This window comes from Castanea sativa, chromosome 3 (assembly GCF_040712315.1).
Source record: "Castanea sativa cultivar Marrone di Chiusa Pesio chromosome 3, ASM4071231v1".
NCBI classification, from domain to species: domain Eukaryota; kingdom Viridiplantae; phylum Streptophyta; class Magnoliopsida; order Fagales; family Fagaceae; genus Castanea; species Castanea sativa.
Genome location: NC_134015.1, coordinates 30,169,969 through 30,314,147, shown reverse-complemented (window position 1 = coordinate 30,314,147; position 144,179 = coordinate 30,169,969). Strand labels below are relative to the sequence as shown.

The 144,179-nt window shown below is 36.8% G+C and overlaps 4 protein-coding genes and 1 long non-coding RNA gene across 5 annotated transcripts; 3 read left to right on the top strand and 2 right to left on the bottom strand.

Annotated features, from left to right (window-relative positions):
* Positions 1 to 18,615: 18,615 nt before the first annotated feature.
* Positions 18,616 to 19,008, top strand: LOC142628808 (putative metal-nicotianamine transporter YSL5). The gene has a single exon (XM_075802844.1). It carries the CDS (start codon positions 18,616 to 18,618, stop codon positions 19,006 to 19,008), a length of 393 nt encoding a protein of 130 aa, XP_075658959.1.
* Positions 19,009 to 19,626: 618 nt separating this feature from the next.
* Positions 19,627 to 22,250, top strand: LOC142629681 (putative metal-nicotianamine transporter YSL7). Its single transcript, XM_075803720.1, has 5 exons — positions 19,627 to 19,718; positions 19,863 to 19,960; positions 20,116 to 20,250; positions 20,642 to 20,831; positions 20,969 to 22,250. The coding sequence occupies exons 1-5, from the start codon at positions 19,656 to 19,658 to the stop codon at positions 22,079 to 22,081; spliced, it is 1,599 nt and encodes a 532-aa protein (XP_075659835.1). The 5' UTR covers positions 19,627 to 19,655; the 3' UTR covers positions 22,082 to 22,250.
* Positions 22,251 to 38,398: 16,148 nt separating this feature from the next.
* LOC142626884 (uncharacterized) lies at positions 38,399 to 40,351 on the bottom strand. The gene is made up of 3 exons (XR_012842681.1): positions 40,236 to 40,351; positions 39,582 to 39,633; positions 38,399 to 39,073 (listed from the first exon to the last, which is right to left on the bottom strand). It is a non-coding gene; the product is annotated as an uncharacterized LOC142626884 (long non-coding RNA).
* A 13,475-nt stretch (positions 40,352 to 53,826) lies between these two features.
* Positions 53,827 to 67,744, top strand: LOC142628806 (uncharacterized). The gene is made up of 3 exons (XM_075802843.1): positions 53,827 to 53,997; positions 66,638 to 66,980; positions 67,200 to 67,744. Exons 1-3 carry the CDS (start codon positions 53,827 to 53,829, stop codon positions 67,742 to 67,744), a joined length of 1,059 nt encoding a protein of 352 aa, XP_075658958.1.
* Positions 67,745 to 72,175: 4,431 nt separating this feature from the next.
* On the bottom strand, positions 72,176 to 130,959 carry LOC142627809 (MAP3K epsilon protein kinase 1-like). The gene is made up of 24 exons (XM_075801708.1): positions 130,716 to 130,959; positions 130,390 to 130,524; positions 128,213 to 128,233; positions 123,184 to 123,257; positions 122,993 to 123,083; positions 122,829 to 122,912; positions 118,209 to 118,310; positions 117,744 to 117,875; positions 117,317 to 117,388; positions 109,594 to 109,697; positions 98,354 to 98,468; positions 97,802 to 98,197; positions 96,363 to 96,701; positions 96,218 to 96,262; positions 80,889 to 81,083; positions 80,681 to 80,764; positions 80,129 to 80,220; positions 79,936 to 80,019; positions 77,419 to 78,311; positions 76,656 to 77,044; positions 76,425 to 76,559; positions 74,265 to 74,671; positions 73,750 to 73,864; positions 72,176 to 72,571 (listed from the first exon to the last, which is right to left on the bottom strand). The coding sequence occupies exons 1-24, from the start codon at positions 130,773 to 130,775 to the stop codon at positions 72,395 to 72,397; spliced, it is 4,341 nt and encodes a 1,446-aa protein (XP_075657823.1). The 5' UTR covers positions 130,776 to 130,959; the 3' UTR covers positions 72,176 to 72,394.
* Positions 130,960 to 144,179: the final 13,220 nt, after the last annotated feature.

Genomic DNA, 144,179 nt, shown 5'->3' with positions numbered 1-144,179 from the left:
AATCAAATGGTTTTAATGAAGTCTCCAAACCAATTGTCACTAAGCCTAAGGCAAGAGGAAAGTCACTTCCTAAGACACAAAGAAGTCCACAAACGCAACACTATTGCCATCATTGTGGAATCCGAGGGCACACTAAAACAAATTGCTACAAGCTCCAAGAATTGAAGAATGCGGATCTTCAAAAGCCAAGAAGAAAAGGAAAAGGAAATGGGAAACCCAAGCAACCAAAATGGCAAGAAGGAGAACCTGTTATAAGTGATGTAATGAAGATGATTGACACCATCACCTCATGTTTGGCCAACTTCACCTTAAGATTTAAGAATCATGGCTCAAGTACCCAATCCTCAAAGGATATCACCTCAAACGCACGTGCAGTATGGGTAAAGAAGGGTACTCATGCATAAGCATTATAACATGTCCATGCATTAATTCTTTCTATATAATGTGACATTGTTAGTTGTTTGCTTATTTTACATTCTAGTATGTTTTTATTGTTTTTTATGTTTAAAAGCTTTGGTTGTTTGTTATTTATTTTTTTGATCATTCTTTACTTGCTTTGTGTCAAAAATCCAAAAACACATAAAATTTATAAAATCCAAAAAGTTTGATTGGCGGTGTTGTGCATTGTCACATGCATGTTTAGCCTTGTACCTCCGTACTAATGGCTTTGTGCATTAATGAGCTTAGCTTGTTCTCTATGCACTTGTATCTTTGTGGGAAACATCTAGACATCTATGTGATTGTTGTAAATAGATTTTCAAACTTGTCATGAATGATTAGTCAATAGCTTTGTTGATCTTGAGACATGCATAGACTTGTGCCTATATCTCTTCCCACCCTTTTTTTTTTTTTTTGCTTAAAAGTTCAACCAATGTTAAATCTCGAAAAGAGATAGAGAGCTGAAAAAGCCAACGCACAAACTAGTATTTGACTAGGAAAAAGGGAAAGCGACATGTATTTAAAATGTATGGTGCCAAATGCCAAAGACTTACTTATCAAATTGAAATATCAAAAATTTCAGCATCGATCTCAAAAAGAGATGTAAAGATCAAAAGAAAAGAAGCCAAATGAAAACCTTCTATCTCAATGTAATCAAGTTTTTGTGGGAGGTCATATATGTTCATTTCTACAATTAAGATAAGTCACTCTACTCAGTGCTAGTTATGTATGACATGGTTAAATCGATCATTGAAGCTTCACATTAGACTAAGGACTATCTCATATTTGATACCCACCCACATCACACATGTCTATGTTCAATGAATGCCTTATTCATTTGTGTGATTGTATTTGATTAAATGCGATGTACATACTCAAGCATCTATTGATCAAACCCAAAAATATTTTTGAGTATTTTAGTTGTTTTTGGAAAGTTTTTTGTTTTGAAAAATTTCACAAAAAATCCAAAAATTTGCAACTCTGTATTTTGGCCACTCACTCACAAGTTGCGAGTTTTCAAGCTCCAGTCGCCAGCTTATCCCGAGGGTTTTTGCTACTCACTGGTGAGTGAGAACTCAAGTCGTGATAAAGACTTAGAAAATTTTCAAAATCTGGATATTTGCGACTCATTCGCAAGTAGCGATGTCATCCAAAGGCGTTCATGACTCACTGGAGGGTGTAAATCCTAGTCACAAAAAAGACTAAGAGAAATTTTTCAAAATCTAGGTTTAAGGGATTTTGGCGACTCACTCACGAGTTAATTGAGTCACGAAAAATGCGTGTTTTGCAAAAATAGGGTTAAAAATCAGACATTTTTTCAAAACTTTTCATTTTCACTCGCATCACGTGCGTGTCTCTTCTTCTTCTCCGCCTCTCCCTCTCTCAAAACCACCATTTTCACTCCAAAAACCTTCAATTTTTTTCTTCAATCTTCACTAAATCCAATAAAAGGTATGGTTCTTCACTCCTTCGTACTTTATTTTAAGTTTAAAGCATTATATTTCATGGATTTGTTGTTTTTGTTGAGATATTGAAATATTGTTGATGAACATAGGTTTTTGTTGTGTTTGATGTGTTAGGATGTGTGCCCTTAAATCCTATTGTATGATGCTATGTATGACATTATGTATGACTTAATGTTATGATTAATAACTGTTATGACTTAATGGAGATATAAAATATTCCATTGAGATAAGTTTAATGGGTTTGGTTATTCAGAGTGTTAGGCCTAACCACTTTAGTAAAGAGTTACTAAAGTATATATTTATGAAATTGGATTTCATAAATATATGATGAATAACTTAAAGGATTAAACCGAGTACTCAAGGATTAAGATGTAGTAATCTTCAAAGTGACAGTCTACATTCATGACTTTGTATTACTACGAATATTTATGAAAGGGTTGCATGTATAATAAAGTCTTGGGATATAACTTATTAATAAGGCCTAGAGTGCAATTATATTTATATAGTGGTATAAATATAATTAATGGTAACTTTGGACTTGTCAAGATTTGATAGAAAAGCTCAAGGTCCATTGGAGCTAGTGTATTATTGGTCCCTTTTGGTCCTACTCCAAGCCACACACTAAAGCCCAATTGGAAAGACCCAATAGGCTAGCCCAATCAGATAATCAGTTAGATATAAAGAGAGAAACATACATAATTTTTTTATTAAAAAGACATCATTATGAAATGGTGCGTATGTGTGAGTGAAGTCACTCGATTATTCTCCCTTGGAAACTGATTGAGAGGCCACACTTCTTGGGTGTAAAGTGGAATTGGAGTGAAGATTAAAAGTGTTCCCAAGTACTTCTAATCTTCTTTTTTTTTTTTTTTTCACCACACTAAGGTTCACTATCTTGTTCTTAAATTCTGAAATTTACATAGTACATGTTATCCATCATGAATGAAATAGATCCATGTTTGTTGGTTCTACTGTGTGTTTTGTATGAGATACAAAACCAGATTTTCCAACAATTGGTATCAGAGCCAGGTTTTCAATATCATGATTGTATAGCATGTGAGTGGATTTTAGAATAAAAGAAAAACGGTTTCTTGATGATATCAGGTTCACACAAAGGATGAATATTCTCTTGGTTTGTTCGAAATGGCCTATGATTATAAAGTAATGGTGCCGTGTCTTTATATGTAATTGTTTGTTTTGAAGTTTATCCCTTGGCCATAAACTTCTAGAAGAATGTTATTGTAATAACTGTCATTTGCATGAACCAATTGATTGCACCGCTTGGAATTTTATGCACCGCTTGGCTATTCAAGCATTCAATTGCTTATTATGTGTATGCCCTTTGTTTTGCACCGATTGCATAGAGATGTATCTCTTGGCATGAGTTTATTATAAAGCTTTTGTTTTTGCATGATTTCGTGGATCAATGTGGCATTATCAATCTGCCATTAACATGCTTTCATTTATATAAAGCTTTATAATTGATATTGCCAATTGTTTTTTATTTTTGCTAGACGTACATGTATGAATGAATAGCTTTCATTCTTGAATGATATACATGTAGATGTTAGTCTAGTGATATATATATATATATATATATATATATATATATATATATATATATATGATCAAATAGTATATTAATGCTAGAATTAAAGTATTTTGGTTTCTTGTTAAAATCCTTTAATGAAATTTATTCCTAATGAGTATATTAATTCAAGGGTTTCTAGCATTATTATGGTTCTTGATCTTAAAAACCTTTATTTTAAAATATCTAGTGGGAGAGAGAGACAAGGGTTGGATCTTACAACCTCCATTGTCTGTTCATAGTAGTATGAAATATATACTTTGTCTTTGCTTCAAGCTTAGCATTCCATGCGGAGAGTATTTATTTCATGGTTCTACAAGATTGAACTACCTAGTTTATAGTGGTTTGATCAAACACCTTGTTTTAGTCTTGAGCTTTGCATTCCATGCGGAGGGTGTTTTGTATCATAGTACTACAAAATAAACTCGTTAAGGGAGATGAAATGTGGCTACACATGATTCTAGACAATGGTATACACTAGACTAAGTATTATAGTATCCTCTATGCTGAGTTCTTACTATCATTACTTAGAGGCTAAATGTAAAACGACATATTATTAGTGTTTGATAAGAGTTATCATGATAGCACTAATAATGAGAATAGTTCTCAATCAATCATAGTATTTAATATTCACTCTATGTTGAGGGATATTGAATATGAGATTGGGTTGTCGTTGCATATTTTATATTATGGTTTTATTAAGGTTCCATACTATATGTTTATATGCTAAATTGATAATATCTAGTTTACTAATTATATTCATGTTTGTTATTTTCATATTTAAAATCATGGCATTATTTAGCCCACTTGTTGTTATTCTTAATCAAAACAAACTGACTGGATCAAACTATGTTGACTAGAAAAGAAATTTAGACATTGTTCTTACTACTGAAGAGCACAAATAGGTGCTTACTCAACCATGTCCTAACTTTCCATCATTAGATGCTCATCTTGAAGAAAAACAACGATATGATCGTTGGCAAAAATCTAATGAGATGGCTAAGTGCTATATCCTAGCATCTATTTCAAATGTTCTGTAACATCAAATGTAGGATGTAGAACAAGCTTCGGATATAATGCTAAGTCTGAAGGAGATGTTTGGTGAGCAAGGCGGTTCTGTAAGGCAAGAAACTATGAGGCAGATTTTTAATACCAAAATGGCTGAAGGTACTTCAATGAGGGAGCATTGTCTTAGGATGATCTCTAATCTGAATACATTGGAGGTTTTAGGTGCTGATATTGATGGATAATCCCAAGTGGATATGATACTCCAGTCACTACCAAAATCATTCAAGGAATTCAGACTTAATTATAATATGAACAAAAAGATTTATTCATTGTCTCAATTGATGAGTGAGTTGGTAGCGGCAAAAGGGATCCTTGGTACTTCTAGTGTTGATGTTAATATGGCTGAAGCTTCTACTTCTCAACCTAAGTCAAAAGGCAAGGGTAAAAACAAGAAGAAGAAGAAGAAGAAGAACTTTGCCAAGTAAGATGGTAAACAAGTTGCCTTAGGAGTTGTCAACAAAGGAAAGAAAACCAAAGGAAAGTGTTTCCATTGTGGTGAGAAAGGACATTGGAAGAGGAATTGTCCAATATTTAAGGCTGCCAAGAATAAAGGTATGAAAAGTGCATTCCTTCTTGAAACATGTTTGGTACAGAATCCCACAGATTTCTGGTGTGTGGATTCAGGTTGTACTAATCATATCTGCAAATCTTTGCAGGGGTTTCAAGAGACTAGAAAGCTGAATGAAGGAGAAATGTTTCTTACCTTGGCTGATGGGAGCATGATTCCAGTTGTAGCTATTGGAGTGTTTAATTTATGTTTTGAATCTAGATTTTTACTATTGGAAGACTGTTTGTATATACCTAATGTTCATAGGAATTTAGTTTCTGCAACTTATTTAGGTAAACATGGATACTATGTTATCCTAAAAGACAATGTTGTAATAAAGAAGGATAAAATGTTTATCTGTTCTGGCAATATTGTAGATGGTATTTATATTTTAACTCCGGATAAACATGAATTATATAATTCTGAACTAGATAATAACTCTCATGTAAAATCATTAAAGAGAAAGTTTCCTTCTACAAATGATGCATATCTTTGGCACTTGCGTTTGGGTCATATTAATTCAAACAGAATTCAAAGACTTATCAAAGATGGACTCTTAGGGCCCATGGACTCTTAGGGCCCACGGACTTTGATAGTTTTCCAGTTTATGAATCTTGTTTAGAGGGTAAAATGACCAAACGACCTTTTAATGCAAAATGTAGAAGAGTCCAAGAGTTGTTAGAACTAGTACATTCAGATGTATGTGGTCCTATGTCAATCCAAGCAAGAGGTGGCTATGAGTATTTCATTACCTTCACTGATGATTACTTTAGATTTGGTTATGTGTACCTAATGAAACATAAGTCCGAAGCTTTTGAAAAGTTCAAAGAGTTTAGGGCTGAAGTTGAGAATCAATTAGGTAAACACATAAAGGCCATCAATCTAATCGAGGTGGCAAATACCTTTTTAGGCATTTCAAGGATTACTTGACTAAAAATGGGATTATATCCCAGTTGACTGCACCTGGAACTCCACAACAAAATGGTGTAACAGAAAGAAGGAATAAGACTCTTTTAGATATGGTTAGATCCATGTTGAGTTATTTGACTCTACCAATTTCCTTTTGGGGATATGCCTTAAGTACTGCAATGTATCTTCTGAATTTAGTACCTTCGAAATCTATTCCTAAAACACCTGTAGAGTTGTGGACTAGGCGTAAGCCTAATATGAGACATCTCCATATTTGGAGTTGTCCAACACATGTATTGAAAGGAAAGTCTAACAAGTTACAGTCTAAAACAGAAGTGGTATTCTTTGTAGGGTATCCAAAAGGAACTGTTGGAGGTTTATTCTATAGTCATAAGGATAATAAAGTGTTTGTTAGCACAAATGCCAAATTCTTGGAAATGACTATATGAATGATTATACTCCTAGAATGAATGAACCTGTAGTTGAACAACCAATGGATGAAACTAGGGATGATGTAGGTGTATTAGATACACCACAAGACATTACTCATGAGATGACTAGTACACAGGTGCCTTGTCATAGTGGGAGAATTGTTCGGCCTCCTATAAGATTTATAGGTCTGGGAGAAACTTATGAAGCTATCCTAGAAGAGGCTGAATCAGATCCGTACACTTATGAAGAGGCAATGAATGATATAGATGCACATCATTGGGTCCAAACTATGAAATCTGAATTGGATTCTATGTATTCCAGTCAAGTATGGGATCTTGTAAAGGCGCCTAACGGCATTAAACCTGTTGGTTGCAAATGGGCTTACAAGAGGAAGAGAGGGATAGATGGGAAGGTTGAAACCTTTAAAGCAAGACTAGTGGCAAAAGGATATACACAAAAAGAAGGTATTGACTATGATGAAACTTTTTCGCCAATAGTCATGCTTAAATCTATCAGAATTCCCTTTTCCATTGCTGCTCATTATGATTCTGAGTTTTGACAAATGGATGTCAAAACTGCATTTCTTAATGGCAATCTTGAAGAAGAAATCTATATGATGCAGCCAGAAGGTTTCATAGCAAAAAACCAAGAGCATATGGTATGCAAGGTGAAAAGGTTCATTTATGGACTTAAGCAACATCTAGGTCATGGAACATCAGATTTAATCAAGCAATCAAATCATTTGGTTTTGAAAAAAAAAATCTTGATGAACCATGTGTGTACAAAAGACATCAAGAAAAAATAGTAATGTTCCTAGTGCTTTATGTTGATGATATTCTACTCATTGGAAATGATGTAGGGGTAATGTCATCGGTAAAGGTTTGGTTGTCAAGCTAATTTGAAAATGAAAGACTTAGGTGAAGCTAACTTTATTCTAGGGATCAAGCTTTGGCAAGATCGCAAGAATAAGATGTTAGGTTTATCACAAACTGGGTATATAGATAAGGTTCTAAAATGGTTTAGCATACAAAACTCAAAGAAATGATTACTTCCTTTTAGACATGGAGTTCCTTTGTTTGATGACCAAAGACCTAAGACTCTTGAGGAAGGAAATATAATGAGACAAATTCCTTATGCTTTTGCAGTGGGAAGTCTCATGTATGTCTTGCTATGTACTAGACCAAATATCTATTATTCAATTGGCATGGTTAGCCGATATCAATAAAATCCAAGACTTAAACATTGGCAAGCTGTAAAGCATATTCTCAAGTATCTACGGAGAACGAGAGAATATATGCTTGTTTACCATACTGAGGATTTGATTCCCATTGGTTATACAGATTCAGATTTTCAGTCAGATCTTGTTTCAGAAAGTCCACTTCAGGTTGTGTGTTCACCTTGGGAGGTGGAGCCATAAGTTGAAGGAGTATTAAGAAATCATGTATTGCGGACTCCACCATGGAAGCTGAATATGTTGCTGCTTGTGAGGCGACAAAGGAAACTGTATGGCTCAAGAAATTCCTTTCTAATCTTGGTGTTGTGAGAATGGAGCAAGTTCCTATCACATTATTTTGCGAAAATAGTGGAGCGGTTGCACAATCTAAAGATCCAAGGAATCATAAGAAAGGAAAGTACATTGAGAGAAAATACCACATTATTCAAGATATTGTTGCTCGAGGAGATGTAAAATTAGCAAAGATTGATAGTGCAAGTAATCTAGCGAATCCCTTTACCAAAACCTTGCCACAAAAGACTTTTGAGTCAGATTTGGAGGGAATGAGAGTTAGATTAGTGCACAATAGTCTTTAGGGCAAGTGGGAGATTGTTAGGATGTGTGCCCTTAAATCCTATTGTATGATGCTATGTATGACATTATGTATGACTTAATGTTATGATTAATAAAGTTATTTTATTATTATCTAAAATAATGGTAACATGAATATTAAGATATTATCATATAGTCCATGAGATGCATGGAATGTAATTTATGTGAAAAGTCACAGAAGATATAAATCACAAGTTCTTTGTAAACTCAGAATTATAGTTTGTAGTCGATGATGAAATTGGGCATTTCATCTGCGAAGACTACAACATATCAACTAAGATGATCTGTCTCGATCATGGAAGTGGAGACTTCTAATTGATATGTTGATATGTTTTAAGAGTTAAGACATATTGAACTGGACCGTTGTGAGATTTATTATTCTCTTAACGACTGTCAAATGAATAATAAATCTCACGACTTCTATTTACATAAACTCTTAATCCTGAGAGGATAATGGACCTAATCATGAAATGTAGGTTGCTTTGATATATTAGGAGTGAGATTTAAAGTCACAACCAAAACCTCAGTATGTTGGGCAACTACATTTAGTGTTGATGGAACATATATTCTCAAGATGGAATTCATATTCTCTTAACGGAGATATAAAATATTCCCTTGAGATAAATTTAATGGGTTTGGTTATTCAGAGTGTTAGGCCTAACCACTTTAGTAAGGAGTTACTAAAGTATATATTTATGAAATTGAATTTCATAAATATATGATGAATAACTTAAAGTATTAAACCGGGTACTCAAAGATTAAGATGTAGTAATTTTCAAAGTGGCAGTCTACATTCATGACTTTGTATTATTACGAATATTTTATGAAGGGGTTGCATGTATAATAAAGTCTTAGGATATAATTTATTAATAAGGCCTAGAGTGCAATTATATTTATATAGTGGTATTAAATATAATTGATGATAACTTTGGACTTGTCAAGATTTGACAGAAAAGACCAAGGCCCATTGGAGCTAGTGTCTTATTGGTCCCTTTTGGTCTCACTCCAAGTCACACATTAAAGCCCAATTGGAAATGCCCAATAGGCCAGCCCAATTAAATAATCAGTTATATATAAAGGGAAAAACATATAGAATTTTTTTATTAGAGAGACATCATTACGAAATGATGTGTATGTGTGAGTGAAGTCACTCGATTATCCTCCCTTGAAAACTGAGAGAGACCACACTTCTTAGGTGTAAAGTGGAATTGGAGTGAAGATTAAAAGTGTTCCCAAGTACTTATAATCTTTTGTTTTGGATTTCACCACACCAAGGTACGCTATCTTGTTCTTAAATTCTAAAATTTACATAGTTATATTATCAATTATGAATGAAACAAATCCATGTTTGTTGGTTCCACTATGTGTTTTGTATGAGATACAAAACCAGATTTTCCAACATGATGAAATTGTCATATGGGTTTTGTTGAGAATGATGGTTTAATGCTTGTTTTACATGTTTCTTCTACATTCTCATGCATTATACAATGTTTTGTGTTGTGGTGTGCATATCATCTTGTTGAGAAAATATCTATTTAGATGTTGTTGTGTGCAATGTTGGACTCAGTTGAGTACAACATTTGGGGATAATCATGTGTCCATGTTTGGAACAACTAATGGTTATGTGTTTCACACTTTGCCAATTGCATGTCTTCATGCCTTTTATATGCATGCTTTTTCATATGATGCACACACATACAATCTTTGACATGTTGAGTGTCTAACACCATGATTATGTCATGCTTTGATGTTTAGCATCCTCACATATCTTTTTTTTTTTTTTTGAATTGCTCTTTAAATTTCAGTTTTTAGGGTTTAATTCGTAGTTTATGTTTTTGTTACTAACTTGTGTCTAACCAAGTTTGTTGTCATTTGTGTTCATCTTGCTCTTTGAAATTTCATGATCTCTACTTGAATATGTCTCCTTTCAAAAAGTCGGCAGTGAAAGGAAGTGGTCGCAAGGGGAAGGAACTAGTCATTGACCTAAGTAGTTTCTCTCCTAAGTCAAAGAAAACTCGATCCTCAGCTGGATTTTTCGATGACACCCGATTCAAATCATATGTCGCTTATCAAGCGCATTTAAACTACTTCCAAAATGTCCTCATGGTAATTGAACGGGTTGTTGAGCAAGCTACTCTTCTTGATACAAACATTTCTAAATGGTTCACTTCTAAGAATTGGGACTTTCTTCTATCGAATCTTGAAGATCCTTATGAAGAGCTTGTGGAAGAGTTTTATGCAAATGCTATCTTTGATGGGGAAGAGCTATGATGTTGGGTATGAGGAAGGGACTTCACTATAACGCCTACATATCTTGCTCTTATTCTGAACATCAACTGACCAATGTTTACAAAACCACCGGTTTATGATGAGATGGACTCGGACATTGAAATTTTACGCAAAGTTTTCAAAGAAAACTTGGATGTGTCTTCAAATGGGAAGTCAATTGGTTTGTCATCTCTATCTCTTGAGTTGAGGTTGCTCACAATAATAATGTTTCATAATCTCTATCCTCTCTCGAGCACCAGACATATGAATCTTGGTCGGGCTCTATTTGTTCATGACTTGATTATCGATGAAGAAATTGATGTATGCTCTCATATCTTTCAAATTTTGGTCAAAGCTGCTGAGAGGACGGCCTCAAAGAACTGTCTTCCATTTTGTTGCCTCATCACAAAGATATTGAAGCTAAAAGGAGTACCCACAATGAAAGATGAGTATCCTCAACCTAAGCAAAGACCAATCAACATTAGCACTATCAATGCTATAATAGGCTGTGTTCGAAAGAATGTCAAGCAATAGAGTAATACTCCTCAAGGTGATACAAGCTCTAGCTCACACTTCTATGATGAGAAGTTGAACAACATTATGGCTTCTATGCAAGACATTAACACAAAAATGTTCAGCCTCACATCTATCATGCACTCTCAATACACTCGATTTGAGACAAAGTTTACCTCTCTCCAAACTCAATTGGATCAAATCCAAAGGAAGCTAGAAGAAGATGATGACTAGTTATTCCATGACAAAAAGGGGGAGATGGTGTTCATGATAGGGAGAGAGCTATGATAGGGGGAGAGAGAGCTAAATCAAAGGGGGAGCAAGCAATGCAAGAGCAAGCAATCAAACAACAAGATTTTTTTGTTGCTATTTCTAGTTTATGTTCATATTTCATTTTGTTAAGCTTATATTGTGTACTTGACTATGTTATGATACTCTTATGTACCCTTGCTTTTGTAGCTTAGTACTTTTAGTTAATGTTTTGCATTTTCTTTAGTACTCTTGTGCCCTTGTTGGATCTTGTATCCTTAATGCAATTCAAACCTAATGTTTCGTGCTTTAGTATTCTTCCATCGGTTGAGTGTTGGACATGTTAATGATACTTTGCATTGAATTTATTTTCTTGCATGTTCGGATGTTCATTCACCGTTTAAATGTTCATTGTAGTCACTATTTATAGTGATTGTTCTTGTATGGTCAAGTTATGCCTCATTATCATATTCATACTTGATTGATCATATTGTGCTTGCTCCATATGCATTCTAAGTTTTTCCACTTACAATGAACTTAATGAGTGCATTTTGTGATATTGTTTTCAGGAAACTTGTTCGTATGATTCAAGAGCTTCACAAATCTAGAATTAGGTGTGAGTGAGTTTTGGCAACTGTTTCCAACTCACAGTTTTAAGTCTAGAGTCTGTTTTAGGGTTTTGTCATGAAATAGCCAAATGGGGAGCTTGTAAAGTTGAATTTATTCAACTATGTGTTGGTTTTATTCCATACCAAATTTGCTTGTAATTCAGCATTTATAAACCCTGTATTTAAGTGGGAAAAATGTAAGAGTTATGTGTAAGAGAGTTTGAAGATTTGATCAAGTGTGAGCAACAAATTGTGATTCGCAACTGGAACTCGCTATTGACTCACGAGTGGCGACCCGCCAAAATGTGGCACATATGTGAAGCATGCAGGAAGTTGAAGGGTCACGATAGTTGGATCACTACAGGACAAAAAGTATAGTCTGGCCAGTTCGATAACTGGTGACTGGAGCTCGCAACTCATCCCAGTCACGAGTTGAGTCGCCAGTGCACCCTGTTTTGCTAAAAATTGACTTTTCACATTCTATGTCATACCCTACTCTAGATACCTTTATATCCACAAAATGTAGAGTAGAGAAGAGAGCTTCCAGAGATAATTTTGAGAGAGAAACCCTAGAGAAAACCAAAATTGATTCGTCCACAATCTTATACATTTGATTCTCGAAATTCATCTACTCTCACCCTCTCCATTGTCATACCCATGAGAGAATTATAAACCAAATCCTTACATCATCAAATTCAGAGTAGTGAGAAGGTTCTTGGTGTTTGGGAAGCAGTTCAAGGGAGAACCAATTCATATTGGTTGATGCAATGGGCTAATTACAAGATCCGGTAAGGTAAAGAAGACATGGTTTGGCGTAACCTTGTTGGAGCAAGAAGCTTGGAGGGCTTAGGTGCATCGGGTAGATTAGGCTTGGAAGGTCTATTGCTATTCATGTATCCCAACTGATTTTCTAGTGGATCATTTACCACTTGGAGGGCGGCGGAGAGGTTTTTCGCTGAGTTCTTCGGTTTCCTCTTCGATAATACGTGTCAATGTTATCTTGTGTTTGCATCTCTCTTTTCCTTACTCTTTGTTTTTAATTACTGCTGAGTTGTGATTAAAATATAGCTTAGAGTAGTTTGATAATTTGGGTATTGCTTATTGTTCATTTTCCGCACATATATTGTTTGAATATAAGCTTGCTCTGAAATTTTGTATTTAGTGGTCTAAACATTCACAAGTGTTTTATACACTAAGTGAGCTTTCAATTTAAATAAAAATACAATTAGATGAAGAGTTTGAATTGTAATCAAATTAAAAAAGTTTATCAACTTATAAATTATAAATAAAAGGATTAGATGAAGAGTTTGGATTGTAATCAAATTAAGATTTTTATCAATTTAGAAATTATAGGAGAAGAAGATAACTACAAAAAAAAATTATATTTATTTTTTAAAATTCTTTAAAAAAAATTCTACAATTTAGTGTAGCTACTTGACACAACTACAGCTTCTAAGCTAAGCTTTTATTATATAGTATACTAGTTGCTAACCCGTGCGATGCATGAGAAAACTATTGGAAGATAATAAGCATGCATATATTAAAAGACAATTTAAGTTCATGTATGTTTGCAAGGGATACATACCTAAATAGTTCTTGCTGTAGAAATAGAAGTCTTATCTTTAAGATAAAGAACCGATGTAATGCTAGTGAGATCCACTATGGCCAAACCTGTAATCCAAAACAAAGAAATGGCTAAATTTGAGACCAAAAGTTCATATATAAAGAAGAAGAAGAAAAAGTTGAGACAAATCCCAGTTATTTCAAAAGTAATTTAAAATCTACTATTGAGTATATAGAATATTATTGAAGTTGTGATCTCACAACTCATAGTGTCTGTAGTAATAAGCTCTTGATTATTTATTGTCTATGAGTTTTATTGTTGAATTTTAATTGTTCAGTACTTGATAATTGATATCCAAACCTCAAGAATAAATAACAAAGAATCAATTGAAACATACAAATTTGTGAATCCATCTAAATTATAAAAAAAAAAAAGATATATAAATCAAATTACCATGTACATAATAATTGATGACTTGCCATCACATACTCCCACAGTCAAAGCTCAATGCTCTTCTCAAATTCTCTCTTCTATTTTCTACTTCAGATATTGTTTTTTTATCCAAAGCATTGATGTAACATATTTATAGGTTTGAATTTAGATGCAATATAGACTATAGAGTTTTATTGGATCCAAACCTCTCTAACCAGAGTGTAGCATTTGTTTTGAGTCAAGCTTCTCTAACCACAAATACGCATCCATATAGTATTGATAAACTATCAACCAAGACAAATACCCAAAAATCATTGTATCTTAATATATTAAGATACAATCATCTACCAACAAAAACAAAATATACGAAACACTATCGTTTTGTAGGATTATAGGATTAAACATGGTTTGTATCTCATACAAAACATATGCAGCGGAAAATTAACGGATCTACTTCATTCACAATCGATAACATGCACTATGTAAGTTTCAGAATTCAAGAACAAGAGAGCGTACTTTGGTGTGTTGAATTTCAAAACTAAGATCGGAAGCACTTGGAAATACTTTTGATCTTCACTCCAATTCCACTAACGCCCAAGATGTGTGGTCTCTCAATCAGTTTCAAAGGGAGAATGTCAAAGTGTCTAACACTTCTTACACCACTTCGCAATAGCGTTTATTCAATTCTCTACAGAAATTTCTGTATGTTTCTCCCTTTGTATCTAACTGATTATCTAATTGGACTGGTCTTTTGGGCCTTTTCAATTGGGCTTTAGTATGTGGCTTGGAGTGGGGCTAAAAGGGACCAATAAGACACTAGCTCCAATGGGCCTTGGGCTTTTCTGTCAACTCTTGACAAGTCCAAAGTTACCATTAACTATATTTAATATCACTATATAAATATAGTTGCACTCTAGGCCTTATCTATAAATTATTTCCCAAGACTTTATTGTACATGCAACCCCTTCATAAAATATTCATAGTAATACAAAGTCATGAATGTAAACTACCACTTTGTAAATTACTACATCTTATCCTTGAGTACCCGGTTTAATCCTTTAAGTTATTCATCATATATTTATGAAATCCAATTTCATAAATATATACTCTAGCAACAATTTACTAAAGTAGTTAGGCCTAACATTCTGAATAACAAAACCATTAAGTTTATCTCAAGTGAATATTTTGTATCTCCGTTAAGAGACTATGAATTTCATCTTGAGAATATATGTTCTATCAACACTAAATGTGGTTGCCCAACATACTGAGGTTTTGATCGTTTCTTTAGACCTCACTCTTGATATATTAAAGCAACCCACACTTCATGATCAAGTCCATTATTCTCTCAAGATTAAGAGTTCATGCAAATATAAGTCGTGAGTTTATTATTCATTTGACAATCGTTAGGAGAATAATAAATCTCACACTGGTCCAGTTCAATATGTTTTAACTCTTAAAACATATCAACATACTAACTAGAAATCTTCATTTCCATGATCAAGACAAATCATCCTAGTTGATATGTTATAGTTTTCGCAGATGAAAAGCCCAATTTCATCACCGACTACGAACTACAATTCTGAGTTTACAAAGAATTTACTACATCTTATCTTTGAGTACCCGGTTTAATCCTTTAAGTTATTCATCATATATTTATGAAATCTAATTTCATAAATATATACTCTAGCAACAATTTACTAAAGTAGTTAGGCCTAACATTCTGAATAACAAAACCATTAAGTTTATCTCAAGTGAATATTTTGTATCTCCGTTAAGAGACTATAAATTTCATCTTGAGGATATATGTTCTATCAACACTAAATGTGGTTGCCCAACATACTGAGGTTTTGATCGTTTCTTTAGACCTCACTCTTGATATATCAAAGCAACCTACACTTCATGATCAAGTCCATTATTCTCTCAAGATTAAGAGTTCATGCAAATATAAGTCGTGAGTTTATTATTCATTTGACAGTCGTTAGGAGAATAATAAATCTCACACTGGTCCAGTTCAATATGTTTGAACTCTTAAAACATATCAACATACTAATTAGAAATCTCCATTTCCATGATCAAGACAAATCATCCTAGTTGATATGTTATAGTTTTCACAGATGAAAAGCCCAATTTCATCACCGACTACGAACTACAATTCTGAGTTTACAAAGAATTTTTTATTTATATCTTCTATGACTTTTCACATAAATCACATACTATGCATCTCATGAACTATATGATAATGTCTCAATATTCATGTTGCCATTATTTCAGTTAATAATAAAACAACTTCATTAAATACAACATTAAGTCATACATAATGTCATACATAATAACATACATAACATCATACAATAGAATTTAAGAGCATTAATCCTAACACGTTTCTTAATACAATTATCTATGAAAAGGGAACTCAACGCTCTTTCAAATCTTCAAAATCATCTATGATTGAATCCAAACTAAATTTTGAAGCTATATCCTTTTCAATGTATAACATCAAAGAGCCAGTCAAAAAATCATTTTGCATTTTGTTTCGAAGGTTAGTCCGTCAAAAAATCACAAACGGTTGTTTTTACTAACTAAAGACAAATACTAGAATCTAGGTAATATGCATGACACATGATGCAATTAATTATAAATTTAGTATTTCTCACTTCTTTTCAATTTATAAATTTATCTAATTTAACATTATGAGTTAACAATAGGTGTAAGTGAATCACTGTTATTTTCTTAAATTTGTGTGACAATTTCTATATTATATGATTTGTTTGTCTTTTGTCTTTGGTCTTTGCCTTTATATATCTCTTTGTCTTTGTCTTGTCTCCATATTTCTGACACTCACCCAATCCCACTACCAACATAATGAATTTATTCTGCACTAGCAACAAAAAAACTTTTCCTAACTTTATCATTTTTTTTTTGTCACTTGGCTCTATTATTGCCCAACTACTAGTCAACAAAGAACAAACAATCAAACACTACACTAATATATTCTCTAATCTCTACAAACTCTACTCTCTCTCTCTCTCTCTCTATCTCTCTTATCTATATAATACAAAAGAAAGAGTCACAAACACAGAGTGATAGAGAGTCATAAAGCCAAAAAACCATAAAAAAAAAAATAAAAAAACCACAGGCACAGATTCAATTCACAATCACCAACTCAGTTCATCACTCGTCAGTAACAACACAAACACCACAAGTCCACAAGCACAAATTGTTAGATTCTGAGATTCACAAATATTATATTAGGTTTTGAAGGAAATGATATATTCAATACTTGTGAACTGTGAAGGCTAAAACAATGAAGTTGGGCTGGGCAAATGAAGCAACTGGCGGCAAGATGGGTCTTGCATGGCGGCGTTGGTGTGGCCGTTTCCCATTTGGGTATGTGATGCCGACAGTTGACAGCACAGGGATGGGTCTGCGACTCTACGAGATGGGTGGCGATGTAGGTAGCGATATGGGTCTCTCTTGCGTGGTGGCGGCGTGAGATGGGTCTCTCTCGCCTCTCTCTTTTCTTTTCTTTTTTTCCTTCGTTTTTCTTTTTCACTTGTTCCGTTTGGGTAATTTGGACTACTTGGTTTTATATTTATATATATATATATATATATATATATATATATATATATATATTTGTCTTTTTTACATTTTTTTTTTCTTTTAGATTTACATGGGCTTTTGACTGGGCTGGCCAACTGGGATAGGGGGGACCAAGTCATTTTGATAAGGGGGCCCAAGTCTCTCTTTTTTTTTTTGAAAAATTTACCTACTAAAAATTTTTTTTTGGGCCTAGGGGGGGCCCGGGCCCCCTTAGGCCCCCACCTAGGTCCGTCCCAGTTTAGAAATAAGCAATGATTTCTTTTTTGATAGTGAGAGAAAAAATACTAAACTTTATAAGTTGTTTTTTTAAATTCAAAATGAAATTTGTAATTTGATATTTATGATCCTATTTCTAAATAAAGTTGTTCTTCATTAATAAGGGTATTTTTGAACTACACAAAAATACAGTTGAAAGAGAGGAATCATTTTATATTTGATAATATTAAATGTTTTCTTCCTTGTGCATACAATTTTTAATTAATCTGTCTTTTTTTTTTTTGAAATAAAATCTCTCTCGTCCTTTTGAATCTTGATGCTTTAACTACTTACTCAAAAAAAAAAAAGGCTTCAAGTGTGTGTGTGTGTATATATATATATATGTAATTCCTAAAAATATAAAAAGATAATTTCATAATCTGGCAGAATCTTCCCCAAGTCGAGAGATTAGTATTACAACTCAACTGTATTCCCATTAAGTAGGTGAAAGATTTTCTTATAGTACGTAACGTGATTGAATCCAGTAGTGTCAACCGATACTATAATTGACCAAAATTGACTTGAATTAAATCTCTGTTCCTTAATTATTCCCACACCAGACCAGATTCTCTAAGATTCACACGAACCTGGTCAAACTTGATTGGTTTACAGAACATGACAGCTTGATTCGGTTACACTTGAAACTCTCTCATCCATACGATAACTTCCTTAGAATTCTGTCTTATCTACGCTAAGCTAGCTGGTTTAGGACTCTTTAACTTCCGTGTCTTATCAAACTATATTTATATTTATATTTGTGTTCATTATTCCAACGCCTCCTTGAGATTCAGTGTTGGCCAAGGAAAACACTGAGAGAGTGAGAGAGAGAGACACACACACACACAGAGACATGGAGAGAGAAAGAGATGGTTTTAATCATGACGATAAAGATGATTATAAGAAAAGTGACGGTGGGTATCAAAGGGTTATGGTGGAGGAGGCGTTCAAGGACACTGCTGTGCCACCATGGACAAAACAGATAACAATAAGGGCCATGGTGACCAGTTTTCTTTTGAGCATTGTGTTCATCTTCATTGTGATGAAACTTAATTTAACTACTGGTGTCATACCATCCCTTAACGTTGCAGCTGGGTTGTTGGGATTTGCCATTCTGAGGAGTTATACGGCCTTGATTCATAAATGTGGTTTCCTCAAGCAACCCTTCACTAGGCAAGAAAACACTGTTATTCAAACATGTGTTGTTGCATCCTCCGGGATCGCCTTTAGCAGTATGTTTTTCTAACTTTATTTATTTTAGATCTGAAACTATTGTTAATGTTTTCATTTGAAATTTCGGTTAGATTTCCTTTTAAGTTGAAAACTTACTTTTTCCAACCCATGCATGGACTTTACTTACGTGTAAGTTAATTAAGTAGGATTTTTTTTTTAGGTTACTTGCCAAAAATAAAGTGATTTTTTTTTTTTTTTTGTGGATAATCTTTGGTGTTATATGGTTGAAGACGTTCTTAGTCGCCTATCTGTAATATATATATATATATATATATATATAATGAAATTTAATTGTCAACTCTATTTCTCAATAGAATTAAAGATCAAATTTTGGGTGTATGATTCATACATGAAGTTCAGAGATTTTATTTCTCTCAGCCTAACTATTCCAACTCATCTCTATGCATTTCATGAAATATGAATCTTCAGGTAATCGACTGTGAATTGGCCTACTCTGCAGTGAAGTTGTTCTTCTTGCTTATAGCTTGTTAATAATTAAAAAACTAGCATTATAAATTATCTCTTTCTTAATGTATAATTTTTTTCCCCAAATTATTAGGCGGCACTGCAAGTTATATGCTAGGGATGAGTCCTCTTGTGGCTGGCCAAGCAGAAGGAGCAAACACCCCAAACAACGTGAAGCAACTCTCTCTGGGTTGGATGATTGGTTTCCTCTTTGCCGTGAGCTTCCTTGGCTTATTCTCTATTGTGCCCCTAAGAAAGGTTAGAAAATACACTTTGAATAAATCCTAGCTTGGTTTTCCTTAACAAAATTTCTAATTACCATATATTTTGATATAATCATTGCTAGCTTAATGTCTTATCTTTTTTCCACACCCATAACCTTTCAAAATGAATGTCCCACAGATGATGATCTTAAGGTACAAGTTAACATACCCAAGTGGGACTGCAACTGCATATCTCATCAATAGCTTTCATACACCCAAAGGAGCCAAGCTAGCAAAGTGAGCATCTACATTAATGTTTTGCTTTTTTTAATTTTTTATTTTAACATGCAATTTTCAGACTAAAAGGAGATGTTAGAAAATTTATTACTTTTGCGATCTTAATTAAAGCTATGATTTACTGCTAATGCACTGATTTTTTTAATTGAATACAGGAAACAAGTTGCTGTGCTTTTTAAAACCTTCTGCTTTAGCTTTGTGTTTGCCTTTTTCCAGTGGTTCTTTGTTGCTGCCGATGGATGTGGGTTTTCAAGCTTCCCTACATTCGGTCTCCAAGCCTATGACAAGAGGTTTAATTCCATTCCTTTCAAGACCATTCTTATTAAGTGCCTTCTCAAACAAACGTTATTATAGTTGATAAATTACATTGGGATTAAAAATTTTATTTATTTTTAAATGGAAGGTAGAGTGGAATTAGAGTTTGAACTTAAAGACCATTTGTTGTGATATTAAAATAGATTATCACTTAAATTCAAAAACTTAAACTATAAGAAAATAATAAATTTAATCATTTTTTTATACAAAATACAGTTTCTATTCTAACCTAATCTAAATGTATATGTGTGTGAAGTTCTCTCTTAAAGACTTGAATCCTAGCTCTTGCCTCCCACACCCTCAAGCATTCTAAGAACTTACAAGAATCTTAATTTCATTAAATAATATCAATTTTATGGCTCGCAGGTTCTACTTTGATTTCTCATCAACATATGTTGGTGTTGGAATGATTTGCCCTTACATGGTAAATATTTCTTTGCTTATTGGAGCCATACTCTCATGGGCAGTCATGTGGCCATTGATTGAGCAGAAGAAAGGTGACTGGTATAGTGCTGAAGCTAGTGCGAGCAGTCTCCATGGCATTCAAGGATATAGGGTAATAATTGCTCCTTGCACTACTAGTTTTTGTTTTTATTTTTCTTTAGTGAATGAATATTAAATAAATATGAAAATAATGATTTTTCATCCCTTGTCTTGTGATATGTATTCATAATTTCTTGTTTGTGTTGATAGGTTTTTATTGCCATTGCCATGATGCTTGGTGATGGTCTGTTTCACGTAGTCTACATGCTAATCAAAACTGGAGCCAGTCTAGCAATGCACAAGTCTGAGAAGAAAGAATCATCCCCAGAAATTGGCCAAAAGTACTCAAACACAGAGATTGTAAATTACGACGAGCAACGACGTACGCAGTCGTTCTTGAAAGACCAGATTCCCAATTGGGTAGCTTTTCTTGGTTATGTTATCCTCGCAGCCATATCAATTACTGTCGTTCCCTTCATCTTCCACCAATTGAAATGGTACCATATATTGGTTGCTTATGTAATTGCCCCGGTTTTGGCCTTCTGCAATGCCTATGGTTGTGGTCTTACTGATTGGTCTCTTGCCTCCAACTACGGCAAAGTTGCTATCATAATTTTCAGCTCTTGGGTTGGACTTGACAATGGGGGTGTCATTGCTGGCCTTGCTTCTTGTGGTGTAATGATGAGCATTGTTTCTACAGCTTCTGATCTCATGCAGGATTTCAAGACTGGTTATCTCACTTTGGCATCTCCTCGTTCTATGTTCTTTAGCCAGGTTTTTGGCACAGCCATGGGTTGTATCATGTCACCATTGATCTTCTGGTTTTTCTACAAAGCTTACTCAGTTGGAGACCCTGAGGGATCGTATCCTGCGCCTTACGGCTTAATGTACCGTGGAATATCGCTTCTTGGAGTCGAGGGTATTGATTCCCTTCCCAAAAATTGTGTCAAACTCTCTATCATATTCTTCTGTGCTGCAATTTTCATGAATTTACTCTCCGAGCTGTTGCGACATTATGAAACAAAGTACGGGCTCTATAGGCTTATTCCAAGCCCAATGTGCATGGCTATCCCATTCTACCTTGGTGCATACTTCGCAATTGACATGTGTCTTGGGAGCTTGATTCTCTTCTTGTGGCGGAGGAAGAACAAGCAAAAGGCCAACGACTTTGCACCGGCTGTGGCATCAGGTCTCATCTGTGGTGATTCTTTGTGGGGCGTTCCATCTGCTATTCTTGCTCTTTCCGGTGTTAAAGCTCCTATTTGCATGAAGTTCCTGTCTTCCTCTGACAATGACAAGGTTGATGCCTTTTTGGCTGGGTAAATAATTAATGGTCATATATGATATATGATCCTTCAATGTCTTGCCTTTTTTTTTTTTTTTTTTTTTTGTGTACATAGGCAACGGGTCTTCTCTTTCTGCTCTTGTTTAGGAGGATTTGAATATTTATTTTCCCTGCCTTGTAAGCAATGTACTGTTTCTTTCATATTTGAATCGGTGAGGATAGAAAAGGTTGCTTTAATTTAATTCTGCTTGTACTGTGAGTCAAGCTAGTCATTTGCTTGCTTGGTCACGGATATCTGCCATGCATTAATTACCAGTTATTTTAAATGTATATGATTCAATTTGGCTCGAATAAACCTGTATGACAGGCATGGTTTTTTTTTTTTTTTTTTTTTGGCATGGTTTTGAAGGGGATGCATCGCAAAACACAAATTTGGTTCATCAACCTTTGATATTATACAAAACTAACACAATCTTTTTAAAAAAATGGTTTTATTTTATATCAAGTTTGGTTTACAATTTGTTGATATCCAAAATTTAAGGGTTCTGAACCCAAAACTAAGAAGAAATTGAAACAAGCATGCCCATAGAAATGAGGTCTGTGGGTCCGTAAAGATATACCTAAGGCCTGGCAGACCCAAGAATGGGTCCATTGAACGATAAAAAAGCAATGAAGGGTCTGGAAAGAGAATAGTAACAAATATAGGTGGCCCGGGGAGAATCGAGTTCCAGAGATCGCCAAAGAATGGATGCCTAGTTAACCATTTTTTAGCTAGAAAAGTTTGGATATAACTAACAATTCATTTTAAAAAAAAATATTGATATTTCTTTTATAAAAAAGTTTTTTTTTTAACTATTTATTTTTTTATAAAATTTTCTTTAAATAGATTATTAACAATTTCTCTAAGGACACCCTTTAATATTTTTCAATAATTCATACAACCAACTCTTGGCCACAAAATCCGAGAAAACAAACGTCATCCTCATCCATCCATGACTACCCAACCAAAAACTTTAGCAAATTAAGATATTTTCCTTGTGAAGCATTTATGGTCTGTTTAGAAACCGCTTATTTAACTGAATTTGAAAGCTTTTTGCTGAAAATTATGTAGATAAAAGTAAAAGTTAGTTAAAATAGTACAGTAGAATTCATGAATAGTATCAAAAAGTGCAATAGGGCCCATAAATAGTAACAAAAATAAACTTAATAATAAAATAATTTTCATTTTTTATTTCAATCCAAACAGAGGCTTAGTGTTGGTTCTACAGAGCTCACACCATATAGAGCCAATTCAGGAATCAAGAGGGGAATCACCACCGCACACCCTTAGTGCGATGGTCACTCCACAGGTATAAATGCTTGTGGAGTGTGGGGGGTAAGGGTCGGGGTTCAAGTCTCCAAGAGAGAGCTTCATACGTATATACAATTAGATTATGCTAGAGTAGAAATTCTATCTTGTATAAAAAAAAAATAAAAAATAAAAAAGAATCAGGAGGGGAATCTCTATATTTGGGCAAGGGACTTTAATTCCAAAAGCAGCGGGGAAAAGGATCGAGTACGTAGAACCAAGACGACCAAAAATCTCATTTATCACTAGAAGAGAATAGCTAGGGAGAGAGCACATGCAGTACGTACGTAGTAACTTATCGTGATAGTAGAGATTAAGATCATTAGGCAAAAAAGAAAGGATCTTGTATAAAAACCACATTTGCTCACATTCAAATCTCGCAATAACTCTTATAGGGTCAAAGTCCAAGTCTGTGAAAGTTGGAACCCATCCATTTATGTGTTTGCATATAAATTTTTAAGAATACAGTATAATGCAATAATAAACTAACTAATATAAATTATTATTATTGGTTCGTCGGTCACCCACAGTCCTATCTAGGCCATGTAATTGGATTTGGGTCTGTCAAAACCTCAAAAAGGTCCCTAATCCTAAATGTGCTAGAATCCTTTTTGTTTAGTTAGCGTGCATAGCAAAATTTTCAAATTTAAAACTAGATTTTAATGAGAATATGCACGTGGAAACATTAAAAAAGAAAAGAAAAAATTGAAACTAAGTTTTAAAGAAATATGTTAAGTCTCATTTTGAACGAGTTATTTTAATAAAAATGTAAAAACTTATTCAAACTAATTATGTTATTCTTTGTAGTGATATTACAAAAAAGTGGCAAATGCCATGACTGTAAGAAAAACTAGTTTTGTATCTCATACAAAACACATAGCGGAAGCAACAAATAATGATCTATTTCATTCATGCTTGATAACATACACTATGTAAATTTCAGAATTTAAAAACAAGATAGCGTACCTTGGTGTGTAGAACTTCAAGACAAAAGATTAGAAGTACTCGGGAACACTTTTAATCTTCACTCAAATTCCACTTTACGCCCAAGATGTGTGGTCTCTCAATCAGTTTTCAAGAGAGAATGATAGAGTGTCTCACTCTCACATATACACCATTTCACAATGATGTCTTTTTCTTTTTTTTTTTTAATAAAAAATTTTGTATGTTTCTCCCTTTATAACTAACTAATTATCTAATTGAGTTAGCCTATTGGGCCTTTCTAATTGGGCTTTAGTGTGTGGCTTGGAGTAGGACCAAAATGGACCAATAAGACACTAGCTCCAATGGGCCTTGGGCTTTTCCATCAACTCTTGACAAGTTCAAAGTTACCATTAATTATATTTAATACCACTATATAAATATAATTGCACTCTAGACCTTATTAATAAATTATATCCTAAGACTTTATTATACATGCAACCCCTTTATAAAATATTCGTAGTAACACAAAATCATGAATGTAGACTGCCACTTTAGTAACATTTTACCAAAGTGGTTAGGCCTAACTCTCTGAATAACAGACCCATTAAACTTATCTCAATGGAATATTTTGTATCTCCGTTAAGAGATTATGAATTTCATCTTGAGAATATATGTTCCATCAATATTAAATGTGGCTGCCCAACATACTGAGGTTTTGACCGTTACTTTAGATCTCACTCCTGATATATCAAAGTAACCTACACTTCATGATTAAGTCCATTATCCTCTTAGGATTAAAAGTTCATGTAAATAGAAGTCATGAGATTTATTATTCATTTGACAGTCGTTAGGAGAATAATAAATCTCATAGCGGTCCAGTTCAATATGTCTTAACTCTTAAAATATATCAACACATCAACTAGAAGTCTCCACTTCCATGATCAAGATAAATCATCTTAGTTGATATGTTATAGTCTTCACAGATAAAATTCCCAATTTCATCACCAACTACGAACTAAAATTCTGAATTTACAAAAAACTTGTGATTTATATCTTTTGTGACTTTTCACATAAATCACATACTATGCATCTCATGGACTATATGATAATATCCCAATATTCATGTTACCATTATTTTAGATAATAATAAAACATCTTTATTAATCACAATATTAAGTCATACACAATGTCATACATAATGTCATACATAATATCATACATAGCATCATACAATAGGATTTAAGGGCACTAATCCTAACAATCTCCCACTTGCCCTAAAGACTATTGTGTACTAATCTAACTCCCATTGCTTCCAAATGTGACTCGAAAGTCCTTTGAGGCAAGGTTTTGGTAAAGGGATCTGCTAGATTATTTGCACTTTCAATCTTTGCTACCACTACATCTCCACAAGCAACAATGTCTTGGATGATGTGGTACTTTCTCTCAATGTGCTTTCCTTTCTTGTGATTTCTTGGATCTTTGGATTGACCAACCGCTCCACTATTGTCACAAAACAATGTGATAGGAACTTGCTCCATTCTTACAACACCAAGATCAGAAAGGAATTTCTTGAGCCAAACAGCTTCCTTTGCTGCTTCACAAGTAGCAACATATTCAGCTTCCATGGTGGAGTCCGCAATACAAGATTGCTTAACACTCCTCCAACTTATGGCTCCACCTCCCATGGTGAATACACAACCTGACTTGGATTTTCTGAAATCTAGATCCGATTGAAAATCTGAATCTGTATAGCCAATAGGAATCAAATCCTCACACCAATAAACAAGCATATAATCTCTTGTTCTCCTAAGATACTTGAGAATATGTTTTATAGCTTGCCAATGTTTTGGTCCTGAATTTGATTGATATCGGCTGATCATGCCAACTAAATAACAGATATCTGGTCTAGTACAAAGCATGGCATGCATGAGACTTTCCACTGCAGAAGTATAAGGAACTTGTCTAATCATATTTTCTTCCTCTTGAGTCTTAGGCCTTTGGTCATCAGACAGAGGAACTCCATGTCTAAAAGAAAGCAATCCTTTCTTGGAGTTTTACATGCTAAACCGTTCTAGAATCTTATCTATATATCCAGCTTGTGATAAGCCTAACATCTTATTCTTGCGATCTCGCCAAAGCTTGATTCCTAGAATAAAGGTAGCCTCACCCAAGTCCTTCATATCAAATTGGCTTGACAACCAAACTTTAACAGATGACATTACCCCTACATCATTCCCAATAAGTAGAATATCATCAACATAAAGCACTAGGAACATTACTGCTTTATCTCAATGTCTTTTGTACACACATGGTTCATCAAGATTTTGTTCAAAACCAAATGACTTGATTTCTTAATCAAATCTAATGTTCCATGACCTAGATGCTTGCTTAAGTCCATAAATGGACATTTTCAACTTGCATACCATATGCTCTTCAAGATAAAGCATATAGATTTCCTCTTCAAGATTGCCATTGAGAAATGCAGTCTTGACATCCATTTGCCAAATTTCATAATCATAATGAGCAGCAATGGATAAGAGAATTTTGATATATTTAAGCATGGCTACTAGCGAAAAAGTTTCATCATAATCAATACTTTCTTTTTTTGTATACCCTTTCGCCACTAGCCTTGCTTTAAAGGTTTCAAACTTTCCATCTATCCCTCTCTTCCTCTTGTAAACCCATTTGCAACTAACAGGTTTAATGCCATTAGGCGCCTCTACAAGATCCCAAACTTGATTGGAATACATGAAATCCAATTCAGATTTCATAGCATTGACCCAATGATGTGCATCTATATCATTTATTGCCTCTTCATAAATGTAAGGATCCGATTTAGCCTCTTCTGAGATAGATTCATAAGTTTCTCCCAAACCTATAAATCTTATAGGAAGCCGAACAATTCTCCCACTACGACAAGGCACCTGTGTACTAGACATCTCATGAGTAGAATCTTGTGGTGTATCTAATACAGCCACATCATCCCTAGTTTTATCCAATGATTGTTGATTTACAGATTCATTCATTTCAGCCAATACAACTCTACTTCTAGGAGTAAAATTATTCATATAGTCATTTTCTAAGAATTTAGCATTTGTACTAACAAAAACTTTGTTATCATTTCGACTATAGAATAAATAACCCCTAGTTTCTTTTGGATAACCCACAAGCAAACATACTTCTGATTTTGGTTCCAACTTATCAGACTTCCCTTTTAATACATGTGCTGGACAACCCCAAATGTGGAGATATACCATACTAGGCTTACGCCAACTCCACAATTCCATGGGTGTTTTGGGAACAGATTTTGATGGAACTAAATTCAAAAGATGTATTGCTGTATCTAAGGCATATATCCAAAAAGAAATTGGTAAAGTTGAGTAACTCATCATGGACCTAACCATTTCCAAAAGAGTCCTATTCCTTCTTTCTACTACACCATTTTGTTGAGGAGTTTCAGATGCAGTCAATTGGGAGACAATCCCATTTTGAATTAGGTAATCCTTGAAATTCCCAAGAAGGTATTTGCCACCTCAATCAGATCGAATGGCCTCTATGCGTTTACCTAATTGATTCTCAACTTCAGACCTAAACTCTTTGAACTTTTCAAAGGCTTCGAACTTCCTTCTCATTAGGTACACATAACCATATCTTGATTAATCATCCGTAAAAGTGATGAAGTACTCATAACCTCCTTTTGCTTGGGTTGACATAGGACCACATACATTTGTATGAACTAATTCAAGCAACTCTTGGGCTCTTCTACCTTTTGCATTAAAAGGTCGTTTGGTCATTTTACCTTCCAAACAAGATTCACAAATAGGAAATTCATCAAAGTTCATGGGCTGTAAAAGTCCATCTTTGATTAGTCTTTGAATCCTATTTGAATTAATATGACCTAAACGCAAGTGCCAAAGATATGCATCATTTGTAGAAGGAAACTTTCTCTTTAATGATTATACATGAGAGCTACTATCTAATTCAGAATTGTATAATTCATGCTTATCGGGAGTTAAAATATAAAGATCATCCACAATATTGCCAGAACAGATAAACATTTTATCCTTCTTTATTACAACATTGTCCTTTAGGATAACACAATATTCATGTTTACCTAAATAAGTTGCAGAAATTAAATTTCTACGAACATTAGGTACAATTAGACAGCCTTCCAATATTAAAACCCTAGACTCAAAGCATAAATTAACAACACCAACAACTACAACCGAAATCCTGCTCCCATTAGCCAAAGTAAGAAACAATTCCCCTTCATTCAGCTTTCTGGTCTCCTGAAACCCCTGCAAAGAATTGCAAATATGATTGTACAACCTGAATCCACACACCAGGAATCCGTGGGATTCTGTACCAAATATATTTTAAGAAAAAAGGAACTTTTCATACCCTTATTCTTGGCAGCTTTAAACTTTGGACAATTCCTCTTCCAATGTCCTTTCTTACCACAATGGAAACACTTTCCTTTGGTTTTCTTTCCTTTGTCGACGACCCCTAAGGCAATTTGTTTACCATCTTTTTTAGTGAAGTCCTTCTTCTTACCCTTGCCTTTCGACTTAGGATGAGAAATAGAAGCTTCACCCACATTGGCTTCAACACTAGAAGTACCAAAGATGCCTTCCACCGCCACTAACTCATTCATTAATTTAGACAAAGAATAAATCTTTTTGTTCATGTTATAATTAAATCTGAATTCCTTGAATGATTCCGGTAGTGACTGGGGTATCATATCTACTTGGGATTCTCCATCAATGTTGGCACCTAAAACTTCCAATGTATTCAGATTAAAGATCATTGCAAGACAATGCTCTCTCACTGAACTACCTTCCGTCATTTTGGTATTATAAATTTGCTCATGGTCTCTTGCCTTGCAGAACGGCCTTGCTCACCAAACATCTCCTTCAGACTTAGCATAATGTCCGAAGCTAGTTCTACATCCTGCATTTGATGCTGTAAAACATTTGAGATAGATGCTAGGATATAGCACTTGGCCATCTCATTAGATTTTTGCCAATGATCATATCGCTGTTTTTCCTCAAGATGAGCATCTAATGAAGGAAAACTAGGACATGGTTGAGTAAGCACATATTTGTGCTCTTCAACTGTAAGAACAATGTCCAAATTTCTTTTCTAGTCAACATAGTTGGATCCAGTCTGTTAGGACATATGTGTTTCACTTGTTTAGAACATATGTCATTCATTATTTATGTAATTAGCTAATCCTTTATCAAAACGCACTTTACTTGTAATTGGGTAGATTTAGGATGAGGTTAATGCTTCAAGAAACAAGGTTTCAAGATCAAGTGTTAAAGTCATGGAAGTCTGTCCAAGAAACAAGTTGAGAAGTGCTCTTCATTAAAGCTCGATAGCTGCATCTATCGAGCTTTAAGAAGCTGTTCTAGCCCCGAAGCTCAACAGCTGCTCGACAGCACCTCGACACCTGTAGCTGTCGAGATTTAAGAAAAACAGATTCCTAGTTCTGTTTTAACTCTAATCCGTGAATGTGTCTTTGGGCCTTCTTTTCTCCTAACCCTAGACATATAAAAGGATTATTTTAAGGCCCGTCAAAGTATGGCAAGTTGCACAAGCATTGAGAATTCCTTATTCATGCAAATTGTAACTTGAGACGAAGTTCTTGCCCTATTTTCATCACTCTTGTGAAGAAGTTGCTGTGTCTTTGCACCGTAGGGTTTTGTAACCAAGCATCTTCTTGATCTTCATCGTGTGGATGAATTGAAGAACTTTGCAGCTAACAAATCTTCTCTAGTTGGTGATTGAAGTCGTGTACTGGGATCCGCGCAATTGGTTAGTCACCTACTTGGGAGCCGTGCATCAAAAGGAGAAACTGTCACTACAGAACAAGTCTAATTGGGTATTGGGGTAAGGGTTCAACTGTAGGTGGGTAAGGTAGTTGGGATTCCTTTACTTGTAACCGCTTGTTGTGATAATAGTGGAGTTTCGGGAGTGGTGACCTTAAATTCATTCGGTGGGGTTTTTGCCGTGTAGGTTTTCCCCATTCGTAAACAAATCACCGTGTTATTTATTTTCCGCTGCATACTTAGTTTATTTGGTGATTTGTTTATGCTACCACACGCTTTGCATGTTAAATTGGTTAATTAATTGAACTTGGTCAATTAATCAATTAATCCATCACAAGGGGTCAATACGTTTTTGGCCTATCACAGTCAGTTTGTTTTGGTTAAGAATAGCAACAAGTGGGCTAAATGATGCCATGATAAAATCTGAAAATAATAAACATGAATATAATAAGTAAACTGGATATTATCAATTTAGCATATACACATATAATATGGAACCTTAATAAAACCATAATATAAAATATGCAACTACAACCCAATCCCATGTTTAAAATTCCTTGGAAGCAAGTAAATTATAAACACTATGATTGATTGAGAACTATTCTCATTATTAGTGCTATCATGATAACTCTTATCAAACACTAATAACATGTCATATTTCATTTAGCCTCTAAGTAATAATGGCATAGCTCCGAAGGGAGGTTAACATTAAACTTAGTCTAGTGTACACCATTGACTGAATTCTATGTGAGTCATTAAGTAACTCCACGGTAGCGTGATCGTTCTTAATGTAAAAACACATATCATCCATCATTAAGAAGCATATTCTATAGTACCATGAATTAAACACCCTCCGAAGGGAGTAAGGCATATACGCCAAGGTGAGGTGCTTAATCATTCTACTATAAACCGTCAATGGAGGCCGTGAGATCCAACCCTTGTATCTCTCTCCCACTAGATGTTTTAAATTAAAGGTTTTTAAGATCAGAATCCATAATAATGCTAAAAACCCTTTAAAAACATAATCCTAATCTCATTATGAATAAATTTCATTAAACTAGCATTAACATATATAAATATATATAACGTAATATAAACCCATATTACATTTAAAAATCCATATTATATTATATATATATAATATAATATACGAATTATTATATGTAATATATAATTATTACATTATATATATATATATATATATAACTTACAGATTGTTAGAATCCTTAATATAATATACGGATTCAACTTTTCTAAGGCACATGACAATTACTTGGTGTATTTCATGCAAGATGGCCAAGCCATGCAAATAAAATTCAAGCCATGCATTGAATGAAGTCCAAGCCATGCAATGAAGTCTTAGCCATGCAATAAAGCAAGCCATGCAATGCATTAACATTCATACAATCCGTATAAACAAAAGCACATGACAATTATGTCAATTAGCCAAAAGATGCAAGAATTCCAACCAGTGCAATTACGGTTCGCACATGACAGTTATTGAAATTCAATAACTGTATCCTCTAGGCCATAATCATACACGGCTCCTCTTCAATAACAATATATCCTTGTGCAAACACAGATATATATATATATATATATATATATATATATATATATATATATATATATATATATATATACAAGTTATGCAATTCTCTACATTATATTCGAATGATGCAATAACTATTAAGACACGGCACCATTACTTTATGATGCAGAAAATTGAAACACAAAGATAACGGTTTTCTTAAATTCTAAAATTCAATCACATATTATACAATCATGAGATGAAAACCCCGCTCTGATACCAATTGTAGGAAAAACTGGTTTTGTATCTCATACAAAACACATAGCGGAAGCAACAAACAAGGATCTATTTCATTTACGATTGATAACATGCACTATGTAAATTTCAGAATTTAAAAACAAGATAGCGTACCTTGGTGTGTAGAACTTCAAGACAAAAGATTAGAAGTACTCGGGAACACTTTTAATCTTCACTCCAATTCCACTTTACGCCCAAGATGTGTGGTCTCTCAATTAGTTTTTAAGGGAGAATGATAGAGTGTCTCACTCTCACATACACACCATTTCACAATGATGTCTTTTTCTTATTATTTTTTTAATAAAAAATTCTGTATGTTTCTCCCTTTATAACTAACTAATTATCTAATTGGGCTGGCCTATTACGCCTTTCCAATTGGGCTTTAGTGTGTAGCTTGGAGTGGGACCAAAAGGGACCAAAAAGACACTAGCTCCAATGAGCCTTGGGCTTTTTCGTAAACTCTTAACAAGTCCAAATTTACCACTAATTATATTTAATACCACTATATAAATATAATTGCACTCTATGCCTTATTAATAAATTATATCCCAAGACTTTATTATACATGCAACCCTTTCATAAAATATTTGTAGTAACACAAAGTCATGAATGTAGATTACCATTTTGTAAATTACTACATCTTATCCTTGAGTAACCGGTTTAATCCTTTAAAGTTATTCATCATATATTTATGAAATCCAATTTCATAAATATATACTTTAGTAACTTCTTACCAAAGTGGTTAGGCCTAACTCTCTGAATAACAAGCCCATTAAACTTATCTCAATAGAATAGTTTGTATCTCCGTTAAGAGATTATGAATTCCATCTTGAGAATATATGTTCCATCAACACTAAATGTGGCTGCCCAACATACTGAAGTTTTGACCGTTACTTTAGATCTCACTCATGATATATCAAAACAACATGCACTTCATAATCAGGTCCATTATCCTCTCACGATTAAGAGTTCATGTAAATATAAGTCGTGAGATTTATTATTCATTTGACAGTCGTTAAGAGAATAATAAATCTCACAACAGTTCAGTTCAATATGTCTTAACTCTTAAAACATATCAACACATCAACTAGAAGTCTCCACTTCCATGATCAAGACAAATCATCTTAGTTGATATGTTATAGTCTTAGCAAATGAAATGCCCAATTTCATCACCAACTACGAACTAAAATTCTAAGTTTATAAAGAACTTGTGATTTATATCTTCTGTGACTTTTCACATAAATCACATACTATGCATCTCATGGACTATATGATAATGTCTCAATATTCATGTTACCATTATTTTAGATAATAATAAAACAACTTTATTAATCACAATATTCAGTCATACACAATGTCATATATAATGTCCTACATAATATCATATAATAGGATTTAAGGGCACTAATCCTAACAATGACCCCTGACTTTTTAAAAAATTTCATTTACAATACTACAAAATAACGAAACTTATATGTATATTAACTCACCGCCCCACCAGATTTTGAGGGGAAAAAAAATATGCTACTGATCAATGGGCCTATTAAAATTCGATCGCTTTGTTCTCCCTCATATTTTAGAATTGGTTTAGAAATATATATATATATATATATATATATATATATATATATATTTTTTTTTTTTTTTTTTAAATAATTGATACAAGGAATCTAAAAAATAAAAGCATATGGCCTATTTTCTTGGCGCAATTAGCCCCATTAAATCTAAATACCAAAAATATATAACAAATTCCCAAATCATCAGTATAATGGAAAGAAAAAAAAATCCTTGTAAATCAAGATTCCTCTTCCATTTTATCCACACAAAAAAAAAACCTCAAAATTTGGATTTCTCCAATTACGAAAAGAAAAAAAAAATCTCTAATATATCTATGATAAAAGTTGGATCCTACAACTAATGAATGTACATAACGATGACAAGTGGTGCAATGACCATGCATAAATCAATTACACAGATTATCTTTTGCTATTTGGCATAAAATAAAATAATAAATAACACTTGCACACACATATCATCTTTTAGGTATCACCACCGCACACCCTTGGTGCGATGGTCACTCCACAAGTATAAGTGTTTGTGGGGTGTGGGGTGTGGGGGGCAAGGGTCAGGGTTCAAGTCTCCAAGAGGGAGCTTCACACACATATACACTTAGATTAGGCTAGATTAGAATTCTATCTTGTATAAAAAAAAAATCATCTTTTAGGTATCATGTTTTGTAACTTTCTCCATTTATTAGGTATGATATAGAAAAATAACACTACGTGGCAGCCAATTGAATAAAAAAAATATAAAAAGGTCCTAAAATGCACACTATAAATTCTACCATTATAATAAATATCCATAATAAGATTCTTTAAGTACTTCGTAATTTTTTTTCCAGGTAATCTAAAAGGCATACTTTTTTTAAGAGTAACCTAAAAGACATGTTTTAAAATGTAAATATGTAGTACCATAATAAATTACAAATTCTAATAGTATACAGATAAAGTTTAGTTACAAGCTTAGTTGTAACTAATGGTTACAACAACAATCAATATCTTTTTATTGAATGTAAATTTTGACAAATTCATTATTAGATTACATTTTCTTCTTATATTCTCCTTGCTTGAAAAATTTCCAGAAGATAAAAAAAAAAAAAATCAATAGTTATGCCATCAATCAAATGTTTAAATTTTAAGTTTTTGTAATTTAATTAAAATTATGCGTAGAAAATAAGCTTATAAATCGAATATTAAATAACAGCTAATTAGCACAAAACTTGAAATACGTGTTAAGAACATAAAAATATAAAAGCTAATGGTTAAATTTTCAATATACATTTTCATATCAATTTTTTAGTGAAAGTTGTAGCAAATGGGTACAACTAGGTTTGTACCTAAACTTTATCTATAGTCCACCACTTAAATGGTTTTTATTTATTTATTATTTATTAATTTTTTAAGAAAAAACCTTCCAAATATGTTTCATTTACATCTAACTAATCATCTAATGAACTATATATCTAATTATATATTATATATCTAATTATTTTACCTTGGCAAACAAAGAGTCATACTAATGAATGACTCACATGAGTATGTGATATCTTTATTATTTTAATCACTTTAAATGACAATCAATTGCATCATCCATTATACTAGAAAGAAAAAAAAAGTTTAAATACTTTTTTTATTAACTATTATCAATAAATCACAATAATCATTCAAATAGTAGTTACATTATTTCTCACCCCTATATATGAGAAAACCATAACATACAGTCCACAAGTATGAGAGTAATATTCAATCACACAAAAAATTATACAAAGGTTTGTCTCCTTTTCATTTTCTACTTCTTTTTATTTTTTATTATGTCAATTTGAATTTATTGTTTTTGTAAAAGTCATATTTACAAGTATGTCATATATTTGATAAATAATTTGAATGATTTCTTGACAAAATTTTCTTTGAATAATTTAATAAGTTATGTTATATATTTTTGGTTAGAAGTTTATTAACCTAAGATTATTTTTTGGTCATTCACAAAATGATCCTTAAAAACTTATTATTATAAAATTTTTAATTTCAAATAAGCTTAACCAAAAATTAAATTGAATTTTTTCTCTAAACACCTATTTCCTATCTCTCTTTTATCTCTCTAAATTTTTAATGGTTTCTTCTTTATTAATTTCATCCATCACAACATAAAAAATCCATCAGAGACCGAGACTGGTAACTTTCAAAAGAGTTACATGGTACATCTTTGGGTTTAATTAATTGTGGAGTTGCCACTTATTTTTTATTTACAAAATATAAGATTGGTGATGACTTCACTTACTTTCAGTAAAAATAGATTAAAAGTGACTCAATTCAGTCACACACTAGACGTTTATTATTTTCTTTCACAACACCCATGCTTAGTAAGCCGACATATAGGTGCACAAGCATCGCCACGTAAGGTGGTTGACCGCCACAAGGCATCGATAGACTATATTAGGATCAAAATTTTGTAGCTTTTTATTAAGATAATAACTAGGTCCAAAGCAATATAAATTGTCTACCAATTGTAAACTTGATGTAATATAAGATTCAATGAAATTCAATGAAAAATGGTCATTTTTCCTAATCTAACACGGATGGTAAAAAATGTTGATTATTGAATTCAGAAGTCTGGTTACATGTGGGGAAGGTGTTAGGTACCCAACAATGTCTGTCGAGAGACAATCCTTTGTTTTGTTAAAATCTTAATTTTCGGACATTGGTGCTTAAAAACAAGCTATTGGCGTTAGCTTTCAGAACTTTAAAAGAATCGGGCTTTGAGATTTTATTTTGGAAAAGGATGTGGCCTTTATCAATGCTTTGCTAGCACATTTGGAATCAATGTCAAATTTCCACAATGAAAATCCGGCAGTATTTCGCCTTTTTTTCATGGTAGAAATCTAGTAGCATTTCGCCTTAGGTGCATCATAGCCCACAAAACACTATTCTCACCAAGTTTTAGTTGTGAGAATATGGCAAAAAGATGCCCCATTTTCAAGGCAAAAATCTAGTAGAGTTTCACGTTTGATGTGCTATGGCGTATTGGCAAGGTTTCGTACCTGTATATACGACGCGCGTTAATATGTTCATACTAGGGCAAGCTAAAACTCACCAAAGCATCAAACAAATTAATGCATGTCACATATATGAGAGAAACCAATGTCAATAGCTGACATGGATTGAAACAATCACATCGCAATGATCATGCACACAATGTAGTATAAATATGCACCTACTGTGGGCGCAATGCGTGGTTTGGGGAGTACGCCTTAGCCGAGTGGACTGCAGTGGAGATATAAGGAGTCGTCACCTAGTTTTATGCTCTAAGAAACATGAATATAGCGCCCTTACGTGGAAGGACTGATCTACCTAGCGGAGAGAGTATGTTGCCAGTTGGTGGGTGAGGATGCCCCACAGGTTCCGATGGACCCTCCGGTGTTTATGCTTGCCCTGCTTTCCATGACGGATGAGGAATACTAGTTGTGAAGGAGTATGAGGAGTTCAACAATACGTGTCTCATGACTTCCCTCACCCTTGCAGTATGTGTTCTCCCTTCTCATTCATTTCCCTTTTTCCTATGCATTGCTTCGCATAATGATGTTCACATGGGATACTCATGTTAGGCTGGCCTTGCTGCTGGTGCTTCCATTGACCCTTCTTGTTTATCATGGTCGGTCTATGTCTACTGTCCTAATGGCTTTGCTCATGAGTGCCAGGTGGGCCGCAACACAAATGTCATGGGCTACCCTTTTCCTAAGGGTACACGAGTAGTGAGTTCTTCTTCATTCTTGTCTCTTCATTCTTGTCTCTTCATTCTTGTCTCTTTCCTTTTCATTCAAAAATTCAGCCCACTATACAAGAGCATGAGTAGCTAGTTTGGCTTGCAGGGAACCTCAAGTTGAAGATGACCAAGTACTCCCAACACATCTACGGTCTTGGAGGTTTTGCCTACCCAGGTGATGATGACAATGACGATGATGATGATGATGGTGATGGTGGTGGTGATTCAGAGGCGACATCTAGCTACCAACCAAGGAAGAGGCATTTTCGGTGATCCTGCAGACAGACAGAAAGACACAGATACACAACATATTTCTCTTTTTCTTTTTGTTAGCATCTATTTCTGCACTTTATCTTTTATTTGAGACATTGGGTTGTATTTAAGTACTTTTTTTTTTCATTTATGCTTAGAACATGTACTTAATTTACAACTTAAGGGGATAATTGCACAAGTTTATGCAATTTTGCTTTTCTTAATCTTTGATGCTTAAAAATCTGAGTTTGAGTGTGCCTTTAGTAGTCCCTTAAGTTGTAGGAGTCATGGGAGGGGTCTTGGTGGAGGAATCATACTCCAAGTAGGAAAAGGAACTCAGCTCTACCTCCCTTCATGCATACATGTACGCGTGCCTATGTACGCAGGACTTGACCATGCGTACACAGCTTTGACTCTGTTACATGTGCCGCCGATTAGAAAAACCCTAGTCACCCTATTAAGTATAAAATAGCCATTAGGAGCCTCCAAACCCTCACCAAACGTACTTTAAGCTCAGAAAACACTCTTTAAGGCTTTCCAATGGCAGAATTTTCTCCTTTAGATGTCACGCCCCAAACCCCTAAGGGTCCAAAGCATGAGAAAGACATCTCAAGTACCTGCAAATTTTTTCCCTTTTTGACAGTTCAATCCACATAAATCCTATCAAGTACCAACATCAAGAATTATCATAATAATTCCATTGAATATACTCTCAAAGTAAGTCAGAGCTCTAAGCATTAATTATAAGGACCATTAGCCACAAAAGAATAAAGGTCTGAATAAATAATTACATATCAACAGCTTGTCCCATCAGTGGGAATACAGTCACAACCATTATAATATACAAAAGAATGAGTCAAGCCTATTCTAAGATGTACATCATCTAATGTCTCCATTTCAAAGTTCAGCCTCCATCAGCAGTTAGTCTAACTACTATTAGCCACCAAAAAGCTGTCTCAAAATATTGTTGCCTACTCTGAAAAGTTTATAGAAATAATGGAATGAGACAGAGCCCAGTAAGTAGCATAATTAATGGGGGTGGGGGAAATGCAAGTTTCATCTTCAATAATAATAATATGACAAGAATGAGTAAATAATGAAACACAAAGTTTCTCAAAGTAAATACCTTGAAACTATATACTATGATCTGTGAGCACCAACAATATAATTTTCAAAGCCATAATATCTAACATAAGGTAAATTATCACAAATATACCACACTACCACATAGACCGATCAGGGGATCCACCCATTCACAACTGGCATGATATTGTCCTCTCTGGTATACAGACTTTTGGCCCCATGGACAGCAGCCTCACCCATACCCTCAAGGTTTTTCTCTCCCCCCATGGGCAGCAGAGAGAGCGCGTCAAATAGGACCTCTCTTGCATATGGTCTCTTGGCCCCATGGGCAACAACCTCACCCACACACAATCAAGGAACATCTTCCCCCCATGGGCAGCAAGGAAGAACGTGTCATCCAAAGTGAAAGGGCGTTGACCTGGATTTGATTCTGTCGCCACAAAAACTATGAAAACAAAATCAAGTGATCACTGGGAAATCACAAATGTCATGGTGTTAAAACCACATAAAGCTCACAGGTATACATTTCCTTTCAAATACATAGTTTATAACCAGGTAATTTCAGAAAAACCTTAAATAATCTAACTTTCACAAAGTTTGTAAGGTTTTTAAGTTCATTCTTGTCAAAAGGATTTTCTATTAATTTCCCAAATAACAAGACAAGATAAGAATTTTTAGATATTCGAATAAACCATAAAATCCATAATTTCTTTATCAAAGATTAAATAAAAGATGCTCATATATTCCATGTCAACAATTCATGCATTTCCCCAAATGTAATGCCAAATATGATGCATTTTCATATCTATAATCATATATATATTAAGGTTACGACACAATAGTTTTTAGGAAAATATAGTTTCCATAGGTAGTTTCCAAAAGCGTGTTTAACCCAAAAACAACATTAATGCAACATGGTTATTTTTCAAAAATCCCATTAAAAAGCTACTTACCTCGCAACCACAAAAGCCTAACTCTCCAAGCTCCAAGGAGATTAGCTAGAACCTAAACAATATCAAGTAAACCTATCACAATAAGCATAGAGCTTGAAATTGTATCTAGCCACAATTTAGGAATTGCCAAATAAACACTTAATTAGGCAAGCCTAGTATTTAACCTCATCAATAATAACATATTCCACTTCCAAAGTTTCTCAACAATTGATTCATAAGGCATAGACTCCAATTTATAAAGTTAACCCATTCAATATCATCTTCAACATTATGACTAGCTTCCATAAGATTTACACAACATCATCAAGAGACCCATGTAAGGAAAATCAAAATATCCTCCAAGACAAGAAATTTAGAACTTCAACTAACTCCAAATAAACCCAATAGCAATGGAAAAAATAGATTTACCAACCATCACATGTTATAACTCAAAACCCCTAAATTTTCCACCATACATAAACCTTAAGTAGCCATTTTTAGCACAAATTATATACCCACTCATCAAATAACTCCACCAATACAAAACCCATACATAAAAGCACATAAATATCACTTCCAATGCTCATAAATCACATGGGTATCATTATTAAAGCTTAGATAAAAATAACCTCAAGCAAAAGTGTAAAACCCACCAAAAAGGTAAGAAATTTTTACCGCAAATAAAAGATGTGAAGGTGGTTATGGGTTCGCAAGAATTTATGGTGATCTTGCCGGAAAATGATGGTGGAAATGGTGGTGGTGGTGGTGTGGAAGTACCGATGAGAGGATATAAGAGTAGAGAGTAGTGTATGAGAGAAAACATTAAAAAAAAAAATGAAAAGAAAGGAAGAGTGAGCCGGCCAAAGAGTAAAGAGATGAGTGAAATGTGTGGTGGGAATGGGTGGGGTAGGTGGGGTAGTTGGGAGGCACGTGAGACCCATTAAAAATCTGACTTTACATTTTTTTTTTCTTTGGGTCAAACTGGGACATTACATTAGAAGTCTCAGCATGGATCAAAAAGCTTGGTCCTAGTTTCAAAGAGGGTCTCATTCCTTTCAGTCTCTCTTGCACCTTTCCATATCACTAAATCAAGGTGGACGAACCTTTCCTTCATGCTACTGCCAACTTTTGAATTTTCACTTGTTATGTTTTTCCCTTCAATGGTGTGGAGATATGCCCCACTCTTGAAGAATTTAGTGCAACCATGGGCAAACCCGAAGTCAACGCTCTTATCCTTCCTACTATTGGTAGGGATCTTCTTTCCTTAGTCCAAGCTATTTTAGGTGTTTCTCTTGACATGACGCAACATTGGTGCATGATTGACAAGTTGAACATTGTTCAATTTTTGCATACTTCTCTTGGCTAATTGTTCTTGTGACCGGTAGGTCACGTTCCCATTATCTTAATGCTTTTTGTTTATGTATCCTTGCAAGATACTTCATGGTACAAGAGACAGCTCACATAGATTGAAGAACGTGCTTGGTGGGGTGGAAACCTTGTGGGCATGATCTTGGCTGAAACTCTTAATGGCTTGGATGCATTTCATAGGAAGGAAGTAAATTTCTTTGCAAGCAGCCCTCTCCTTCTTTAGGTATAATGCCTGATTTTTGCCTTGGTTTTCAACCTAGCAAGATCCCTCCAATTTTTTCATGGATTGCCTTTCGGTTTGCAACCCATCGAGGCTCCTTATATCATCTTTGTCATCATTTTTTCTATTTACCTCTCATTTTTCCACTCATGCTTTCTTTTTTCTTTTATTTCTCTCCTCCTTTTTTTCCCAAATATGGCTATATGATAGGCTTCGACTACTTCATGCCCCCACTCTTCCTCCTAGTCAATATCTCCCCAAGCACTATCATGACCATATGCCCAAACACACTAAGATGGGTTTTGATGAGTTCACTTAGTTCATGAAGCACATTGATGTCATAGACATTCAATGGGTAGTGGAATGGTGGTGCATTTCAAGCATGGTCAACCGGAACTTTATGGTTAACTATGTTCCTCTGGTTGGGTTTTGCTATTGCTTTTACTACTCTACATGTCGCATTGCAAAGTAATTTGATGACCATTAAGGGACTCCTAATGATGATGGTTCCTTCCATACCTTGGTATTTACTGATAGGATCTTGGGCAGGATCCATGAGTCTTGGCTGCGACGGAGGGTGACCGAAGGCATCTGTTTTCCTCAATTCCTTCATCCAACTTCGGGGTACAAAACATAGCTAGAGGTGACATGAAATGGGTTCCCATAGATGAAAAAGCTTACAAGAGGTCCAATAAAATAAAGAGGACTGACTGACTACCTTGATATGCCCCAAATTTTACTTTTCAGCACTTTATGATTCTCATGCCTTTTCTTTTGATTTTAACAAAGGATTGGAATATTCCAAATCCCCTATGGAAACAATTTATTATCTTTTAATTTGAGCAATAAGAGAATCATCCATTTATTATTTTTGCTTATTGTCATTATTTTTCTCTTTTTCTTTTTCTTTTCTTTTTCCCATGCCATGTAATTTTTGCCCATGATGTCCTTATAAGAATTTTTGCCATGTCCATGGTCTTATTGTCATTATTTTTCTCTTTTTCTTTTTCTTTTCTTTTTCCCATGCCATGTCATTTTTGCCCATGATTTCGTTATAAGAATTTTTGCCATGTCCATGGTTTTTTCCCCTATCTTTTTCCTAGACCGCCCTTTCAAGTTTTCAATATAGCGGGGATCTTTTGCCTTAATTTTTTCCTAGGCTGCCCTTTCGGGTTTTCGACCTAGTAGGCTTTTTTCTTTTAAGTGTTATATCTTCAGAGCCTATCCATGTTGATTGCGCTACGCATCTCTTCTCCATCCAAATCTATAATTCTTGTAGCACCTCCTATTATGATTTTCTTGATAATAAAAGGTCCAGACCATCTTGGCTTCATCTTCCCTCTTGGATCAAAATTTTCATCTCTAAGCACATTTAGGACCAAGTCCCCTTCTTTAAGGTTTCTAGGTTTCACTTTTTTGTTGAATGCTCTAGAAACCCTTTTTTGGTACCCTTGTGCAAGGTATTGTGCCCTAGCTCTTTTCACATCTATCAAAGCCAATTTTTCATATCTTTCTTTCATCCAATCTTCCTCTAGGACATTGGTTTCCACTAGCACGCTCAAAGATTTTATCTCTACCTCAATGGGAAGGACCGCCTTACATCCATAGACCAAAGAGTAAGGGGTTGTCCCAATTGATGCACGGATAGAAGTTCTATAATCCCATAAAGCAAATGGAAGTTTTTCGGCCCAATCCTTGTATGTTGCTACCATCTTGGCTAGGATGTTCTTGATGTTCTTATTGGCTACTTCTACAGCCCCATTAGTCTATAGTCAGTATGGTGAAGACTTGTAGTGCTCAATGTTGTACAACTTCATGATCCTTTGAACCTCTCCCTCAAAGTGGGAGCCATTATCCGAGATGATCTCTTGTGGTACCCCGTAACGGCAAATGATGTTAGTCTCTATAATCTAAGCCACATGTTTGGCTTTCAATATGGAGTAGGAGGCCGCTTCCACCCACTTGGTGAAGTAGTCAGTCGCCACTAGGATGTACTCGTGTCCCTTCAAAGCCTTTGAGGCTATCCTTCCAATCACATCTATGCCCCAGACTAAGAAAGGACAAGGAGAGGTCATACTGTACAGCTCGCTAGGTGACATATGATTCAAGTTTGCATGTGTTTGGCAATCATGACAACTCTTTACAAAATCTACACAATCAGTCTCCATTGTATTCCAATAGTATCCCAATAGTATCCCATCCTTAGGATCTTTTTGGCTAACATTCTCCCATTCATGTGAGGACCAACAATCCCTTAATGAACTTCTTCCATAACCCTATTAGCTTCTTATTTCTTCAAATAGCGGAGATGTATATTATCATAAGACCTCCTATAGAGCTGTCCTCCATATAGATGTACTGCATAGTCATTATCCTTATCGAACGATGTTCTCTCTTATCACCGCCGTCAAGATATACTTCCAATTCCAAGAATTTTATGATGTCATAATACCAAGGAACCCCTTCTTCTTCTATAGCCAAGACTAAAGACTCAGCTCTCCCCTTGTGTGCTAGTTCATAGCTCTGCCTAATCTCTAAGGGTCGTTTCCATGCTCCTTAGGGTATTTCAACCATGAAGACTAACATAGCCAAGGCATCTACAAAATGAATTTAAGCTCTAGGGATGATAGTGTATTTAATCCTATCAAAGGTATTGGTTAAGTCCACTAAATATTGTTGATAGGGTTTCAAATGTTCTTCCTTTACCTTTCACAATTTTCGCACTTGAGCTATAACCAAGGTCAAATCTCCAAATAGCTCTGCTTCTGTTACCCCCAATTCTTGGAGAGCTTCTATTCCAGTGATACAAGATTCATATTCTACCATGTTATTAGTCACATCAAAGTTCCATGCCCTTAATTCAATAACCAAAATATCCTCATCTGAGAAATCTTTTTTTCCATCATCTCCTTTTATAGGGTTCTCGGCACAAAAATCTAACACCTTGCTTCCTTTGATAGTTTTTCTTGCCACATACCTCAAATTTAATTCTGCTAATAGGATCAACCATCTTGACAATCACCCATTCAAAGCGAATTTCTCAGATAGGTACTTCAATGGATCCATTTTTTGGCTACTATTCATATATGGAATGGTAGAATGATGGGTCTCAACTTCTACACGGCCCATACAAGTGTAAAACATGACTTTTCTATGGGGATGTATCTAGTCCCATAATCATGGAATCTTTTGCTCAAATAGTACACTAATTTCTCATTCTTATCATTGTCTTCTTGTGCAAGCATGCTCCCAACCGCATCTCCTATGATAGAGAGGTATAGTAGTAATGGCTTCTCGCGCTATGGAGGCACTAGGATTGGTGGATGAAGGATTATTCCTTGATAAGTTCAAAAGCTTTCTAACATTCATCGTTCCATGTATGGGGTTCGCTTTTCCTTAGGAGCTTGAAGATGGGCTCACAAATGGAGGTGAGTTTAGCGATGAATCGGCTGATGTATTATAGTTGACCTAGGAATCCCCTTATTTCTTTCTCACTTTTGGGTGGAGGCATCTCCAATATGGCTTTGATTTTGGATGGGTAAACTTCTATCCCTCTATCACTTACTAAAAAGCCTGGCAATTCCCTAGTTGTTACTCCAAAGGTACATTTTTGGGGATTCAACCTCAACCTATACTCCTTGATCCTCTCGAAGAATTTTCTCAAAGTTAATGATGTGACATTCTCTATCCTTGGATTTCACGATCATGTCATCAACATAAACCTCAACCTCGTTATGCATCATGTCATGTAACAAAGCTATGACCATCCTTTGGTAAGTTACTCCCACATTCTTGAGCCCAAATGGCATTACCGTGTAGCAATAGATCTCCCATTCTGTGGTGAAGGTGGTCTTAGTCATATCCTTAAGAGCTATCTTGATTTGGTTATATCCTGAGAAACCATCTGTGGACACAAGGGGTTAGAGTCGCCACCTAGTTTTTGCAATGGTCTATGAACCATATCTATAGCGTCCCTTCGAGGAAGGAACATTGATCTTACTATAATATTATGGGTTCGAAGTTTAGATACGCTCTTGGAAAGATGTTAGGCACCCAAGGTCGCCTAACCCTAAGGTTGGCCTCCCATCATTGTGTCTTACGTCTTAACCTTATTAAAAACACTTTCAATATTGTGTCTTAAACTCACACAAACACACTAGCATGCATCTAAACATACAATCATGGCATTATTATCCCAAAACACGTACTTATCTATCCATCAAGCAAAAGGAAGCTAAACCACGCACATATACAAACCCTAGCATTCATCTAGCATGTGAAAACCCTATCATGTATCTAAAACAAGGCAGCAACCCAATCATGTCAGCTGAGCATAAAAATCAATATGGCAGCAAGCAAATCATATCATGGATCAAAAAAGGGCATCAACTTCGTACACATATATCAAGGGAGGATTAAACGAACAATATGCATGTTTATATGAATGCATGACTTACGTTACTTACCTTGCAGCATCTCAACACCTATGGCATTATGCATGGACATGTGAATGCATGTTCATGGTATTTAACAAGGCATAAACATAAAACCCTAATCTAAATATATGAGGGATGAACAACAAATAAAGCATGTGAAATAGAGAACCAGATACATGTATACATATGAAAAGGATTTAAATAAAGGCAAAACACATGAAACAAGTAAACCAAACAGAACAAGAAATCTGAATTAGAGTTTATGGGCAAGTGCCTGCGTACGCAGTGGCATGCGTGCACGGACTTGTACGAAAACCCTAACCTGAAAACACGAAATAGAAAAATAGAGCACAAAAGAAAACCCTAGTTCTAACAATCTAGCATGCTTATAAACATTAAACAACCATAAAACTAAACTAAACAAACATGTAAAAACATAAACTAAGCAAAGAAATGAGAATTAAACATAAAAGAAAGGTTAAAGCTTGATACCTCAAAAAGGAGTTCCTAAGCTTTGATTTTGACCATTCCCTTCAGTCAAATCTATCACAAGTCATTAAACAAGCGATTAGCAACATTAAACTAAAAGGATTGGGGCTGAAAAAGGTCCCAATTAGATAAACTTGAATATAGGATGTTTTGTAAAAAAACTTGATTCACTATTTTCTAATCCCTTAGGTTTTTCCCCATAGGATTTCTACGTGTTTTGAAAATGTACCATGTAAGACTTTATATAATGGAAAAAATGGGGTTTCGAACAGCTCCCAGGCGATGTGATATTCATTCCAAACCATAACCATTATTGCTGAAAACTTTTCTTTTGTATGTTTCTGAAACCCTAGCTACGTACGGAAAAGTGTGCCTGCGTACGCATGCTTTGGCCCATGAATGCAAGTCGCTACCCACGTACATGGGTCAAGGGCCACTTTGGTCATTTTATTTCCAAAAATAGATTTTTGCTCATTTAAAAGGTTATATTTTTCATTATAACACTCCTCAAGTCAATTTGATATCTAATTGGGCTCTAAACTAGCCTTGAGCCTTAGAGTTCGAGCATCATTGGGGAACAGGGGCCCGAGTTATAAGGGGTATAAAATGCAGTGTCTACAAATGCCCCTCTTTTGATTCGTGAGCTTCGCTAACGAAATCAAAAGAAAAAAAGACAAAACATTTTGTTTCGACGTACAGCTCAGGCCCAACCCATGCACACGACACATATCACACATACATGGGACGGGGTGCAACTTTGAGGAGCTACATGGGATTCGTAAGTCCGAAGTCCCACCTTTGTTGCTCTGGAAATGAGCAACGACAGGTACGCTATCCCAGAACATGTTTTGCCACTTACAAGCAAATGGCGAGTGACTCACTATCCTAAAGTCACTTAGAAAGAAAAAGAAAAACAAACAAGGGCGCTCTTCAAGCTAACCCAACAAACAACAAAAGGATATAGTCTTTGTGGTGTCCATCTAGGGCTCTTGCCTCAAACTTCTCCGAGTGACTTGCTCCTCTTGTCTTCTTCACTTCTTTCTCTAACTTTTCTATTAAGGCTTTTGCCTCGGGTTGACATTGGTCACTTTCTCTATCTCTATCTCTACCTTTTCTACTATGCCTTCATGTTCTATTCCCGGAGGATATGTGCACAAATAGTCTTGATTGTTGGATTCACTAGGGATGGTGAAAACTGGTTGAGGAGTAGGTGTGCATGGGGAGGAATCTTTTGCCTTTTTCATGACTTACTTGGGGTTGAGAAACTCACTGAGTAGTAATGGGAATGGACTCACTGAGGAGTGGTGTAGATGTATGATCCACTGGGGAAGAATCTTCTACTTCCTTTATGGTATGCTGAGAACTTTAAGAAAGAATCTTTTGCTTCCTCCCTAGAGATTTTAGGTGTACTTAATCCACCAAGGATACTTTGGGGAAAAATCTTCTGCTTCCTCACTGGAGATTGTTTAAATATGCTTGATCCATTGGGGAAGAATCTTCTGCCTCCTCCATGGGGATGGTGTTCTTGACATTGTGCAACTTGCTGGCAATGGCTTTGGGATGTACATGCTTTATTGGAGGAAGAGTCTTCAGCTTCCTTTACTGTTCACTAGGAGTCCTTTGATGATTTTGTGCCTAAATGGGGCAATCTTGAGTTTTTTTTTTGAAAGAAGATTTTTTTTTTTTTAATTGTTCATGACTAAACGGCTTGTAGTTTAGTGGTGAGGGCTAAACTACACGTAGTTTAGCCACTAGGTGTGTTCCCGCCTTTTCATTTTTTTTCTACAAAGGTTACCAACCGTTTCTTTTTCTTCTCCATTCTCTTCATCTTCGTCATCTCTTCATATTCTTCATAACTCATCTTTTCTTCTCTCTAAAAAAACCTCCCTCTTGTCTCTTTTCCTCTCACTTTCTGACTCTTTCATTCTCTCATTTTCTCTCTAAGCTCTCTCCATCTTCTCCAATGGCACCTAAGGCCAAGAAGACCTCCTACGTCCTTTCCTCTGATGCATTCCACCTCACTCACAGGAGTGGGGCTGTAAGATTGATGGGACCTCCACCATTGACATACCGGCCAGAGAATCACATTCCTACAGCTGAATCTGTAAGTTTTTCAAACTTTTTCTCATTTTCAAGTTTCTCTCTGATCTTCTGTTTTTATGTGTTTTTGGCCATGTAAATTCCTGGGTTTTGCTAGGATGAGTTTAGATGAAAACCTGATACATTAGGAGGGGTAGGAACATGTTTAGGATTGATTTTAGATGATGTGTGCTTGAAAATGTCGAAGAACTGCTTTTGTCTGTGCTTCTACGTGTGTGAGCTCAAGCCTGCATACGTAGCTTATATTAATGTGTATGCAACCCTATTCTTGCATAGGCAGGTCTGATTTTGAGGTTCTGCGTATGTGGGTTCTAGCCTGCGTACGCAAGGTCTTGTCTGCATACATGGGCTTTGACCCGCGTACATGAGACGCCTAGCAGAGGCCCTACCCTACCTATTCTCATCTCTTTTTCAACTGTTTCACTTCCACATGAAATCCTAACACACCTTTTGTCATTTTTGCATCCATAAATCACTGTATCCTTCTTTTTATCTTTATTCTTGCATCAAAAACATCATTTTTCTTGAATCAAGAACCTAATGTCATCTTCTTCTTTTTGCAGTCATCATCCCCTTATCCTGGTAGGGGAAGTACCAACAAGATGGGGGAGTGGTACAACCTTCTCTCCCTGAAACCAAGGTCTATATCTGGGAAGTGGGCTTCAAGCCCATCATTGATCTTCTTCCGACTTCTCCCTGACACCTTTCACATTGCTGAGCGGGAGATGATGATGACTCCCTATGACTTCAACCACATGACGGGCCTTAGCTTCGAAGGGGCCATCATCAACTTGGATGGCGTGTTGAGCATCCAACTAGGTCTCAACATGTTGGGGAGGAAGTACTCTACCAAGACCATCCGCTATTTCGACTTGTTGTCGGATTACATGCTTCTCCCCCTAAGGACTATAGAGGAGTGTGTCCGCATGGCTAAGGCTTTCCTTCTTCACTTGTTAGGAGCTTACCTTTTTGCCAACGGTGGAAAAATAGTGTCCTTGAGGTGGTTGACCTTCTTTCAAGACTTCAAAGATGCACAGAGGGCCAACTAGGGGCAAGCATGCCTTGCCTATCTCTACTCTACCCTCGATACTATTAGCTGGGGCACCTTATGGCGGCTTGTAGGACCTTAGAAGCTCCTTGATGTTAGTTCTCTTTCAATTCCTTGCATTTTCATTTGTAGCTTGTAGTCTTGTAAACTGTATCATCTTGAAAACTATCATCTTGCAAACTGTCATCTTGCGTCTAACTTGTGGCTTGTGCTTCTTTTCGCAACGGTGGGTTCTTAGGTATAGCCTCATAACCTTGAGCACCGATCTAAGTCTGATGGAGTCCCCTCGAATGAGGGCCCACCTTACGGGGTTGACTTCAGATGAGATAAGTTTGAGAGTTCTATTTTTTCATGCTCCTTCATGCATTTCCCTTAGGATATCCTTCTTTTAATCTTGTGTCATTATAGGTTAACTGGACTTCATGGGCTGACCAGCCCCTTCTTGCTTCTCCAGACTTGGAGCCTACCACCTTTATTACTTCAAAGATTACTAGACCATGCGAGCTTGAGGGCGCTATACTAGGTGGAAAGGGTGTGGTGCCAGTTGGTGGATAGGGATGACCCACAGATTCCAATGGACCCTCCAAAGTTCATGCTTGCCCTACACTCTATGACTGATTCCGAGTACAATTCATAGGGGAGTGGCATTCCCTGCGCCAGGTAGCGTCTTGAGGGATTAGACTATTCACCCGTCTCATGCATTCCCTTACTACTCAGGTATATGCTCAATCTCTTCTTTTTCCTTTCCCTTGTTTTTCATGACTTCTAATGGTGGAAAATTGTAACAGGAGGAGCATACTATCGGTGAGCTCATTGACCCTCCACGTCTTCCTTGGATGGTCTATGCTTACGATCCTAATGGCTTTGCTCGGGAGTGCATCGTGCCCTATAATCCAAGGGCTATTCGTTTCCTCCCAACACCTGGGCGGTGAGTTCTTCCTTCCCTTTGTTCTTTTTCTTTTTGCTATTTCTCTCTTTTTGGTTCGGTCACTAACCCTTATTTCTATGAATTGCAGCCTACTATCTAGGAGCATGAGGAGTTGGTATGGTTGGCTAGGAATCTTAAATTAGAGGTGACCAACTATTCGAGGAACTTGTACAATCCTGGAGGGGCAGCCCACCCAGGTGGTGGTGATGATGATGATGATGATGATGATGAGGATAAGGAGGAGGATTCAGAGGCGACTCATAGCTACTAACCGAGGAAGAGGCGACACCATTAATTACCTGTAGTTCAAGACATATAGGCATACAACACACAACTTTCTCTTCTTTTTTTTCCTTTTATTGCTTTTTATTCCCTTTAGCAAACATTTGGATTTGGCTTGAGACAAAGGATTGTATTTAAGAACATCTTTTTACACTTATGCTTTTGATTGGGACTAGCACTTAATTTACAAGATATACGATTAATTGTATGTTTCTATACAACATTTCTTCTTTGATGCTTGAAATCTTGTGCTTGGAATATGCTCTAGATGATCTTTTAGGTTGTAGGAACCCTAGAAATGCTTTGGAGTGAAAAAGTACACTTGAAACAGGGGAATATGGGCTTCTGCCAAGCGCTATACATACATAGGGATGGGCCTAGTTGTGAATCAAAAGAAACTCTATCCACCCTACTTAAGTATAAAAGTAGTCGTTTGAGTCCAAAACCCTCACCAATGTATTTTCAACTCAAAAAGCCCTTTTTTGAGGTCTCCCAATGGTAGAAAACTCTCCACTTGATGTCTTAGCTTGGATTAGGAAGCATGGTCCCGATTTCAAGGATTCCATTACCCTCTATGGTCTTTCTTGTGTCTTTCCCTACCATCAAATTAGGGTGGATGAGCCTCTTCTTCGTGTTGCTGCTAATTATTGGGTCCCTATTCAGCATGTTTTCCGCTTAAATGGAATAGAATTACGCTACCATAGGCGGGGATCTTCCTTCTTTGTTGCAAGTTATGTTAGGCGTCCCTTCTGCAATGGCAAATAGGTGGTGCATCTTTGGCAAGCTCAACCTTAGGTTGGCTTTTGCGTACTTTTCTGGTTCGGCCCTTCCTGTAGGCGAGAGGCCACGTTCGTACTTTTTTCGTGCCTTTTGCTTATGTGCCCTTGCAAGGTATTTCTCGGTCCAAAAGTTATATTGTGTGGACATCCAGATGTGCATGGTGGCTTATGAGCTAAAGAGAGGTAACCCGGTGGGCTTGATCTTGGCAAAAACCCACAACAGTTTGGATGCCTTTCATAGGAAGGAAGCAAGTTTATTTGTGAGAAGTCATCTTCTTCTTCAAGTATAATCCCTAACTTTTGCCTAGGTTCTCAACCTAGTGGGATTCCTCTAATTTTGCATGGGTTGTCTTTTTTGGTTTTCAACCCATCGAGACACCTTATATCGTCTTTCATCATTATTTTTATTTTTTCTCACTCATGCTCTCTCTTCTCTCTTTTTCTTTTTCTCTCTCTTCTTCTCCTTCTTTTTTTTTTTTCTCTCCCTCTCTCTTTTTTTCAGATATGCCTACAAGAGAGCCTTCGGTTGCTTCAACCTCCTATCGTACCCCTCAACACCTACCTCCCTTAGCATCTTAGGGATCGCCAGCTTCATTAAAATGACATGAACTTTAAGACGTACATGGAGCTTATGGGTCACCTCATGGAGACTGACATCCAGTGGATCGTGGAGTGGTGGCATATCTCAAGCATGGTCCATAGTTGCTACAAGGATTGTTGTGTGCCTTTAGTTACACTTCGTTGTTGCTCCTACTACTCCACTTGTCATAATTCAAGGCAATTTGGAGAAGGTTAAGGATCTCCTGATGATGAAGGTGCCTTCCATACCGAGGTGTTTACCAATAGGATCTTGCGCAGGATTAGTGAGGCTTGGCCATGCCATAAGGTGACAAAAGGCATTTTTCCTCCTTGACATCTATTCCACTGCGAGGTACAAGCAATGGTTGGAGGATGACATGGAGTGGATTGGGAGGGATGAGAAAGCTTACATGAGAACTAGCAAGAAAGCAGGGAGGACTGGGTGACCACCTTGATATGCCCCATATTTTACTTTTATGCACTTTTATGATTCTTATGTTTTTGTTTTTGAATTCAATAAAGGATCAAAATGTACCAAATCCCCTATGAAAACAATTTTATCATCTTTTAATTTGAGCAATGAGAGTATCACTTTTTTATTATCTTTTCTTATTGTCATCTCATTTATTTATTTTTCTTTTCTTTTCTTTTTCCTTTGCCATGTAATTTTTGCCCATGATGTCCCTTCGGGAATTTTCGCCATGCCCATGGTCTTTTCCACTAACTTTTGTCTAGACTGCCCTTTCGGGTTTTGAATCTAGTGGGGTTCTTTTGCCTTAATTTTTGCCCAAGCCGCCCTTTCAAGTTTTCAATCTAGCAGGCTTTTTTTTTTCTTTTCTTTAAATGTTGTATTTTCGGAGTCTATCCATGTTAATCGGGCGAAGCATCTCTTCCCCATCCAAATCTGTGATCTTTGTAGCACCTTCAGACATGATTTTCTTAATGATAAAAGGCCTAGACTACCTTGGCTTCATCTTTCCTCTTGGGTCAAAAGTCTCATCTCTAAGCACCTTTAGGACCAAGTCCCCTTCTTTAAGGTTTCTCGGTTTCACTTTCTTGTTGAATGCTCTAGCAATCCTTTTTTGGTATCCTTGTGCATGATATTGTGCCCTAGCTCTCTTCTCCTCTAATAAGCCAAATGTTAATATCTTGCCTTAGCCCAATCCTCTTCTAGGACCTTGGTTTCCACCAACTCTCTCAAAGATTGTATCTCCACCTCAATAGGAAGCACCGCCTCACTACCATAAACCAAAGAGTAAGGTGCTGCCCCAGTCAACACATGGATAGAAACTCTATAACCCCATAAGGCAAACGGAAGCTTCTCGGTCCAATCTTTGTATGTCACTACCGCTTGGCGAGGATGTTCCTCGCATTCTTATTGGCTGCTTCCACGGTCCTACTAGCTTATGGTCGATATGGTGAAGACTTGTGATGCTTAATGCCATATTCTTCCATAGCTTAATGCCATATTCTCAATCTTCTCAAAGGTCTTGGTCAAGTTCTCCAAATATTGTTGATAAGGCTTCAAGTGTTCCTCCTTCACCTTCCACAACTTTTGTGTTTGGGCTATAACCAAAGTTGAATCTCCAAAGACTTCAGCCTCTATTACCCTTAATTCTTGAAGAGCTTCCATTCCGACAATACAAGCCTTATATTCAGTCATGTTATTAGTTGCTTCAAACTTCAACTTGATTGCCAAAGGTATGTGAGATCCCTCGGGAGTGATCAAGAGTATTCCTATCTCATTCCCATATTGGTTTACAGCTCTGTCAAAGTACATCTTCCATGTCCCTAACTCAACCATCAAATGTCCTCGTCCGAAAAGTTTTCTTTACCATTTTCGCCCTCTATAGGATTCTTGGCACAAAAATCTGACACGACACTCCCTTTGATAGTTTTTCTAGCCACATACTTCAAACTTAATTCTGCCAACAAGATCAACCATCTTGACAATCTTCCACTCAAAGCAGGCTTCTCAAAGAGATACTTCAATGGGTCCATTCTTTCTACCACCCATATTTGGAAGGGTAAGACGATATGTCTCAAATTCTATATGGCCCAAACAAGTGTGAAGCATTACTTTTCTATGGGAGTGTACCTAGTCTCATAATTATGGAACCTCTTGCTCAAGTAGTATATGGCCCTCTCATTCTTGTCATCGTCCTCTTGTGCAAGCATACTTCCAACCGCCTCCCTTACGATGGAGAGGTATAGGAGTAAGGGCTTTCCATGCTATGGAGGCACTAGGATATGTGGGTGGAGGAGATATTCCTTGGTAAGTTCAAAGGCTTTTTGGCACTCATCATTCCATGTATGTGGTTCATTCTTCCTTAGGAGTTTGAAGATGGGCTCACAAGTGGAGGTGAGCTTGGCAATGAATCGACTAATGTATTGTAATCAACTCAAGAAACTCCTTATCTCTTTCTCACTTTTGGGTGGAGGCATCTCCAATATGGCTTTGATCTTGGATGGGTCAACTTCTATCCCTCTATCACTCACTAGGAAGCCTAGCAAATTTTTGGCAGTTACCCCATAGGTACACTTTTGTGGATTCAGTCTTAGCCTACACTCTTTAATCCTCTTGAAGAACTTCCTCAAGTGTATGATGTGGCTTTCTCTACCTTTGGATTTCACTATTATATTATTGACACATACCTCCACCTCATTATGCATCATATCATGTAACAAGGCTGTGGCCATCCTTGGGTAAGTTGTCTTGGCATTCTTGAGGCCAAATAACATCACCGTATAACAATAGATTCCCTATTCAGTAGTGAAAGTTGTTTTGGTCATATCTTTGGGAGCCATCTTGATTTGGTTGTACCTCGAGAAACCATCCATGAAAGACCTCAAGGCACTTCTCGTCATGTTATCCACCAAGACATCAATGTGAGGGAAAGGAAAGTAATCCTTAAGGCATGCCTTGTTCAAGTCCCTAAAATCCACACACATCCTCACCTTCCCATCTTTCTTAGTTACAGGTACAACATTGGCTATCCATTCAGCTTGGTGTACGGGTTGAATGAACCCTACCTTTAATTGTTTTTTAAGAGCCATTCGGTCCTCATTCTTCTTAACTTTTGTTTCACAAGCACCATATGATCATGAGTATCAATGTGATGTAGAGCTATCTCGAGGTCAATTCCAAATATATCTTCTTAGGACCATGCAAACAACTCTTGGAATTCCATGAGGAGTTCTTGGAGATCTTTTCTTTCTTTTTCATTTAGAGTTGAGCCAACTTTAATTAATCGTGGATTCTTATCATTGCCCAAATTAATAGTTTCAAGAGTTGGTTCCGTAGGTTCAATTTTTTTTCCGATTGTTTATTAATTTCAATTTCAATTTCAATTGAATCATTTAAGTGCATAATTTCAACATTATGGGATACATCAAAGTAAGCCAAATCAGAATTCCTTTTATTGAAAATATTGGAAAGTACATTGGAACTTATATTACAAAAATTTTTCCCCATGTTTTTAGAAAACCCAACCCAAGTCGAATTATTAATGGTCCCCGCAATAGTCATGATGAATTCCATCTTCTTTCTTCTTTAAGGCTTGCCATTCTTCCCCTCGTCCTTCTTCAACCTCCTTCTTCAAAGGTTTCCATTCATGCATAGCTTTGGTTATGTCATACAGAACCTCGCCATTGTGGGGGAAGCCTTTTCCCACCTCGTCAAAGAACCAGTCACTGTCATCCCCACTCCTATAGCTAATCATTTCATCATCTCCTTCTTCTTCTTCTTTTTATCACGACATATTGGTCATTTTCAAAAGAAGGGTCCATGTCGCGTTCAAGCATGAAGTGAGCTGGGGTGACTTAGGTTGTTCCTACCTTCGAGATCCATTCTAGCCAATCATGATCTTCCCACGATCCCACGTCTCCTGATTTGGAGAAGTCATTGAGATGAGCCCTCTTGAAAATTCATGGTCCAGGAGCACTCTTCAGTTGTGGCATAAAGTTGGGTAGAAGTAGGCGGACCTTCCTTTCCGCCATCATGTGGTTGAAGTATTCTTGAGTTTACTTGCTTTTTCCATGATTAGCCTTTTCTTTTTAGCTTCCTCTTTTTCTATCTCAGAGAGGTGGCTTATTATCTTCTTAAGGACTTCAACTTGCACCTTCGTACACTCGAGCATCTTTTGCACAAGGGCCTTCTCACTTGAAGTGTCCATCTTTCCCTCTTGAGGGGTCTTCCCTTTGAATGTCTTTCCTTCCATTGGACTTGGATTGGAGCGATGTCTGAAAAGAAGTCTCATTTTTATTAAGTTCATGTACCAATTAAAGGTTTTTTTTTTAACTTTATTGATGTCCTTAGAAAATTCTTATGTTCATTTTAATGAAGTCCCAATTACAACATCACTCCCTTCCCTCTCATGGATTTTTTCCCCTCACTTCATTTGGCTTTGGTCTATTTACAATAAAGCTCTCATCTTACTCTCATGGACTTTCATTAGAATATACTTAGAAATTTTTCAACCATTTGCCTCAAACATGGGCTTACAATGTATTCATCACCTTTGGGCTTTCCATTTTTATTTCACTTTTCATTATTTTTTTTTTTTGGAAATAGCCCTTTACCTAGAATATATTGTAGCCTTCCTTTCAAAGTCCATGAAGTTCTCATCATTTTGGGCCTAGGCATACAACAAGGAGGCCCAAGACTAGGGAAGTTCATATTGACTTTGTAGGATTTTCAATGCTAAGTCCATACCATATTTGTTACCTTAGACCTAAAGTCCTCTTTTTCAAAAGGGTTTTTTCCACTTAGGCCTATGATAGCAATTAGGCTATGTTCTTATGAACCTTTCAAGTTAAGATATACTTTTGGATTTAAAGACAAGCCTCTTATATGTGAGAACTTCTTTTCATTTATCCCATGATATCTTAGGGACCATAACTGTTGGGCCATCCCTTCCATTTTTATGACTTTTATTTGTTCTTTAGAATTAGGTGAACACATGATATATGGTTGAACAAACAAGAAATATAAAGGGTATCCTTGGTGATAGGGTCTAGGATATCTCAAGTGTGGGTAGGCTCCCTAAGGCTAAAGGGATAGACAAGTAGGTCACTCACAACTAGGCGGGCTATGATTCTAACTGAGGGCCTAAATGGTCCCCAGGGTGGATTGGTAGCAAACCTTTAACATAATCAAAGCCCATTATAGGCAATGACATCGATTGTGAGCAGGTTGGATGAACTTCGGAAGATTTGGACCTGAATGGAGCTTTCCATTTTCCCACTCATCACCAACCAAGGTTAAGGGAAAAAAGAGAACGAGTGATGTGTGTGCAAACAAGTATTGAAATAGTTTTTATTAAGGTTAAGAAATAAGAAACATAGGAATTAAACTCACTATCCCCAGTGGAGTCACCACTGTGGACACAAGGGGTCGGAATCGCCACCTAGTTTTTGCAATGGTCTAGAAACCATAGCTATAGCGTCCCTTCGAGGAAGGATCATTGATCTTACTACCAATGTACAAGTTCGGAGTTTATGTATGCTCTGAGGAAGGTGTTAGGCATCCAAGATCACCCAACCCTAAAGTTGGCCTCCCATCGGTGTGTCTTACGTCTTAACCTTATTAAAAACACTTTCAATATTTGTGTCTTAAACTCACACACACATTAGCATGCATCCAAAAATACAATCATGGCATTATTACCCCAAAACACATACTTATCTATCCATAAAGCAAAGGGAAGCTAAACCTGTCGAGATTAGTGCCCTTAAAATCTATTGTATGATGTTATATATGACATTATGTATGACTTAATGTTATGATTAATAAAGTTGTTATATTATTATCTAAAAGAATGGTAACATGAATATTTGGACACTATCATATAGTCCATGAGATACATAGTATGTGATTTATGTGATTTAGTCACAGAAGATATAAATCACAAGTTCTTTGTAAACTTAGAATTTTAGTTCGTAGTCGGTGATAAAATTAGGCATTTCATCTGCGAAGACTATAACATATCAACTAAGATGATTTGTCTTGATCATGGAAGTGGAGACTTCTAGTTAATATGTTAATATATTTTAAGAGTTAAAACATATTGAATTGGACCGCTATGAGATTTATTATTCTCCTAACGACTGTCAAATGAATAATAAATCTCACGACTTGTATTTACATGAACTCTTAATCCTGAGAAAAAAATGGACTTAATCATGAAGTGTAGGTTGCCTTGATACATCAGGAGTGAGATCTAAGGTCACAATCAAAACCTCAGTATGTTGGGCAACTACATTTAGTGTTGATGGAACATATATTCTCAAGATGGAATTCATAATCTCTTAATGGAGATATAAAATATTCCCTTGAGATAAGTTTAATAGGTTTGGTTATTCAGAGTGTTAGGCCTAACCACTTTAGTAAGGAGTTACTAAAGTATATATTTAATAAATTGGATTTCATAAATATATGATGAATAACATAAAGGATTAAACTGGGTACTAAAGGATAAAGATGTAATAATCTTCAAAGTGACAATCTATATTCATGACTTTGTATTACTACGAATATTTTATGAAGGGGTTGCATGTACAATAAAGTCTCGGGATATAATTTATTAATAAGGCCTAGAGTGCAATTATATTTATATAGTGATATTAAATATAATTAATGATAACTTTGGACTTGTCAAGAGTTGACAAAAAAAGTCCAAGGCCCATTTGAGATAGAGTCTTATTTGTTCCCTTCTGGTCCCACTCCAAGCCACATACTAGAGCCCAATTCGAATGGCCCAAAAGGCCAGTACAATTAGATAATCAGATAGATACAAAGAGAGAAACATACATAATTTTGATTAAGAGACACAATTGTGAAATTGTGTGTATCTGAGTATAAGCCACTCTCTTATTCTCCCTTAAACTAATTGAGAGACCACACTTCTTGGGCATTAGTGGAATTGGAGTGAAGATTGAAAGTGTTTCCAAGTACTTCTAATCATTGGTTTTGAATTTCACCACACCAAGGTACGCTCTCTTGTTCTTAAATTTTGAAACTTGCATAGTACATGTTATCAATTGTGAATGAAGTAGATCCGTTAATTTTCCACTGCGTATGTTTTGTATGAGATACAAACCATGTTTTTACAACAAAATCACGCACATATACAAACCCTAGCATTCATCTAGCATGTGAAAACCCTATCATTTATCTAAAACAAGGCAATAACTCAATCATGTCAGCATAGCATATACATCAATATGGTAGCAAGCAAATCATATCATGGATCAAAAATAGGGTATCAACTTCGTACACATATATCAAGGGAGGATTAAACAAACAACATGCATGTTCATGTGAATGCATGACTTACCTTACTTACCTTGCAGCATCTCAGCACCTACGACATTGTGCATGAACATATGAATGCATGTTCATGGTATTTAAACAAGACATAAACATAAAACCCTAATCTAAATATATAAGGGACGAACAACAAATAAAGCATGTGAAACAGAGAACCAGATACATCTATACATATGAAAAGGGTTTAAACAGAGGCAAAACATGTGAAACAAGCAAACCAAATAGAACAAGAAATCTGAATTAGGGTTTTTGGGCAAGTGCCTACGTACGCAATTAGAGACTTGCATACGCAAGGTTTAACTTGCATACACATGCTCATGGCATGCATGTGTGGACTTGTTCAAAAACCCTAACTCAGAAAAACGAAATAGAAAAATAAAGCACGAAAGAAAACCCTAATTCTAACAATCTAGCATGCATATAAACATCAAACAAGCATAAAACTAAACTAAACAAACATCTAAAAACTAAACTAAACAAACATCTAAAAACATAAACTAAGAAAAGAAATGAGATTAAAATAGAAAAGAAAGACTAAAAAGAAAGGTTGAAACTTGATACCTCAAAAAGGAGTTCCCAAGCTTTGATTTTGACCATTCCCTTAAGTCAAATCTATCACAAGGCATTAAACAAGCAATTAGCAACGTTAACCTAAAAGGATTGGGGCCAAAAAAGGTCTCAATCAAATAAAATTGACTTGAGGGTGTTTTGTGAAAAACTCCATTTTGATTCACTATTTTCTAGTGAATATTAAGTTTTTTCCCATGGGATTTCTGTGTTTTGAAAATGTACCATGTAAGGCTTTATATAGCGAAAAAAATGGGGTTTAGAACGGATCCCAGACGATGTGGGATTCATTCCAAACCTCAGCCATTATTGCAAAAACTTGTTTTTTTTATGTTTCTGAAACCCTAGCTACGTACGCAGGAGTGTGCCTACGTACGCATGCTTTGGCCCACTTATCCAGGCCATTGTCCACATACGTGGGCCAAGGGCCACTTTGGTCATTTTATTTTCAAAAATAGATTTTTGCTCATTTAAAATGTTATATTTTCCATTTTAATACTCAAGTCAATTCAATATATGATTAGGATCTAAACTGGCCTTAGGCCTTAGAGTTTGAGCATCATTAGGGAAAGAAGGCCCGAGTCGTAAGGGGTACAAAATGCGATGTCTACACCATCCATGAAAGATATCAAGGCACTACCAGTCATATCATCCACTAGGACATCTATGTGGGGAAGAGGAAAATCATCCTTAGGGCAAGCTTTGTTCAAATTCTTAATATCCACACACATCTTTACTTTTCCATCTTCTTTGGTACATGCACAACATTGGTTATCCATTCAGCTTGGTGTACATGTTTGATGAACCCTACTTTCAATTGCTTAGTGACCTCTTCTTTGATCTTTAGAAGCCATTTGGTTCTCATACGCCTTAACTTTTGCTTAACGGGTACCATGTGGGCATGAGTATCAATGTGGTGTTGAAGCTATCTTGGGATTGATGTCAAGCAAATCTTCATAAGACCATGCAAACACTTCTTGAAATTCTATGAGAAGCTTTTTTGAGATCTTTTCTTTCTTTTTCATTTAGGGTTAAGCTAATTTTAATTAAGCGTGTATTCTCATTATTGCCCATGGTCCGGGAGCACTCCTCAGTTTCGGCAGGAACACTAGTAGGAGAAGGAGGACTTTCCCTTCAGTCATCATTCAATTGATATCCTCTTGAGTCAAGTTATTAGACATCGCGGCATGTGGATAATTGGGAAAGTTCAACGTAATTTTAATAAGTACATGTCCCAATAAAAAGGTTTTTAACTTTAGATGTCCTTAGGTAGTCTTTTAAGTCCATTTTAATGAAGGTCCAATTAAAAAATCGCTCAATTTCCTCTCATGAACCTTGCCCCTTGTTTCATTTGGGCTTTAGTCCATTTACAATAATGCTTTCATCTTACTCTCATAGGCTTTCATTAGAATGTACTTAGAGATTTTCAACCCTTTGTCTCAAATACGGGCCTACAATGTATTCATCACTTTTGGGCTCTTCTTTCTCATTTTATTACCATCATTTTTTTTGAAGTAGCCTTCTAGCTAGAATATATTGTAGCCTTCCTTCAAAGTCCATTAATTTCTCATCATTTTGGGCCTAGGCATACAACAAGTTGTAGGATGTTGGATGCTAAGTCCATAGCATACTTGTTACCTTAAGCCCAAGGTCCTCTTTCTCAAAAGGCCTTTTGGTTTGGGCTTATGATAGAAATTAGGCTACGGTCTTATGAACCTTTCAAGTTAAGATATACCTTTGTACTTTGGGATAAGACTCTTATATGGGAGAACTTATTTTCTTTTAGGCCAAAACATCTTAGGGTATACCATAACTTTTGGGCCATCCTTCAATTTTATACCTTTTATTTGTCTTTGATAATTAGGTGAGCGCAAGATACATGGTTGAACAAACAAGAGATTTAAAGGTTATTCTCTTTTGATGGGATCTAGGATCTCTCTAAGTGTGGGTAGGATCCTTAGAGCTAAAAGGATAGATAAGTAGGCCACTCACAACTAGGTAGGCCATTATTCCAACCAAATGCCTTAATGGACCTTTATGGATTGATGGCAATCCATTAACATACTCAAAACCCATCACAGGCAATGACATACATTGTGAGTTGGTGGGATGAACTTCGAAAGACCTTAGCCCAAATTGAGCGTACTCATCTTCCCACTCATCACCAACCAAGGCAAAGGGACAAAAGAACCAAACGAAGTGTGTTCAAACAAGTATTGAACAAGCCTTTGTTAAGATTAAGAAATAGGATACATTGAATCAAACTCTCTATCCCCAACAGAGTTGCCACTGTGGGCGTAACGCATGGTTTAAGGAGTACACCTCGGCCAAGTGGATTAGGGTGGAGAAACATGGAGTCACCGCCCAATTTTTTAGTCTAGGAACCATGAATATAGCGTCCTTACGTGGAAGGATTGATCTTACAACCCGTTGGTCGACTTTCATTCATTGTGTCTGACGTCTTAATCCTGTTAAACACACACACTAACATACATCTTAGCATACAACATGGCATTTCATCCTAAAACCTAACATACATCTATCATGGCAATCAACTAACCCTAATATACATCTATCACATATAGCATCCATTACATCCAAGGCAGAAGCATGTATATATCAAATCAAGGCAAAAACGTAGGCATCAAACAAATCATATTATCATTCAAAGCATGGCATATACACTTTCATATACATGTTCATCAAAGGAAGATAAAGCTCTTATAACAAACAAATGCATGTTCATGTGAATGCATGACTTACCTTACTCACCTTACTGCATCACAACACCCATGGCATTAATGCATGAACATGTTATATGCATGTTCATGGTATCAAAATAAGAAAAAGGATGGGAACCCTAATCTAGCATGTTAAAGAAAACAATTACTTAAATAGAGGAACGGAGACTTAAAAAGCATAAAGAGGAACAAAACAGAGGCATGTTATGTGAAAGAAACATAAAAGCAGAAACAGAAAAACACAGATTAGGGTTTCTGGGTACCAGTATGTGTGCGCATACATAGGCCTGGGAATGTAGGCCAATTGTATGCGTACACATACTTTGAGCCCGTGTATGCATGTAGAAGCATGTGCACCCAGATATGCCCTAAAGAATCCTAACCCAGAAAACAAAAACACATAAATAGAGCAAAACTTAAAATGAAAATTCTAACATGTTAGCATGCTTTAGAACATAAACAAATTTAAAAAAAAAAACATTATAAAGCAGAAACAAGGCAAGAAAACAGATTAAAACATTTTAAAAGAACACATGGAAAGAAAAAGTTTAGAACTCAATACATCAAATAAGAAGCTTTTCAAGCTTGATTTTGACTGTTCCCCTCAGTTAATTTATTCACAATCAAATATAAAATTGATTAGTAATCTTATACTCGAAATATCAAAAACAAAAAATGTCTCAATCAAAAGAAAATTGACTTGAGGATGTTTTGTAAAAAAACTTCCTTGGCCTTTCATTTTCCAAAAATAGACTTATTTTGCTCATAAAAAGTTATGTCTTCCATTTTAACACATCTCAAATCAATTTGTAATTTAATTGGGCCCTAAAGCAATCTTCGGCCTTACAATTTCGACATCATTGGGAAATGAGGGCCCGAGTCATAATGGATACAGAATACGATGTCTACACCTACGACATTTGCCTTGAATGCATACCTATACTCCAAGGTCAAGAGCTCTCATGATTAGGATAGGACCACCTTCCCAACCACGTGAGTCCATCATACAATGTGCATGACCATATTTAAACAAGTACACACACACACACACACATCAAGCATGCACAATGCAAGCACATAGAGCAGGAAAATAAACCAAACATTTCCATACCTAAGGAACGTGGCCTAAGCAAGGTACAGGTAATGTAAATTGGACATTGCCTATATATATATATATATATATATATATATATATATATATATATATATACATACATCAAGCATGCACAATGCAAGCACATAGAGCAAGAAAGTAAACCTGACATTGCCATACCTAAGGAACGCAGCCTAAGCAAGGTACAGAAAATGTAAATTAGACATTGTCATACCCTAAGAATACAATCCAAGCAAGATACAAGGAAAGTAAGTCCTAGTCTAGATACAAGGTTCTAAAGGGAGGCTAAGAGAGAGAGAGAGAGAGGGAGAAAGATAACCACATGGGGAGGCTGAACCTCCCAATCTACTGAACATTTCTCTTTTTGGGCTTGCGTCTTCTTACTTGCATTTTGCTCATTTTGGCTTGCATCTTTAGAAGTCATGCCCTCGCTCCAAGCATGTATATGCAAAAAAACAAGGATGACAAAGCCAGCAAACAGGCAGAGGGAAACAAACAAGGAAAGGAAAAGAGACATGCTAACAAGCAAACAAAAGAAAGAGAGCAAACATAGGAGCAAACAAACATGTTATCAAACAAGCAAACAAGAAAGGGTGTCCTAGAAAGACAAATTTAGGTTTGGATTTGGTTTTCGTAGTTCCATTAGATTGGAGTATGGACAAAACGTGTGCCATCAAGCAAAGTTCCTAAAAGGGACTTGGGATTTCATGTACAAAGATGGATGTGAACCCGAACAAAATCATAGGTAGGAACTAGGCTTGATGACAAAAGCAAGCACACAAAGACACATGCATGAACAAATAAACAAAGATGCAAAGATGCAAACAAAGAAGGAAAGCTAAACAAGATGGCACAAAGCAAGCATAGCCAGCAAAAAGGAAGCGAAGCATGTTATCACACAAAGGGGAAGGGTAAATATGTTAGAAGGAACTTATAAAGGCTAACATGAAAAACCTTAACATGTAAAGCTAAGCAAAGGAGAGAAGGGTAAGCGGCCAGTCAACCCAACATCACTAGGATGTACTCTTATGCAAGGTTATATCTAAATAGGTCACAACAGAGGAATGGCAGGGACAGACACAGGTGGGGGCCCGGGCCACCCTTGGCCTAAAAAATATTTTTTTGGTAGGTTAATTTTCAAAAAAAAAAAAAAAGACTTGGGCCCCCCTTACTTTGTAGCTTGGGCCCCCTCCAAAATTGTAAACCATTAACCCAGTTGGCCAGCCCACATGTAAATCTAATATATATATATATGTGTGTGTGTGTGTGTGTGTGTGTGTGTGTGTGTGGTAAGTCCAAAAATGTAAACCAAGCAGTCCGAAGACCCTAGACTCCAAATGGAAAAACAAAAGAAAAAAAGAAAAGAAAACCTAAGAGGCAAGACAAAGAAAGTGAGAGGCGAGAGACTGGGAGAGACCTTGCCACTGCCCACGCCGTGAGTGAAGCCACCAAAACACGACAGAGAGAAACTGAGAGGTGAGAGCTTGAAATCTTGCCGCTGTCCACGTTGTGACGCCGCCACCACTTGAGACCCATCTCGCAGACCCATGCGACATCCACCACGCGACAACCATCTCACTGTGACGCCACTGCTGATCTGCTCCAACCTTCACTCTTCACACTTCACACTTCACACTCAAGTATTTAATCTATTCTTCAAAATCTCAAAATCTGTGCTAGTGGTGTTTGTGTTTTTACTGATGAGTGAATATGTGCTTGTGGTATTTTTTTGGCTTTGTGACTTTGTGTTTGTGACTATCTCTTGTATATTACATAGATAAGAGAGAGAGTAGAGTCTCTAGAGATTAGAGAAAATATCAATGCTTGATTTGTTTGTTGTGTGGTAGTTGGGCAATAAAAATGGTAAAGTGTTTTTTGGTAGTGCATAATAAATTCATAGTGTCGGTAGTGGGACTGGGTGAGTGACAGAAAAAAAAAAAAGATACAAAGACAAAAGAAAAAGATAAATCATATAATATGATAAATTGTCACAAAATTTTATTAAAATAACAGTAATTCACTTGCACCTATTGTTAACTCATAATACTATAACTAGTAATTTGAAATTAGATAAATTTATAAATTGAAAAGCAATGAGAAATACTAAATTTATAATTAAATGTATCGAGCATATTACTTAGATTCTAGCATTTTTCTTTACTTAGTTACAACAATTAGTCTATTTGTGAGATAATATATATAATTCTTATTTTATTTGTACATCATGAGAAAATCAACTACAATGTTTGATTTTTTTTCAAAAGAAAAGGTTCAAATTCTTCAGAAGTCAATGTAGTATTGCCAACAACTAATGTTGCTATTCCAATTCTAGAAAATGCCAATGTTCCAATTCTAGAAAATATTCATTCCCTAATTCTGGAAAATGTTGATGTTCCAATTCCAGAAAATGTTGATATCCCAATTCCAAAAAATGACCATATCCCTCAAACAAAATTTCAAAAGGTTGATCTTGATTCTTTGGATTATGTTCCTAGAACACATAAAGAAATATGGAAATATCATACTAATCAACATGACGACATTCAACGGGCTTACATTAAAAATGGTCCTCACCAACCTCGTCTAGATACATACAAAAAAGTAGAGAACACAATCATAGCTTTCAAACTTCTTGGTTTGAATACCATTAAACATGGCTTGAATATTCTCCAACAAAAGATGTAGCTTATTGTCTACCTTGCTTTATCTTTCATAAGCCAAATGGGCTTGTGGGACAAAATGCATTCACCGTTGGTGGATTTAGAAATTGGAAAAAAGTTGGAGGCAAAAATTGTTATTTTCAAAGTCATATAGGAAAAGATCCTAACTCGGCTCATAGAGTTGTAGAGAAAATGTGTAAGGATTTGATGAACCAATCGCAGCATTTACAAAAGGTGATTGATCATTTCACTAAAGAACAAATTGCTAATAATCGGTTGCAATTGAAGGCCTCAATTTATGTTTCCCGACATCTTTCCTTTCAAGCTATATCTTTTAGAGGTCGAGATGAAAGCTTTAGTTCATCTAATCGTGGGAACTTTCTTGAAACATTGGATATTGTGACTTTTTGGAATGAGAAGGTTGCTGAAATGATAGAAAAAGCTCCCAAATGCAACCTACACATCACCTAGGATTCAAAAGGAACTTCTATATGTTTACTCAGCCAAAGTGAATAACACAATTCAAGAAGAAATTGGTGATGTAAAGTTTTGCATAATGGTTGATGAAGCTCGGGATGAGTCCATGAAAGAGCAAATGGCTATGGTTTTTAGATATGTTTATACAGAAGGCTTTGTGAAATGTTTTTTTGGCCTTATTCATATTGTTGACACTACGGCTTTGACTCTAAAAAAAAGGATATATTCTTTGTTATCTCAACGTTGCTTAGATATACAAAATATTCAAGGGCAAGAATATGATGGAGCAAGCAACATGCAAGGTATGTGGAATGGATTACAAGCTTTGATTTTGAATGATTGCTCATATGCTTACAACATTCATTGTTTTGCACATCGCTTACAGTTGGCATTAGTAAAAGCATCAAAACAAGTTGTCCCCATTAGTGGATTTTTTCTAAAATTGATTTTGGTAATCAAAACTGTTAATGCTTCATGCAAGCATAATGAGCAATTGAAAGTTGTCAATGCTAATTGAATAGCACGTTTGATTGATCTTGAAGAGCTTGAGACTGGAAGTGGACTTAATCAAATTAGCACTTTACAACGACCTGTAGAAACATGTTGGAGTTCACATTTTAGATTAGTTTCTAGCTTATTAAGGATGCTTACTCCAATATGTGAAGTTTTACTAAATATAATTGATGATGCAAGTGATGGTGAACATCGAGCAAAAGCAGAGTTAGCTTATGATGGTTTAAATTCATTTGAATTTGTCTTCATCTTGCATCTTGAGAAGGAAACTATGGAGATCACTGATAAACTTTGTCAAGCTTTGCAAAGCCAATCTCAAGACATTTTAAATGACATGCATTTAGTTTCATCTTCTAAAGCACTTATCCAAAAATTTAAAGATGATGGATGGGATGGCTTACTTACCATTGTGATATCATTTTGTGAGAAGCATTGCATTGAAGTCCTAGATATAAATGCTTGTTATGTTGGGAGGCAATGCCGAGCTTGTAAACAGCAAGATGACTTTACAATTGAGCATCATTATCGAGTTAATATTTTTATGCTGCAATAAATTCTCAACTACAAGAACTAAATCATCTATTTAATGAGGATGCAATGGAGTTACTTAGGCTCAGCTCAGCTTTAGAACCTCGAGGGGCATTAAATTCTTTGAAAATTAGTGATCTTTGTTTGATGGTAAAGAAGTTCTATCCACAAGATTTCACAGATTGTGACAAACAAGTGTTGGAGAAGGAACTTTATCATTATGAGCATAATGTAGTCCAGGATCCAGAGTTCAAAAACTTGAAAAGTTTATCCGAGTTGTGTCAATGGTTAGTGAGAACTGGAAACTCTGAACACTACAAACTTGTTTATAGAATTGTGAGACTTGTGCTTACTCTTCCGGTTTCTACTGCAACTACACATAGCGAGCATTTTTAGCTATGAAAGTTGTCAAAACTAATCTTCGTAAAAAAAATGGATGTTAGGACATATGTGGTTCACTTGTTAAGAACATATGTCATTCTTTTATGTAATTGGCTAATCCTTTGACAAAACACACTTTGCTTGTATTTGGGTAGATCTAGAATGTTTTTAATACTTCAAGAGACAAGGTTTCATGATCAAGTGTTAAAACCATGCAAGTCTGTCCAAGAAACAAGCTGAAGAGGTGTCTGTTATTAAAGCTCAACAACTAGCATCTATCGAGCTTAAGAAGCTGTTCCAACCCCGTGGCTCAACAGCTGCTCGACAGCATCTTGACATCTGCTATCTGTCGATGTTTCAGAAAAACAGAATTTTAGATCTATTTTGATTTCAATCCGTGGATATGTCTTTGGGCCTTCTTTTCTCATAACCCTAGACATATAAAAGGATTATTTTAAGGACCGTATCTAATAGCACAACTGAGAGCACAATTGCACAAGAGTATATTTCACAAGTATGACCGGAAACCTAGTTTTGCCCTAGTTCATCTCTAATGTGAAGAAGCTGCTGTGTTTTCTGCACCGTAGGATTTTTTAACCAAGCATCTTCTTGTTCTTCATCGTGTGGATGAACTGAAGAACTTTGCAGCCAATATCTATCTCAAGTTGGTGATTGAAGTCGCGTACTAGGATCCGCGCAATTGATTAGTCACGCACTGGGAGCCGTGCATCAAAATGAGAGATTATCACTACAGAACAAGTCCATTTAGGTATTGGGGTAAGGGTTCAACTGTAGATTGGTAGAAGGTACTGGGATTCCTTTACTTGTAACCGCTTATTTTGATAATAGTGGATTCTCGGGAGTGGTGACCTTAAAATCACTCGGTGGGATTTTTGCCTTGGAGGTTTTCCCCATTCGTAAACAAATCACCGTGTCAATTTATTTTCCGCTGCACTTTAGTTTATTGGTGATTTGTTTGTACTACCACGCGTTTGCATGTTAAATTGGTTAATTAATTAAACTTGGCTAATTAATCAATTAATCCATCACAATGGGTCAATACATTTTTGGCCTATCAATGGAAAATGATTTTTTAACAGACTTTGTGATGTTATACATTGTATGGGATATAGTTTTGACATTTAGCTTGGATTCAATCATAGATGATTTTGAAGATTTAAAAGAGTGTCAAGTTCCCTTTTCATAGATAATGTATTAAGAGACAATAGTGTTTTGTGTCTTTTGTCTTTGTTGGTAAATGACTGCATCTTGATATATTAAGAAACAATGATTTTTGTATATTTGTCTTGGTTAATAGTTTGTTAATACTATATGGATGTGTATTTGATTTTTTTTTTTTTTTCTTTTTTTATCTCCGGCCCCCTAGCTTGAATTTCTAAGTTTGTCCCTGAAAGAAGATATAACTGAATCTTGTTGTTCTTGGTTTCCATATATACAAAGGCATAATCTGGTTTTTTTTTTTAAATCTCATTTCCCACGTTATATATTATAGGAAAATGAATGTTATGTATGTAAATATTAACATAAAGAACAATTCAACTCATTAAATGAATTCTTTCAAAAGTGCAACGGCAGAGCAATACTGGGGATACAAATACATAGGACACCTCAAAAAAAAGTTTCATAACTTAAAAAAAGGAAGCACACAAGAATCATGATTTGGAACCAAAACACAATTCATAAGAACCCAAGGTAGCATGGAAAAAAAAACTGAAGAACCACAATCAAATTGGTTTGAACTTACCACTTAAGATTTGAGAATCCAATAAAAACTCACTTAAAATTTACAACTATTTTGAAAAAATGAAGAAAAATTGACCACGTTCATATTCAATCCATCTCTCTCCCATTGAACCTACTACTTAAGATTTAAGAATCCAATAAGAAAAACAGCAAAACTCATACAAAATCAAGTGATTGACGTCCCAAAAAACCATAACCCATTGATATTTCAAAATTAAAAATAGAGGAAAACCACCAAATCCTGAGAAAACATACCTTGAGATTGTGACACTAGACCTTACTTATTCTCATTACAAAACGTGTTTTTTTTGTCACTTTTAAACTCCAATCAAAACAAAATCACCAATACCATTGCATTTGCATTACACTTGACGCATGCATAATATCATGGGACACATATCCCTTAAAAAAAGTAAAATGTTTTCGTTTATTGTCGCTGAGTAGCATTATAAGAAATCATTAAAATTAGGCACACCATTAGATATCATTATGGTATGCTAACATATTATCCATGCATAATTGAACCTCTGGAATTATGTTCTTGTTCAAGACCTAATTTTACCTAAAGGGTGTTAGGACCTTCAAAACAAACATTGAGTTGAAATCATTCAAAATAGAGGACTAATCACACCTTCAAAATCCCCCAATAATGGATGACGACTTCATTTTCATACACACTTTTCTTCCCCACCCCCCCCCCCCCCCCTCCCCTCTTTCTAACCATCATATGCTCACATGCAAACACATGCATATCACCATTCTGGAGGGTGGCTCTAGAGACTGCTGGTATCAACAATTGGCGTATTGCTTGGTAAATTATTGTGGGGTCAAGGAATTGTTATCTATGCTAAAGCATTTAGTGTAAAAAAGTTTCAATAAACAAACATTATCTTATATAACGTGAATAAACTAAACGTATGCGGTATGCTACGTATTTGGAAAAATGCCCAATTTCAATTCAATTTTTATATCATTTGTAAATTTTTCATTTACTTAATAATCTACTTCTTATTCAATTGTAGATGAAAGGTAATCGAAACTTATAAATTAAAAAATCCAAAAGAGATAAAATCAAGACTCTTTTTTTGTGATGTTAGTTTAATCATCTCACAAAGTATGAAACTTTTCACTCACATTTTCGGTGGAGTCAGAAATCTTTACTATATATAATATAAAATTTTCTAAACATTTTGGGCGGTAGCCCTCAAGTGGATCAGCTATTGCACACTTGTCAAGGAAAAAAACCCTAATGTTTAAAAGGAATTATTAAGACAAAATTTTAGGTGAATGTTTCCCTAATAATAAAAGAAATGGTAAAGTGTAAGTACAATTTCTTAGGTAGTATATCTAAAATTCGCCAATTGATTCAACTATACGATTTTAGTGATCTATTACAACAACAACAAAAAAAAACCAATATTATACATTCCAATGACAATCAAATTCAACCATTTAGTTTATTGGTTAATACAACGGCATAATTGAATTGATTAGAGAACCTAAGGAACCGTAAGGTTTTATTTTAAAAGAAAATATAATTAAAGCATAGTAAAATAAAATTTGATGGGAGGCTTAAAAAATATGGTATTACAATTTTGAAATAATTCTCTCTTTTAATTTTTCTTTTCTTTTCTTTTTTCTTTTTTTTTTCTTCTTTTTTTTTTCTTTGCGCTTTGGAGGAACTAAGCAAAAAAGCCTAGAGTGAGATGGAAAAGTCAAAAAAGAAACGAAGGTACATTTTAGGGGAACTCAATAGAGGCGTTAGAAGATAAAAATGGTGTTCTGACTTCTGCTACAAATGGCAAAAGGATATTCTGAACAGTCTTTAGTATTACTTTCATTGCGGCTTCTATTCCAGGAGAGAGATTCTAATTTTGACAGCTTGCTAAGTTCAAATCAGTGGCATGAGTCATCTACTGTCTATTTCACAAAAATATGAAAAAGAACAATGAGAGGAATTGACAAATATATTTGAAAGTTTTGAACATTAAAACCTTAGGCTTGAAAGAATGACACTCCACTCCAAATCTGAATAGATAAAAACCCCCCACCTTCCTTGACATTTGAAGAAAATAACACTCATTAACTTATCAAAAAATAACACTCATTCTTTTTATACAAAATATTCTAAATTTCTATAAAATCTTTTTTACTAAAGTTTAACCATGATTAGTAAAAACATAAAATGTTGAATGTCATTTTCCAAAACCTCAAGAGAAGAGTGTAATTACCCCAATTAAATAATAGTGTTCACTTTTCAAGTATTTGTAAAGGTTAAAAGTTAAAGGTAGTTAAAATGAAAAATCTCTACTAAGCACGAGAAAAAATCAGTTTCATTGTCTTCTGTTAAGGCAACTACTCCGCCACAATAGATCACAATAGAAACTTTTTTAGCCACACGTATAAAATGCCACAACTCCAAGCACATATACCTTTGTTTTTTTTTCTTTTAAATTAATTGTACGTCTCATATTTATAGTTTAGCAAAAATGAAAAGAATAATGGGGGCAAATATTTGAAGGACCTATATTTACAAAACGGTATTTATATGCAGTGCTTTTAGCAACGAAGTAGCCATTTGTTTCACCAAAACTTGGCCCCCAGAGCTTTGCCCATCTCTACGTTCCTCTATCAAATTCTGAAGCTTCTGAGGCAAATCATTCTCCACAATCAGTTGCTTGGGCCGCGGATGGTGCTCATAAACAGCCTGCAGTATCAAAAATTTATGTGCCCATTAAAATTAACTAACCATAGGAGGAAACCACAATTCCAATATAAACTTTCACCAAATATCTAGTAGTAAAACACTACGTAACGTCTATTAAAATTGAAAACTCATATCAACATCAAAATAACCATATCCCAAAAAATCAAATATCTTTGCTAAAACTTCCAATCAGAAGAAAACGTAACTAAAACTAGCCAGTAAAGAAAGAAACTATATGTCCATGATCATAGAAAATCTATTACTTAATAATAATAATAATAATAAAAAATCGGAATCAAAATCAAAATCATCAAAACAGATTAGCTTCAAGAATCACATTTCAAGAAAATACATTCCAATGAACAGGCCTGCTAATACAGTATGTAAACAGCACTTTCACACAACAATATGCATGTAACGCACCAATAGCTTAACAGGGGAACAGGCTAAACAAGTGTTCAAGCACATAACCTTTACTATAAAGCTACTCATTCTGTGAAGAGAAGAAATTCTATACAGAAAGTAGAAAAAACTAAACACACAAACACCGTACTGAGCCAACATTGAACAAATATCACAATAATCTCCAATACTAACTTAATCATGCTTATTGCTTAAGTAGCATATACCCCAAAACAAATTTAAGCATAACTCAATCAAAATTCAACCTAAATGTTTAATATTAACCACGTCAAAGATTATTCTACAAATACCTTTGTTTTATAAAACTATAACTTTATTCAATAAAGGTAATTATCCTGTTGGTCTTGCCAAAACAGGTTCTGGAAGGGGAGATCTGAATATGGTTTCTTCAGGGTTTAATCAGAAGATTAATCCAGCTCTTATTTATTTATTTAATAATGCATGTATACCACTAACAAAAAACATTAATTGAAAAAAAGAAAAGAAAAAGGAACAGGTACACTGACCAACTTTTCATTCATAATACCAATTCCCACCCTCCGCACCCTTTTTTTTCTCCCAACAAGCCCTAAGAAAAGGTACCACCACTTCCTGACTCACTTCTTGATTAAGGTTAAAGATTTATCGAAAAAGTGCCAGCAACATTTGTCAACATATAAAGTCATTCTTTGCTCTTGATCCAACTAATATAGATGACATTAAAAACTATGTACAATGAGCATCATAAATGAACTGAGAGGGGAAAAAGCTCTCACCTTTATCAGTTTAAGCAGATTAAGGCGAGCTATAGCATCTTGATGGTCCAGTCTTGCAATGAGTAATGGTGTCAAACCATTAACAGCTAATGTCGTATTGATTCGAGATGATTTCCTGCCATCCAGAAATGTTAAGCTGTTAAATCAAAAATACCCTTGGTGTATGCACGCATCCCTTCCCTTACTGTATTTGAAAACCAAAGCATAGCATACGATAACCATTTGATATACAAGCATGCTACACTATCTAAAATTCTAACCCAGCCAAAAAGTTTTTTTCAGAGAAAAAACTCGTGGTGACTTGTCCAACAGTTCATTGAGATAAATGATAGGTCACCACTTCAACTGAAGAGATTAAAGCCTTTTGATTTAGGACCCAACTATGTATATCAACTAACTCACTTTCTATAAAATTTCTCAACGGGACAACACTCACAACGATCTTGATTTCCCGACCATAAGAAACGATCTAATTCATAAACTATAATATATAAGAAAGATACAAAATTACGCACGTGATCATTTTCAAAAATGGCTCCAATATGTGTACAAAATGTTGTTCAGGACAGCGTTGGAAGAACTTCACCAATTTCTGCACTGCATCCTTTTTCAACAATGCTTGCTCCACTTTCTTGTTGTCGTTGTCGAGAGCTAAGCAAACAGCAATAGAATCCAATGCAGTCACAGACCAAAACTCATCTTCAAGGAGGCTCAAATACACATCCAACCCACCATGGGCCCTTAATTGCTCCCTTGAGTTACGAGATGCATGAGCCATATCACACAGTAAAGGTAATGCATACTGCTTCAAGGGAGAATCCAACATAATAAATTGCATTAAATGTGGAATTATTCCATTTTCAGCTGCTTGTTCCTGTCTCCTCTTATTTATCTTGCATAGATTAAAAAGCGCATTGAGGACCTTCAAGGAAAAAATGAAGAAAATAAAATTCATTAAAATATAATTAGAAACTGGGTAACTCACAGAAAGTACAATCACTGGGGTAAGCCAACCAAAATATAAATAAATAAAGGAAAGAAAGCTTAAGGGAACATGGACAATATCAACAATTTAAAAACACACCTGTCCATTTAGCAACACAAAAAAGTTGTGATATAGAGAATAAAATCTTGAAAATCAAAATTTTTTATGAAGTTCCCATGTTATTACTATTAACTAGCATTAAATAGAATATGGACGACATAGTAACATAAGACTTGATGCAGAAGACACAAGAAGACTTTTATTTTAACTTAGTAATATTTACGTTTGCAAGTCAATTGTATTTTTATGTTTTAAGTCCTAGTAGTTTATTTGGCTATTAGTATTTTAATATTTGGAAGCAAGTTTATTTTTGTAAAAAGGAAATTAGGGTTTCCTACGCCAATTAGGAACTAGGGTAGCAATCCTTTATAAGAAAACTATTGTACTATTTTTGGAGATAGTTGATATTTTGATGAATGAAAACAATGGCCTTTGTTCTCTATGACCTAGTGCCGACTCCAACCCCACCCTAGGTGCTGAATCCTATTGGTTTTCCAGCTTGGCGTTGACTTCAAGCCAAGCCTAGGTGTCAATTCCTAGGTCATATCCCTTTACTTTCTTGTCTTTCAATTTTATTGTTAAATTGTTTTGGCTGTCCTGCACCATTTTTGGTATCAGAGCAAATCTCAATTCCCTTGAAGCATCACCTCGGTCAATCCAGAACCATAAGAAAATCACAAAAAAAAATATTTTGTTCACCATCAGTTTCCCACCACCATCAGAAGGTTGTCTACCCCAAGCCTACAACCCAAAATCTGTCAAAACACCAGCCAGCACCACCCTTTTCGTCCATCTCAAACCACCAACACCACAAACCCCAAAGTGCCACAAGCCCATCTCTACTGCTAGTACCAGATCTAGTGAACCCGAGATTAAACCCACATATTTTCAGAGTCATCGGAACCAGATTTTCAAGCCAATTAGTCAATTAAAACAAGGGTTTAGCAATCCTTTATAAGAAAACTATTGTACTCCTTTTGGAGATATTTGATATTTTGATGAGTGAAAAAAATGGTCTCTTTGGTCTGGTGCTAACTCCAGGTCCACCCTAGGTATCGACTCCTGATTTTCCTGCTTGGTGCTGACTATAAGGCAGGCCTAAGTGCGCTTACGTGCTAACTAATAGGTCATATCCCTTTATTTTCCTATCTTCCAATTTTATTGTTAATTTGTTCTGATCATGCTACAAATTTTAGAGAGAGAGATGTGATAACAACATAACAAGGGAATAGAGAAATTAAAATAGGTTTGTAGAGCATATTAGATGCATGTGATCATTTCTAAAGTAATAGGTTGACCAAGAAAAAGAAGAGCACACAAGAACACAGGAGACGTACAAAAGTTTCCCATATGTAAAGCATTTTAACAGAAAATGCAGCTTTGTTTTCTTTCTGCTATGTAATAGATTCATTAAGAAAAAGGAGAAAACTCAACTAAATGGCAGGTGTGTAAAAATTCCAATAAAAATAATCAGAGAAAAAAACAGGAACTTTGCAGCAACCCTATATCTCATAACTGAACACAATTTTCATTGCATGATATTAAAACCTCAAATCAAGCACAAATGTATCTTTTAGCCTAGCCATGCTTGTTTCTTTTTACTACTCAGACATGACTAAAGAAGGCCCACCTCATGATGTATTTGAGATACAAGGGACCCTTCTTTGAGTTCAAGATTTGGGATCAAATATTTAATGGCATCTGCACGCTGAAGATTCTCTAAGCAGTTTGGATCAGTCGACAAATAATTGATGCACTTCAGTATCTGTAAGATGATATTGACCAACAATATTGTAAGATACACTGCAACAAATTTTTTTTTTTTTTTAAACGTACAAAATAGAGAAATTCTCTAATGTACCTTCAAAAGAATTGGAGGCTCTACCCTATTGAACATCTGGAAAAGACGGCTTAGCAAGCTTTGGCTACACATGTATGACTTTACAACTGTATCTGCTTGGGCAAACTCAAGCAGAAGATCCGCCACCTTTTCTAAGTACTCCCTGGCAACATCTGCATTCAATGTCGAAACCATATGGGATAGTAACCCAGAGGATGTTGCACTCCCAGGTCTAGCATTTAGAACACCTGAACCAGATAGCACACCAGATGCTGTCTGAGATACAATCCCAGATGTCAAAGCAGGTCCCTCATTAGATGCCAGTGGTCCAACCTTCTTACTTGCTGTTTTATGCGAAACTCTAGCACTAGATTCAAGATTTCCATTTTCCCTTCCACGTTGAGAAACATCTGTGAAATCATAAACAACTTATTTACCCTCTAAAGAAATTTGGAAGATCCTCAAAGCAAAGCCTGATACATACTGCTACTACTTTTACAATGTTAAGAGGGAAACATGGAAAACGAGTTAAAATTTCTTTTGGTAGATACGTGCATAAGAGAGAGATGGTGAAAAACAGCTGTTAAGTTCATGCACCAACAGGAAATAGATAAGTTTTCTGTACACCTATGAAGGTTCACATAGAAGGTCAATTTCTGGGGGATACAAGCTGTCCTAATTCCTAAGCATGATATGGTTTCAAGGATATAAACCTACAATCCAAATAATTCATTTATCAATCTGAACAGAGTTTAAAAGAGAGTAGATAAATGCAGTCAATTACCTGCAAATTCAGCAATCAGAAAATCTAGATCACCATTTGTTTTCTTTTCATTAGATGCATGTAACAGAGGTAGTACACTCTCATGTCTCTCCAACCCTGGCAGGTGGCGCACATAGTCAAGCTGACCAGAAAAGTGTCGGGAAGGGGGTTCCTTATCCAACAAACTCAGAAGAGGTCGAACTGGCTCTTGCTGACTGGTCACTGTTGTAGGAAACCCATTTGATGCATTTTCAATTAATTTCAAAGGCCGGTCTGTGGATGTCCTATTGGCAGAATTAACAATACGCTGCTGTCTAAAGTCAACGTCAGTTCTAGAAGGATCAATCTTCCATCGGTCTAAGTTGTCTCGTTCTTTAGATGTACTTGCTAAAGGTTCCTTGATCAATAGATTTGTGACTTTCTCTAAAGATGTTGGGTCTGGCAATTTAGAAGCAACTGAAGCTTCCATTGCTGCATTGCTAGATTGAGGCCTATCAGGATCTATTGGGAGGTATCGGGAATCTGATTGATTGGGATCCGATCTCTGAGAATGTGAAGTTGAAGCCCGTGAAGCTTCTTGCATTCCAGTTGACATATGATCAATTATTCCATGCCTAATCTTGGGAAGATCATACTGACCAGTTGTGGAAACTGGTGCCTCACATTGAACAGATATCGGATGGCTAGAGTCCAATTGACCAGAACGAGGTCGCTGAGTGGAACCATCAACTGGAAATACTCCCCCAACAGAAACAGAAGCTAGTCGAGTTGCCTCGTTTAAGCTGTAAAGAGTGTTGATAAGCCTATGCAGTATTCCATTCTTTGCAGCTATTCGGCAGAAATCATTTCTAGGAGTTGATCGCTGAAGCTTGAAGACCTGCCACATGCCGTCAATAGCTAGATGAACCATTTCCCTGGATATAAGGAGCTTTATTAGCTGTATTATAAAGAAATATGAAAGAAGAAAAATAGATGGGACAAATAAGACAGAGGAGAAGATGAAGAAGAAGAAAGAAGAAAGAAGAAAAAAGAAAAAAGAAAAATAGGCAAGCACGTCTGATCTAAACAGTAAATGCAAATAGGACATAAAACGATTAGGCCAACCACGAATAATGTCAAAAATGACATTCTAAAGTAAGATATTACCTTAGCTGAAATAAGCTGCCACATAAATATAATATTAGATCCTCAGCAATTACAACATGCACATCATTGACAGTCAAAAGCCTTTGGGTACAGGTTTGCTTTTACAGAAAGAATCCACATATCAACTCAAAAACCTCAGGAAAGAAATATATTACACGTCATTGTGGTCAAAATGCGCTAAGTGGTTCGTTTTATTTTATTTTATTTTTTAATTTTAAGTAAAGAAATATTTCATTTAATGAAGGCTACTTCATGCATAAGTTCAATGACAACAAAGGAGTCTAAAGAATTACAAAGAAAAGTATCATGTACAAAAAGGTAACGACTCAATAAATTCTGCTATGGAAATACTTCTTCTCTTTTTTCTGTTTGATAGATAAATAAAATTCCCTAAATAAAAAATGTAATTCCAACACAGTGTGTACTGAAATGATACAGAAGAGTGCAAATGAAGTAGAAAGCATCAGCTAGGAACAACAAAACTAGCTAATGTACAAAGAATACATAAAATCTAGTAGCCCCACATCCAAGAAGGATGCAAGCACAGAGTTCCACTCATATAGCGCCTTCAAAAATAAAAAGTTCAACTTTGCTATTGAATTACTATTAGTAATTCTGACTCCAAAGCTAAAAGGCAATGTAAGTTTGATATTCATTCCAACTATGAGGCTTTAAGGGGCTCCCATGGAGTGACTTTTCCACGGAGGAGTGAATGGTGTTCAAAGACACAAAAAGGTGGCTTTATTTTTTTAGACAGCAACGTGGAGACAAAACAATAAATTATTAAATAAATAAATCCTTTTAGAAATATTTTTGTTTATTTAGGTTTTAAAAATAAACCATCAAATGTTTGAAAACATATCTAAAATTACTTTAAAAGTAATAATAGATAGCAAAGAAAATATTGGAATAAAAAATAATTAAAAATTGCAACTAAGGTAGTCATTCAAATTCTAAGATTTTTGGGTTGATCACCCTCACTTTCTGTCTTTGGTTGATTTGGTAACTACACTTTAACAATAACATTATAAATAAATAATAAATAAAAACATTTTACAAGGTGGAGAAAGCAAGAGCACAAAAACACAGGAGAAAAAAAAATTAAAAAAAAAAAGGGTGTTGCATGACTAGTTTTTTTGTTTGAGAAGTAAAAAAACAGAGAACGGAAAGTGAAACAGGCATGCCAGCCATTTTGCCATGTCTGTGCTTCTTAGGGAAAAATATTTCCATGTTATAATCTAATGAGGGGTTATACTGTTGGTATTAATTGGGCCTGCTCTTTCCATTTCCATAGAATCTCTCTTTTAAACCAAAATTAACCACTAAAATTAACTTCAATACCTAAAGTTCCAAAACATATATTGTTCTGTTATAGCAAAAAAAACCACAAACCTGTACTTTGCATAGTCAGGCTCCAGAAATCCAACCAAAACAGGAATTCCACGGCAAGCTATGAACATTTGCAATGTCAAGGAGCTGCACAGAAAGAAGACTCCACAGTGAATCCTAAACTACTTTAAGAGAGAGAGAGGATACAAGTTGATAAAAAACACACACACACACACACACAAGGAGACAGATGTACCTTGACTGACAAAGCTGCTGCAAGAAATTAGCTGCTTCCATTCGAACTTCCCGGGGACGATCATGTACCGCAAAGCTCATTACTAACGGGATCTATAAAGTAATAAATCAATAACACAGCAGCATCTACAGTAACCAATGTTCTAGTCCATAGACTCAAAAAAATCAGGACATTTAGACCCACCACAACAGTATACTTAATACTTGCCACAACCACCACCTCCCTCCCCCCCCCCCCCCCAAAAAAAAAAAGGTAATAAGAGTACTCTACTACTACCAACTGAAAAAGAGGCTTTAGCCTCACCCAGATGTCATATCTTCCTCAATTGGAAGATAATATAAAAAGAATCTGCATTAAAATCCAAAAGAGGAAACTGCCCCATTCCTAAGGAAGAATAAAATGTTGCAAGTTATACAAAGAAGTGACAAATATTTGATGGAACAAACAATAATTTAAAGCAACCTCTTTTTTGGTTCCATCCCAGGAAAATTTTCAAAAATATTAATAATTATCCAACAAGAGAACATAAAAATGAATAAATGTAGTACTTACCAATCCAACAAGACAGGCATTTTCTTGGAAATCAGTATTATCTTTAATTATCTGATTTATAATTTGGAGCACAGCACATATGACCTGTAATCATTTGATGCATTCATAACAGAAATTTAACAATTATCTAAGTTGACAATTCTGTAAAAAAAGAAGGGGAGGGGGGGGGGACTCTAAAAAATAACCAGGTAGCAAGTAGCTAACATACACGAGTTTTAGAAACTTCTGTTTTTGAAATGTCAAGCAGTTCCATTAGAGGGAGCAGACCATGCTGGGTAACAAAAACAATTTTCTGCTCAGGGCGTTGGTGAAAGATGGCAATAAGTTTCTGACAGGCAGACACTATCACATCTTCTGATTCGTCAGGTCTCAATGATGCCACTAATCTGCTAAACTCAACAGCCTAGCAAAGGAGGAATATGTTAAAATTTATTTGTTATCCATATTCAAGTGCATTTATAGCCGTAAATAAAAAATAAAAAAATGCATTCCATTTCAATATGCATGCAGGGCAGGACTACTCAATCTGTATGGCATATTTGAGTTAGTGTAATGGACAATGGATAGAACATTTATACTATAGGAGATAGATTATATCAATCATAAGAAGATGCTAAGTTTGTTATTATTATTATTATTTTAGGAAAGGTAGAAACTCGATCAGTATGAGGAAATTTTAGTCTCACTAGAGAATTATAACTTCAAAAGTAGGCAATGAAAGAATAGGGATGAGGTAATAGCAACAATTTGAAGGTTCAGAATGCAAAATAGATAATCACTTTCAGAAACTTAGTCCTAGTCCAACCACCAAAAGCAAAGGGACATTCAAGATGCTGCCCATTGAATTAGACTGAGTGGATGGTGTGTTTGGATAATACATAACTGTAGAATATATTTAATTTCAGAAAAAACTTATATGACTACCATCAGGCCAACTATGCTTTAATGGTATAGTATTATTGAAAAGCACTTCCACAAAATGACTTTAATTAAGACAAGGATTTTCTTGTTTAACAAAAAAAGCTAATTACGACCAAGATGTCAATATAATTGGATAAAATTCAAACATGTCTGTTTGAACTTGGGGGGCATCAATTGAGGTCACCTGCATACATGACGTTTCATAAAATTATTACTCATCAAAAAAGAGAATGAAAGTCGCACAGGACGGCATGAACATGCCGATAGAAGGCCTGTACATCAGTCAATGTAGAAATTATTTATTAGAAAAAAGTAAAAAGATTATTTTAAAACAGTGTGTGGTCCTAGTACAAAGGATATATACAAGGTAAGTGAAGGGTTTATGATGCGGAAAGCAAAAGAGGAAAGACTTATTTTAATTTAGTCTTTTTTTTATTTTGGAGTCAAGTGTTTTTTTTGTTTAAGGTATTACTAGATAAGTTTATGAGTATTGCTATTGAATTTCCGAGAGTAGGTTATTTTTGTAATTTTTATTTTATAAATAATAAGATTTATTGATATAAAAAAAAGGGATGCCCTAGTATACAGGAAGTGTATAGGGATCAGAAAAATCAAGTACAAAAATTACATAAATCAAGAAATTCAAGAAAAGAAGAGAATGATTGGTTTCGCAAAACAAACAGCCAATCCACTAAGATTCTAAAGAAAAATAACTTGAGGTCTGATATGGATCTCTTATTATCTTCAAAACACCTACTATTTTTTTCCCTCCAAAAACACCACAGTAAACAATGGTAAAACATTATCCATATATGATCGTCATTGACTGTTTAAATGACGACCAAACTGACCTAGCCAACAAGTTAGGAGCCCCACAACTGACTTTGGCATAACCCAACTCATTCCAAATATACCCAAAACCATAGACCACAAATCCATAGCAATTGGACAATGAAGGAAAAGATGGTCAACCGATTCACCATTACACTTGCACATATAACACCAATCCAATATCCAAACCTTCCTTTTTCTTATATTGTCAATCGTCAAGCATTTCCTCAAAGCAACAGTCCAGAAAAAGAAAGCCATTCGAGAGGGGGTCTTCTGCTTCCATATGCTTTTCCAAGGGAAACATAAATCATTAGAGCCCACTAGAAGAAAATAATATGAGCTAACCATGAACCCCTTAGTTCTATCTGGTTTCTAGCTCATTTTATCCTCCCCAATCCCCCTTTCAGAAGTTCCATATATGGTATCCATGAAGCTCAACAAAGCCTCCAATTCCCGATCATGGACAGCCCTAAAGAAACTGACATCCTAATGGAGGACTCCATTAGTAAACTTCATAAGCTCAACCACACTTGCCTCGTTATCTCGACAAATTCTAAATAATTCAGGATAGCTTATAGCAAAAGGTGTCTCCCCACACCTTCAGTCTCAACAAAACTTCACCCTCGACCCATCAACTATTTCATACAAAATATACAAGACAAAGAAGGCCATCCCCGGCTAATATTTTTCTATAAACACCATAGGGACAAGCAACTGAACCAGTACACCAGTCACCCCATGCACATCCATATTTCACATCTATCACTTGCCGCCAAAGAGCATCCTTTTCAAGCCTAAATCTCCACAACCACTGCCCAAGAAAAGCTTCATTAAAAAGTTACAAATTCCTTATCCCAAACCACCAAAAGAAAGAGGAGTACAAACAGTGGCCCATTTAACTTGGTGAAACTTGGGTTCATCCCCTAGAGCACCCCATAAGAAATTCCGCTGAAGTTTTGCAATATGGTTAACCACAGAAGTAGGGATAGGAAATAAAAAGAGGAAATAAGTAGGCAAATTTGATAGAGTAATTTAAATTAAAGTGACTCTACCTCCCTTAGATAAGTACAAACATTTCCATCCCACTAATCTCTTTTGCACCTTCTCTAGTATCGGGTTCCATATTGTCTTATCCTTAAATTTTACACCCAAAGAAAGACCCAAATATTTCATTGGGAGAGTACCATGCTTACAGTCGAGGACGTTCAACAATATCTTAATGTTATGAACCACTCCCACATGTACCAATTCTAACTTACCAGGAAATCCACTTTATCCAACATTCTTCCAAAAGCTTCCATGACCAAAACAAATAACAAAGGAGACAAAGGATTGCCTTCTCTCAAACCTCAAGAGCTCTTGAATAAACCATAGGGAGAATCATTAATAAGAATAGAAAAATTTACAGTAGATAGACAAAAGAAAATACACCTTCTCCACTTGTCAAGAAAACCACTACGCTCTAACGAATTCATAAGAAAGCCTCAATTCATATTATCAAAAGCCTTCTCAACATCTAGTTTACAAAGTAATCAGACTAGACTTTAATCTACTGTCAAGGTATTCATTAGCAATAAGGACAGGGTCAAGAATCTGCGTATTCAGAACAAAAGCATTCTGTGAAGCTAAAATTATATCTCCCATGACTGTGCGTAGTCAAGCAGCTAAAGCTTTCATTATAATTTTATACACCCCCCAACAAGACTAATAGGGAGAAAGTCCCTGAATTCTACTATGGTAGTTTTTTTTTGGAATGCGAGTAATGAAGGTTGCATTCAAGCTTTTTACAAACTGACCTTAAGCAGAAAAAATGGTGAAACACAACCATAAGATTTTGTTTGAGAATCTCCCAAAGGTCAATCAACTTGCTGCTCAGAATATAAATACATGAGAAATTAAGTAATACAATCCACAATCAAATTTTTATTGAAAGACAAACTCCCATTAACCAGAAGACTCTCAATACCATTTTTTCTTCTATTAGAATTGGCCATCTTGTGAAAAAAATCTTGCATTGGAATCCCCCTCCCTCAACTGCAGCACCCTAGACTTTTGTCTCCAACTAATCTCTTCTAACAAAGTGAACTCAATTTCTTTACAAAAATTTACCTGTTATAATTTTTCCCCAACTGTTAAAGGGGGAGTCTCCCCTCTAACATCTAAAGCATTCAAATTACTCTGTAACTGCTTCTTCTTAATAGTGACATTGTCAAATTCCATTTCATTCCACTATTTCAGATCCAATTTCAGATCCAATTTCAAAGCTATCAACTTCTTAGCCAATATATAGCTAGGAGTCCCTTGAAACAGATAAGATGCCCTTATCCCACCAGCACTTCACTTTGCATACAAACCTCTTTGCCTTCAACCACATATTCTCAAAAATAATAGGAATTCACCCTCTCTGCCGGCTCTCACCCTCCAACAAAATTGGAAAGTGATCCAATAAAACTCTAGACAACATTTTTTGGTAAAAAAGAGTGAAATTATACGCCAAAAGTGGAGAGAAAATAAACCAATCAATTCTAGATGCTGAGGAGGAATTAGACCACGAGTAAAGGCTCCCTTCCATAGGGATATCCATCAGCCCATGAAGAGAGATGAAATCAGAGAAGCCATACATAACCGAAGAAAAACTTGCAACCCCTAATCTCTTTGATGGAAAATGAGTTACATTAAAGTCGCATCCCAAACACCATGGCACATCCCACCAATTGATAAGTCCTACCAGTTTCTCCCACATTTTTTTACGCTTCTTGCTCAAATTTGGACCGTAGACACCTGTGAAAGCCCACTCAAATTGATCACCAACATTTTTAAACCTGCAAGAGACCGAATAATGTCTCACCATTTCCTCCACCTTTTCCACAACCACTCGATCCCAAATAAGAAAAATACTGCCAGACGCACCTTCAAAATTCAGATATATCCAATCTATATAAGGACCTCCAGATACTTCAAACAATTCCTCTAGTAATCCACTCAAGTTTAGTCTCTTGCAAACAAACAATATCAGCCATCCAAGTACACAGTAAGTTACGCATCAGAAGCCACTTTTCCAACTCCTTTAACCCTCTAACTTTTGAGAAACAAGCAGAACCTTGCTGATGCTGAACCATAAATGATTGAATAGACCCCCCAACTCCCTTATTCCTTTTACTCCCAAACTCTTCATTTTCTATTGATTATTTTCCTCAGCAACCCTCTGGTATAGCTTAGCTTCAACAGCCAAAAAATAACCAGTTGCCTACTCTTCCAAACCCTTCAGAGATGTCCCCAGAAATTCATCAAACTCGTTGAATCTACTTTGGAAGCACTCTCAATAATGTTCCTGACCCATCGAACTTTCCACACCGACTTCTTGTTGCCCTTCACAGAAGATATCCAAAGGCATAGAGAAAGCCAATGGTTCAACTGATAGAGCCAACAAACACCTCTCATTTGACTGAGGAACATCCTCTGAACAAGTATCTAAAACCCAATCCTCCACAACTTCATCCCCTTCTCCCAGAACATTTGTCCTCACCACAGAGTCAAATGTTGACAACGGAACCATTGCCAACTGATTCTGCTCGACAGAAACATCTACGGCCACCCATGGTGGCAAAGAGATTTGAATCAGGACTGCCACCAAGGACGAAACCAGGTTTTGAACTTAGGGGGAGCCAGAGCATGAACCAAAATACTTCAAGTGACATGGTTTATTAAAGAAAAATCATGGTAGACATAAAAAAATTGCACTTTATTACATGAATATTTAAGTCACAAAGGAAATAACATGAATAAAAAAAAATTTGAAAGTTACAACATGGTATTCTAACCTTTTATTTTATATATGTGTGTGTGTGTAAAAGATTAAAAAAAAAAGGATTTTTTTCTTCGTTATTAAAAAATAGGATTTTTCAAATTGCCCAAAAAAAAAAATTGGTTTTCTAGATTTTTTTTTTTTTTTCCTTAGTTGCAACCAAGATTACACTAACAAATTTTTTCAAAACTTTGTTTGAGGATTTTCAAAATTTGGGATATTAATATTAAGGGTTGGCAATGCTACATCATCAATATTGGCTTCTAAAGAATTTGCATTTTTTCTTTTGAAAAAAATTAAATATAGTAATTGACTTTTCCATAATTTATAAATAAATTAAAAGGCATATAAGTTATCTCATCATATGTGCATTATTTATTCTCTAACTAAAAAATTAAAGTAATACTACATCCACAACATTTTCATTTTTTACAACAAATCCTAGGTGGTAACTTGTTATTGGTTCTGATTTGGATCCACCATATTATTTACCACTAACAGTTTGTCATCTATGAGTTGTTGTGGATGTTGCATTACTCAAAAAATTAATTTGTACCGAGTCTATTGACACCCAAAGTTCAACAAATTGGTTGCATAGGATAAGATAGTTCTTCAATTTGTCTTACCGTTTGAACCCCCCACTTACCATCAAACCCACATTCCATCCTCATAAAGACATCTAAAACCAAGCCATCTTTAATTCCGTTAGAAACTATACCATTTATAACTGACAAAATTTTTGCCCCAATCTAAGCATTCGCCTTCCCAGAATTCCCCTCACTTGAATCATGAAATTGACTGCCCAAGAATGAAATTTTTGAATTTTGGAATTAGTTGCTTTCCTTTATTACCTCCACCACCTTTGCTCTGCCCCCCCCCCCCCCCCTTTCCGCAACTGCCAACATCAGTGTATTGGAATAACTCTATAAGCACCTCTCTGCTGGTAACGAGACAGTGTTTTTGAGCCTAGATAAATTCAGGGATGGTGACTAGGCAACGAGTGACTCTGGAGCAATGGCCTTCCACATATTAAATCCAAAGCCTGTCCAACCACTATCCAGTTCGAGAAAAGTTTAAATGCAACATTTATCTCCTTGATTCCCAAAAGTCAGATGCAGTAGAGGTGAAAGATTTTCGACCTATTAGTCTAATAGGGGGGGTTTTACAAAACTATTACTAAAATATTGGTTGATAGGTTGAAAGAGGTAATTGGGGATGTTATTTCGAAGTCTCAAAATGCCTTCGTTAAGAATAGGAAGATTCTAGACTCATGTCTCATTGCAAATGAGTGTTTGAACAGTAGGCTGAGATCAGGAATTCTAGGGGTGTTATGCAAGTTGTATGTGGAGAAGGCTCATGATCATGTGAACTGGGGTTTCCTAATGTATATGCTTGAGCGGTTTGGGTTCCTAGAAAAATGGAGAAAATGGATTTTTTACTGTATATCCACGGTCAAATTCTCAGTTTTGATTAATGGAGCTCCATGTGGTTTCTTTGAGAATTGTAGAGGCTTACAACAAGGTGACCCTTTGTCTTCATAATTATTTTTTGTTGTTATGGAGGCAGTTAGCAAAATGATGGATAAGGCAATGACAGAAAGTCGAAAGTCGATTGTGATGCAAGGCATTTCAAGCAACTATATGCCTATATCCTAATCCACTTGTAACTAATTACTTAGTTAGTTAGAAGATTTCTTAAGCATTAGCCTATAGGATTTAGACACTTGTCAACCATCTAGAGGCTGCCAATGCCAAACAACTAGTATAAGTAGGAGAATGTAAGCTCTTAGTAAATTAGTTTTGGTAATTGAAAGAATTGTTAGCCTTTGTGTGCTATTTGAAACTAAGTGTTCTTGGAGAGGTACTTATCCACCTATCAATTTGTTCTAAGTAACTCAGCCCTTTCATTGTTTCTAAACCATACACAAACAGCCCATCACATCCCCTACATCAGATTGTCTGGATTTAGTGTGGGTACCTCCACAAGTGATCACTTACAGTTAACTCATCTTCTCTTTGCAAATGATACGTTGGTTACGTGCAATGCTGATATCGACCAGATATTGTTTTTGCGCCTTATTTCGTCATGGTTTGAGACTGTATTGGTATTGAAAATTAATTTGGATAAGTCCAAACTAGTTCCTATGGGAGTGGTTCCAAATTTTCAGATGCTAGTAGATGCGTTGGGTTGTAAATAGGGCTCACTTCCTATAAAATATTTAGGCCTTCCATTGGGTGCAAAATGGAAAGACAGAGCAGTTTGAAATCCCATCATTGAGAAGATGGAAAGGAGGTTAGCAGGATTGAAAAAATTGTATCTATCCAAAGGGGGGAGACTTACTCTCATAAAAAGTACTTTATCAAATTTACCTACTTATCTCCTCTCCCTTTTTCCAATTCCGGCAAATATAGCATACCATATAGAACAACTTCAACGAAATTTTCTTTGGGGTGGTCTGGGAGATGATTCTAAACTTCACTTGGTGAATTGGTCCAAGCAAATCGAAATTTGAGATACTTTAATGAACCACTATTGGGAAAATGGTTGTGGAGATTTGGGTATGAGAGAGAAGTGTTATGAAGAAGGGTTATAAGGGCTAAATATGGAGTTGAGGAGGGAGATTGGTGCTCTAATTATGTTCCAGACTCCTGTGGGGTGAGTTTATGGAAAACTAGTAGTAGTGGTTGGTCTACTTTTTTTCGCTACATTCAGGGTCTGTTTGGATACCGTTTATTGCTGAAAACTAAAACTTAAAACTGAAAACACTGTAGCAAAATAATTTTTAAATGTGTAAATAATGCCATGAGACCTAGTTTTAAAGAAAAAGTTGCTGAAATCCGTACTTGTGGGTCTCGTGAACAGTGCACGGGACCCACAGAAAAACGCCGAACGCAGTCGAAAACAAATTTCAGCTCTATCCAAACATACACTCGGCTTCAAATTGGAGATGGGACTAGAGTGAAATTTTGGCATGTTTGGTGTGGTGATAATCCTTTGAGTACGTGTTTTCCAGATTTATTCAGAATTAGTAATGATAAGGAGGTTTATATGGCTGATCTTATGCAATTTCCTAATGGGGTTCTTTTTTGGGACTTAGAATTCCTACGAGAAATTCATGATAGGGAATCAGATTCTTTGTTTGTTTTTTGGAATGCTGGAGCCTCATTGAGAGGTATTGGTGAGGATAAGATGTGTTGAACACCTGCTGAGAGCAAGCGCTTTGAGGTAAGCAGTTGCTATCAGGCTTTGTTGGGTGTATGTACTCAATCCTTCCATTGGAGAAGTATTTGGAAGCAAAAGGTTCCTTCTAGAATTGCGTTTTTTGTTTGGACTGCAACTTTAGGAACTATCTTGACTTTCGATAATTAACGTAAGAAGAAGGTGTTGATTCTAGATTGGTGTTATATGTACAAAAGTAACGGAGAATCAGTAGATCATCTTTTACTACATTGTCCTATTGTTTATGAGTTGTGGTCTATAGTGTTCACCTTGTTTGGTATCCACTGGGTGATGCCAAAGACTATGATTGAGCTCCTTGCTTGTTGGCAAGGAAATTTTGGTCATTATCGTAATGGTGTTATTTAGATGGTTGTCCCTCATTGTTTGATGTGGTGTATTTGGCGAGAGAAAAACAAATGGTGTTTTGAAGTTTCTGAAAAGACTATAGCTGATTTAAAACTTTTCTTCTTTAAAACTCTATCAGACTGGATGTCTCTCATAAGAAGTCATTCTATTTTTTCGGTCTATGATTTGACGGATGCTTGTAATTTATGTATTTGATTATTTTGGTCCCTGCTGTATACTGCCGGTATACTCAAGTGACTCATTATTAAGTATTTGAATAAAATTTCCTTTACTTATAAAAAATTTTCCTTCCGGCACCACAATGAAGCCTTTTCGACAACCATGCAAAACCTCTGAGATCATTAGGAAAGAACCATGAGCATTGGAACCCAATGCAAAATGAAAACTTTTTCTCCATCCCTAAAGGTTCGCGCAAATTGTCCAGTAGATACATTGGGCATGAGGTCCTCAACAATGATTAGCAAACGCTTTGCACTCTCTTTGGCCATGAACACTGAACTTAAAGAGTCCATACTTCTCTCATAAATACGTAACATGTAAAAAGTACCTCTGTCCTCAACAGAAAATTCAAAATTTTTTGACTCAACAGAGAACAAAATGGCACCTCCCATAACAACAGAAAAGAAACTAGAAAAGGCAAAATTTGATGACACATCCAAGGTAGCCAGGCCTCGTTATGGCTAATTCAAGGTAGCTGGGCCTTCATTTGGGAGATGGAGACAAAAACAAAAGTCTGACTAAAGCTTGATTTCAAATAATTGGGTTATTTTTGTAATTATTGGGATTTCCCTAGGCATTTAGAATTAGGTTTCCCAGGTCAGTTCTTATATAAAAATAAAAAATATAAAATAATAAAAAGGATTCCCAAGTCCAATAGGAATTAGGTTTCCTAGGTCAATTAGAACAGGGTTTCCCAAGTCAATTAGAATTAGGGTTTAGTAGTCTATATATGCACAATAATGTCCTCTATAAAGACGAATTAGTTTGATGATGAATAAAAATTTCTCTACGAACAGGTGTCGATGACCAGTACGCAGTGTGAGTCGAGATTGGTGCCGGAGGTGTCATCGGTCACGACATCAGAACAGGTAATGAATCTGGAAGATCCGATAGTGTCGGAGCTGGTGTCTTTGTCTTCTTCAGTGGCATCAGAGGAAGGGGATGAGGATTTCATGGGTTTTGAAGATTCGGTTCTTTCTGACCTTGTGGGAGTTCCATTACCTGGCCCATCTATTACGAACTTGATCGGAGACTTGGATAAGTCTTGGGGTAATTCCAAAGATTGGATATTACAAATGCGTGATGGTCGGCAATTAGTGCTCCCATTGTCACTATACCGTTCTCCAGACTGTATGTCAGTTTGCTCAAGTTTAGAGGGAGAGGGTGTACCAGGTAATGTTTCTTGTACAAATGAAGGGAAGAGGGTTAATTGGGCAGATAAGAGTGAGGGGCTAGTGGATTCCTTGTCTGTGGTTCCCAGGTCAGTAAGTGAGCTGTGGGAGTCTGATGTAAGGTTGAGGTCTTGTGAGGGAGGTGATGAGCCTTTAGTTGTGGTTCCTTTGGCTGCGAAGGGCCGTTGGAGTTGGAGTTTAGTCCTTTGAAGGAGATTGGGTGTAAGGAGTGTGTGGATAATTGTCATCTATCGCAATGGGTAACCAATAGGATAAAGGCTTTCAAGAAACTGTGTAGAACTTCACACGGAAGGTTTTGAGGAGCAAATTACAGTCCGTTATTAGCCATAGAGGCCGGGAGAAAAAGAAAGGCGAGAAACTTGTGGTGGGTGGTCGAAGATATTGGTTAAGTCGGACGAGAAGGTCGAGGGAGTCGAAGAATTTCTTTGTCATCTTTAAATGTTGAGTCCGATACAAATAAAGTTAGGGGTGCAAGTTCCGAGCGGGCGGTTGTGTCTTATCAATGAAGGTGAAGATTATTTCTTGGAACGTTAGAGGTTGAATGAGCAGGATAAAAGGCTCAGGGTTAGAAACTTGATTAGGAAATGGGGGCCAGATGTGGTTTGTCTTCAAGAAACCAAAATGGGGCTGATTAATAGAGCCGTGATTCGTAGCTTGTGGGGTGGACATCATGTTGATTGGTCTTATTTAGGTTCATGTGGTGCTTCTGGTGGTGTGTTAGTGATGTGGGACACTCGGGTAGTGAATAAAATGGAGGAAGCAGTGGGGAGATTTTCGGTTTCTTGTAAGTTTACAAGTGTGTCAGATCAGCTTGTATGGGCGTTTACGGGTGTTTATAGGCCTAATTTATACCGAGATAGGAGATTATTATGGGAGGAACTTTGTGGCTTGAATAGCTGGTGGAGCGTCCCATGGTGTGTGGGTGGTGACTTTTATGTGGTTAGATTCCCTTCTGAACGATTGGGGTCTACTTCTTTCACTACTGCTATGAGGGATTTTTCTAACTTTATCTCAGAACAGGGTCTTATTGATCTGCCACTGCAAGGAGGTACCTTCACTTGGTCTAATTCTAGAGAAGCTGCTTCAAAGGCTAGGCTAGACAGATTTTTGTTTTCTGCAGATTGGGAGGATAAATTTCCAACAGTTTCTCAAAGACGGCTGTCTAAATTGTGCTCAGATCATTTTCCAATTGTCCTTGAGGGTGGATCTTTTCAGAGAGGGAGTATGCCATTTAGATTTGAGAATATGTGGCTAAAGGATGAAGGTTTTGTGGATAGGGTACGGTCATGGTGGGATTCCTACCAGGTTCAAGGTGCGCCGAGTTTTATTCTGGCTAATAAATGAAAACTCCTTAAAAATGACTTGAAAAGATGGAATGTGGAGGGATTTGGTCATGTGGATGTTCGGATTAGAAACTTGTGGAAGGAACTTACTGTTCTAGAGAGTAGGGAGGAGAATCAGGGATTATCAGCGGAGGAAAGGGTGGATATGGGAAGAATTTGTGATGACTTAGAGAAAGCTACCCTGTTGGAAGAAATTTGTTGGAGGCAGAAATCTAGAGTTCTTTGTGTTAGGGAAGGAGACAGGAATACTAAGTTTTTCCATCGTATAGCTAATTCTCACAGGAGGGTTAATTCTATTGGTAGGCTTATGGTGGATGGGGTGTTGTCTTCTGACCCTGCTGCTATAGCAAACTGTATCTCTCAATTCTATAGGCAGCTTTACTTTGAGGATGTGGCTCACAGACCGGTCTTAGATGATGTGGACTTTTCTAGCATCTCGGTGGAAGATGCGAGTTGGCTAGATAGGTCTTTTGAGGAAGAAGAGGTGTTTGAGGTGATCCATGACTTTAATGGTGATAAGGCACCTGGCCCGGATGGCTTTTCCATGGCATTCTTCCAAACTTGTTGGGGTGTTTTGAAAACTGAAATTATGGTTGTATTCCACAATTTCCATACTCAGGCGATGTTTGAGAAGAGTCTTAACGCTTCATTCCTAGCCCTTATTCCTAAGAAAGTGGATGCTGTGGAGGTAAAGGATTATCGGCCTATCAGCTTAGTTGGTGGGGTGTATAAGATTATTTCTAAGGTTTTGGCTAATAGGCTTCGTAGGGTGGCGCATGGACTTATTTCAGATTCACAAAATGCTTTTGTGAAGGGCAGACAGATTTTGGATTCCGTCTTGATTGCTTCTGAATGTATTGATAGTAGATTGAAGTCAGGAGTTCCGGGTGTGCTTTGTAAGTTGGATGTGGAAAAGGCATATGATCATGTGAGTTGGGATTTTTTATTGTATATGCTGCAGCGTTGTGGTTTCTCAAAAAAATGGAGAAATTGGATAAGGTATTGCATTTCAACTGTAAAGTTTTCCATCTTAATCAATGGTAGCCCAACTGATTTCTTTGGAAGTTCTAAGGGGGCTTCGGCAAGGGGATCCTTTATCCCCATTGTTGTTTGATATTGTGATGGAGGCATTAAGTCGTATGTTGGATGTGGCTGCCTCCACTGGGCAATTCTCAGGCTTTTCTGTGGGCAGTACGGCTGGTCCGTCAGTGATGGTGTCTCACCTTCTATTTGCAGATGACACTTTGATTTTTTGTGATGCTGAACCTTCTCAGATTGCTAATTTGAGGGCGATTCTTGCTAGATTTGAGGAGGTGTCTGGGCTTCGTATTAACTTAGGGAAATCTGAGCTGGTACCTGTTGGTGGCGTACCCAACTTGGAGGCTTTGGTTGGTCTGTTGGGGTGTGGGCAGTCTTCTCTGCCCTTGAAATATTTGGGCCTTCCTCTAGGTGCAAAATTTAAGGACTTATCTGTTTGGAACCCTATTCTTGAGAGAATAGAGAGGAGATTCAGGTTGGAAGAGAATGTATTTATCTAAAGGGGGTAAGGTGATACTCATTAAAAGCTCATTATCGTCTTTACCTACATACTTTCTTTCCCTACTTCCTTTACCGGGTAAGGTGGCCAAGTGTATGGAGAAATTACAGAGAGACTTTTTGTGGGATGGGATTGGTGGTGAACCTAAAATTCATTTAGTTAATTGGGCCAAGGTTTGTAGGCCTTTGCAGGATGGGGGGTTGGGTATAAGACAGTTGGGTAAATTTAATTCTGCCTTGCTAGGTAAATGGTTGTGGAGGTATGGAACCGAGACTGATGCTTTATGGAGGAGGGTTATAGAGGCAAAATATGGGAATATTTGGGGTGGTTGGTGTTCGAAGAAAGTGACAAGTCCTTATGGGATAAGCTTGTGGAGATATATTAGAAGTGGCTGGTTGAACTTCTCTAAACTCCTGGTTTATGATGTGGGGGAAGGTACTAGAGTGAAATTTTGGAAGCATGTGTGGTGTGGGGATTGTACTCTTCAAGAGGCCTTTCCGGAACTTTATTGTCTTAGTAGGTCCAAGGACTCCTCAGTGGCTGAAGTTATGGGGTGGTCTGCTGGGAGGTTTCACTGGAATGTGCTATTTCGTCGTCCTCCACAAGATTGGGAAGAAGAAGCCTTTGATCGGTTTATGGGGCTACTCTACTACTCGTCAGTGAGAGGGTTTGGACCAGATAAGGTTTGTTGGAAGTCTGCAAGGAATACAGGATTTGAGGTTAGAGATTATTACAGTTCCTTTTATCCTCATAATCCTGTTTCCTTTCCATGGAAAATGATATGGCAATCGAAGGCTCCTCCAAGGGTAGCCTTCTTTTCTTGGTCTCGCTTCCTTAGGTAAGATCTTAACAACGAGACAACCTTCGTAAAAGACGAGTAGTTGTGAATTGGTGCTTTATGTGTAAGAGGTGTGGGGAGTCGGTGGATCATCTTCTACTTCATTGCACCATAGCTTGGGAGCTGTGGTCTTTGGTTTTCTGCTTGTTTGGTATTCAGTGGGTTATGCCTCGTACTGTTCTTGAGGTGTTTGAGGCTTGGCAAGGAAAGTTTGCGAGACATCGTCACATTGATATTTGGAAGTTGGTACCTCACTGTTTGATTTGGTGCATTTGGCGAGAGAGGAATGCTAGAAGTTTTGAGGGTTGCAAACGCTCTTTGTTGGAGATTAAGTCTTTTTTCTTACACACTCTCTTCGAATGGAGTGTGGTTTTTTCTCATTTTTCCTGTTCTTCCTTTTCTATTTTTCTTGACCGTTGTTCTCTTGTTTCATGATTTCTGCATCCTTAGTACATCCCAATGTACTCAGTTTGGCAATTCCTTTATTATTATTAATAATACTCTTACGTTATTTATCAAAAAAAAAAAAAAATTCTCTAGAAATACCCCCAATGGTCTGTTTAGAGGTTCTCTCTTCAATTTTTCCTGCTCTTCAATTTTTAGATTGCATTTTTTTTGGTTAGTCCTGCATTAGTTTACAATTTAATCCAAAAAATAAAATAATTGAACAGAATAAAAATGACATAGGTAAAGATAGAATTAGTAATATTGATCATAAAGTTAAAGCAGAGAATATAACATAACTGATTTGCAAAATGGGATCCGTACAGCCCCAATTAGTTTGGAATAAGAATTCATGTAGCCAAACTTCAAATCAGGGCTATGAAGATATAGTAGTGTTGAGTTGGATTGAACAGCTAACAAGGAACACATATAAGTATATAACCCTAACTGTTATGAGCAACAAAGCAGTAATATTACTTTAAGTACTCTGAAAGGTAGTCCATTACTGTCAAATTCTTGTCTAATGGGAAAATTAAAAACCACCATAAGCATTCAAAACTAAAGCAGAATTAGTCAATAATGCAGCCTTGGCACATTAAAAATCATTACTTTTCATGAAATTTGATTACTCCAACTCTGAAGAGAATCCAACAATAAACTAATTTGCAACAGAATCAGGGAGAAAACATGGAGAATGAAAATCAATATTAACTTTAAACTGCTTTATATCATAGTAATCAAGTTTAGCACAGAAACAATATCAATAATCAAGAAATTACACAGGCAAATTATGACCTATTGTTCAAAAAATTCTAGAGTACCTGGAGGGGAAAAAGATTTTCTCCAGGCAATCTGTCATCAAACACCTGTTAAACAAAAATACACAAAAAAAGCAGAAAGCATTAGGATTAATAAATGAGGACAAGGGGCATGTATGGAAACTTAAACCACATGGACTTAACATACCAAACTTTCAATACCCATAACATTATCCTCAACAACACCCATTATTAGGCGTAATAGATCACCGCCACCATTTGCCTGCTCCGCTTCATTCTCCATTTGTTTTTGAGCAATTGTAGCCCTCAACTTTGTAGCCAGGTCATTTTTCCCGGCATCAGCTACAGATGCATTGGCATCGTTCAAGTATGATGTTGATATTGATGCCGATGTTGATGCTTCAGCAGCCCGATCCTCCAGATGTTTATCCAATGGATGAAATAGATCATCCAAGGATGCATCTCCAGGAGTGTCACTAAATCTACTTAGCTCATTCTCCCCTGAAGTAATTGACATCTTCGTAGCCTTCAAAAGTGGCAGTTATATAACCATGAGATTCAATTTACTTATTCATTGACTTTATTATACATTCATATCAGTGGTGACAAGGTAGGACAATAGCAGGTGATGATAATTCCAAGCTCGTTATGAAACTTGATTCTAAGTCTGGGGTACAACCATAACTAGACTTCACCTAAATGCAAGAACAAAATGTGAAAAGCAACATTCAACTCAAAAAGCCCAGGGTATTAAAAAGATTATAATCTATAATATATTTTAAAATGAAGCAATTTGACTTTTAGTTGACCTCATAATATTGTGCCACATAAGCTCTTGAGGCCTCACGATTTTACACATCATTATTTCAATTTTTTTTAATTGAGTTTAAATTATATTCTATATTTAAACCCTACAATAGAATCTAGCACTTCATATTTTATTTAAATATTATATTATAGAGTTCCATATATAAACACAATCATAATAAATGTCTAATGCTAGAATAAATAGTTCCATATACAAATATAATTATAATAAATGTCTATTACTAACTACAATAATTATCATATTTCATAGTTAGAAAAAAAATTCAAAAAAAAAAAAAGAAAAAATCATATTTTGTTAAAGTTTCCCATGAATTGCACCGATTACCAACTAGTATAACATGAAACTCAAAGATGATAAAATAAGGGAAAATTTTTTACAAGCTCTGCAACCATAGCAGATATAACAATCAGAGAATTAGAGGAATAAGTTTCTTAATTAAATAAGACATGAGAGGATGGTCAAAAAAATCAACCACAGATAACAGAAGAAACACCATAAAAAATCATCCAGAAAACCATTGCCAGGCATTTTCACTTTAGGTCCATTAGACAGTACACACAATCACCGAGTAAAATAAGATAAGAAAATACAAGTAAAGCAATGAAGTATGAGGACACCTAAACAAAATGAGCCAAATGAATTCAAGAGAAGTGAATCAAATACAAGCCTTTTGCAGGTATGGAACGGTAGTTGGTGCATCTTATAACAATAACCCCTAGTTCGTGCGTAACAAAATAATCAATAAAATGCCGAGTAACTAATCAAAATGAATACAGAAGTAAATAGTACAACCTTACCCTTTGAAAATTATTAACTTGACTTCTTTGTCCAAAGCCCAAGGATCTATTCCCAACATGGGTAGAGCTTCCTTTTACTCCATGTTTTTCAGTTACAACCTTCCTTCTTGATTCAGGAGATCCCATATCACCATTCATCAGCACTTCCCCATGGGCACTAGTATGTGGTAGCTCATGAAGCTCAGTAGGCTCATAGGTAGCCACCTCCCTGTTAGAAGATTGTTGGCCGGAAGCAGCTTGGAGGGATGACTTTTCATGGATGGCAAAGGTGGGAACTTGATCCGAATCTTCTAGATGAGCTGCCCTTTCCTCAATATTATTAGTATCTGAAGCATGATCTTGATCAGACTTGCTCATATCAGAAACCTCAGTTGATAACTCGCCTTTCCTAGAACCCTGGAATTCAAAATTTTAAGGTCACTAACATAGTAGAAATAGAATTCAATTGCTTCAAGCAAATATTATGAGCAACTAAATTCAATAAAATTCTAATCTTTAACAAAAGCATATAATTTTCCCAGCAGAAAAGGACCAAAAAAAAGTTTTTTTTACAGCTTTAGTGTCAGGATCAGCTACTTCAACTTTATCAACAGAAGGACTTTCACCAGATCTCTGATTATCTCCATTAGAGATCTCTGCATCCATTGAAACATCTTCCTGTATATTTCTGTACCAAAAAAAAAATGTAATCAACACAACCATCGCCTATGCTATCTTCTCTTCATTCTATCAGAAAATGCAAAAACCTATTACGCTTAAAATCAGATGTAAAACAGGAGTTGTTTGGATGAAAAAGTGTTTTAGGGTATATTTGATAATAACCCTAACACAATATATTTATATATATATATATATATATGGGTACAGTACAAAGAACATAACACTGCCCCCTCAAGTTGGAGAGTATATATCATGCAGTCCCAGCTTGTTACATAATAAAAATCTAAAAGAGATTTACATAAATCTTCCGTAAAAATTTCAGCAATTTGTTTGTAGACACGTATGGAGTAACAATTACACCATCTTTTACTATTTGCGGAGTAATGTCGCAATCCACTTCTATGTGATTAATAACTTAGTTCACTCATAAAACACTGGATTGGAAGCAATGTGAATTGCTGCTTGATTATCACAATCATAGTCATAGGCACCTTCACAATGAAATTTAATTCCTCAAGTAAATGCTTAATCCACATAAGCTCGCATGATGTATGTGTCATGGCTCTATACTCCGCCTCTATACTAGATTTGGCTACAATAGTTTGTTTCTTTCTTTTCCAAGTGATCAAGTTTCCTCCTAGAAAAGTGCAATATCCAGTAGTGGATTTTCTACCTGAAGGTGATCCTGCTCAATCTATATCTATAAAGGCTTCCACTTGTAGGTGACTGTTAGCTTTATACAAAAGACCATGACCTGAATGTGCTTCAAGATACCTCACCATCCGAATAGCTACCTCCCAATGTAAAAGGCAAGGAGTTTTCATGAACTAGCTCACAACGCTAACTGCAAATGATATATCTGGGCGAAAATTTAACTTACTAACCAAACGACGATATCTCTCAAGAGTAAATAATAGCTCCCCTACTCTTCATACAACTTAACATTATGATCAATAGGGGTCACCACTGGTTTGATCCTATCTTAACAAGCCTGTTTCTTTCAAAATATCCAAGACATATTTTCTTGATAAAATGATGCCTTCTTTAGATCGTGCTATCTCAATACCCAAGAAATAACAAAGTTTGCCCAAATCCTTAGTTCGAAAGGAGCTTTGAAGGTATCTCTTCAAATCATCAATACCCTTCTTGTCATCACCAGTGATTATAATATCATCAACATACATGATCAACAAAATCTTTCCACTTGCAGAGGTATGAGAAAACACAAAGTGATTAGATTGGCAACGTCACACTCCAAACTTTAACATTGTTTCACTAAATTTGCCAAACCAAGCGTTGGGAGATTGCTTAAGACCATAGATAGCCTTATGCAACTTGCACACACCTTTCCAGACTACACTTAAGCAACAAAACCCAAGCGGTTGCTCCTTATACACCTCTTCCTTTAAAACCTCATTCAAGAAAGCATTTTTAATGTCTAATTGAAATAATGGCCAGCCCAAAGTAGCAGCTAAGGAGATCAAAATCCTAATAAAAGAAATTTTAGCAATAGCTGAGAATGACTTGGCATAGTCAACATCGTATGTCTAGCTATACCCTTTGGCAACCAAGTGAGCCTTCAAATGCTCAATAGAACCATCACCAAGTACTTCATAGTACCCAACAACAACCAACAATAGTTTTCCCTGGAGGATGAGTAACTAAAGACCAAGAAGCATTTTCTATATATTGTTAAGCATTTTTTATATTATATTAAATAAATATTAATGTATTATTACTGTTATACTATAAATTAATATGTATAATTTAAATAAAATAATATATAAAAAATAAAATAAAACTCAAATAAAGTGAAATTGTTAGCAAAAAAAAATATTTCTTTATGGTTTTTTTGTAAATACAGCTACCATTTTGGGTAATTGTAAACAAGGAACCTTCCATGAAGGTTCCTTTTAGCACTTTATGTAATTTCACAGCTCCTACACGTGTGAAAGACCATTTACTCTTATTCAAAGTTCAAACTTTCAGTCTCCTCTCTTTCCTCGTCAGACCGTGATTCTTAGTGGTCTCTTCTCCTCTTATTCTCATCATCATCTTCTTCTTTATCTTCTTCTTTATTCTTTTTATTTTTCACCTCCTCTATGCTAGAGCGATATAGCGATCAAAGAATGAGAAGGGCTGTTTGTGAGTTGTGACCCAGCAAAAGGAGAGAAGGGAGATACTGCTGTAAAAAATAAAAAATTAAATTCGTGGGGATGCGCGTGCAGCCACGTCACATGTAGCACACAGCATTCCCAAGAGTCCGACACTAGTGCGGCAACCAGATTGCCGCACCCGTGCTTCCTAGGTTAATAACCCTAACACAGAATATTATTCATAAATATGGGTATGGTAGGAGACTTACGATTCTGCCCCTAACATTATACTAACTCATTACAGGCAAAATAAGGAAAACTATGACATATACTAAGTCCTCAACAAAAAAGGTGCACCTTGGGCGGGCATGCAAACATCCGTATAAACACTACACCACAATGTCATCATTTGGCATGAAACCATTAATAGAGTCCACAAGTGGGAAGGACAATCATAGGAACTAAGAACAAACCACACCTACCAGGTTCTCACCTTGGTATCATTTTCAGCCAGCAATTGGTCAAATGCTAAGATTTTAAACTCTTCTGTCCAATGAGCCACATACCAATGTATACTCCAATGCTAGGTCAATAAGTCACCAGACAAACTACTACAATATAGTGAACCACCTAGGAGCCTTGACAACATTACATCAGTTGGAAAAAAAAAAGGGGGGGGGGGTGTTTAAAACAGTCTTTTTGCCCGTGAAATATAATAAATGTTCTATTTTGTCTCAAACCTTTTAATTTTCCATTTTCATCCCTTTAAAATTTAAAATGTCAAACATTTCATTGCTTTATCCACACTTGCATTAAATTTTAATAGTTAAATGATTAAATTCACCATTTCACCACAAGCCACGGCCATGAGTTCCTCAAACACCCTCCGTGCACCAACGTTCTCACCCCTCTCCATATTTCACAGCTACTACACGCCTCCATAATCGCTTTTCCTTCATCCCAAAACACCATAACCATTTACCCAACAAAGCATGGTTAAATGTTACTAACTTCCTATTTCCAAACTGCCATTAGCAGTTGGGAGTGCACACCAAATCTACCCCACCAAATGAAGTTTCACCTCTTCACCCAAACCACCCAAAAGAAAGTTTCTCTGCAATTTCTCAATTCACCACACTAACAAGGAGAGATAATATGTAAGCAAAGACGATAGTGTACGCTTCAATAATGTTATCCACCCCCTTTGGGACAAATACAGTTTCTTCCCACCTAACAATTTGCATTCCATCTTCTCTATAAGAGGATTCCATACTGATTATGTCAACATTGCCTTGAAGGAGCAGACACCCAATCTTACAACAAAGGAAACCTGCAAGCTCTGACATATTCCAAACCTCACCAACAGGAACTATGTCACTCGTAGGTTTATCTTAAGACCTGTCACATCTTCAAAACAAGCCAACATCTTTCTAATATTAAGAAATTGTTAAGGATTAGCATCACAAATCAAGATTGTATCATCACCAAATAATGAATGAGAGAAACAGATCAGCAACATTAAAGCCAACCATGAAACCTCAAATGAAACCTCCCTCCTCAATTCTCAACACTCACCTCAAAACCTCCACCATAGTGAATAACAAAGGGGATAATGGATCACCAGTCTTAAACCCATCAAACTGCTCCCTTATTCAAAGACAAGAGACTTGGTCGGTTGAACTAACTAGAACATACTTAAATGTCCTCATTTTTTTTGATAAGTAATAAAGAAAATTATTGAAAAAAGAGAGTCACCCAAGTACACAGGAAGTATACAATGGAGAACAAATCAAAGACGAACATTACAAAAATCAAGAAAATCCAAAATAGAAAGAAAAGGAAGGCTTCTCCACACGGAGAACCAATCTAGTAAGGTTCGGAAAAAAAGAGACTTAAGAACAGGCATGGAACTCTCGATGTCTTCAAAACATCTACTATTTCTCTCCTTCCAAATACACCACAACAAGCAATGAGGAACGGCCTTCCAAATATCTCCATTACGATGGCGACCAAAACGACCTTGCCAGCAAGCCAAAAGCCCCACAAAACGTACCTTGGCATAACCCAAGAACTCCAAATAAACCGAAGACCATGTCCCACAATTCCATGGCAACCGGGCAAGTGAAGAAAGATATGGTAAACACTTTCAAAATTGCACTTGAACATATAACACCAATCCAGGATGAAAATCTTTCTTTTTCTTAAATTGTCTACAGTTAGACATTTCCCCAAAGCTGCGGTCCAAACAAGTAAAGCTACTCTAGAGGGGATCTTCTCGCTTCCAAATGCTTTTCCAAGGGAAAATTTGCTCCTTATGGCCAACAAGAAGATGGTAGTAAGAACTAACCGTGAACCCCTTACTCTTACTGTGGCAACCAACAGACTTGTCCTCCCCAATCTCTCTTACGGAGTGCTATAAATGGAATTGATGAAGCTCCTGAAAGCTTCCAATTCACGATTATGCACATCCCTACAAAACTGAAACTCCCAATGGAGGACTCCATTGGTGTACCTCAAAAGATCCGCCACAGTAGCCTCTTTTCTACGACAAATCCTAAATAATTCCGGATAGCGAACGGCAAGAGAAGAAGAACCACACCAATGATCTAGCCAGAACAGCACCTTTGATCCATCTCCAATATCAAACATAATAAAACGAGATAAGGAGTGCCACCCCCGTCTAATGTTTTTCCACAAACTGACACCATAAGGACCAGAGAAAGAGGTAGAACACCAGCCACCCCAATCACAACCATACTTCACCTCAATCACTTGACGCCAAAGAGCATCTCTTTCTTGCCCAAATCTTTTTTTTTTTGATAAGTAAGATGTTTATTAATATCAAAAATGTAACACCCTAGTACACAGGGAGTGTACAAGGGTTAAACAGTTAAGAACAAAAATTACAAGAATCTAAGAAATCAAGAAATGATAAAAATGTTTGGTTCTGGAAAGCAGTCAACCAATCTCTAAGGGTTCTAAAGAAAAATAGCTTCAAGTCTGAAATTGATCTCTCCTTATCTTCAAAGCACCTGCTATTTCTCTCTCTCCAAAGACACCACAATAAGCAATGTGGAACAATCATCCATATATGCCCATTTCGATGACTACCAAACCTGCCTTGCCAACACGCTAATAGCCCCACTACAGATTGTGGCATCACCCAGCTAACTCCAAACAATCCAAACACCATTGCCCACATATCCATTGCAACCGGACAATGGAGAAAAAGATGATCAACTGATTCACCATTGCACTTGCACATGTAACACCAATCCAAAATCCAAATCTTCCTTTTTCGTAAATTGTCAATCGTTAAGCACTTCCCCAAAGCCGCAGTCCAAACAAAGAAAGCAACACGAGAAGGAATTTTCTGTTTCCATATACTCTTCCAAGGAAAGCAACAATCATTGGAGCCCACTAAGAGACAATAATAATTTCTTTCTTGCCCAAATCTCCATAACCACTTCCCTAATAAGGCAATATTGAAGGTTCTCAGATTCCTGATCCCCAACCCACCTAAAGAGAGAGGAGAACACACCGAAGACCAATCAACCAGATGAAATTTGGGCTCATCTCCTAGACCACCCCAAAGAAAGTCACGTTGAAGTCTAACAATTCGGTTGGCCACGCTGCAAGGTGAATAGGAATAAGGAAAGGAAATAAGTAGGAAGATTGGAGAGAGTGCTTTTAATTAAAGTGACTCTACCTCCCTTGGATAAATATAATTTTTTCCAACCTGCTAATTTTCTTTCCATTCTTTCAAGAATAGGAATCCAAATTGACTTGTCCTTAAATTTTGCCCCCAAAGGAAGACCCAAGTATTTCATAGGGAGGGACCCATGATTGCAACCTAAGATACCCACTAAAAGATCCATATCTTGCACCGACCCTAATCGCCACCAGCTTCGTACTTACCCAAATTAACCTTCGTACCCGACACAAGCCTTCAAACCAAATGAGCACCATACTTGAGTCGCACTCGACCAATGTTAGCATCACAAAAAATAAGAGTATCATCGCCGAAAAGGAGATGGGAAACCATCAAAGGTCTACCATCGAAACACCAACTCTAAAGCGTATAAACGGCCTTCAAGGGCAGCCTTATCCAACATTCTACTAATGGCTTCCATAACCAAAACAAATAACAAGGGGGACAAAGGATCACCTTGTCGCAACCCCCTTGAGCTTCCAAAAAACCCATGAGGAGTACCATTAATAAGGATAGAGAAACGAACCGTTGATACGTAAGGAAATCCAACGTCTCCACTTATCTAAAAACCGCAACGCTCAAGCAAGTAATTAAGGAATCTCCAATTCACATGATCGAAGGCTTTTTCTATGTCCAAACTTTTACATAACAACCCCCGGGCCGACTCGTACTTTAATCTACTATCAAGACATTCATTGGCAATAAGAACAATCAAGGATCCGCCTATTTAGAACAAAGGCATTCTCGAGGAGCCGAGATGATCTCTCCTAAAACCATGCGAAGACGATTAGCCAAAGCTTTGGCAAGAATTTTATAAATCCCCCCAACAAGGCTAATAGGACTAAGTCCTTTACTTCCACTCGCCGTGCCTTTTTAGGAATGAGAGCAATGAAAGTTGCATTCAAGCTTTTTTCAAATTGGCTAGTATCATGGAAGTTGGTGGAACACCGCCATGATGTCCGATTTGAGAATCCCCCAACAAGATTGAAAGAAAGCCATCGAAAAACCGTCGTGCCCAGGAGATTTATCCCCATTAAACTCCATGATGACATCAAAAATCTCGAATCCTCGAAAGATCTCTCTAACCAATCCACATTATCCCTAGAAATCCTAGGAAAATCCAAAACATCTCGGGAAAGGGTGTCGCTCTTGTCGCTCCGAGTAAAGGTTCAAATAGAATTGTTCAATATGGTCAAGAATTCTATCCTGGTTGGAAGACAAAACCCCATCGATGTTAAGGTTTTCAATACAATTACTTCTTCTATTAGAATTCGCCATCCTATGAAAAAACCTCGTATTGGAATCTCCCTCCTTTAAAAACAACACTTTGGACTTTTGCCTCCAGCTAATCTCCTCTAACAAGGCTGCCTTCTCAAGATCGACACGAAGGGAAGCTTTTTCCAACATTTCTTGATCTGAAAGAGGTTGAGTGTCCGCTTTGACATCAAGAGCATTCAACTTGCTCCATAATAACTGTTTCTTAACTGAGATATTGCCAAAATCTGATTCATTCCACTGCTTAAGGTCAGATTTTAGGGCAGTCAATTTCTTGGCAAGAATGAAACTAGGGGTCCCTTGAAAATGGTAATTATCCCACCAAGACTGCACCTTATCGAGAAACCCTTCCGCCTTCAACCACATATTCTCAAAACGAAAGGGGGTTCGCCCTCTACGAAGATTCCCACTCTCCAATAGAATAGGAAAATGATCGGATAACACTCTAGGAAGTCTTTTTTGAGAGAAATGAGAGAAGTGATCTGCCCAAGCCAGAGAAAAGAGGAACCGAACAATTCTAGAGGCCGAGGTAGAGTTAGACCATGTGAAAAGGCCTCCCTCCAAAGGGTTATCCATTAGCCCATGAAGAGAAATAAAATCTGAAAAATCATTCATGCAGCGGGTGAATCTTCCCGCCCCTAACCTCTCCGAAGGAAAGCGGGTGACATTGAAATCCCCTCCCAAACACCAAGGTAAATTCCACCAACTAATCAAGCCTGCCAATTCCTCCCACAAATATTGACGCTCTCTATAAAAATTAGGGCCATAGGTACCTGTGAAGGCCCACTCAAAGTGGTCACTAACGTTTTTAAACCTACACGAAATTGAGAAACACCCCACTGCTTCTTCAATTTTTTCAACCACCCTTCTATCCCACAAGAGCGTAATACCACCGGAAGCTCCCTCAGAACCCAAGTAAAGCCAATCTATGAAAGGACAACTCCAGATACTTCTAACAAGGCCTCTTGTAATCCATTCCAGTTTTGTCTCTTGTAAACAAACTAAATCAGCCTTCCAAGAGCGTAAAATATTACGAACCTTGAGTCGTTTTTCCTTGCCATTCAGACCTCTGACATTCCAAGATATAATCTTCAGATTCATTGAGAAATAAAAAGAGCCATGTCCTTACCATTATCATCGCGCCTATAAGAGGTCGGACCATAATTGACAGAGCTAAACAAACCCCTCAATTCCCTAATCCCTTTCCTCCCCGAGCTCTTCAATGCTTTATCGAATGAACCTTAAAATCCCTTTGTCCGTAACTCGCCCTTCAACAACAACAGAATTTGGTAGCCGGCTCTTCCAAACCTTTGAGGAATGTCCCAAGAAAATCATCAAAGCCACTAAATTTGTCCCGAAAACCACACCGAGTACTTGTCCTTTCCCAAAGAAATTATCCACCAAAGTTGTCGACCCTTCAGAATATCCCCGACACCCGTAGGTAAGGAGACGGCCAGGGGTTCAACATTGAGAGGAGCCGAAAAATCAGAGAACTGGGAAACATCCTCTGAACCAATATCTGATACCCAATCCTCCACACTAACCTCAACCCCTTCATCCAGATCAGAATTAGTCTCCCTAGGTTCCGATGACTCCCTTCCGGAACCAACACCAACCGGTTCGACTCATTCGTTCCAACAACCGCGCATCCGAAGTGGCAAAGAAATAAGAATCGGACAGCCACTCTCTTCCCGTCTCGTAATTCAAGAACCCACTCGCTTTCGAATTACCCCATTTCCCGATGGCTTTGTCCGTGTGCTCATGGATGATCCGTTGGATGTCACGATGCAAGGCCACTTCGCATTCCAAGCCAATGGACTCATCCAAAACATTATCGTGAGCACAGTGGACCCATCCACTTCATTATCTAACACAGGACTCACCCACTTCATTATCGTAGCACGTGACACCTCCACCGAGGCATCGGAGCGCGGGGACTCGGGCCACGGAGGCTTCGAAGATATCGCACCGAGAGAGACTTCTGCGGCACGTTGGTTCCAAGCGCGACAGTGCTCCGAGAAGAGATAGGCATGCCGACAAGCTTAGCGCAACCCGTATCCGTCGTCGCCGACGAAATAAGGTGAGCGAGGCTCGCGAGGAGAAGACAGCGGGGTGGGTCGAGACTTAAACACGGGGCCGGGAAGGTTTGGGTTTCCATTTAAAGGCAGTTTTCGCGTTTGGGCTCGGAGTGTTTCGGGTTTGGGCTCGGAGTTAGGCCCACGGGTTCGGGTTTGGAGTTAGGGCCGGGAAGGATGTGTTTTGGGTCTCGGGAGTTAGGCCCACGAGTAGGACAGGATTGAAGGGGGTTTGGGTTAGGAATGGGCTTTGGGTTAGAGGCTTGAGATGGTAATGGGTTTGGAATATGGTTAATCAGAGGGAGGCAGTTGGGCTTAAAAGAAATGGAGGGCTTGAAGTTAGCTGCTAGGCCCATAGAAGGAACAACCTCATTGACTTTGGACCAGCAGATCTCCCACTTACCACTGGGCCCACGAACCAGCTTAAAAGAGAGTTCCAAACTCATCCCATCATCACTTTCAGCTGAAAAGATCTTCTCTCCTGACAGAGTATCCACCTTCCCAAGACTGTTCCTGCGAGAATCCTGGGTCTGAGAACTCAGATTTGCAAAGTTGGACTTTCGAGGGTCCAACATTAAATGAGTTGGATTCGCAGCTCCGCGGGGATCCTGGGACAGAGGAGGATTCGCCGCCACGACCTGCCTGAAAGTAAGGGGTTCTTTACAACAGCCTTGCTCCACAGCTGCCGCAAAGGATTTGGAGGCTAAGAATTCAGACCCAGGTAAGAACATGGGGGGCTGGTTAAAGGCAGGAGATTCAGGAGCTATTGCCTTTCTCAAGTGACAACCAAAACCTCTCCAACCACAGCCCAGTTTACCTTCCGGCACTACAATGAAGCCTTTACGCCGGCCATGAAGGAGTTCAGAGATCATAAGGAAAGAGCCATGTGCATTGAGAACCAGTTGAAGAATAAAAACTGTCTCTCCATCTCTAACAGTTTTAGCAAAGTGTCCAGGGGGTTTGGAGTAAATAAAGTCTTCCAACAAAGATAACAATCTCTTAGCAGCCTAATTGTGTGAAAATCATTGTCAAGGTTAGAGAGACAATTTCAAAAAGGGTTTGCACACATCTTGTATTGTGCCATTCATGTTTCCTTTTCTAATAAACTTTTCAATTATCAAAAAAAAAATTATACAGTTTTGAACTACAACTGAGATGCATTCTAATCAAACACATGCAATGAATACAAGCACAAAGCCTCAGAGTAATTAGCATTTTAATATGTTTGTAGTATCTCCATGTAGCACTACCAATGTAATAGAACAGATAAAAATTATCACACCACACGATGGGATCCCCCGAGACAAGAGCCCAAGCGCCAATAAGAGAAGAATTGAATCCCAGAAATAAGACAAGGGATGCAAGCTGATGAAAAGAAATAGAGTAATAACCTCAGAAACTAGGAGCCACATTACAATTTATTCCTCCAAATATCAGCTTTATTCACCACCAATCCCCATTACATTTACACAAGAGCCTCAAAACCCTAAAAGAAACCCAAATCTATACAGAAACAAATTGATACCCATATTAATATTTATTTAAAAAGCATAGAAGAATTACAGAAATTAAATTAAATTGACCCATAAAAAAATTAATTACCTAAACATCACAGGCAACACATAAAATACAGTGCATCACACTTCAATTGAAATATTTAAAAGATATGACCAATATCAGTTACTACAGCTATAACACCCATCCAAAAGTCTCATAAGTGGATAACTTTGTATGTGTATGTACAAGAACGAGTATGCTTTTGTCTGGGGGCCCATGTCCACACGTGCGTAATCAACATGTAATTTTAAATGGAAACTTATTTATTTTCCATTGATACTAAAACATCCTAACTCTTTTAACGAAATAAAATGAACTATAGGTGATATTGTTGATCACATGGCCAAGAAATGCATGAATGATACAAGGATTTGCTCCATCAAAGACACCAAATAAAATGAACTTCACAACTTCTACCTTAATGTTCCACTATGACGGAGAGAAGATTGCAAGGCACGCCTAGAGTTTTGTATCCAAGGATGAGAAAGCAGTGTTTTCGCATCAGGCCTTTGCCTAGCATCCTGAAATATGTAACTAAATGTCAGAAAACATATTTACCAATAAATCACACATCATCTAGTCATTCAGTCTAATCAACTAATTGTATTCCAGTTTGCACATATATATCTCAGCAGTCCATAGACCTCAACAAAAATGAACAACAGAGCAGAACAATTGCAGTTTTGAGAGTACGTTTGGACCAGCCAAAGTAAATTTAAGGAGGGTGGAGACTAGGCAGAACGTGTCTCAGACTTAGGTGGTAGGTTTTTTTTTTTTTTGTTAAGTAACAAAGTTTTATTAATGACAGAAAAAGGATTGCAAGTACACAAGGGGATATACTATGGAAACCAGTCTACAACAATAATGTCTATTTTCCATGAATTATCTGTAGGTAGGATCTTACCCAAAGCTGCAGTCCATAGCTTTTTTTTTTTTTAAGTAACAAAGTTTTATTGACAGAAAAAGGATTGCAAGTACACAAGGGGATATACTATGGAAACAAGTCTACTACAATAATGCCTATTTTCCGTGAATTATCTGTAGGCAGGATCTTACCTAAAGCTGCAGCCCAGGAAAAGAACACAACCCTAGGAGGAACCTTAGATCCCCAAATAGTTTTCCAAGGGAACAACATGAGATGAGACATAGACAACGAACGGTAACTTCCTCCAACCTCAAATCCAAGACACTCCGCTGGCCTCCAACAAAGTTTGTCTTCCCCTCTTCCACTCATAGAAGTAGAATAAATTAATTCCGTAACAACATACAAAGGCTCCTACTCCCAACTTTGAACTAGTCGAGAAATGAACATCCCAATGAAGAAACGAATTACAGAATTGCAGAAGATCCACTATGGAAGAATCTTTATCATGATTAATACGGAACAACTCCTAAAAGGCCCCTTTAAGTGGAGAATCACCAACCCACAAATCATGCCAAAACTTTACTCTAGTACCATCACCCAAATCAAACTGAAGGAACCTGGAAAAAGACCTTTAGTCCCGTCCCATAGACTTCCAAAGAACACTATAAAAGCCTAGACTTCAAAAGAACACCATAGGGCCCCAAACGACTTTAGTACACCAATCCACCCAATGACTCCCATATTTCACCTCAATGACCCTCTGCCAGAGTAACTCTCCCTCAGTTACTTATCTCCGCAACCACTTCCCTAATAAAGCTTGATTAAACCTTCTAAAATTTAGGTGGTAGTTCCATTTACCATTCTTAAGTTAAAGCTGTGTATGTATCAAAGATAGGAATATTTACTTACTCACCCCCTTAACATTCAAGTCTACACATACTCAAAGATAGTAAGAGAAACTTTCTATGAGCAAAAAAATGTAATAGTGGGTCTTTCAAGTGAGGATCAGACTCGGCGACTCCAACTCAAAGGAGACATAGAGCACTTGGCTACTCTTGAGGAGACTTCCTGGAGGCAAAAGTCGAGAGCCTTATTCGTGAAAGAGGGAGATAATAATACTCGGTTTTTTCATAGATTAGCAAACTCCCATAGAAATGCTAATCAAATTAAAAGGATGGAGGTGAACGGTATCCTTTTTGAGGAGGAGTATGATGTTCGCTCTCAAATTGTCCTCTTTTACCAAGAGTTGTATAAGGAAACTGAGGTGGGGCGTCCTTCTATGGATGGGTTAGAGTTTGCCCGTATTGAAGAGGAGGATCGGGTGTCCTTAGAGAAGGAGTTTACAAAGGAGGAAGTCTTCCAAGTTCTAAAGGAGATGGAGGGGGATAAAGCCCCTGGTCCTGATGGTTTCACCATGGCCTTTTTTCAGATTTGTTGGAGTGTCGTGGAAAGGGATGTAATGGATTTTTTTGAAGATTTCCATCGGCATTCTACATTTGAACGGTCGTTGAATGCTTCGTTCCTCACTTTAATCCCTAAGAAGTGTAGAGCCGTTAGCATTACAGATTTCCGCCCCATTAGTTTGGTGGGTAGTGTGTATAAGCTGTTGTCTAAGGTGCTGGCGAATAGGATGAGGAGGGTTTTGGATAATCTAATCTACGAGACTCGAATTCGTTTGTTGGCGGAAGGCAGATTCTGGATTCAGTGCTTATTACAAATGAATGTTTGGATAGCAGGTTGAAGAGCAGAATTCCGGGAGTGGTTTGCAAGCTGGATATTGAGAAAGTTTATGATCACGTGAACTGGGAAGCCCTGTTTTATTTGTTGGGCCGGATGGGTTTTGGGGAGAAATGGAGGAGGTGGATTAAAGCTTGCGTTATGTCTGTTCGTTTCTCTATCCTTGTTAACGGTTCCCCGAGGGTTTTTTTGGTAGCTCTCGTGGGTTGAGACAAGGGGATCCGGCGTCTCCGTTATTATTTCTTGTGATAATGGAGGTTTTAAGTAGGCTTTTGAAGAAGACAGAGGAGTGTAACCTTATTCGGGGTTTCCAGGTGGGAGCTGTGAACTCTGCTGGGGTGAGTATTTCCCATCTGTTATTTGTGGATGACACCATTTTATTTTGTGAGGCCTCTAGGGAGCAGCCATCATTAATTAGGCCGGTATTGTCTTGTTTTCGTGCGTTTACGGTTTGAAGGTCAATGTGGGGAAAAGCGAGATTGCCCCGTGGGGGAGGTGAATAATATTGATGCTTTGGCTAATGTGCTTCAATGTAGAGTAGGCAAATTGCCTATGAAGTATTTGGGGATGCCGTTGGGTTCTTCTTTTAAGTCCCCCTTGATCTGGAATCCTATTTTGGAAAAGATGGAGAAGAGGCTCTCTGGGTGGAAGCGTCTCTATTTATCTAAGGGTAGGAGGCTCATGTTAATTAAGAGTACTCTCTCATGTCTCCCGACTTACTTTCTATCTCTCTTTACTATTCCTAAAGCAGTGGCGGCTAGATTGGAAAATATTCAGAGGAAGTTCCTTTGGGGGTCTTCGGAGGGAGGTTTCAAATATCCTTTGGTGGCATGGGATAAGGTGTGTCTTCCCGTCGAGATGGGTGGATTGGGGTTAAGAAAGGTGGTGTCGTTTAATCAGGCTTTATTAGGGAAGTGGTTGTGGAGATATGGCCTCGAAGATACCCACCTGTGGCGTCGTGTTATTTCTTCAAAATATGGCGAGGGTCAAGGGGGGTGGAGGTCTAGGGCTTGCAGGAGGTCACATGGGTGCGGCCTTTGGAGAAGCATTAACGAAGGTTGGGAGAACTTTTCTAAGCATCTTTCATTTGTAGTGGGGGAAGATACTCGTATCCGATTTTGGCATGACAGGTGGATTGGAGACGCTACTCTAAAAGTTCTCTATCCTGAGCTTTATGAGTGTTCAGCGGTCAAGGATGCCTGTATCTCAGAGGTTTTGTGGATTCCAGAAGGGGGTACTGTTAGAGTGTGGAATTTAACGTTTTATAGAGCTTTTGAGGATTGGGAGTTGGCGGCTTCGTATTCTCTTCTTCGGTTTATCCAAGCTCGTATTTCTCAGGGTAGTAGGAGAGATACCCTTTACTAGAGGCTTAAAGGGGATGGTATGTTTGATGCTCGGTCTTATTACCTCGCGATCCGGGGTATTTCGAATTCTTGGCTTCCTTGGAAGGGGGTTTGGAAACCTAAGATCCCTAAGCGGGTGGCGTTCTTTCTGTGGTCTGCTGCTCATGGCCGGATTCTCACCTTGGATAACCTCATGCTTAAGGGTCGGACTTTGGTTAATAGGTGTTGTTTGTGTTGCAAGGATGGGGAGTCGCTAACCACCTTCTCACACGTTGTCCTGTTACACACGCCCTATGGTCTTGTATGCTTCAGGCCTTTGGGATTCCTTGGGTTATGCCAGGATCGGTGGCGGATTTGATCTGTTGTTGGTATCAGTGGCATGGAAAGGATAAGTCGGACATATGGAACTTGGTTCCAGGGTGCTTAATGTGGATTGTGTGGTTGGAGCGGAATCGCCGTTCCTTTAAGGACAAAGAGAAGACCTTGATTGAGCTAATTCTTTTATGCCAACGTAGTCTCTTAGAGTGGTCTCGTTGTTAGGGGTTTACTAATTGTTCTTCTCTCTCTGTGTTTTTGTCCTCTCTTAGCTTATCTCTCTAGTAGCTTTTCTCTTCTTGTTCATCATCATGAACTTCTTGTATGACTTACTTTCTTTCATTTATAAAAGCTTTCTGATTACTTATCAAAAAAAAGAAAAATGTAATAACTATCATTGAAACAACAATAAGGAAGCTTATGACCTTGGGGAAGACGGTTTTAGGTAATTAGACCTCTTGGATCCTTGAAGAAGGCCCAATTGATTAAAGGGTTGAGGAACATGGAGAATGAGGAGATCAAGTCTTTAACCAGAAGCCAATGAGCTCTAGATCAAATTACACTTCCTCCTCCCACAATGATGTGATGAAGAGTAAGGTCATCGGTTCACGACCCGCTAGGTGCATGTGTAACTTACCAACATATAAAAAATAAAAGGGAAAACATTTTGATAAGTAATAAAAATATATTAAAAAGAAGAAAGGTGTCACCTGAGTATACAGGAAGTATACATCAAGGACAAAAACAAATCAAGTGCATAAAGTACAAAAGTCCATGAAACCATAGACTGAAGAAAAAGAACAAAAGCCTAACACTGCAACCCAATCTAGAGGAGTCTTAAGGAAGAAGAGTTTAAGATCTTGGAATCCAATATACCTTCAACAGATGATGGAGATCATATGAGATGGAAGTTGACGAAAAATGGGGATTTTGACATCCATTCATTTTATAATAAGTTTTATAATAAGTTGCAAGGTCTTCTTCCATTGTCTTTCCTTGAAAACGTATTTGGAAGTTTAAAGCACCTCAACGTTTCTTTATTTGTTTGGTCCGTAGCTTGGGATAAAATTCTTACAAGTGATAATTTGCGGAGTAGGGGTTTTGACTTTGTTGACTGGTGCATTATGTTTCATTGTTGTGAGGAGACAGTGAACCATTTGCTGCTACATTGTGAAAAGCCTCATCACTTGTGGAGCTTTGTCTTTAGATCTTTTGGAATTTCGTGGGTTTTACCAAGATCAATTGCAAATTTTCTTTTTGATTGGTAGAATTGGTTGGGGAAGTACTCGTCTAAAATTTGGAATTTAATTCCGTTGCATTTAATATGGTGCATTTGGAGGGAGCGTAATTAGCAGGCTTTTAAGGACATGGATAGATTCAATAACCAATTGCTTGCTTCATTTAGTGGTTCTCTTTTTGACTAGTTTAGGGTTTAGAGACTCACATCTAGTGATTCTCTCTCTTTGTTTCTTAGTTCTCTCCTTCTTTGTAATTAATTTTCTTCTTTGTTCTTTTGCTTTTCTCTTCTTTGTAATCTTTGGTTTGCTTTGTGCCCTTTTTGCATAAAGTAGCTTTTTTAATATACATCTTTCTTACTTATCAAAATAAATAAATAAACGGGAAAATTCAACGCATCAATATGAGCTAGGGAGAATAGATGGGCTATATGTGAGGTGCCCATCCTGTAATTTGGAAAATCAAAGGCTCAAGGATTAAGCATAGATGCAAAAGAATCCACAAAAGATTGTTAAGGTTCTAAAGTTGGATCCTTCATTGCCTGACCAAGTTAAAACTAATTCCCATAATCCCATCCATAAGTTTCATCGTGTTAGTCTTATGCTTAACTTATTTTAGTTGAATTTCCTTTAATCTCAATTCAAAGACATTAGGTAGTTTTAAAATTTTCTGGACATGAACTGTAGATATGATCCATGGATCTTATTCTACGAGGCCTTCATTTGTTTAGAACTTGCTTTAATCGATGCACTTACCATATTCTGCAGCTTATAACTAGAATTCTCCATCTAATAGCATAAGAGCATTAGCATATTTTGGGTGTAAAAACCCCCCTAGTTTCTATTTTACCAAGACACTAAAAGCGGGCTTTACCTGGGTATGGGTACCTAAAATATTTTGCCAACTGTGAATAGAAGGTTGTACGTATACAACCTTACTATTCATGGGTTGTAAAAATAAAAACACACATTTTAATCTATAGTTTATATTATTTGTTGGTATAATTTATATTATTTTAATGAGTTATATGTGAAAATAGAAACTGGGATGTTAGGTGGATTGTAAAATGGGATGGTAAAACAGAGAAAGTAGATTTTGAGGATGTATAATAGACACTTTTTTGCATCCCCAAATGCTAATGCTCGAGGTGTCCTGTAGCCCATTTATGATATTTCAACTAAATACAGATCTAGAAAATTAGTTCTCAAGCAACTTTAACACTCTTCAAAGAGAGTATAGTAACTATAGTTGCTTCATGTCAGTGCAATTGCTTGTAAAACACAGGTTGATTGCCTTGATTTTACCCATTTTATCCTACAAGTCCTAACCACCCTATGTCATGCTACATCAAACTATAGCCAAATATATATCATAAAGATATATCATATCTACGATGCTGAAATCTAAAAAGATCCTGCTTCACCCTACAATATTGATTACAAGAAGATAATTCTCAGGCTGGTTATACATTAAAAAAACAAAGCTACATTTTTTATCAACAATGAGATCTTAATTACATATTTGCAATAAAATAAGTACAATTTCCTATTTGGCATTTCCAGATCCTTAATGCATGGAAATAAATGCTTCAGAATAATAAGCAACTGAGAAGTTCCCAAGGAAGACTTCAATGTTAAGAAGTCAAATCTGTGGCAAACTTATGTAGTCCCTAGCTAGAAAGTACTGATATGGACACAGGTACAATATGAAAGGGTAAGGATATAGCAATTTGAAAATTAACAGGAGAGTGGTCCTATTTTTTAGGCAATGTTTTAGTGGGAGTTAAAATTACTTTTTTACCAGATTATCCTTTAGTTTTGTCTTTACTTAAACATAGGAGTATAAGGACATTTTTTAACTAAAAAATGAGGAATCCAAACAAGGGAAGCCCCTTAAATAAGGGTATAGATTAGTTTCAGGAATATTTGATGCTACTTTCTTGTTTAAAAATAATTAACAAGAATTTGATAAAAACATAAGGTAGAGCATGAGGTTGTGGGTGGAAAACCCATCAGGGCATGAATAATTACCAATAAAAAAGGTTTCTCAAAAAACAAATTACCAATTAAAAAATAAATCTAAAAAAAACTGCTAAATAAGTATTTTACTCTAAAGTGGAATAGAATAGATTAACAACAATTAGATGGTGACATTCATATAATATGTTATACACAAGAACCATTTTTTATTAAATAAGTTAACTTCAATCACACCTTAAAGCATTGACGCATAAAATCAGTAATTACTTTCTTGTTTAAAAATAATTAAAAGAATTTGAAAAAAAAAAAAAAAAAAAGGTAACGTAGAGCATGAGGTGGTGGGCGGAAGACCCATTGGAAGCATGTGTAATTACTAATTACCAATAAATGCATAAAATCAGTAATTACTTTCTTGTTTAAAAATAATTAAAAAGGGTTTGGAAAAAAAAAAAAGGTGATGTAGAGCATGAGGTGGTGGGTGGAAGACCCATTGGAAGCGTGTGTAATTACTAATTACCAATAAATGATTAAAAGCTTATTTTCACTAAATAAGTATTTTAATATATAGTGGAAGAGAAGAGATTAGCAACAATTAGATGGTGACAGTCATAATAACGTTATACACAAGAACCTTTTTTTACTAAATAAGTTAACTTCAACCACACCTTCTTAAAGCATTGACGCAGAAAATCAGTAATGTCAGGAGATAGACTATCAGGTATAGGAGGATTCTCGTCCTGAAAGAAAGGTGAGGAAAATCAATTGTCACTGTTGCTATCCAAAGTGTAAAGAAGATAATGAAATAATTAAACATTTCACAAACACAATATGACAAACAAGAAAAGTACTTCTAACAGAAAATGATGCAATTTAAGCACTTTGAGTGATAGCATTCAACCAGTAAAAACATGATTAGGAACTGAGCCTTCTCCAGCAAAAGGTAAAAATAAAGGATAACTGGAGATGTCTAAAGTAACATATACAATAAACAAAATTGGCAAAGAGAACTCCATAGGATTCACACACAATGCAGAATGCTCTCACATCCTAATAACAACGAAAATAACCATGAATAAAGACAGATGGGCTCACCTGAACAATACGAAAGAGAGCCGGCATTGGCTGTAGATCATAATAAGGGGGCACACATGTAAGAAGTTCAATCACAGTGCAGCCAACACTCCAAATGTCAGAAGCAGCACAAACTCCTGACATTTCAATCACCTGAAACATTCACAAATTTCATCAAGATGAGATCTCCTCCCTACTAGCACAAAAATAAAAGGAAAAGATATTAATTGCAAAATCAGTTCTTACAAGAAATAATGTGTACTACGACGAACAAACATTATAAAGGACACAAACACACACAACTCAACTCAACTAATCCTCGATTCCAATTAAATGAGGGTCAGCTATGAATACTCATCAACTAGTCAGAGTCACCACTTGTAACATCAATTCAACAATTTGTATCAGTCACTCCCCACAAGGCTCAAACCACATCATAAAAAACAAAGCTGACAAAATTACAAATAAAATATATTATAGAAGTACCTCCGGGGCCATCCAATAAGGTGTTCCAACAACAGAATGTGTATTAACATCAGCCTCAGTCAGTTTAGTTGCAACACCAAAATCAGCAAGTTTCACAAGACCCTGAAAGCATATAGATTAATGTAATTCAAAGAATTAGTGAAACTTTCCAGATTCTGATATATAACTGTGAATTGAACACTGAAAGCAGAGATAGGCGAAACAAAGTTGGAAAAAAAACATATAAAGCTTATGAAGCCAGAAAGACATTGCACTAATAATAATAGCTATAGGAGCACATGCATGACATTAGACTGAAGCACCTTAGGATTTACCCTCATTAAGAAACGTATCAAGTTAAAAATCTCTTAAAATTAGCTAACTATCATGCTAAACTGATATCAGCCACTGTATCAGAAAAACTTCGCATAACATGAGTCACTTAAAGCTTCTACCACCAAAGATTACTTCATTCTGAAGACCACAGAGGCATAATCTCTGAGACTTTCCCATTAGGTAGCACTGACACAGCAGAAATCTGGTTTATGAAAGTTATACCAATTCAGGGAATAAGTAAAACGCTCCGACTGTTCTTAACAGTCAATACCACAGGGATATATTATTATAAAACATTGAATTAGAGCATAAACAGAACACCATGGAAAAGGCTATTAAACACCTAGTACTCAATAACTCAGAGATATATAAGATTTTGCATTTATTTACTGATCTAAATGAATTTCAGTGCTATGCATTTGTCAAAACACACACAAAAAATGAGACATTTCATGAAGAAAAAGAATATTACACACCATGTGATGGAAATGAATGCCTTGTGGAGGAGGCTAATAGAAGCTAAATACAGTAGCATGCGGGGAGGAAGAGGGTGGGTTGGTGTTCTTGTAGTGTGCAGGGGCCTTATGGGGTTGGTCTATGGAAATATATCAGGAAGGGGTGGAAGGCTTTTATCCTATTATTATCTTTAAAGTGTGGGATGGTTCTTGTATTAAGTATAGGCATGATCCTTGGTATGAGGGACTTCCCTTGGAAATTAACTTCCCAGAACTATACAATATTGCCAGTAACAAGGACGCTTCAGTGGCTGAGTTGTTATCGTCCTCAGGGGCAAACTACCATTATAAAATCAGTTTTACTCGACCAGTTCAAGATTGGAAGTTAGAATCAGTTGCCTCATTTATAGACCTCATTTATTCTGGATCTTGGAGGAGTGGGGTAGATAAATCAGTTTAGAAACTCTATCCTAGGGATGTTTTAGATGTTTGGTCTTTCATAGGACCTTACAACCCATAAACCTTGTTCTTTTCCCATGGAAACCAAAAGTTCCTACAAAGGTTAGCTTCTTTATTTGGACAACTGCATTGGGTAAAATATTAAACACTGATAATTTAAGGAGGCGGAAAGCTATGGTTGTGTTGGATTGGTGTTGCACATGCAAGAGGAATGGCGAGACCATTGACCACTTAATCCTACATTGCCCAATAGCTCAAGAGTTGTACAATATGGTGTGTACAATATTTGGGGTTCATTGGGTCATGTCGCATAGTGTTGTGGAACTTATAGCAAGTTGATCGGGCAAGTTTAACAGAGTCAGAACTAAGGTGCTTTGGAGAATGATCCCTCATTGTCTTATGTGGGTCATTTGGAGGGAAAGGAATACAAGTGCCTTTGAAGGGAATGAAAGATCAATTCATAAGTTTTTTTTTTTGATAAGTAATATAGAAAATATATTAAAAGAAACAGCCCCGTACATAGGAAATGTACGAAAGAGGCAAAAACATCAAGAAGCTTCTGTTCTTTCAAACTTTGTTTGATTGGGCAAATGCTTCATATTGGGAATACACGTGAGTGAAGTCCCACATTAAATAAGAATGCCAAGAGAGAGTGGTTAATACAACATAATTGAAAACAAACTCGTAGGCTTAAGTCTTTTGGATTAGGTGGTGCCCCGATATGTTATATTAACTACTCAGTTGGAGGCTCCCGAATGTGTTATCTCCCCCAACAAATGGTATCAGAGCTTAATATGGTGTGCGGCGAAAATGGCAAGGTGCTTAAGGTCCCTTTCCTAGTGGGGATAGAGCAAGCCTTAAAGGCCCACACAAATGATCCCGAAAATAGGCCCTACAGAGAATGGTGTGCGATAAAGGTGGCAAGGTGTTCAAGGTCCCTTCCACAATGGGGATACAGCAAGCCTAAAGGGCCCACACAAATGATCATGGAAAAAGGCCCAAAAAGGAGTATTGACAATGATGCTAGATCACCATGAAGCGCATGGTTCCAATGGACAAGAATGTGGGGGCCGGTTCCCATGGCTGAGCAAGCAGGGTTGATAGGTGGTTCCCATGGATGGTGTATGAAAGGCTCATGAATAATGTGCTGGTGATGGAAAAGGCCCATAAGGCAAGGGGGAGCAAGTAGGACTAGGTCAAAGCCCACAGATGGGTAAAGACTCACACGTGAGAAAAGATTGTTGGGAACACACAAGTGAGTGAAGTCTCACATTGAATAAGAATGTTAAGAGGGAGTAGTTAATATTAACTACTCAGTTGGAGGCTCCCCAAGGTGTTATCTCCCCAACACTTCAAGGGTTTTCACTTTCATTTCTTTACTTGATATGCTTGATTTTTGTACTTTCATTGTTAGTGTTTTCTTTTGTAGCTTCTAGCACATTGCCTAAGTGCCTTTTTCCTTTGTATTTTCTTGCATTCTATTCAATGAAGTTTTATTACCTATCAAAAAAATATATATACATACTATACTCCCACTCACCCAATTCCTATTGTACATGCTTTATAAATTCAGAAAATGATTGTTGGTCCTATCAGTCTTCAATAGCTAGGTATGACTTTAATGCTATAATTATCTAGCGCCAAAGAATATTTGCTTTTTTTTAAGAAGTGAATTTTGGCTCAAGGGGAGAGGGAAAGAGAAATTCGAACTAGTGACCTATGCTTTCTAAAGCATTTTTTGATAAAATAAAACTTGTATTGAAATGAAAAAGAGTATGCTCATGTACACAGGCAGTGTACCTCACAAATTGTGAAGCATCTAGACTCTTTTCAATTGATTTTTCTACAGCAACAAACCAACATATTTTTTTCCATGAACCTATCAGGTAGATAATTTGTTTATTGGTATCACTTTGGCCCTCCACGACAGTTACATCTACGATACCTAAAGTTATACCAAAATCATAAAGAACATTAACATGATACTCCTAAATTTCACTAGAAAATAAAATGGGGCTTGACATTTTGCTATGGCCAATCTGACAGGCTGCAGCAAGGATTGGAAAGTTGATTGTGTGGGTCTAGTGGACAGGACTTCTCTGAAAGCTATATGAATCAGCAAGATAAACGACACAGATCCTGCCTAGTAGAGTCAAGAAGCATCATTATAGTTACCCTAGGCAACTGGCATTTTTTATTAATAACAAACTTTATTAAAAAGAGGAAATTCAGTACACAAGTGATATACTGAAAGAGTAAAAATCATGAAAAGTTACAACTACCAATGAAGGAAAGCAAGAAGAAATGAATGAATGGATAGAACAGTCGCTGACTCATATAAAGTATGCAGCAAGAACAGTTTCAGGTCCGTTAAAAAACACTTGGCCCCCTCAAATGCTCTTTGATTACACTCCCTCCACGCCAACCAGAACACACAAGGGCACTGCACATCAAACAGTATGAAGGCCTCACCTAAAAAAGCTCCCCTTCCAGCAAGCTAGAACTGCAGTTAGATTATGAGGTACAACCTGTTGAACCTCAAATAGACAGGATATCAATGACCAAAGCTCGCTAGCATATGCACAATGACAGAACAACTGATCCACAGTCTCCCTAGCTTTCTTACACATATAACACCATTTGACACAAACCTACCAGCAAATCAATGGCAGTTTAAACTAAACCTAAACCATAGGGATGTAGACAAAAACACACACATTCCCCATTGCAACAGTTCATTTCCCCACTTAAAAATTGATCTACCCTCACATCATCCAAGTCATGGTGGTCCACCAACTTTTAAGATAATTCTCTAGCCTCAAAACCATCAACATTGGACCATTTGAATCACTCTTCTAGACTAACTCACAAGATTTTATTTTCTATTAGTATGTTACCCACAACCTCACCCTCAACTCTGTCCTAACAGGGAGAGGAAGTGCAGTTTGAGCTATAGCAGATTGGCAATATCTCCAAAACATATTGCAAACCAAGTTAGGGAATAACAGAAAATTTTCACCATGTGATTTGTCTAGAGAACACAAGGCACATTGAACTTCAAAATAGCACTTCAATAATGACTAAATTAATAAAGATATTATGCATAGTAAATGTAAAATCTTTTGATACACCCCAAGGAGCTTTTTCATGCTGTCAAAACTTTGATCCTTAGGCAAGCTACATCAATCCTTTTTTTGTGCTAATGAGTTTTTTCCAGAGACTATACTTTATGCATAAGGTGGAAAATGATTTAATAAGCATTAAAAAATCCTTCTAAACTATGTCAGGATGAGGCAATAAGATGAGGCAACCATAGCCATTAAACTGCTTCTAAATTCATATTTAGAAGATCAAATAAAACATAGGACTAGAAACAATGCCAGGAATTTACCTCCTTCGTTGTCAATATGTTTGCACCCTTGATATCCCGATGGATCACACCCTGTTCATGTAGATAGACCAAGCCTTCTAAAACCTGTCTCATGATGAATTAGCAAACCTGAGCAAACCTTAACACCAAGCAAATAGATATGAACAGCAAGGACACTAGCAAACCTGAGCAATGTAAACAGCAACCAGTGATTCCGGAAAAGGCCCAAATTTATTAGGCTTGATAATGTTTGCAAGTGAGCCATTCTCCACATACCTATGTGAAAGCAAAAAAATAGAAAGCACAGATTTTCAAGCAGAGAATACAAATAACGCTGAAATCAAATCTTTCCAACAAAAAAATGGGGTTGACTTACTCTAGGATTATGTGAAGGTGAGTCTTTGTCTTTAAAGATCCAAGATATTTCACAATGTTTTTGTGATTCAAGTTCTGCAATAGAAGAATCATATTCCAAACAGCATCAATAACACATTGAGCAGACAATTGTCTATTGTTCGTTTATTATTTTTTTAGAGTGTTGAGCATACCCCCCTTTTTCATTAAAGAAAGCAATTGTATTACCAAAAAGATTATACAATGATACATAGGGGACAACTGGAGTGCACTGGCTACATACTGAAAACCTCCCCATGAGATCAAGAGTAGAACAAATCTGTGAAGCAATATCCAGAACAAATTTGGCACTTGAAAGCAGTTTCTGCATGGTTTCAAATTATCACTGGTTTGAAAATAAATTTGGGGAAATATGAATTGGTCCTGGTTGGTGATGTGTTGGGAGTTGAAGCTTTGGCTGCTATTCTGAGATGCAAGGTAGCCCAGCTGCCCATAACTTATCTGGGCCTTCCTTAAGGCTCCACTCTCAAGGCAAAAGCCATATGGAATGGTGTGCTAGAGAAAATGGAAGAGGCATTTGGCCAGATGACAGAGGATGTACCTGTCTAAGGGAGGTCAAAATAGAGAGCACTATATATAGCCAGCCTATTACACGGGGATTTTCTATGGGAAGGGCTGGGAAATGAATTTAAATATGACCTGGTGATGAGGGAAAATGGTGAAAAGGATAGCTGTTTTAGAAAACTAAGTTGCTTAGAGAAAAGAAAGAACGAACTCGCTCTTCAAGAGACACGCTCTTGGAATAATACCTCATAGGTAGAAATTTCTTGGATTCAAATTCAACTAGTTACAATGAGGGCAGCCTTGCTTACTTTTAGTTACATAAGCAAGTTGTTGAGTTAGTTACAAGAACCCACCATGTGGATGCCATGTGATTGGCCAAAGCCTAACAAACTTCTCTAACTAACTGATAGGCTATTGCACTTATCACTAACAATCTTATCAACTAACTTTCTGTTACAAGTAAAATGAACTACTTATCATACAACATAAACAGCTAGTAAACAGCTAGCTTTAGAAATGAACTGCATCAAGATTCTCCCTCTTTGGAACACACTTGTCTTCAAGTGTGGCTAGTTGTAAGCTGATCTGGTGCATGATAGGGCAGCAAGTGATGCACATTGAAACTTTTGGAGATAGGCATACGATCTGATACTTCCACTGATCTGCATTCTCGTTAGTTGTTGTATCAAGCATGCTAGAGATTAAGGACGGTTGCTTCTTTGCTTCTTTGTGTCAAGGCTGCAAGTGTAAGCAGCCATGTAGATGCACTTGGCATCCAACCTTCTTCATTTTGACCATTGGTTTGGGGCTAGCTTTCCCCCTTCTTTGGTTGCAATGTGTAACAATCTCCGTTCTTGTATAAGCTGAATGTGTTGCTCCTTCCACCCGGAAAGGTTTGAAATGGACATGATCTTTCACACCCAAGTAAGAGATGGAAAACATCCATGGTTGTCACATCACAAAGAACATAATCTTGAACGTCATTAATTAAGAACACTAAGCACTTTCTTGAATATCTAACTTCGCCTCCTTTCTTAAAGCAAGAACATTTTTGTGGTTGGGGCTGGTCTTGATTCAAGTTTCAAGATTGTTAATAAATTCTTGTGAAGACTTATTTTCTTGGATTAATCTGTGAATGGTTGACGGTATGGCAGTAAGACCCCTCTCTACCCTTCCCCCCCCCCTCCCCCTCCCCCTCCCCCTCCCTCCCTACCACACAGCCAACACCTTTCCCTCCTCTGCCCCCCTCTCTTCCACTGCCGGTCAACCAGCCAACTCCTCCATTCCCTGGATTCTTTCCATCTCCGTTCCCATTCCCCTCATCTTTTGGTTTTTTTCCTCTTCATTCTCTTTGTCCACCTCTTTCTTCTTCTCTAAAAACCCCACCTCCATCAGACCTACCTTTACAACCACCGTTATGGCCTAGTCAAACCACTACAATATCAACCATCGTTATGACCTACCAAGCATTTCAGGGTACTCCGAATTCTTTGTTTCCTTGGAAGGATGTTTGGAAACCAAAGATTCCAAAACGAGTGGCTTTCTTCTTGTGGACAGCTGCTCATTATCGGATTCTCACGTTGAATAATCTCATGCTTAGGGGTCGCCTTTTGGTAAATCGGTGTTGTATGTGTTGTTGTGATGGGGAGTCGATAGACCATCTTCTACTTCATTATCATGTTACACATACCTTGTGGACCTTCATACTTCAGGCTTTTGGTACTCATTGGGTTATGCCAATATTAGTAGCGAGTTTGTTATCTTGTTGGCATCAGTGGCTTGGGAAGCATAACTCGAATATTTGGAATTTGATTCCAGGATGCTTAATGTGGATTGTTTGGTTGGAAGGAAATCGTCGCTCCTTTGAAAACATGGAGAAGACGTTGGATGAGTTAAAGGTTTTATGCCAGCGCAGTCTTTTTGAGTGGTCTCGTTGTTGGGGCTTTACTGATTCTTCGTCTCTTTCAGAGTTTATGTTTTCCCTTAGATTATCTTTCTGATTTCCCTCTCTTTTGTTTTGTTGTTTGTTTTTTCTGTTTCTTGTTGTTCATCATCATGAACAATTTGTACTTTTCTTTTTTTCTCATTAATAATAGTTCTCTAATCTATCAAAAATAAATAAATTCTTGTGACACCATATCCTCGTAAGTACTTCTAAGACACTTGTCATCCTCCATTTCTTTCTTTGGAACTAGCAAGAAGTTTATCACTCATGATAAATCCTCTTCTTCCTCTATAGGAGCATCTACTTCTTCCACGTATTGATCATATCTGAGTTCTTGAATGCATTCCCCTCCTTTATTGTCTTCAATTATCAATACACTATCACACATTATTTCTTCTTCTTCTTCTTCTTCTTCTTCATATTGATCACACACGGGTGCATTCATCAACATATCTTCTTTGGGTGCTAGAAAGGCGTTATCAAGGATTAAAGCTATACCTTCTTTGCATGTATTGGCTTCCTTTGATGAATCAAATGCCACATTAACAAAAAAAGCGTGTTGCTGCATTTCCCTTATCATTCTTGGTCTGCCAAGAATCATTTTGGTAGATAGCTTGCATATAGTTGAAAGGCAGAAATTGCTTTTGCAATTTCCGCTTCATTTGAACCATTCTCGGATCTTTCCTTTACCCCTCCTAACTCTCTGAACTTGGAGTTGTTCCCACCAGGCTGAAGTTCTCCCTCTCAGCTTGATAGAGACCAACTTCACCTTCTTGGAATCTTGGACTTCATAGTACTCAAATATACTCTTGATTTGAATCAAACAATCCACAAATTTTTTAGGATTCAGGCTCCCTTGGAATTTTGGAAGGTCAAGTTTGATGTTTGGCTTCCATTTTGGCTCTTCTCTTTGAGGAATTTGCAAATGCACAAGACTTGGCTGGCCTTGGTTCTTGCACAGGCACTTGCTGATTTCATCTCACAAGTGAAGTTGCTGTTGCTATCTGCATCAGCATCTTCAGATTGTTCACCATCATTTCTAGGATGATGACGTTGGTTTCTTCTCACTTCCTCAGTCAAGGCAGCAACCTGCCCCCTTAGCAACTCCATAGTCTGCTCCAATGTCACCTAGGGTTCTCCATGGTCAGGTTCATGTGCTACAAAAGCTTTCTTGTTCCTTCTTTTGAATACTACTAGTGCCATCTGAACAAATCCTTAGGCTCACTAGTAGAGGATAAAAAAATGAGTGCAAGGATTGAATCTTGAATAGGCTATGCTGTAGAATAGAAAGGACAAGAAAGAACTTGAATTCCCAAATGGATCTCAAGCTTTGATACCAAATTATGATGGAGGAAAATGATGAAAAGGAAAGTTGTTTTAGAAAGCTAAGTTGCTTAGTGAAAAGAAAGAATGAACTAGCTTTTCAAGAGACACACTCTTGGAATAATACCTCATAGGTAGAGATTTCTTGGATTCAAATTCAACTAGTTACATTGAGGGCAACCTTGCTTATTTATAGTTACCTAAGCAAGTTGCTAAGTTAGTTACAAGAAACTACCACGTGGTTGCCACGTGATTGGCCAAAGCCTAACAAACTTCTCTCTGACTAACTGATAGGCTATTGCACTTATCACTAACAATCTTCTCAACTAACTTTTTGTTACACGAAAAGGAACTACTTGTCATACAGCATAGCACTAGTAAACAGCTAGCTTTAAAAATGAACTGCATCACCTAGTTAGTTAGAGGTGTGTCTATGCACCTTTTCAAAATGGGGGGTTAGGCATCCAAGATCTAGTGCTATTTAATCAACCTCTATTGAAGAAGTGACTATGGAGGAATGCGATGGATAGGGATGCCTTGTGGAGAAGGGTAGTGGACACTATATATCGCAAATTGTTGAGGAGGAGGGAGGATGGTGCTCCAATAGTGTGCATGGTCATCCAATAGAAAAGACACAATAAATTGGGGGTTTCAATCTCTCTATTCACAGCTCTTGCCCCTCAAAAGTCCTTCTATTCTCCCTCAATATTTACCACATCCGTACCCTACTTCCAAAGGAATCAGGTCTTGGTCACCAATATAGAAGCAATCCCTCTCACCAATTTTGAAGCATTCCCATTTAACAAGATTGACTATCATGAGAATCTTTTCCAATGCTGCAATGCACACAAAGAAAGCTACCTTCACTGTAGCCTTCACTCTCCATATTACCTTCCACGGAAAAGAGAACATGTAGAACACTAACACCAGAAATGCAATGCCAAAGGCTCAAAAGAAGAAGCTAGCACTCATTGGAAATTAAAGATATAATGTATCAATGGTTAAAGCCATAGCCAATTAGGTATGCAACAACTTCAGCATATCTCAAGAAGGCTTCTCCTTTAACCCAAAGCCTTCAAGCACTACTGGTATTAGTGTGCATTAGTGGATCACACTAAATCTCATGGTTGGAATTAAGCAAAGGAATACACAAAAAACCATAATTGAGACATTACAACTAAAAAATCAAGAAAACAAAAAATTATAAAAAAAAATGTACCTTCAGTAAATCAATCTCTTGCTAAACCGTTAAAGCGTCCCACCAATGAGAGTAAAATCAAAGGGAAAAAGCACCCAGTGAGCCAAATCAACATGGTAGATACATGAAACAATAATACATGGAAAGATAACATTTTAGAGGACCAAATACACATATAAATCTGATTCTTATATTTATTGTCTACTCTGCTAAACAAGACACTCATTTTTAGCCTCAAAAAAAGAAAGGTTTCATAATTAAGGTTGACAATAAAAATGTGCTAAGATGGAAAATGAGCATTGAGAAACAAGGCAGCGGGGAACTAGAAGTTATATAGATACAAGGTAATACAAAAGAAGATGAGAAAGGCCCAAAGTTTCCATGCATGTATTGATGAGATGTAGACGTATATATTTGCAACACCTTAAGGTTCACACTCCATTACAAGCATGAAATTTCCCATCTCACATCCAATAGAGATTTCATTTTCTTTGATAAGTACTAAAATTTTATTGAAAATAGAGCAAGCCCTAGTACATGGGCAGTATACAAGAGCCCCACCAAAGAATTAACATCTAACCAACAAAAGTTTCGTAAAAGTAGAAATAGTCGTTTAAAAGGATCAAACAAGGTAATTACTACACTGATTTTTTTTCAACATTTTCAAAACATGGATTCTTAAGGTGATTCAAATTGATTACACTGTGTTTGGTATAGCTTATTTTCATTGGTTTATTTATTTCAAAAAACAAGGTGATTACACTACAGTACATTTGGCTTTTGCTTTTTTGTTTTTTGTCACAACTTTTTTGCAAATAATATAACTTTTAGCTTTTTGTCACACATTTAACATAAATGTTACCAAAAACTATATCTTTTGAAAAACACTATGCAAATAAGCCGTTCCCAAACACAAGCTTCTTTTCACTGATTTATTTATTTCAAAATATAAGCTGGGAAATATTACAGTTTTACTTAAATGTGAGGTTTTAAAAGGTTGTACCTTTTAAGCTGTGCATTAGCTGAACAGAGGCTAAATACAATAGGCAATTAGGCAAACAGAAACAACAATAAATGCTCTACAGTATCTGGAAGAACCGGGAATAAGGTCGGGGACATACAAGAAAAAGTTTTGAAAAAATGGCAATAAAAAAGCTTATTAAAATTTGGCAGTAAATGAAGGTAATACCCCTCTTGTAAGAGTCCATCAACTGCTATAAGAAAAATAAATCTTTATGATTTAAGCATAGAAAACATGGATTAAATTGAAAAACAAAATACATGTGATAACCTCTAGTCCAATAGCCAACAAGGTAAGTCGGTCACTGAGAATGTCACCTCATACCCAAATAGCTCACATTATCAAAACCCAAACCAAGACATATTATCCAATAACTCATGTAAAAAGTATGTAGAAAGGGCGCGCAACACTAAGTAATCCAATCCAACCCACATTACTGACTAATGGTGGATAATCATATTTCTTAGAGATACTAAATACAACTCCATAAATGAGAAAAATGGAGGTTGCATTAATAATAAAGATCTCTGGGGATACCACTATAAAAAGATTGAACATGTTAGAGGATCCGAACAAATTTTTCTTTTCAAATAAAATGTATGTAGTAAGTTAAAGGAATTTTTTTTAAATGGCGGGGGGTGCAAATAAGATGAAGGTATTATTTTCAATCAAAATATGTTTGAATTAGGTTCTGGTTAAGTAGCAAAATTCAAAATTACCTAAACAAGCCCATAAATTTATTTTGTACCATTTCTAATTTGCAACTTTGGAATATTACAATCAACAACTTCTTCATCGATAACGTTAATAATGACCCTATCAATTACTGTATTTGGGTCAAGGGGTTCATTATGCTCGACTCCATAACTATAAAAAATAAAAATAAAAAATTCCAGGTTTAAAATTACATGGTGAAAAGATAATCAATGCACATATGCAAAGTACTTGTGTGGTTATGTAAGTATATGGAATTTGATTTTTTTTGGCAGGACAATTTTCAGCTCCCAAACGAAACCGGTATGAACTAGAAGCACCCCCAAATAATTTTTAACTACAACTTTAATATACAATCTTCTACAAATGAGAGGTCCATACTGTTCGCAAAAAAAGAAAATCTTCCAGAAATCATTAACAATAGAGAAAATGATGAAGAAAAGGAAAAGATGATTGGGCAAACCATAATGATATTGAGATCCTCTTGAGCAATATTTTCCAAAGAAACTTGTTTGATTGCAACAAAGTCACCATTCTCCAAATCCAAACCCTTGTAAACTCGACCATACGCTCCTTTCCCAATCTCATCTCCGAGCATCTACATCAACAACCAAAAAATGAACAAAAAGTTTTACTTTTGCTATGTACGAGTACGAGCCACAGATTGAGAGAATATTACTACTACTCATTCAAAATAGAAGAATATTACTACTACTAGGTTTGATGGATGAAAAATGATTTGATTGTGGATAAGCACTAAACTAAGCAAAGAAGAGAAAGAAATGATACGTATTTGTTGTCGAGAGTCTTGGATTTGTGGAAGGCGGAGGAGGTCATTTGGCGAGACATGGCAGATGATGATGATGATGAAGATGATGATGATCGCCTTCAATTTCGACCTTACCTTACCTTACCTTACGTCCTTACCTTACCTTAGCTTTCCATTCTTTCAAAATAAACCCTAACAGACCAGCGCTCAATTTCCATTTCAATTTCCATTTCTTTGTACAACAAAGTGTTGTTGGGTGAGGATGGCGGAGAGAGAGAGAAAAGAGAGAAAGAATGCTATGCTAATTACGACCCAAATACTCGGACTCGGACTCGGACTCGGACTCTCCATCGTTACTTTTTTTTCTTTTTTTTTTTCATGCGGGGGTAATTTGGGTAGTATGGTTGCAGTAGTAGTATTTCTATTTCCATTTGTGCCCGATTCGAATAATAATTAAAAAGTCACATCTGGCTTACTACCAGTCAAAATGGAATGGAATGTTCTCTCCTAGGGAGCAACATTCTACTCTTTTCTTTTCTTTAAGAGTTTTAAATTTCAACTTAAGGAATTCACTCTTGATACTGGACCAAGACACTGTCTATTCTATGCTACTATTTACTTCACTATTATGTATAGACACCATAGCCATTAAACTCAGCCGGTCTAATCAAAAATTCAGTGACCCGACACTTAGACCAATCTAGGTGTTTAAATGAATTATTTATGCATTAGACCCAGTCAAACTCAATCAAATCCAATGAGTTTGTGACAACCCAAGTAACTCGAATGGGTTTATATAACCCGGTTGGGTTTGTGAAATTTGTAAAATTACATCTATAGCCTCACTTTATTGACTTCTTTACAGTTTAATGTATTATATTATGGTAATTTAAAAAAGTGACAACTTTTATTATTAAAAAAATTGATTAGAAGACTTTAAAAATTATAATAAAAAAATGCACTTATTTGTTTATCCACATACCTCTAAGACTCTCATCCTATTAAAACACTACTCCATTATTGTGAAATCTTAATTTTGAATTATAATTGCCAGCTTAATTTAGGATATACCTATGTTTTTAATTTACATATTTATATTATGATTTCTCAAACTTATACATACTTATATATATATATAAACAAAATTTATTTGACCATGTGGTTCGACCAATAACCCACTGATAGAATCGATGATCCAGTGACCCAAGTCATAGATTGAGTCAATATCTAGCTAGGCTTAATAACTATGATGGACATTGTTTGGCTTCCCAATCGATCAAATATTGGAAGTCTTTTTAAGGAATATCATTGATTTATTTATTTATAAATTAAAATTCCAATAAACATATTAAATTTGCAAATTTATCTAAACAAATATCTAAGATTATAAAAATTTTAAATGAATTTTCTAAGGTTGATTTAGAAAATAATAATGCATAAACAAGAACACCAAAATTGTTATGTAATTCTTCAAAAAAAAAGTTATGTTCACAATATTTTCACAACAAATCCTGTGTGGCAGGTTGTTATTGATAGGTAAAAAAGTAATTTCAATGACGGGTTTAAATTAAAACCACTAGAACAACTTACCACCAAAGATTTGTTGTGAAAATTGTAGTGGCTAGGCCCCAAGAATATGAGGACTTTGAGCTCAGGCCCCCAATTTACTTGTATTATGGGTTGGGCTTATCCCACAATGGGAGGTCCAAAAGATGGTTTTATGGGTTTCTGATAGGGTTAAAAGGTTGTTTGGGCCCCAAGCTCTCTTTACTCTAGCCCAGCCGAAAAGATGATTGTATGGCTGAGCTCTATTTTTGCGATCCGAACAGAACCTTTTAGTTCCCCAATATGCCTTTCCTTACTACTCTCGTCTCTCTCTCTCTTCCCCAATTTTTCCAACCCCTTTTCTCTACCCCTACCCCTCTCTCTTTAGTCTCCCCTTAGTGAGGATGTCATAATGAGGGGAATTTTCCCATGTAATTGGGTCCCTCTATCCCATATTCTTGATCAGATGGGACCCACCGCCTTCTGCTAATGTGATTTCTTAGTAACTTGTGTCTGACACCGGTTATTGCTTGGCGGGCGAATTCCCCTAAGGCATTATCCCTAATCCATGGCAAACCCTTGGGGTATTCAGGCCAAAGATTCGGTAGACTCCTCTAGGCTTGACTCACGGGCTGGGCATGCCATGCCAATCATGTTTTTGCATGGGCCTATAGTTCAGGACTGGCTGACATACTTAGTCCGTACAATAGCCCCCTGTGATCCCATTTCCAAGTCGTGGAGATGGGATTGCGGTACAGTCCTCAGCACTTGGGGGATTGTGCTTGATGTAACCGTTACTTCTCGGGGATGCCAGTCATCAGGTAATAAATGTGCCAGATTTAAAAGCTTGCCCTTCCTACACGTGTTAGGCCAAATATCAGGATCTAACGGTCAGGATTGCTTGACCATTCGGTTTCCAAGGCAGGCATGGGACAAGGTAGGGGCGGTTATTAATTATCCCGTCGAAAACATTAATTACTCCTTTCCTTATAAATAGAGCCTAGGTTTATTCTGATTTACTTTCTCTATTTCAATTTTCACTCACAAACTGCACTCTAGAGCCATCCAAGTCCCATGTCTTCTCCTTCCCAAGAGTACTCTTCCCGAGAACGCCTCTCCCTCTGTAAGTATCCTAATCCCTCAATTTTTTCACTCCTTTATTTCATTTTTAAAAATGGGGTTTTCCCACTTGGTCAATACTGAAGCCACAGTAGAGGCCTTTAAGGCTAGGTACAATATCCCTCATGACGTACATATTAAGTACTGTCTGGAAGGGGATTTTGAGAATGAGAAGGTGCTGATAGTGATCTTCATCCCCCTAATGGGAGTCTTGAAGGGTGGGGTGAGGTTTCCATTAGATCCTTTACTATTAGGAACCCTTAGGTAATATGGGCTCAGCTCCAATCAATGCCTACCCCACTGTTATAGGGTGGTCGACTACGTTAGCCAACTAAATAGGCTGTACAACCTAAACCTTACCCACCACAATATTAATTTTCAATACAATTGTTGTGATAGCCTTAAAAGTGGCTACTACTTTAATGTCTGAGATCCCTGGATGAGGTTCATTTCCTGCCTCCCGAGCTCTAACAAGAATTCCCAAAGGGAGTTCATAAAAGTAAGCGGGAACTGGCTTGCCAACGAGCTCACATGCCCAAACTCTCCTAAGAGGGCAGGTTGGTTACTCAAGAGTTTACATGCATTTTACCGTTTCTTTTGTATACGAAGTACATACTTATACATTTTTAACTAATTGTTTCCCCTCGGCTATTATTGCATATAGCAGATACACTAGGCCGAACATTATTTTCATCGAAGCTCGGGATCTGAACTTGATTCGTCGTTCAGAGGTGTTCATTCACTTCAACGGCAACTTGATGGCTGTAGATTCATATTTTGTCCACCCTCAATTCATGTGCCAGACTCCGAAAAATCCAAAAATATTAACTGGTCAAAATCATTCCAAAATAATTTTTTTATGTTTTAATTCAAGCCTAAGCTACTCGGTGATTTTAGTTAACTTTGACCAAGTTTGACTCGAGGGTGATCCCCAAGGGCACCAAAAATCCTAATTTTGATTCGACCATCAGAACAAGTTGAAACCAGTGTCATCATAAAGATTATTGAATTCCTTTTCCAATGAATATTCATAAGTTAAAATCGGAGTAAAAACCGTTGAGATATCTTGAAAACTGTGCAAAGTGCATAAACTCGCTTCTTGAAGCCATAACTTTTGATCTGACCGTCAGAATTTCATTTTCCTTAGTGTCCTAGAAACTAGACATCCAGATTGTCTAAGGGCATTAATATCAGCTCAATCAAAGCTTAGGAAGACCTTCAAATATGCATCTGAAGCCAAACCGGAGAAGAACTCGGGATTGCTAATGTCTGTATGAGGCCCGGCGGCCACTGGACCCAACCGACAGCCTCTAACCTCCGGAAGTCGAAGGTCCTTTTTTTTAGCTATTTAACCCCCATACCCCCCTAGACAAAAAAAAAAAACAAAAAAACAATTTTGGAATTTTTGGAGCACTTTTCTAGGTAGATTCTCTCTCTTTTCCTCCCTAAATTCTCTCCTAAACACGTCCTAAGAACTTTGATTTCTCTCTTTTTCTCAACAATCAAGAGGTAATGTTCTTGTACTCTTTTTCCTCTCCTTGGTCTTAAGACCTTGGATATGAGGTTTTAAGGGTGTAGATGTAACTTTTTAGCCACTATCTACATCATTTGCTCTATCTTGCTTTATAATATGCTTTATTGCTTTCCATAGTATATCTCTTGCTTTATCTAGCTTCCTAGCATGTTTTATAGCTTTCTTAGCATGTCTTCTTTCTTTCTAACATGTTTTATTGCTTTGATGATGTTGGCCTAGCCTTCTTGAGTTAGGATATGCCTAAATTCTATGTTTGTGCTTAGATCCATGTGCCTAGATGCTTTTTGCCATGCTTATGCTTAAATTGATGTGTTGATGTGCTCCTTGCCATGTTCATGCGTCCAGATCTACATGTTGGTTGCTATGTCATGTGCTTCTATAGCCCTTTTTGTCTCATGTTGTATCTTTTTTTTTGTGTTTTGGTCCTTTAGGTAGGGTGTAGTTCTAGATCTTGTGGTGTAGGTCTACATCCATACACCTAGACCACTATTAAAGGGCTTGGATCATTTCCTTTATGCATGCATATATTCATTTGCTTCCCACTTTATATTTATGTTTGCCTACCTAGATCTAGGTGTTGCCATGCTTGGCACCCTCTATGGGCTTGTGCTTGTCGGTCTTTGGGGCTACTTGCTTGCCTTGTTTTCTTTGTCCACCCATTTGGCTTTCTTTGCTTCTTTGCATTTTTGCATGCTTGCCTACATGTTAATGTTAATACCATATTTTGCCCGCCCTCGATTCACATGCCGGACCCCAAAAAATCCAAAAATATCATTTTCTCTCCATGGGGTTACGAGGACATTCAGAACGACATAGCGCAACCCGTTCGGGCACCAAAGCACCCGGAGTGCCCTTTTCAGCTAAAATAACAAAATGCCCCTAATTAGCCCCAATTTTGACCAAATTTCAAACAAGGTCAAAACACTCACAAAACGACATTTTCCATAGTTTTACATCAAACTCGAGCTTCTCAGAGAATTTTGGCAATTTTGACCAAGTTCGACCCGAAATCGATCCCAAGTGGCCCAAAAACCCTAATTTGGATCCGGCTTTTAGAACGGATTGAAACCAATGCCATTGCAAAGATTATCAAATTCTAATTCCAATGATTATTCATGGGTCGAAATTGGAGTTAAAACGGCCGAGATATCACGAAAACCGAGAAGACGCACCGATCGATGCACCATAAACTTCCGAGAACCATAACTTTTGATCCGACCGTTGGATTTTTGAGTTCCATACCTTTTCAGAAATAGGAAATCCAAATCTATCCAGTGGAGTCAAGACCAAGCCAATCAGATGCCTTTTGAGGTCAGCGGTCCTTGAAGGACCATCGCCTCGAAACGTGTGCTAGGGGCTATAAATAGCCCCAGGCACTTTACAGACCGAGGGAGACCACATTTTTCTGATTTTTGCCTTCTACCAGTGCGTTTTCTCTCTTCCAAACACACAAAAAACTCACAAAAAACACACATAAAATAACACATCAAAGCTTCTTGATTCTTGCATCTTCACCAACAATACAAGGTAGTGTTCTTGTGCTCAATTTTCTTCTTCTTGGTTCTACATCTTGGATTAGGGGTGTGAATGTAGCTTTTTTAGCTATCATCCACACCCCTAACCTTCTAAATCTTTTTCCTAGCATATTCTTGCTATTTTTGCTTGAATAACATGATTTATTGTTTTCCTTGACATGTTTTTCGCTTATTTTGTTTCTAGCATGTTTCTAACTTAGATCCATGTTCTTTTATGCTTGCTCACATGTTATTTGATCTGATCTATGTGCTTTATGCTTTGAGCCATGTGTTTGTGCCTAGATCTATCTTTTCTATGTGTTGTTTGGCTAGATCTACAAGTTTCTATGCTTGTTTACATGCTTATGTGTTTAGATCTACATGTTTATGCTTCGTGCCATGTTTTCTCATGCTTTTTTCATCTTTTTGCTCCATGTTGATGTTAGGGTTTCATGCTCACATGCTTGTATGATGTTTTGGCTATGCCTTGCTTGGATCTACATGCTTTATGCCATCTTTCATGTGCTTGTGCACTCCATGCCATGTTTGTATGCCTAGACCTAGGCTATGTTCGTCATGCCATGTGCTATTGTAGCCCTTTTGTCACTTTGTCTTTCTTTCTTGTGTTTTTGCCTAATGGTTAGGACCCGATCTAGACCCTATGGTCTTTATCATCGTCCATGCACCTTGGCTCACATCAAACGGTTTGGATCACCCTATTGTCATGTTTATGCTTGCTTGCTTCTATGCTTTATGTTTGTGTAGCCTTTCTTGTTCTAGGTTTTGCCATGTTTGACGCCTTCCGCGGGCTTGATCTTGTTTGGTTACGTCCGACGCCCATGGGGCCTTGTTTGGATGTAACCATTTAGGAGGTACCTTCGGATGGCGGGCTGCTTCGTGCATACCTTTGCCCTTTTCCACTCCATGCGATGATATGCTTACCATGCTTATCTGCACCACTCGTTGGCTTTCTTTGCATCTTTACACGCTTGCTTACATGTCCATGCATGAGTCTTACTTGCTAGTGTGTTTTCCATACTTCAACACAATGAAGCTATGAACATTTGATCCAAACCTACATTTGTCCCTTGTGGACACTACCTTTTGTTTGCCTTTTGCTTGTTTGCTTTCTTGTCCACTTGATTTCTCGTTTGTTTGCTTATCTTTGCTCGTCATGTCTCCCGTCACATGCTATGCTTACTATTTGTATCATGCTTATCGTTTTATGCCTCTCTTGAATGCTCGTTGCATCTTTCCCTTCCATTACTTGTCTGTTGGTTTTTTATCTTTGTCTTTGCATGTATGCACATGGAGTGAGGACACTTGGAGCTAGGGCACGACCTCCTAGGCACAAGCAAAAAGGGCGCGGAGTCAAGCATGTAGATTTGAGCCAAGCAGCTATATTCAATAGGTTTAGGAGCCTAGTTCATCCCTTTTGGTTATGTACTCTTTTAAACCCCCTTTCCTTCCTCCTCATTTTCTCTCTTAGACAGTTTGTATTAGGTATATCATGTCGTGTACCATTCATCCTCATCTCTAGAGTATGGCGGCTCCTGTTTATTTTTCTGCACTTATATTTTAGGTCATGCTCTAGGGATGTAGGCATTTACTTTCCTACTCTGTGTGCTTACATTGTGCATGAGTATGTATATATATACCTGCTTCCCCCTCCCCCCCCCCCCAAATTCTGGTGTGATTGTCACAGTCCATGTCACCTAAGGCACAACAATGCCTAATTTTCGCAGCGAAAGCCAGGTGACACGTCGTTGGGTTTTCAACATGGAAATCTGGCATTTGCTCGACAGCTTTAGGAAAGCATAGATTAGGACCACATCCATTCAAAAACTAAACCTCACAAAGCCCCTATGCATGTTAAAGCCCCGAAAGCCAATGCCAAAATCATGTTTTTTACTGTCAATCTCCAAAAATCAAGGTTTTATCAAAACAAAGAACTGTCCTTGGACAGGCATTGTAGGGTGCCTAACACCTTCCCCACACATAACCAAACTTTCGGACTCAAGAGTCAAGATTTTTTGCCATCCACATTAGATTAGGAAAAATGTCTTTTTCTTAGCCTAGGATTGGTAATAAAATCAACTAGAAATAGGTGACCAATCACACCTTAGAAAAACCTAATGATTGATGGCGACTTCACTCACCTTTGGTAATCCCTTAAAATTTAGCTCAAATTTCTGCCATAAACATCAAAGGTAGACCTACCTTCCTCCACCAAGTGAGAGAGAGCACCCGAAGCTCCGCATGAACACACGCATACCACCATCAAGAGGGGCCCTCCAACGGGCCCCGCGCGTGAGGGAGCATCGCCACGGCTGATGGTTGGACGAAGGCATGGAGGCGACGATTTTTTCGCCTCCAATCAAGGCCAGGCGTCGATAGTTAATGCATGAGTCCTTGCTTGCTTTTTTCTTCAAGCCTAATTCCTACTATCTTGTCCGGGTTCACGCCCGTCTTTGACACATGAGACCCTAAGTCCTTTATAGGAATTTTGTTTGATGGCACGTGTGTCGTTCATACTCCAATCTCATGGAACTATGGACACCCAATTCAAACTTACATTTGTCCTTCTAGGACACCCCTTTTTGTTAGATATTATGCTTGTTTTCCCCTTCGTGTGCTCAATATGTTTGTTGGCCCCCGTTTGGCTCTCCTTGTTAGTGTGTCTCTTTGCATGCCCCTTTACCTCTTTGTTATCTCCTTTGCTTGTCTGCTAGCTGCTTTCTTTGTTTGTTGCATGTACATCCTTGGAGCAAGGGCATGACTCCTTAGGCGCGAGCAACAAGGGCATGAATGCAAGCAAGAAGATGCAATCTTAAAAAGGGCAATGTTCAGTATATTAGGAGGCCTAGCCTCCTTAAGTGGTTACATCTCTCTCTCTCTCTCTCTCTTAGCCTCTTCTTTGGAGCATTTTATTAGAGTTTCCTCTCAATGTACCCTTTATCTTTCATGCACCTTGCTTGGGCTGCGTTCCCTAGGTACGACAATGTCTATTTTACATTTCTTGTACCTTACTGAGTCATGCCTTTAGGATGTTGGCAACGTTTGCTTTACTTTCTTCTCTGTGTGATAGCATTGTGCATGATGTATGTGTGTGTGTGTATATATATATATGTCTATATGTGGGTGATTGTGCACTTTGTATGATGGACTTTCGTGGCTACATAGGCAACCCTCTCTAGTCACGAGTACTTTTGACCTTGTAGAGTAGGTATGTGCCTAAGGCAATTGTTGTAGGTGCATATTCACACTATATTGTGTGCATAATCATCGCGGTGTGATCTTCCTGATCCATGTCACCAAATGACATCAGTTTCCCCGTGTATGCGACATGCATCAATATGTTCAATGCTTTGAGGGGCTCTGGTTCGATCAAGCACGAGCATGTTGGCACATGTCATATACATAGGCATGAAACCCTGTTGGCGTGCCATAGCGCACCAAATGCAAAACTTTGCCGGATTTTCACCTTGAAAATGGGGCACCTCCATTGCCGTATTCTCATAGCGAAAGCTTGGTGAGAATAGTATTTTGGTGTTAAATAGCATTTTATTTAGCACCTCCAATGTGAATGCTCTTACACTTAGCAAGAAAATGCTTAGTGTTTGAGCCAATTTCCATTAATGTTGCAATATCTTACTATTTCGACTCTAATTTCAATTCATAAATAATCGATTCAAAGGTTTTTTCATATTCTTTAATAATTATGAATAAAAATTGACCAAAATTTACTGACCATAGCATGTTTCAAAATACTAATAGTACATTTTCAATAAAATTTCATAATAATAAAAATTTTAATAATTTACATTAAATAATGTAATAACCATTAGAAAAATATATTTTGTTTCAATAACAAAAATTATATCTAGAAGTAAAAACCAAGCACTATTTGGTTTTACTACTAAAATGTAACAATCTAGGACAAACAATTTACATACTTTAGCAAAATATATTCTTAGAGAAATTTTTTTCCGAGTTGGCAAAAATTAGGGAAAATTACACTTTATTTCTCTAAATTATATCTCCTTTTACATTTGCCTTCCAAAACTATGAGAATAGACACTTTACCATCCTAAATTATATCATCTTCTATATTTACCCCCTAAATTATGAAAATGTACACTTTACCCCCTCCTAAAGTATAAGAATGTATACTTATTTCCCTAAACTATTACTAATAAGATGTGATGCAAAGTATTTCACGAGTAATAGTTTAAGATGGTAAGGTGTAATTTTTCCCAAATTTTTTTAAAAAAAACATAAAATAATAGTATTAAATTTTAGTAAAAACTTTCGTATGTATCTAGTGTGGTTATTCTTAAATACATACATTTCAAATAGAGATAACAATAGTATTGAATTTAAAGGTCAGAATCTAGTTATAAATATGATAATGCACTTGAAAATTTTCTAAAGAAAACAAAAATATACATGTACCTTCTTTTAAGAAATAATGCAATGGCCAATTTTTTTTTTCCCTCTACCTAAATTTCCATCTCCAATTATTGAGTTTTTTTTTTTTTAATTTATCTTGAAAATCCTAAAAGAAGAGTTGTGGTATAATGGAGAGAATTTAATTAATGTGGTTCCCCCTTTCCTTTTTAAATGATAGTTTGACTTGTGATTGGGTTCAACTTAGGGGCAAATTGTCTCGTCTTGATCCAACTATTGGGGCACTCTCAACTCCTTTAGCTTTGTCCTTGGGTTTGAGAGGTTGTAAGAGTATTGACAGTAGACTCCCTACAATAGGGTAAGGAAAAAAAAAAAAAAAAAAGGAAAGGAGACTAACAAAAAACACCCCATATCCCTATTTTGGATTTTGCTGGAGTTGCTCCATATCTTAGGGAGCACTATTCATGTCCTATTTTATTTGTTTACTATTTTTTGTGTCTTGATAATTGGGGATGACAATTTTGCCCCACCCCGTCCCTCCTCACTTTGCCCCACATGGATTTTTCCCGCCCCACAAAGGTGATGAGGCGGGGATAAGGCGAGATTTTAGCTTTGCACCACAGGACGAGACGGGGATGAGTTTAAACTTTTTAGACCCAATTCGCCCCATCCCTGCCCCGCCCCGCCCCGCATTCATAGGGTTAAATTGCAAATTTTTCATACCTTAAAACCGGACTATTTAAACAAATATATCATCAGCTTATTTTATTTTACCCAACAAGACTTTATGCCTCCTTTTTTTTTTCCCTCTAGCAAGCTTGGAAATAAGGTACCAATTTTAACATTTTCTTTTGTCTTATTATAAACAAATTTATATACTATTGAGTAATTGATTTTGTATTATGAGATTTTTGTTTTTATTGTGATATTTTCTTGTTAAACACTTGTAGATGCTCATTTTTTGGAAGCCCAGCAAGAGGAAGAAGCTTAACAACGTGGGCAGAAGAGAGTTGGATAGAAAAGCCATTAACCCCAAGCGGCAGGAATAATGAATCATAGGTCCATAAAGCAAACAAATGAATTTTGAAGAAGCAAATGGGCCTAAAAAGGCCCGAAAAGGGAGAAGTAGCAAACCCATGGGTAGTATGGATGTAGAAAAGTGAGAATAAGCCACAATTATCACAATAGGGCCAAAGCAATGTAAGTAAAGAAAGTAAGGGGTAATGGAGAGTCCATAAGCCCTAAGGATGAAGTATAAGATAATTAGGCCAAGGACGTCCAAGGAGTTAGTAAAAGTCCATGGGAAGCACATAATTAGAAATGGGTCAAGGATGCCCCAAGAAAGTAAATGAGCCAAGGATACCCAAAAGGAAGTAAATGGGACACGGGAGCCCACAAGTAATGTAGTAAAAGGCCCAATGAGTTTATTGGGCCACCAGAAAAGAGATAAACAGCAAGCCCAAAGAGGCCTAGTAGTTCTGGATCAAATAGCATCATGGCAGACATAGCAGAATGATGTGGCAGAAAGTAATAGCAAGACTCTAAGAATAAAGCACGGAGAATGGCATGAAGGAGGAGAAGCTCACAATCGGGCAAAGCCCAGCAAGTCATAAAGAACGAGAAATCAGGAAAGCAACTCACACCGTAAGAAGTCAAGGACGAACGGCAAAATGGGCAGATGGACCTTCAGATCGCGGCAAGCGCATGAGCAGCAGACAAATTTTGGATGAACATAGAAGTGAGGCACGCGCAAGGCCCAGACACCACCAGCCTGTACCCAGCCAGTACAGGAAGTTGTGGGTCATGGGTCAGAGGTAAGATGACATGGTCTGGCGGTGGGGAGGGGGAAAAACTTATTTTTGTGTTTCCTGCTCAGACTCTTTTGGAGGAAGTGTCCTGCTGGGATGACATACTGTCCAAAAGAAGCACAGCTGAGTTGGAACCACTAGATGCATGTCATGAGGGACGGAGAGAAAGAGAGTACTCACACAGTGGCAAGTAAGAATGCCACGAAAAACAAGCAAACAAACAAACAAAGTAGTCTTCCTTGTCTGGTGATGTGGAGTGGCGTGGCCAACACAGGTAAGTGGCGTTAGCTGGGTGACTTACCAATCAATAATGGTCAGTAAGGACGCTCACACCAGACAAAGACGGTTAATGGCTAAAATGGTAAAAGCCAGCCACGACAAACATTATATAAGGAACCCCTACTGTGCACAGAAGGGGGGGACAGTAACAGTAATCTCTAAGGAGAGAACCACAACAACTAAGTAAAAAACGAAGAGATATAAAAAGAAACGAAAGGAAAAAGAAAGAAAGAATCAGGGGAGAAAAGGAAAAACAAAAGAGAGAGAATAACACAGCAGGCATGCACCGAATAAGATGATTTCTCTCCCTCTCAAACCACGCTCTCTGCTAAAGGCAAGAGGCCTTTCTGGGCACAAGTCATTTAGGCTCGTTCCCTCAAAGCAGTTAATTTCTTTGCCGGAGAGATTATTCGCATTGAGGAAATGACTTCCTTCTTGACTTACATGTAACTTAACTCTGCACAGCAGGTTCATTTTTCTTGTCATTCAATAGGCTCATTAGCACCTGTTTTGCATTTATTTGTGTTGCTATCTCGTAAAACATGTGTTTCTTGTAATGACCCACTATTTACTTTTGTCTAAATGGTGAGCAAATCTTAGTTATTATCTTTATTATATATGTCTGGCGTAATTACCATAGTAGCTTTGCCTGCTAGGAGCACGTGATCAAAGCCTTGGCGAAACGGGACATAGTTTGCGCATAAGCTAGACCAAGGTGGGTTGCAATTGGACTGGTCCCAACTCCCTGATCCAGAACACCTTGGGCCTAGCATGTCAGGAAGTAGTCCAGCCCAATATCACACAAAAGGCCCACCACAACACTTTAATAATATTATTCTATTTTTGCTAAAAATTAGTTTGATCTGAAGATAAATTTATTTGTAATTTAAAGTATATATTTGTTAACGAAACAAGTTTTATTAAAAACAATTGTAATAATAGTGAGCAAATTAACAAGAAATAGAATTTTACGAGGTAAGGTGAGGCTTCACAAGGCCCTAAGGGGCAGGATAAGAAAAATTTTCTTGTCATGCGGGACAGGACGGGGATGAGATAAGACAAAATTATGTAGAGTGGGAGTGAAGGCCCCGTGCTTTGGACCCGCCCCGCCCCGCCCCATTACCATCCCTATAGATCATTATAAAAATTGAAAATGAGTGTTTTGAAAAGTGAGAAAAGTAATAAAAAAATAATATATAACTGAAAATAGGTCTAAAATAAGGAATCTGATGTGCATGAAAGAAAAAAAAAATTGTTAGCTAAAGAAAGAATTGT

Bases quoted from the DNA above. Each gene is read 5' to 3' on its own strand.
- LOC142628808 (XM_075802844.1), top strand. From the start codon at position 18,616: ATGGAGAGAGAAAGAGATGGTTTTAATCATGACGATAAAGATGATTAT.
- LOC142629681 (XM_075803720.1), top strand. From the start codon at position 19,656: ATGATTGGTTTCCTCTTTGCCGTGAGCTTCCTTGGCTTATTCTCTATT. The intron at 19,961-20,115 runs GTGAGCATCTAC...AATTGAATACAG, and splicing joins AAAGGAGCCAAGCTAGCAAA to GAAACAAGTTGCTGTGCTTT. The intron at 20,832-20,968 runs GTAATAATTGCT...TTGTGTTGATAG, and splicing joins ATGGCATTCAAGGATATAGG to GTTTTTATTGCCATTGCCAT.
- LOC142628806 (XM_075802843.1), top strand. From the start codon at position 53,827: ATGTCTCAAATTCTATATGGCCCAAACAAGTGTGAAGCATTACTTTTC. The intron at 53,998-66,637 runs GTATAGGAGTAA...CTGAAATGATAG, and splicing joins GCCTCCCTTACGATGGAGAG to AAAAAGCTCCCAAATGCAAC. The intron at 66,981-67,199 runs GTATGTGGAATG...CTAATTGAATAG, and splicing joins TGGAGCAAGCAACATGCAAG to CACGTTTGATTGATCTTGAA.
- LOC142627809 (XM_075801708.1), bottom strand. From the start codon at position 130,775: ATGTCTCGCCAAATGACCTCCTCCGCCTTCCACAAATCCAAGACTCTC. The intron at 130,525-130,715 runs GTATCATTTCTT...TTGTTGATGTAG, and splicing joins AGACTCTCGACAACAAATAC to ATGCTCGGAGATGAGATTGG. The intron at 77,045-77,418 runs GTAATTGACTGC...ATGATTTCACAG, and splicing joins TCTGATTGCTGAATTTGCAG to ATGTTTCTCAACGTGGAAGG.